Source organism: Perognathus longimembris, chromosome 6, assembly GCF_023159225.1.
Source record: "Perognathus longimembris pacificus isolate PPM17 chromosome 6, ASM2315922v1, whole genome shotgun sequence".
Lineage (NCBI taxonomy): Eukaryota > Metazoa > Chordata > Mammalia > Rodentia > Heteromyidae > Perognathus > Perognathus longimembris.
Genome location: NC_063166.1, coordinates 12254393 through 12394703, shown reverse-complemented (window position 1 = coordinate 12394703; position 140311 = coordinate 12254393). Strand labels below are relative to the sequence as shown.

The window sequence follows — 140311 nt, the reverse complement described above, 5'->3', positions numbered from 1 at the left end:
AAGACACGACTCATATCCTCTGAGTCACAGTAGGGGAAGGGGTCGGGGGTGGGTGGGTGTTGGGTGGGGGGGCAGGTGTGGCTGACCAGTCATCAGCAGCTGGCCTTGGGGTGGGCCTGCTGGGAGGGAGTCCTGGGCTGCCCTGAGCAGCGGTAGGCCGCCTGTCCTGACTCCCTGCTCCCTTCCCTCTCTAGCAGGCCTTGGGGCGCACTGCCCAGCAATTTTTACTTAGGGCATGTTTGTTTGCTTTCTGACCTAGAAAACCACCACAGCTCCAGGGAGGAAACCAAGGGGCAGACCCAAAAAACTGGTATGTGTTCTTTGCCTTGGGGTCGTCCTTGGGGGAAAGGGGAGGTTGATTCTGTGCATCTACCACTGAAAAAACGCTCCCTGCCACCTTGCGGGCCAGAAAGCATCCCAGGACAGGCAGTGCTGCTGGCCCAGAGTGGCCTTGTTTTTCTAGGACTTTCTGTATGCGTGTGGCCCACACTGCTCTCGCACTCTCCTCCTGCCGCTACTTCCCTACTACTGGAAGTGCAGGTGTGCTTACAGCTTGGCTTGCCTGTGCCCTTCAGAAGTGAGGGTTCTCAGGTGGAGCTATCCCTGCCCTGGGGGCGGAAACAGGGTGTCCCTGCTTCATGTCCTCCCCAGTTAGGATGAATGAATCTGCGGAATCTGTCTTGGGTTCCGCTGGAATGGGGAGTTATAAAGTGGCAATTCTACCTCTGCTTGTGGTGGAGAGATAGATACCATCCCGTTCTTGGGTCTCCAGGTTGGTTGTGGGCTGTCAGGCCACTTCCAGGGGTGCTGTGTGCCAAGGGCCACCCCAACCTTCCTGCACCTGGCCCTTTCTTTACTACCCATATAACCTGTTTCTCAACTCCCTAAGACATTGACTCCTCCAGCTGAGCCACCACTGGGGCTGGGGGCGGGAGGGGCTAGGGGGCACTTCTGGCCTGGGCCCAGCAGTGAGTAACAGGAAACAAGTTGTTTTGGAGTTTGTGCCTGGCACGGGGCTGTGGGGCCCTGTGGTGTCCTGACATTCCCGCCCAGTGAGTGAGCCCTGCTGCAGCGCCCACTTCCCTTCCTCCCCACCCTGGGCTGGGGTCAGCCTGGGCCACCCAAGGACAAGCCAGAATCGCACCCCCCAGTGCCCACCCAGGGCCTGGCATCTCCTGGACTTCTCCCCGTTTCCTCCCCTGGAGAGCCAGGTCCTGTCCTCCCTTGCCTTGGGGCTCTGTCGTGCCTGAGCCGCCTGGGGGCCAGGGGCCTGGCTCTGCTGCTGGGCCATAGCAGAGCGTGCGTGTGGTTTTTTTCCTCCTTTTAAATCCTTCATTTTTATGAATGAAGGCTGCGTGGAGGTTGCTGAGTCACCCACACACTCAGGCCTGACTCATCCCCCTGCTGGAGGGGGGTGGCCTTGGGCGGAGAGAGGTCAGGACCAGAGCTGCTCTGCCTTCCCCACAGGAGAAGGAGGAAGAAGAGGGCATCTCGCAGGAGTCCTCGGAGGAGGAGCAGTGACCGCGCAGTGCCGACTGCTCCCTGGCCGGGAGCAGCTTCCCTCTGGGACTGGACAGCTTCGTTCAGCTTCCACAGCCCCTCCCCCGGCCCCCCTCAACTGCCTCCTGTCCCTCTGCGCCCTTCCCACCGCACACTACAGCACCCCAGTGCTGCAGGGCTCCCACGGGAGTGGGGAGCGCTCCCCGCCTCCCCCCAGCGCCCCTCCCACCTCCACACCTGCCTCCCAGACAAGGCTAACTTCCCACTTAGCCGCAGCCTGCACCTGCTGCGCCCCAGCTCCCTTGTGGAGAAATTGGTCTCTGAGCTTTTGGTTTGGGGACTTCCTCTGCTCCTCCACTGTTGCCTCTGGCTTCCCTTAAAGGGGCCTGAGAGGGCTCCCCTGGCCTTAAGGGAACCCTTGCCCCATCCATTCTGACATGCCCACTCTGACTGTACTGGCATCCACAGGGGGTCCCCAACCCCCAGCCACTCACTCCCCTCCCTCACCTGTTCCCCGGCACTGGGTTGGGCAGCCCCCTGTGGGGAGCAGGTGAGAGGGCAGGAGGTGGGGCCCGCCCCTGTGGGCCCCCCATGGGATGGAGCATCCCCACTTGTGCTCTAGGCTGTTCCCCTGTCTGTGGGGCCCTGCCTACCCTCTCCCTTGCCGGCCCAACCCCCAAGGTTCTGGTTCCATCTTTTCCTCTGTTCACAAACTACCTCTGGACAGTTGTGTTGATTTTTTTTTTTTTTGTTCAATGTTTCATTCTTAGACATCAGTCATTGCTGCTGCTACCAGCGCCAAACATTCATCATAGCCTCCCATTCAGCCCACATTCCCCTCCCCCAAGACGCTTCATGGGGAAGGGGGTCTGGGGCACAGTGGGCTGGGTTGCAGACCACCCCAGTCCCAGGGAAGGTGGGCCTCTGCCCCTAGGATGCTGCAGCTGAGTTGGGGGGGGGTCCGTGTTGATTGTGTGAAGGGTGTAGGGGGCCACTGTCTCCCCTTGTCCTGTTGGGGAGGGGTGGCCATTATTTGTCCCAGCCTGGGGCTCCCCCTTTGGTTTCCTATTTGCAGTTACTTGAATAAAAATATCCTTTTCTGGAATAGAGTTTGTGGTTTGTCTTCCAGATGAGGAATGTGGCGTGCAAAGGAGAGAGCAAGGCCAGGGCGGGAGACCGGTGCAGGTGGCATGGGGAGCTCCTTCAAGCCCTCGAAGAAATCGCCCACACTCCTCGCCACAAAACATTTTATTTACAATATATATGTGTGTTTGTACTGAGTGCTATATATCTGAGCTGGTCACCATGGAAACAGTTCCAAAACCCTTTGGGGATTGATGCCAAAGCCAAGTCCAGGCAGGCTGGAGGAAGCAAAGCTATCTCCCGGTAGCTTCCCCTAGAAGGGGAAAGTGCCTGGGGATTGGGTGTAGGCCTAGTTCACAAGGTTGGCGGCTAAGTGGGGGAAGGAGAATTGAAGGCCCAGTGCTTGAGGCAGCCGCAAGACCCACCCTAAGGGTTCTGTAGGTCAGTGCAAAGGGGTCAGGTCTTGACATCCAGCAAGGGCATCCGCTTGTGCTGGTAGCCACTCTGCCAGCCGTGTACCACCTGTGGGGGAGAGCCATGCTATTATAGGGCTGGGAATCTGCCAGGAGCCCCACTGGTCACGTGAGGAGGGCAAAGGCTCTGGGGAAATAGAGGCAAGAACAAGTGCTCCCTTCACTGTCCCCTTGCTCACCTTGGGGTCTCCCACATCAGAGAGAAGTTCCTGCTCTGCCTCGTGCAGCTCCTCCGCAGGGTCGTAGCTATACATGGGGAGGAGGTGATGGCGAAGGCGGTCCACCCTGGGGGAATAGGAGGAGCTTAGCCCAGGCTCTGCTGGGCACCAGACTACTTCATGTCCACTTCCTGATACTAGGGCTATGAAAGGGGTCTTCCCATTGAGGAAGCCAAGAGCAGCAGGACCAAGGACAAAGTTTCCAGGCGTGGATCAGGGAGAGTTGGTGCAGGGAAGAAATCTGGAAGTGGGTGTGGTACAGGGGCAGGGACACTCACCGCTTTTTCTTCTGGATATACATTACCTGTAACAGAGACAGCACTGTGGAGGCTAAGGCACCCAAGCTGGCCCACTGTTAGGGAGTGCCAACCTCCACCCCCTTCTCTCCAGTACGGATCAGCTGAGATGCTATGTGCACTAGACCAGGCCCACCCAGCCCATGCCTTGGCAAACGTGTGGATGTCTATGTGTGTATGTTGGAGGCTCCTTACCACAGCCACCACCACTCCGACCAAGGTGATGAGGAAGAAGGGCCCCAACACATAACCCACCATGGAGTCACTGTTGGCCTGGGGGGCATTGGGCACTGTCGTGTTACTCATGACATCGGCAGGCAGGTGGTCCACATGGGCGGCGGTGCCTCAGGAGGGCGCCTCCGCTGGGCCCCTGGGAGAGGAAGGGAGGTTGATCAATTGTTCCTACAGAGATAGCAGATTCTGGTCCCTCCCCTGGCGCTGGAGATCTGTGGATACTCAGGTCAGCCAATAGATCCAAGGTAGGTGTCACTGCTGAGTGATTCCTCCCCCTGCTGCTCTTAGCTGTTGGGAAAGGAACCAGGGAAGGCCCAGCTCCAGAGCTTGCTTCCTGCCCAGCTCCTATGCCTACATCTGGGTGGGGCCCAGCTTAGATACTGGTTCAACATTTGCAAGTCTCCACTGCTGGGGAAAGGTTAGGTGCAGGTTCTCGGCTCCTGCCTTGGACCTCCAGACCACCGGGGGTGTCAGCACCTATCCAGAGAAGCAACCAGAAAGATTAAATAAACAGGAGGGTCGTACACCGACGCCTTGGGGGTAAACTGGGATTAAAGGCTAAGAGCCCCAGCCAGGCCTAGACTCGCATGCCCTTCTTGTCATCCTAGACACGGCTACCCCTGCCACCGGTCTCGTGCCAATGTGGACACTGAGTAGGGCTGGACTCTACAAGATGATGTCACCTCCCTCTGCTCCCCGGCCGGGGCTCCGCCCAGGTCCCTCCCTCCTGTCCTGGGCCGACCACAGAGGTGGAGGATCAGCCCTGTCAAAAGAGAGATCGACCGGGGGCTGTGCACGGGGACGGCCCAAGTTCGTACCCCGGGTCCTCTCGGGTCTCTATCCGGAGGACAAGATAACAAGCACCCAGCCTCAAGTCTGCGGGACACTGGGCTTGCGTGGACTTAATCGCAAGCTCCCCGTCCCGGGCTGAGGGGTCAGCCCGGATCGGGCGGGCACCGGGCCGCGGCTGGGCGGGGAGAGGTAGCTCCCACGAAGGTGGGAGGCTCCAGGGGTGAGGGGAGAGAGCCGGGTGGCCGTCCCTCACTGGGCACCCCGAGGCGTGGACCCAGCCGGGCGCTCCGCTGCCAGTCCTCCCCGACCGTGCCTTACCTCCCGCTGCGGCAGCCCCCGCCGGAACGCCCCGCGTTGGCTCCCTGGCCCCGGAAGAACAGGCGTGCGCGTGATCAAAGGACCTGGCAGATGGGCGGGGCCACGGCCAGGCAGCAACCAATCCCGTGGCGAGAGGAGGCTTCTGCGCCTCCAATCCGGAGGCGGGCAGGCGGTGCGGGGGCGGGGACGGCCGGCGTGCAGGGCTCACCCTCCGCCTTCAGGGGGCAGTCGAGGGCCGCGCGGACGGCGGGGGTGGCACGCGGGCCGCTGGAAGTCAGGTCCTGCTGCTGGCTCCACCGTTCTGGTTGAAGCCCGAGTGTAGGGTCACTCTGTGACCTAACACAGTTGGGTTTTTTGTTTGTTTGTTTTTGTTACTTGTTCTTTAATTATCCTTAGCTGTACAAAGAGGTCTCAACTCAACATGTGCGTAAGATGCATCTTGATCAATTCAATGTCATGTCTTTCATCAGTCTCCCTCATCTCTCCTGCTCCATCCACCCCCTCAACTTCAGCCCTGGGCCTGCAGGACCCTAGCTGTATCCCCGTAGGCCTTGAGGGTTACTGCTGCCCAGCTGTGGGACCATCAGAGGAGCGGCTGTCGAGAGGATTAAGTGAAGACATGGAGAAGGAGCCCAATATGGACAGTTCCAAATGGTGAGCCTCTTTGAGGTTTGGGGGAACAGCAGCAGAAAGAACAAAGGGGTCAGCTCCTTCCCCCAAATCCCAGCATCTTTGGCAATCTTGGGTCAAGGATTTCATGGTCTGATCATCAACATGGTCCACACTCACTCAGAAATCTGACTGAGTAGACTTTACTGCTTTCATTATCCTGTTTGTGATTATTGTGTTGCCAAATACTCCTTTGGGAGAAACTCAGCCAAGGGTACAAGAGATCTCTTTTCTTATTATTGAATGTAGATCCATACATAGCTTAAATGAGTGTCCCTATACATATAACTTACAGAGATATATGCTTATAGTTTTATACCAGATCCCATTCTCTTCAAAATCACAAATGATTTGAAAAAAACCCCAAGAGGATAGAAACCAATAACAACAATCAAGAGAACTACTCTCAGCAGATCACAGTGGCTCACTCCTCTAACCCCAACTACTCAGGAGACTGCAATCTAAGGACCATGGTTCAAAGCCAGCCTGTGGAGGAAAGTTCATGAGACTTTTATCTTCAATAAACTACCAAAAAGCCAGAGTGGAGGTGTGGCTCAAGTAGTATAGCACTAGCCTTGAGTGCAAAAAAAAAAAGAAGAAGAAGAAGAAGAAGAACCTCAGAAATAGTGCCCAAGCACTGAGTTCAAACCCCGGGACTAGCATAAAAGAAACAAACCAGGGCTGGGAATATGGCCTAGTGGCAAGAGTGCCATTTGTATACATGAAGCCCTGGGTTCGATTCCTCAGCACCCCCATATATGGAAAATGGCAAGAAGTGGTGCTGTGGCTCAGGGGATAGAGTGCTAGTCTTGAGCAAACAGAAGACAGGGACAGTGCTCAGGCTGAGTGCAAGCCCCAGGACTGGCAAAAAACAAAACAAAACAAAACAAAACAGAAATTTTTTAAAAAAAATCAGAATCTGGCCTGGTGCTGGTGGCTCATGCCTATAATTCTAGCTACTCAGGAGGCTGAGATCTGAGGATTGCAGGTTGAAGCCATCCCCAGCAGAAAAGCTCGAGACTCTTATCTCCAATAAACTACTCAAAATCCAGAAGTAGTGCTGTGACTCGAATGGTAGAGCACTAGCCTTGAGCACAAAGAGGCTCAGGGACAGTGCCTAGGTCCTGAGTTAAAGCCCCACAACCAACAACAAAAATCAGAATCTGTAGGAGGCCTATAAAATGAATGTCTCTATTTAGAACCCCGAAGAAAAGAAACAATTATTACACTTGAAAATAGAAATGGGAAAAATCATGAAACTAAACCTGCTTTTTGAGATGATCAACAAAATGGATCTAGAAAAAACAAAAAGACAAAAAAAAAAAAAAACCCCACAACCCACCAATAGCAGGAATGACAAAGGTGACATCATTACAGGTTCTATAGACAAGAAATGTAAAAGAGGGGGCTGGGGATATGGCCTAGTGGCAAGAGTGCTTGCCTCATATACTTGAAGCCCTGGGTTCGATTCCCCAGCACCACGTATACAGAAAATGGCCAGAAGTGGCGCTGTGACTCAAGTGGCAGAGTGCTAGCCTTGAGCAAAAAGAAGCCAGGGACAGTGCTCAGGCCCTGAGTCCAAGGCCCAGGACTGGCAAAAAAAAAAAAAAAAAAAAGAAAGAGGGAGAGAGAGAGAGAGAGAGAGAGAGAACAAATTACTGAACTGCACTAAAGATGACACAAATTTATAGCAATTACATTGAAATGGCACTATCTTAGCTTTAATAGCATACAGCAATTAACTGCTCCTATTCAGTTCTAACCCCTCTTTTTGGGCTGCTATTTTATATATTTTATATATTTCATGTATTTATACATTGCATACACAACATACATTTATAATCAGGTTGCTATTTTATGAATTCATACATTTATATATTGTATGCATAACATACATTTGTTATTGCTTCATGCATTTGATTTTTAAATCATATAAAGACAAAAAAGAGTTATACTGTAAACCAAAAATGCAATAAGCTTTATATTACTCATATACCCTTGCCAATAATCTATATTGTGTGTCGGCAGATACTGGGGCTTGAACCCAGGGTCAGGGTGCTCCCCCTTAGCTTTTCACTCAAGGATGCTGCTCTGCCACTTAAGCCACTGCTCCACTCTGACTTCTTGCATATGTACATATATATATACATATATATGTCTATGTCTGTCTGTCTGTCTATCTATCTCTTTATCTAGATGTGGTGAAACTAGAACCCTCTGCATTACTGGTGAGAATGTAAAATGGTACATTCACTCCGGAAAACAGTATAGATACTCCTCAAAACAAAAATAAAAGCAAGAGCTGTGTGTGCACAGTGGCTTGCACCAGCCATCCCAGCCACAGTGGAAAGTGTAAACAGAAGGATGGGGGTCCAACTGTCCCAGGCAAAAGCAAGATCCCGTCTCAAAAACAGCTAGAGCAACCAAGGCTGGAGCATGGCTCAAGTGGTACAGCACCAGCCTAGGAAATACTAAGTTCTGGATTCAAACCCCAATAAGATCAGAAAAGAAAGGTCATACGAGACAAAGGAGAACACTTTATATTGATTAAAAGGCTGATTCATCAAGAATACCCAATAATTTTTTTTTTTTTTTTTGTCAGTCCTGGGGCTTGGACTCAGGGCCTGAGCTCTGTCCCTGGCTTCTTTTTGCTCAAGGCTAGCACTCTGCCACTTGAGCCACAGCGCCACTTCTGGCCATTTTCTGTATATGTGGTGCTGGGGAATCGAACCCAGGGCCTCATGTATATGAAGCAGGCACTCTTGCTACTAGGCCATATCCCCAGCCCAATATCCAATAATTATAAACAAAACCTAATAACAAGGAAATTGTGACTGAAATTAAGTGAGAAATACACTTTTTTTCCCTTCTTTTTCTTTATCTGAGAAGTTGATGGGAATTTTCTTACACATTTAAACATGTTCCTATCTAATAAATGTATCAAGAAACAAAAATGCCCAAAAAAAACAAAAACAAAGAAACAAAAATGAATATTATATATACCTTATAAGCATATGCATACAGTAGCATGATTTTGTTTTTCATTTGTATTTAATTTGTTTTGTTTCGCTTTGCTGTTGGGGTGGAACTCAGGGCCTTGAGCACACTAAGCAGGCACTCTACCACCGGGCTATACCCCAGCCCCTATCGAACTTTTTTTTGATGACTTCTAATCCTGTATAATTATGGGGTAAAAAGTGGCAGATAACGTATATAATATGGAATTACTGAGTCAATGTAATCACATGTCATGTTAACTACTTATCATATATTCTTTTTTTTTTTTGCCAGTCCTGGGCCTTGGACTCAGGGCCTGAGCACTGTCCCTGGCTTCCTTTTGCTCAAGGCTAGCACTCTGCCACTTGAGCCACAGCGCCACTTCTGGCTTTTTCTGTATATGTCATGCTGGGGAATCGAACCCAGGGCTTCATGTACATAAGGCAAACACTTTTGCCACTAGGCCCCTACTTATCATATATTCTTCCTAACACAACTTTGTATCCTTGTCAGGTCTCCTCAACCCCCCCCCCCCACCCCACACCATGACTGGTACCAGCATTCTGCCTGCTCCTTCAATGAGTTTGATTATTTTGCATTCCACACATAAAAGCATGCAACATCTGTCTAGGAATACACAGTTATGTGATAATAGTTAAGATTTAGGTACCCCGCTTTTAATACTGAACAGAGTATCCCAGAGAAATCAGTAAGGTAATAAAGGACTTATAAAACATTGAAAACTGGGGCTGGAGATATGGCCTTGTGGCAAAGAATGCCTACCTCAAATACATGAAGCCCTGGGTTCAATTCCCCAGCCACCACATATACAGAAAACAGCCAGAAGTGGCGCTGTGGCTCAAAAAGCCAGGGACATTGCTCAGGCCCTAAGTCCCAAAAAACAGTGAAAACCAAGCAGACATATCCAGACATATCCAGACCACTCCAACAGCAAAATACATCTTTATTCTCAAGTGCACATGGAACATACTCCAGGATAAAGCATGTTAACACACACAAACATAGGCACATCTTAAATATAAATATAATATATATATATATATATATACACACATACATATATACACATATATGTTCCAACAAAGGAAAGCTCAGGACTAGATGGCTTTGGTGGTGAATTCTACCAGACATCTAAACATTGAGCACTGAGTTATCAGCACATCAGCACATTTCCTCATTCTCAGCATGGTCCTGACTTCAAAGCCCCTCTTCCCCAGGGCCGGAGGGTGTCTTCCATTTGCTCCGAGGCTTTGTGGAAAGGGAGATGGACAGTTACCAAATCAACAACGGAGCCCACTTCGACGCCTCCCTCCGCCTCGCTCCGCCTCGCTCCGCCTCGCTCCGCCTCGCTCCGCCTCCCTCCGCCTCCCTCCGCCTTCCCGCAGCTCACCATGTCCTGGCTTATCCCACAGTCTAAGTGACCGAGGGAGGGTATTTGGTGGGGAAGATGTCGAACCCTCTGACTTCTTTTATCTCTGTATTTTTCTAAGATTTATTTTTTTATTTTTTATTTTTTGCCCGTCCTGGGGCTTGAACTCAGGGCCTGGGCGCTGTCCTTGAGCTTCTCTGTGCTCAAGGCTAGCACTCTACCATGTGAGCCATAGCACCACTTCTGGCCTTTTCTGTTTATGTGGTACTGAGGAATTGAACCCAGGGCTTCATGCATGCTAGGCAAGCATTACTCAACTGTAAGCACTGTTTACTGTGGAGCACATCCTATCTCACTTAGAAGCATGCTTCCTCTTGCTCTGACCACATTCCCACAGCCACCAGGGGTCTGGTTCTTGGTCCCATGCTCCATTCTATGTCCTCTTATTTCTACCTAGTTATTTCCATTTCCTTTCATCACATTGTTACTATTTTTTTTTCAGCGTTGAGGATGAAACTCAGGCCTTCACACATGCTAGGCAAGAACTCTATTACTGAGTTCTTTTTTTTTTTTTTTTTTGGCCAGTCCTGCGCCTTGGACTCAGGGACTGAGCACTGTCCCTGGCTTCTTCCCGCTCAAGCTAGCACTCTGCCACCTGAGCCACAGCGCCCCTTCTGGCCGTTTTCTGTATACGTGGTGCTGGGGAATTGAACCTAGGGCTTCATGTATGGGAGGCAAGCTCTCTTGCCACTAGGCCATATCCCCAGCCCCTCTATTACTGAGTTCTAACACTAGTTGTGTGTGTATGTGTGCATGCACACACCAGTATTAGCTAGGGCTTGTACTTATGGCCTGGGTACTGTCACTTGGCTTTTCATTCAAGGGTGCTACTTTACTACTTGAGCCACAGCTCCACTTCTGGCTTTTTGCTGGTTCATTGGAGATAAATCTCATAGACTTTCCAGCCCAGGCTAGCTTTGAACCTCTATCCCCAGATTTCAGCCTCTTGAGTAGCTGGGATTACAGGTGTGAGCCACCAGCACCTAGCTTCTATTAAGTCTGATGCTGATGGGGCATAGGACTTTCATAGTTCAGTGTTTTTCCTACTAGCATTTCCCAGTTATCTTGGGCCTCCTCAGTGCTTTCTCCTATGAGTAGAGTTAAATCTGTCAGGCTGTATGTAGCAGAGTGGCAAAATCACTTGCCTAGCAAGTGCAACATCCTGAATTCGATCCTTAACAAAAATAAAATAAAATTGTCAGGCTGGGCACCAGTGGCTCACGCCTATAATCCTAGTTAACTCAGGAGGCTGAGATCTGGGGATAGAGATTCAAAGCCAGACTGGGCAAGAAAATCTGTGAGTTGTTTTTGTTTTTGTTTTTTTGCCAGTCCTGGGGCTTAAACTCAGGGCCTGACACTATCCCTGGCTTCTGTTTGCTCAAGGCTAGCACTCTGCCACTTCTGTGTATGTGGTGCTGAGGAATCGAACCCAGGGCTTCATGCATGCTAGGCAAGCACTCTACCACTAAGCCACATTCCCAGCCCCTCTGTGAGACTCTTATCTCCAATAAACTACTCAGAAAAAGCCAGAAGTGGTGCTGTGACTCAAGTGCTCAGGGACAGTGCCCAGGCTCACAGTTCAAACCCCAAGCCCGGCAAGAAAAAAAACAATTAATGAGTTTCACTGAAGCAGTTGGCTTTGCTAAGTGTCCACTTCCTTGCTCATGAGCTGGGCTTTAAGGTCACAGGGCCGTACAGACTCCGTGGAAGGCAGCCGACGGCAGGTGGTTTTTCCTGTGTGAGGCCTAATGCAGTCACTGCTGTTTTAAAGCCTTGGCTGGCTTCTGAGTGATGAGGAAGAAAGTGACCCTGGCTCACCTTTCCCTGGCTCACTGTTGCCATCGTGTTCCAGATTGGGCCCCTCTTTATTATCACCAAGCCCAGTGCTCTGCTATCCCACAAGTGTACCTCCAGCTGAGTGCCCCCGCATCCCTCCTGAGCCATTTGGAGGTGACTTCTCCTTTGAGGCAGCTACTCCACCATTAGTCTTTTTTTTTTGGGGGGGGGGCCAGTCCTGGGGCTTGGACTCAGGGCCTGAGCACTGTCCCTGGCTTCTTCTTGCTCAAGGCTAGCACTCTGCCACTTGAGCCACAGCGCCCCTTCTGGCCATTTTCCGTATATGTGGTGCTGGGGAATCGAACCCAGGGCCTCATGTATATGAGGCAAGCACTCTTGCCACTAGGCCATATCCCCAGCCCCCTCCACCATTAGTCTTTTCCCATCACATTTACCACTTGTATTGTTACTGCCTTTGTCTGTTGTAACTTTGTTCATGTTACTATTGTTGTTGTTGTTGTTATCCATTGTGGGTCTTGAACTCTGGGCCTGGGCGCTGTTCCTGAGCTCTTCAGCTCAAAGCTAGGGCTCTACCACTTGAGCCTTAGTGCCACTTCCAGTTTCCTGTGGGTTAATTGGAGATAAGAGTCTCCTAGGGGGCTGGGAGTATGGCCTAGTGGCAAGAGTGCTTGCTTCCTACACATGAAGCTCGTCTCCTGGGGCTGGGAATATGGCCTAATGGTAGAGTGTTTGCCTCGTATACATGAAACCCTGGGTTCAATTCCTCAGCACCACATATATAGAAAAAGCCAGACGTGGCGCTGTGGCTCAAGTGGTATAGTGCTAGCCTTGAGCAAAAAAGAAGCCAGGGACAGTGCTCAGGCCCTGAGTCCAAGCCCCAGGACTGGCAAAAAAAAAAAAAAAAAAAAAAAGAAAGAAAAAGAAAAGAAAAAGAGTCTCCTAGACCTTTCCTCTTTGGGGCTGGCTTTGAACTGCGGTCCTCAGATCTCAGCTTCCTGAGTAGCTAGTTTACAGGCATGAGCCACTGGCACACAGCTCATATTATTTAGTGTGTGTGTTTTGCTGGTCCTGGGCCTTGAACTCAAGGCCTAGGCTCTGTCTCTGAGCCTCTCTGTGCTTAAGGCTCGCACTCTACCACTTGAGCCACAGAGCCACTTCCAGTTTTTTTCTGTTTATGTGGTGCTGAGGAATCAAACGACCTTCACAGTAACTGAGGACAGTCACCTAAGACCACAGAGCCTGTCAGCAGCTGGGCACCCCCTTCATGCCACCGACTTTGTGTCACACCATGGGGCCTTTCAATGAATGACAGTCCACTCTCCCTTCCTCTTCTAGCTGGTTTACCCATTGCATGCCACCTGCTACCTAAGCCAGTGCCTCTGTGAGAATCATGTGTCCTGAGCTCAGCACACTGCTGGTATTCAGGATACAGAGCATACAGCCCAAAGACTGCACCCTCAGATTCTGAAATGCTAGCTGGGTGTCACAGACTAGGAGGAAACAAGCCTTTCACATTCCAGGTCTGAAAGTAGGCAGCCAACAAGCATGCCAACAGGCTTTTGGGTCCAGTGATCAGGTCTCTAGGGATAGGAGGCAGCCTGACAGGATGAGGGGGGACTGCCATGTGTACTGGCCAGGACAGTCAGGGTCACAGCCCCCACCAGACATCAGGGCAGCCTCTCCACACTGGCCAAGAGCTGTCCTGGTCTTTTCAGTTGATTTCCACTCATCACCTATGACCAAGTTTGGGGGATTCTTCTTTGGATTTCTTGTTTAGCCACAAGTTCTGAAGGCTATTGGAAGACTAGCCTAGAGAGGATCCCACACTTGGCATTTACTCTGAAAACAAAACAGAGAACCAAGAAAGTAGTAAACATGATGCTGGTAAGCCACCATTACACTACTGGTCCACAGATCTTACACGTGAAGTGGAGGTGTCAGACTGGATCCCAGTGTACCAGGCTCAGCAGGGGTTTCCTGACTGTGCCGACTGCATCAGCATTGATGAGCTCAGTCTCATTGTGCACATGACTCCGGCAAAACAAAGAGCCCTTTGACAGGGGCAGGGAGCTGAATGTGATGGTACAGCCGGAAATTTTAGCACACGGAGGCTGAGGCAAAGGGGATCGAGAGCAAGAGGCCAATAATACATAGAGTGGAGGGTGAGGAGGATGGAAGGGGTGACATTGATGAAGATGCATTTTATTCATAAACTGACATGTTGAATGGAAACCTCTTTGTGCAACTACTTACGTAATTAAAGACAGAATTGCAGGGCAACCTGAGTTATATAGCAATCTCCTGTTTTTTGTTTTTTAAAAAGAGCAAGAGCCCCCAGAAGACAGACAAGGCAAGGGTTTGCAGAATCTGAGTCTTATTGCAAAGGGTGCCCTGGTCAGTGGCTACGCATTTATTCTGTGGAAATAAAGTTAACAGGCTATCTTTGGCTTCTTTAATACCATGTCATGTGTCTTGACCTTAGTGCTACCTTCTCTCTGGGCACATACATGAGTCTGCGTGAGATCCCTGTGACTTGTTTCCTGGAAAGAGCTCTTTCACTGACCACATTGGGTTTCCTGACACCTGGCCAGGGTGGTACCAGCCGGGTCTGCTGTGGGGCCCCTGCTTGTGACGGTATATGGATATACTGATCTATGATAGGCTGTTCTTCTTGCTTTTCTACCCTCCTTCTTTTCCCTCATGTGTGGTAGGCAAGGCACAGCTTCTACATGGCTCCTCTCCAAGCTCTCCTCTGCTGGTTCTCTTTTCCACACTTTGCCCTCAGCACACTGTTGGTCATCTCAACTAAAAATAAAAATGCTCCTCTTATTGCTGGGTGCTAGTGGCTAACATCTACAATCCTAGCTACTCAGGACGCTGAGATCTGAGGATCATCATAGTACAAAGCCAGCCTGGGCAGGAAAGTCTATGAGACTCTTCGTTACTTACCCGCCAAAAGCCACCAGAAGTGGGGCTGCGGTTCAAGTGGCAGAGCACTAGTCTTGAGCAAAAAAACTTAGGCATAGCACCCAGGTCCTGAGTTCAAGCCCCAGGGCTGGTACAATAAACGTTCTTCCTGTTTGGGCCCAAGAGGTATGCTGCTCACTTTCTGTGTGCCACCTGTCTGTTGTCCTCTGCCCCCAAGTCCTCCCTATACACACCTTCAAAAACCGGCTCACTGGGGCTGGGAATGGGCCTTAGCAGTAGAGTGCTCACCTAACATGCATGAAGCCCTGGGTTCAATTCCTCAGCATCACATAAACAGAAAAGGCTAGAAGTGGCGCTGTGGCTCAAGTGGTAAAGTGCTAGCCTTGAGCAAAAAGCAGGGACAGTGCCCAGGCCCCAGAACTGGCAAAAACAAAACAAAAATCTGGCTCACTGTCAGGTATCAGTGGCTCACGCCTGGTATCCCAGCTACTCAGGAGGCTGAGATCTGAGGATTGTGGTTCGAAGTCAGCCCAGACAGGAAAGTCTGTGAGGCTTTTGTGCTGGTCATAGGGCTTGAACTCAGCACATGGGTGCTGTCCCGAGCCTCTTTTGCTCAAGTCTAGCCCTCTACCACATGAGCCACAGCTCTACTTCCCGCAAGACTCTTACCTCCAAGAAACCATAAAGCCAGAAATGGAGCTGTGGGCTCAGGTGCTATTGAACAGGCCTTCCTTGAACAAAAAAGTTCAGGGACAGTGCAGGGTCCTGAGTTCAAGCCCTAAAGTCAACACAAACATGAAAGGACTTATGCACTCTGAACTCTACCCCCATCAGGCTCCCAGTGTGCCCTGGTGCAGGAAGGACGTGCAAAGGCCCTCTCCAGTGTAGGGCACTGGCCGTGTGCCCCCGGCACCTTGCAGCACAGAAGACAGGAGCAAACATGGGAGGTTCTAACTGCCACTGGCATCTCCACCTGACTGCTCCTCAGTTCCCTCCGGGGCACATCTCCATGGGGCCACCTCTGACCCCTAGAGCCATTCCCAAGAACTTCCTGCGGAAGCTAGACCTGAAATACACGTGCACCAGATAAATTATACAGGTCTCTTAAGTATTCACACACAGCGAGCCCAACGGAGGATACTCTTAGGGAAAGAACACAAAGGCACAATACCTATGTGCCACTGACCCATACAAAATATTTATTGAAAAAATTCCAGAAAGTGGAAATGACTTTTGTGTGTGTGTGTGTGTGTGTGTGTGTGTGTGTGTGTGTGTGTGCTGGGGCTTGAATTCTGGGCCTGGGTACTGTCCCCAAGCTCTTCAGCTCAAAGCTAGCACTCTACCACTTTGAGCCACAGTGCCACTTCTCTCTCACTCTCTCTCTCTCTCTCTCTCTCTCTCTATATATATATATATATTTTTTTTTTTTGCCAGTTCTGGGGCTTGGACTCAGGGCCAGAGCACTGTCCCTGGCTTCTTTTTTTTTGCTCAAGGCTAGCACTCTGCCACTTAAGCCACAGCGCCACTTCTGGCCATTTTCTGTATATGTGGTGCTGAGGAATTGAACCCAGGGCCTCATGTATACGACGCGAGCACTCTTGCCACTAGGCCATATCCCCAGCCCCACAGTGCCACTTCTGATTTTCTGGTGGTTAACTGGAGATGAGTCTCACGGACTTTCCTGCCGTGAGTTGGCTTTGAACCTCAATCCTCAGATCTCAGCCTCCTGAGTAGCTAGGATTACATGTGTGAGCACTTAGCAGAAACACGTTGTTTTCCTTTTTGCCTTATTTGTTCCTTTGGCTGTCTTTGGGGAGGGTAAAGGGGGGGGGCACAGAAAAGGCAGGACAAAGGGTGAACATATGCAGCAGTGGTACTCATTAGACACTATGTTGAAAATGAACTATATAACTTCTGGGTAGGGACTGGAGGGGAAAACCTGGAGAAACAAAGGGGCGATATCATCCAAGAAGAACTGTACTCTACCTGACTTACATAACTATAACCCCTCTGTACCTCACTTTTATAATAACAACAAAAACTTTTCCAAAGGAAAGAAAAGAACTCACCAAGGAGAATGAAACAAAAAGGACTAAAGATCTTAGGGAAAGCTCTGGAAAGAAGAGACCAGACACTACTGGCGATGTGTGTGAAATACTGTTTTTTATTGGTTGGCACAAGATTACAACCTATTCCAGTGCCCTTCCCTCCCGCACAGCTCAGATTCAAGGAAACAGATTGAACACACAGAAAGGAACAGCGCGCACACAGGTTTAAGCATTTGTTTTTACAAAAGGAGTTGGCTATGGGAGTGGTGAATTCTAGTGTAGTGCTACGGTAGTAGTATAGACTACAGGGAAAGATGTCTGTCCCCCTCTGCTTGTGTCTGAGACCTAGGGAAAGGATATATAGGGCTGGCCTGCTGATAAGGGGGGGTGGGGGTGGGGGTGGCTGGCATCTGCTGTGTACCTGTCTCTGGTCAAACCCGAGGTTGAGGCTACCCCAGTCCCTCTCAGCCCTCCTCCTCAACGCTCCTGTACCTCTGGCTGCATCCATGGGAAAAGGAGTGAAGGAAGCCCGAGAATCCCACCCACACTCCAAAGTTTCCTTCTACCTTTTCCACTCAAGGCAGTGCACTCTACGCGCACTCTAAGGCCCTGGGCAAGAGGCCAGGCCTGGGCAGGTGGCCCTGCGCAAGACATGCTTGACTTTTCACACAGTGCCAAGGGGTTCTGGGAAAACAGGACCATGCACCCACAGGCAAAGCATGTAGACTGAAGGCCAGGCCACTGTCAAACCAACCCTCTATTTCAGGGCCCTGCACCAAGTACCAAGGACTACATCAACCCCACTCCCTTCTCCACAAGTGACCTTCCTTGGATCCCCAGCTCTCCCACGCTCATTCAGGGTTATTCTTGCTGCACTCTCCAAAGATAACTCAGTCTGTTTGTTGTTAAACTCCCTGGGCCCTGGGTTTCTGCCTCAGTTCTGGACACATTGATGAACCTGAGTACAAGGGGAAAGGACAAGACAGACTTTGACTTTGCAGTTAAAACACACTTCTATGTAAGTTGGCCATAGGGTACACCTGCATGTCTAGCTCATCTTTTAAGCTGGAATGGTCCCAGAGCCCATCCTCTGACGCTGACCATCCTCTGGTCCCTTTCTGAGGCTAAAGGGCTGAGTGGAGTGGAGGTGATCACGGTGGGACAAACCCCTTCTAAAGCCTTCCGCTCCTGGCAGGTTACACTCCACAGCTACGGAGACGGGGCCTTTCTATCCCTCACAGTCCATCTTCTGCCAAAGTCCTGGATAGGGCGCAAAGCTGGGTCCTTGAAATAAAGGTCAGGCTGGCAAAAGCAAGTTTTCACATGCTCCCACCAGGCTTCTATTCCTCTCTCTGATGCACCTGAGAAAGTGAGACATTTTGCTTACTTTCATTTTACAATGGTTCCCAACAACTTCAAATGCTCCTGACTTCCTTAATTAAGTCCTTGGCCAGCTGGTAGCCATCTTTCTTAAGACAGATACACTAAAATCCTGCTCGTTCTACCCATCATCCTTTGATTAGAAGCCAGTTTGAAAGTGTTCAGACCATAAAAGAACCCAGCATACTTTTTCTTTTACAAGCATGTGGACCAACTGCCTTTCTAACTACTAATACTACAGTACACTATGCTCCTGGGTCCTAAGCTAAAAATAGGCATGTCTATGCACGGACAAAATGGAAAGGCCAAGACTCTCAGAGGGTAAACTAAGTGCTGGTAGCAAGGGTTTTGGTGGTTATTGGTTTGATATGGGATTTTGTAATGCAGCCCAGGCTGGACAGGAACTTGAGACTTCCCTGCCTTGAGTACTGGAATTACAGGCGAAAAAAAAAAAAGGGTGGTGGTGGTGGTGGTGCCAGTCCTGGGGCTTGAACTTGGTACTTGGGTGCTGTCCGTACACTTTTTTGCTCAAGACTACTGCTCTACCTCTTGGGCCATATCTCAATTTCCCACTTTGTTTTGGTGGTAACTGAAGGTAAGAATCTCACAGACTTTCTTCCCCAGGCTGGCTTCAAACAGTGATGCTCAGATCTCAGCCTCCCGAGTAGCTAGGACTACAGAAGTGAACCACCAGCAGCTGACATGGCTGGAAGAGCTATTGTACTGGATTGTGGAGTTGTTCTATAAATGGAATGACTACAGAAGAATAAGCATGTAGTATATAATTCTTCTAGACCCGAATATATGTTTTGACTGAATTCTAGATTGGCCTACATTGTGCTTGGGGGAGAGCAAGATAAAAGGATGGAGTACATAAGTGGTAATAAACCTGGCAGAATGATAATGCTATTTTCATAGCTTTTTAGGCCAATATCCAGGATTTTAAGTGTCTTTTCTGGTGCTGCCTCATAAAAAATAAAGTAACTCTTAGTGTTCAAAACAGAATGTCAACCAAAGAAAACCTGGAATGGCTAAACAACTGCCTGCTAGTGAGAGAAATGACTTCACCTTCGAGAGATGCTGATTTTATGGCAAAGGCGGCATTTGTCTCTTCAGCAGAGCCTCTCTGCTCCCTCTCAGTAATGCTTTTCCTTCCGCTTCCCCTCCCCAGGGATCAGTCCCATTTTCTAAGACAAGCTCAAGCTCACCAAGTCATCACTATAATCAAAGCCTGAGGGGAGAGGCAGCCAAGACCATGTGACTGCTGGCCCCAGCAAGTGTGCCCAAACAGCCCAAAGTGAGCTCTTTCTATGTACGCATTTTTTTTTTTTTTTTTTTTTTTGGCCAGTCCTGGGCCTTGGACTCAGGGCCCGAGCACTGTCCCTGGCTTCTTCCCGCTCAAGGCTAGCACTCTGCCACTTGAGCCACAGCGCCGCTTCTGGCCGTTTTCTGTATATGTGGTGCTGGGGAATCGAACCTAGGGCCTCGTGTATCTGAGGCAGGCACTCTTGCCACTAGGCTATATCCCCAGCCCTATGTACGCATTTTTAAGATGACTGGAAGACAAGCTTTGTGATTACTCAGGGAGTGAGAGCTGTCACTTCTTTTTCCCTTTGAACTCAGGACCTGGACACTCTCCCTGAGCTTTTTTGCTCAAGGCTAGTGCTCTATCACTTGAGTCACAGCCCCATTTCTGTGTTGTTGGTGTTTTTGTTTCTTTGTTTTTTTGGTCGGTGACTATTTGGAGATCAGAGTTTTACAGACTGTCCTGCCTGGGCTGGTTTTGAACCATGGTCCTCAGGTCTCAGCCTCTGGAGTAGCTAGGATTACAGGCACGAGACACCAAAGCCAGGCAAAAGCTTTTTATTTTCTTGGATGTTTTGATCAGCATCTCTCATCCTTGCAGGATTATCAGCTAAGGCCTGCAAAGCAGTCTCCCTGACACCCAGGAGCCCAGGACCTGCAGCGACTCAAAGCAGTTAAACACATGGGCAACAGTAATTTTCATGGACTACAGCCAGGGCTCTGCAACACTTTTTCCCCCTAAAATCTCAAATGTCTCACTGGCTAAGGTGACACGTAATGTGACATGGGAAACAGCCATTCGTGGTAGTAAGGTCTCTTATCACAGAGCTTACCAGAGAGCTCACAAACTGAGTCTGGCATGCTTTTGGGCCCATTTCAAATGTGGAAGCCCAATAGAGGCAAAGCTTAACCACCCAACATCACAGCTCCACAGGCCCAAGGGAAAGGACTGACAGGTTGTCAGACACCACACCCAGCCAGTGGACAGGTAGCACCTGCACCTCCTTCAGAGTCCTTAGGAAACCTCTAAGGAGGAGCCATTTGCACTCCCCTAGTGCTGCAGGGTCTAACTATCAGCTCCTGCTTCTACAGAGCCTGGGATTACTTTCTGAAGCAGATAGACCATGGTGGAGCTGTATGATGAATTACAGACAATTCCCATTTCCCTATTGTTTCTCCAGGAATTGTCCCTATTCTAAATGGATTTAGAATATATTTCAGATATATTAAAAGCATTTTGTTGTGGCAAAAATCACATTGTAGTTACTCAATGATTTCAGTGAACTGAAAGAGTTGAGTGTGGCTCAGACTAAGCTGTTTTTTGTTTTTTTTTCCTTCAAAGAAGACAAGGACTCAGCAACTGGAGAGAACTGAGAAAACACATACCCAGGTCTAACGAAAGCCCTCAGTGCACAATGTATGTGAGGAAGAGAAAAGGAAAAAGAACAGAGGAACAATTCCACACAGAACTATTTTTCTCTTCTTTCAAAACAACAGAGGCTGGGGATGGGGCTTAGTGATAGGGTGCTTGCCTAGCATGCATGAAGCCCTGGGTTCAATCCCTCAGAACCATATACACAGAAAGGACCTGAGCAAAAGAAGCTCAGGGACAGTGCCCAGGCTGAGTTCAAGCCCCAGGACTGGCAAAACAAAACAAAACAAAAACAAAAATCACCAGCTGCCTTTTTCTTCTAAGTAAAGCCTAGGGGTGACTCCTAACATCAAGAGAGAAAATACTTGTCACCAAGGAACGTGACTACATGGCAATCCTGTATAAAACTACTGCAAACACTCCCAGAGCCTGGAACCCAGTCCAATACCTTCCTATTTCATGGAACTGCAGTGCCAGGCAGAGGGCAGAAATCCTGCCTGGCCACCAGCCTTGGGGCTTTCCACAGCCTCAGAGGGGCGACGACTCCTATGCGATCCAGCCAGTGGGTTCGCCAGGCACAGGGTATGACTCCTGCCCTACTCATGGCATATGGGCAGTGTATGTTTTCAGAAATAAACCAGTCAATTGCTACAAAAAGCAAGACTCCTGTTTCATGGCTGCACTGATTCTAGAAGACTACAGAAAATCTAATGTAGTTGAGTTCATAGTCCTTTTTCCCTTATACCACACAGACATCCTGGTCCCAAAAGATGTGATCTCGTGGATATTTTCCCAAGAACTGCAATTTATAAACAAAACAATAACATTTTTTGGAGACAGGGTCACACTATTATATAGTCCAGGCTGGCCTCAAACTCAAACTCTTCTCACTTTAGCCTCTCAAGGGCTAAGATAACAGGATAACAGGCATTACAGTGCAAAAAACAAAACTAAAAGAATTCATTATTGTTTGTTTTCTGTCCTGAGCATGGTAGACTAATGGATATTTCACTAACGAACAGAATCCAGGACATGCAAACTTTACTGTGAGCCTCAGTCCAGTATGGACTCTTCAGTAAGTGTCAATGGCACATTCCATATACAAGGTAGTTGTACGTTTTTGTTTCTCTCTCCTTTTTTTTTCCAGGCAGAAAAGAGTTTATTGGGGGGTGGTGGGAGAGCAAACTGTTGGCCCACATGACATGGAGGCCTGCAGAGACAGAGGGGAAGGATAAAGAGAAAAAGAGCCTTCCTTTGTTTCTTTTTATTTTCTTTGAGGAGTTAAAGGTTGTTGCAATGGTGGGTCTAACTAACCAACCACAAAACGATTCCAACCACACATCACTCACAATAGCCATCATGTTTACAGTGCCAGGATGGAAAAATACCAGTCCGGCTCATCAGCATCCTGGAGCTGCAGAGAACAGCACCAGACCCAGCAATGGCAGTGTTAGACAAAGCTTCCTTTTGTGGGTTCCGAAAGCATCAGCAGTCTCTCTAGGACGCATTCATCTCACTGAAAAGGATTATTTGGCACAGCTCACTTTCTTGACTCAAGATTCCAACAATCAGAACTGCACTTTTAAGGAGTGGCAAATTGTAACACCAGCTCAGTCAAAGCATCATCAGATCACTGAAGAACTGCCTAGTTACTCAACTATCAGTTGCTTTATCAGAAAAACTCAGTTTTCTTGCAAAGTACATTCTACCCCTAACACAAAGGTAGAATTGATCTGGAAGAATGTAGGGCTTTTTGGGTTCCACTCGGTGTTTACATGTATTTTATGTTCCGCTATTTATATGGGCAGGCCTTTACAATGCTCTAAGTGAGGCAATGAGAAGCAGTGTGTTTATTTTAAACAGGATGCATGAACAGCAAGCTGGCATTTTGGTCTGAAATCCCATGGTGCTGTTTCTATCTACTGAACCCTGCTCTGGACAGACTTCCCTTCCCAGAGATAAGGTGGCATCCTAGGAAAACTGCCATACCACTTTTTTTGGCTGTGGGTTTTAATAATGGGAGGGAGGATGCAAACTGAACACAGGCAGCAAAATTTAAAGTTCACTAACATATGTATCCTGAAACGCGGAACACTAAATGACGCAGTCTACCAGATATGTACATTTTTTCCCCAGTGGGAGGGAAGAGCAAAAGCTTTTCAAAGTTTGTGCATTTATTAAAATTCTTAAAGAGAACTACGATTTTAACTTCACATCTTGGCTGCGTTTCAACAAAGGAGATGCTATTGAGACTGACAATCTCCTATGCTAAGCCAGGGTTCCATCAGGGTCCACCTCCCTTCTTAGCCTCCCTCCCCAATCAAGACCATTTACTTCCCAACCAAGCAAACAGGGCTAGCACAAAACCAGCATCACTGCAGCAAGTGAAAGCATTATGTAGCCACTGTAGGAAACAACTGCACAGCCTCCAAAAAGTTGCCTTTCACATCCCAGCAGAGATCAGGTGGACATTTCTGCACACACTCCACAGTGGAACCACAGCGCTGCAACACTATGGAGACAAGCATTTTCCACATGGCCCCCAGCATGGGGATGGATGGGACAGGGGTGCTTCAAAGCACAGGGCGGTCGATATCCGGGTCAGCATGGTGTAAGGCATACATGGATACAAGAGGCTGTTGTCACCAAGAAGTAGCGTTATGGGTAAGATTTCTAACAGGCAGGACAGGAACGTGCTTGATGCTCCAGTTTTTGAGACAGTAATCACAAGAATCCAGTTCAATCCCTATTGTGAACACATAGGGCAGAATTCAGTTTCTATCACTGCTTCTCTGGATCTGGGCTGAGGCCATTTGCTCCTGGCTTGGTAATGGGAAAGAAAATAGGTTTCTTCCTGCTCCTTTCTTAGCATGAAAACATAGCTTAGAAAACAGAAGGCCTTGAGTTCTGGGAGCATTCCGAGGGTAGCCAAACGATTCTTGTATTCTATGGAACTATAGTCCATGACAAGGGAATAGGGAACAAACGAGGGAACTTGCTTAAGTGCTACATCAAAAACAAGCATGTAAATTAACTGGAAAGATCTCCATGACAGAAATGTTCTTAGTTATAAACAAAACAAAAAAAAACTTGAAAAATTAAACGCTAAATTCCTCTAAGTCATTTATTTACATATTATATGTCCAGAATATAATGTGTAGATAAATGTATCCTGTCAAGTAAGTGACCAATCTACTGAACTGAATAGCACACTGTAGAACAAATCCTTGAAAAATTTCATCTTACATTGGTATCTTTTAATAAAAAAAAAATTAAAAATCAGAGAAAATGTCTGGTTAGGGCTGGGATGAGACCAACAGGAATACTTCAGAACCCAGGGTAGGGAAAACCATCTGCCTCTCTTCAGAGGGGAGGAGGGGTGAGAAAAGGGAGGGGCAGTTCATGCACTAAAGTACTTACATATTACATCCCCAGCCCCCACCCTCAAGAGAAAGAAGAAAAGCCCATCACGTAACACCAAACAGCAACATTATCAATATGCCCCTCTCTGCGGCCCATCATGCCTTTTTGAAAGAGGAGGTCTGTGAAGAGAGGCGAGGAGAGCCAGGGTGAAAGGGAAGATCTGCACTTCAGTCTAGTTTCCAATTTCCATCTCTGACAGGAAGTCTTCAGTCATCTGATGCCTGGCATCGAGCTCTGAGTGGAAACTGAGTATGTGGGGGCCACCACTGGGGTGCCATTGTTGGCGGAGTAGCCTTGCCTCAACGTCTCAAAGTACGATGCCTGCACAGGTTTGTGATACTGCAGCACTTTTACGGCATCTTCTATTTTAAACCATTCCCGCTTCCTTCCTGTGGAGGCAGAGAGAAAGAAACTAGTACAAGAAATGAGGACAATATTAACACAATGATTCTCAATACTTTAAAAATACTTATTTTAGGGGCTGGGGATATGGCCTAGTGGCAAGAGTGCCTGCCTCATATACATGAGGCCCTGGGTTCGATTCCCCAGCACCACATATACAGAAAATGGCCAGAAAGGGCGCTGTGGCTCAAGTGGCAGAGTGCTAGCCTTGAGCAAGAAGAAGCCAGGGACAGTGCTCAGGCCCTGAGTCCAGTCCCCAGGACTGGCCAAAAAAAAAAAAAAAAAAAAAAAAATACTTATTTTACAGAACTTTCCCCTTACTTTCTTCTCTTATAAAAGCAGTGTGCTCTAAAAGTGGAAATCTTCTGTAGAGAGCCCTGAGACGAAGTGTGGTGCAGCTACCCCAAAGGGAACTGCGGCCAGTGCTTTGCTCTTCTCGCTCTGTGTGCCCTCTGCCTCCCTTGCCTTTGCCTTGCATAGGAAACCCAGCTTCCCATTCCCTGTGAAAATTTACAAGTATCAGCCACCAGTGAATTACTAGGATGGTTGGTTTTTAATACTCATTCTTTTTTTTTTTTTTTTCCTCAGGGCCTGAGCACTGTCCATGGCTTCTTTTTGCTCAAGGCTAGCACTTGGCCACTTGAGCCACAGTGCCACTTCTGGCCTTTACTATATATGTGGTGCTGAGGAATCGAACCCACGGCTTCACGTATATGAGGCAAGCACTCTTGCCACTAGGCCATATTCCCAGCCCTTAATACTCATTCTTGTACTTAGAAAGTTGTGTTTTTTTTAAAAGCTGGACACTGGTGGCTCATGCCTGTAATCCTAATTACTCAGGAGGCTACGATCTGAGGATCCTGGTTCAAAGCCAGCCCAGGCAGAAAAGACCCCATGAGACTCTTATCTCCAATTAACCACTCAAAAACCAGAATTGGCACTGTGGCTCAAGTGGAAGAGCACTAGTCTTGAGCATAAAAAGGTTCAGAAATAGCACTTGGGCCCTGAGTTCAAGTCCCGCAATCGACAAAACAAAACAAAACACACTTTAAACTGGAAGCTAGTGGATCAATGTCTATAATTCTGGGATATCTCAGGACTCATGTCCAAAGCCAGCTTGGAAAGAAAAGTTCTCCAAATAATCATCAAAAATGCCAGACTACAGGTATGGCTCAAGTACAGTGTTGACTGTGGATAAAAAAAATCCAAGTGAGGGCTGGGAAGGTGGCTTAGTGGTAGAGTGCTTGCCTAGCATGCATGAAGCCCTGGGTTTGATCTCTCAGTACCACAAAAACATAAAAAGCCCAAAGTGGTGCTATAGCTCAAGTGTAGAGTGCTAGCCCTTAAGTACAGAGAGGCTCAGAGACAGAGTCCAGGCCCTGAGTTCAGGCCCCAGGATTGGCAAAAAAAAAAAAAAAAAAAAAACCCAATGAGAACACTAAGTCCCTAAATTCAAGACCTAATACTGGTATGCACACATACACCTCCCCGCCGCCCCCGCCCCCCGCTTGATAGATAAACATAAAAAAGAAAAATATCTCAACACAATCATTCATTTTCTTTTTTTGTGCCAATTCTGGGGCTTGGTCTGGGTAGTACTGCTTTGCTGTTTTATTCAGCCACACCTCCACTTATGGCTTTTCAGTGGCTAAATGGAGTTAAGAGTCTCACAGACTTTCTTGCTTGGGCTGGCTTCAAACCTTGCCTCTCAGATCTGTTTCCTGAGTAGCTAGCTAGGATCACAGGCATGAGCCACTGGCTTCCCTTTTTTTTCCTTTCCCCCTTTTTTTTTTGGAGACAGTCTACTTAGTTGCCCTGGCTGGCCTTGAACTTGGATCCTTCTATATCAACCCCCCAAGCAGCTAGGATTATAGGATCACACACTCATCTTCTACTTCCTATTTTATGTAGCCCTAATTAGCACATATAGACCTTAATTCTATCCTCTGCTTCCCCCGCCCCCCCCCCCCCCCGGCAGTTGTGGGGCTTGAACTCATGGTCTGGGCGCTGTCTCTGAGCTTTTACTTAAGTCCAGCACTCTACCATTTTGAGCAACAGCTCCACTTTCGGTTTTCGGGTGGCTATAATTGGAGATATGAGTCTCATGGACTTTCCTGCCCAGGATAGCTTTGAACCACAATCCTCAGCTCTCAGCCTCCTGAATAGATAGGATTGTAGGCATAAATAAGGCTTTCATCAATATTATTTAAGTACTTTCCCAGGGTGTGTCACTATAACTTTGGTGTTTAACACTTCTCTAACATTCCTTAACATTCTACCAATGGCAGAGTGCTTGCCTAGGCCCCAAGTTCAAACCCCAAGACCAGCATAAAAAACAAAAACAAAGAAGATATGGGGACTTACGCATGTAATCGGACCCAATTTCAACTTCCTTTTAGACATTTCAAAATATTTCAAGTTCCAAATGTATGTCATTGTTTTATCACACATGACCATCTATTACTTCTCTTCTCAGGCCCTTATTTTTGGTTCTGGCAATGCCCTCTGGTGAGGCAATGGCTGGTTATAAGAGCTACTCAGACTTACCAATGTTAACTGAGTCTTCCCAGTCTTCAAGCACCTCGGTAACAATGAGCACGTACACATATGTCCTGTGCTTCCTCTCCTGGTTCTGAAACGCAAAGAGAATGACAGAGGGAGAGCTTTTCCGTGGACAGCCTTGATTACTTTAGGAGACACATGGTACCTACATGTCCAGAGATGTGAAGCATAAAGACTCTACTTTTTTATTGGCTTATCTTAGCTACCTATTGGCCGGGGGCGGGGGGGGGGGGCTCACTTTACATTTCCACACTTACCTGCATTCCAATCAATTTCAACTCTCATCATACTCCTTTGTCCCTCCTGCTAAATCTTTTTACTTTACTACAACCATGGCCCTTAAAAAAGTCTACATTGAATGTAAAGCATACTCTTTGGCTAGATCTTGAAAGCAAGGCTTTACACTCACCTTGCCTACTCCTTCCCCTAACTGCACCTTCACAGAAGTGCCATTACTTTTTTTTGGCCTTCTGGGGGCTTGAGCCTTTAACGCCTGAGCACTGTCCCTGGCTTCTTTTTTGCTCAAGGCTAGGCTAGCACTCTATCTCTCTTTTTTGTTTTTGTTTTTGTTTTTTTGGCCAGTCCTGGGGCTTGGACTCAGGGCCTGAGCACTGTCCCTGGCTTCTTTTTGCTCAAGGCTAGCACTCTGCCACTTGAGCCACAGCACCACTTCTGGCCGTTTTCTGTATATGTGGTACTGGGGAATTGAACCCAGGGCCTCATGTATACGAGGCAGGCACTCTTGCCACTAGGCCATATTCCCAGCCCTAGCACTCTATCTCTTGAACCACAGTACCACTTCTGGCCTTTTCTGTTTATGTGGTGATGAGGAACTGGACCCAGGGCTTCATGCACTCTAAGTAAGCACTCTACCAATAAGCCACATTCCCAGCCGAGTGCTGTTTTAAGGAAAATTCACTGTATGAATTTAACTAGATATGACGCTAGGCAGAGAGGACAGGAGGGGATGCTATGGAGGCTTCAGCTTTAGTGGTCCCATGATACACACAGGTGAGTACTACACATCTCCCTTCTACTTACCCTGCCCCATTTGTACCCAAATGTCTCACTTCTTCTCACCTTCTTTCAAACCTCTGCCATGCCTACTCAGCTTTCCTTCCTCACTAGTAACTACTTAGTAACCTTCTATTTTTCTTCTTTTATCTATACCTTTCCTTCCACTATGACAGGAGGAAAATGGTAGGAATAGGTTTTGTGTTATTTTTAAAGCCAAAAACTTGGGCTGGCAATGTGGCTTAGCAGTCCAGTGCTTGCCTAGCAAGCACAAAGTCCTGAAAAAGCCAGAAGTGGTGCTGTGGCTCAAGAGGTAGAGTGCTAGCATTGAGCAAAAAGAAGCCAGGGACAGTGCTCAGGCCCCAAGTCCAAGCCCCAGGACTGATAAAACAAGACAAAAACTTTTAAAAATTCCTATTTGGGACAAAAATATGATTTCCTTCCTAGATTAGGACTAGGTAGCCATTTCTCCAAATATATTAACAGACTTACCTCAAAAACTCCAACTAATCTTCCCAATGTCCCTTTTACTCCAGCCTGAAAGAGGAAAAAGAAAAATTAACATACTGACATTGTTAAGGTGCTGGTTTCATTCTGAGTCATCTTGAGCAGCCTTATAAAACAAGAGATAAAAAAAACAAAAGTTAGGGCTGGGAATATGGCCTAGTGGCAAGAGTGCTTGACTCGTATACATGAAGCCCTGGGTTCGATTCCCCAGCACCACATATATAGAAAACGGCCAGAAGTGGCGCTGTGGCTCAAGTGGCAGAATGCTAGCCTTGAGCAAAGAGAAGCCAGGGGTAGTGCTCAGGTCCTGAGTCCAAGGCCCAGGACTGGCCCCCCAAAAAAAGTTAGAAGGATATAATGATATACACATAATCTCAGCTACTCAGGAGGTAGAAAGAGCTGGAGGATTATAGTTCTAGACCAACCTGGCAAGAAGTTAGTAGAACCCCATATCAATCATCTCAAGTATGGTGGCGTACATCTATCATCCTAACTATGTGGGAGACATAAGTAGGTGAATGGCAGTCCAGGTAGGCCTAAGGGCAAACAGTATGATATCCTATCAACAGCTGGTGGCATGGCTCAAGGGGCAGAGCACCTGCCTAGAGTTCAAAACCAAGTACTGCCCCAAACCATCAACCAACCAACAAGAGGACACACACAGTTTGGCAGACCCAGGACTATGGTCATACAAAGATTTCCTGCAAGTCACATCCAGACTGGTGATGGCAGTGCGCACACTGGGGAGGAGTCTCTCTCCCAGCAGTCCTAGTCTCTCTTCCCACAAAAAGATGGCCAAACAGATCAAGGTGACCAATCAAGGCCAATGAAGGCGTGCCTAAGATATTTTGAAATATTCATTGTTCCATGAATTCATTCATACAACAAATCTACATTGAAGGTCTAACTTGAGACAGAAAACAGTGCTGGGGCCAGAGGTACAGAAGTATACGTGTGAGATGCAAGGCCCATAGAATGAGATCCTTGGCTAACTTGTTTGGCTCTAAGAGGTCAGGGGTCAGCAGCCTGTAGGACCTTAGCAAAGCCTAAGTCAACAAAACACCCTACTGTGACATGTCATAACAGAGTAAAATGATGGATAGTGCAGAGGGCAAGGCAACTTCAGTGGCTACTTAGAACTTCTTAATACCAACCTTTGTCTTCCACTGCCCTTCCTTAATTTTTAGATCTGTGCCTTCCTGATGCACAGATTAACCTATTCTAATACACAAGTTTTCAAGTATAGCCAGGATATGTTTCTTTCCTCCCTCCCTCCCTTTTTTCATTAATAGTAGGGCTTGAACTTGGGGCCTAGGTGCTATCCCTGAGTTCTTTTGCTCAAGGCTAGCACTTTCCCACTTTGAGCTACAGTACCACTTTAAGTTTTCTGGTAGTTAATTGAAGAAGAGTCTCATGGGCTTTCCTGCCTGGGCTGACTTTAAACTGTGATCCTCATCTCTCAGCCCTGAGTAGCTAGGATTACAGGTGTGAGCCACTAATGCCTGGTGAGGTTATCTCTCATTTCTACAAGCCCTTTCCACATACTCCTATGTCTACTATATGTGCTTCTGTTTTCATGATCTTTCCCCGCTCAGTACTCAGGCCTTGAGCTCTTGCTCAAGACTGATGCCCTAGCTACCAGACCGTATCTCCAGTCCCACTTTTTACTGGTTATTGTGAAGATGGACTCTCAGACTTCTGTCTATGCTGGCTTTGAGTAGAAATCCTCCAAGTCCTAGCATCCATTAGCATGCATGAAGCCCTGGGTTCCACTCCTCAGTACCACATAAACAGAAAAAGCTGGGAATGGCATTGTGGCTCAAGTGGTAGCTTTAAGCAAAAAGAAGCCAGGGACGGTGTGCAGGCCTTGAGTTAAATCCCAGAACTTGCAAAAAAACTATAAAAAGGAAAAACCTTCTAAATACAGTAGGTAATCAGTAAGTATAGAATGAACAGCATTTTAAATAAGTATTCTGAAATATTTAAGAGATAGTTAATAATAGAAACAATAGAAGCTGATAATAATGACTTAGGTTCTTAGATGACTTTATTTTATTTTATTTATTTATTTTTGCAAGTATTGGGACTGATTAAAGTCATAAGGACTTTTCTGCCCAGGTTGGCTCAGAGCTGCAATCCTCAGATCTGTCTCCTGAGTAGCTAGGATTATTGGTGTGAGCTACTGGCACCTGGCTTGAATTCTTACTAATTATCTGTCAAGGAATTTTATTCCTCATTCTTGCCAAGGTACCTGCTTTCTTTACTATTTTGTAGCCATCTACCATCTTGCCCCTTCAACACAGGAGTCTGATTCCATGTAGCCCAGCATGTTTTGCACCATCACCTCTTAACATGGGTCATTCATGCACCTGCCACTGCCTCCCCTGGCCAGGCCTGGAATGAGAGCTATCTGAGTAGGTGAGCCTGACAAAAGCATGAGACATCTGAAAAATAAACTACAAAAGACAAAATGAACAGGAGCATGGCTCAAGTGCTAGACTCAAACTTATCTACCAAGCCTGGAGACTGACAGTTCAATTCCTAGTAACTACACTCTTCCTCAAAAAAGCAGATAAACATTTCTAGCAGCTGTATTTATTTATTTTTGGCTTTACTAAGGTTTGAAATCAGGACCTGTGCTTCTTACACAGATCCTCTACTACGTGAGCCACACTCCCAGCTCTCAATTGCTTTAGTTATTTTTCAGATAACCGGTAGTTTTGTTTTGTTTTTGCCTTAGGGCTGGTCTTGGCCCTTCTATCTTTGTCTCCCTTGCAGCTTCAATTAAACTTAGTTGAGTTAATTAAGATTGTTTATTAATTAATTAAGATTTGTCTTGCCAATGAACTTTTTAGCTAGGATGACCTTGAACCTCGATCTTTTCCATCTCTGCCTCCTGAGAGGCATGTACAACAACTAGTTTTAAAATTTTGGGTTTTAGCTTCAGTGAGAAAGTTTGGCCCTTTCTGCCTATCTCTCATTCACACAGCACAAGGCACCACCCTGGAAGCAGAGCTAAGCCCCATCCCAGACAGCAAACCTTCTGATGATTTTCGGTTTCTCAGTTTCTAGAACTGAGAGAAACACATTTCTGCAGTACATAGTTTGTTTTATTTTTTAAATTGGGGTTTCGTTTTTGTCTTAGGAAGAAATACTCTTAAAGAGGATTTTAGAGTTGAGGGGAAGCTCAGTGCTTGCCTTGCATGAATTAGGGTCTGGGTTTAATTCCCGGCTTCTACAAAACAAGTAATTCAGGTTACTCTTTTCTGATAAAAAAGAAGATTCCTAATAAGGCAAGTACTCCTTTAAACTGTCTTGTTTTTTTTTGTTTTTTGTTTTTTGTTTTTTTTTACAATTCTCCTGGACCCAGAGTCCAGCTTTCATCTCCTCACTCTGTCACCAGCAACCTGAGAGGAAGTTATTTTTATCTCTCATATGATTCGTGCATGCAGCTCAGGATCCCATCTGACAGATGGCTCAGACACTTGCTGATAAAGATTTAGTTCACAGTACATTAAGTTTAGTACAGTCAGGGTGCTGGCATAAACCTGTTTTTCTCAAATCATAGGGAAACACCTATAAGTTCAACCAAATGGATGGAATGCTTTCCTGAACATCAAAGGATACAGTATCTGCCAGAAATTGTGGTACATGCCTGTAATCCCAGCACTCAGGAAGCTGAGGATCTCAGGTTTCAGCTCAACCTAGGTTGTAACACAGTAAGAGACTGCCTCAAAACAAACAGAAAAACTACCCAAACAACAAAATATGCAATCTTAATTCTAATACTTTAACCTAGTTAACAAAAATAAGCAACTGTCTGTTTTATTTTGGTTTTGGTAGTACTGGGGTTTGAACTCAGGGTTCTGAGCTTGCTAGGTGGGTACTCTATCACTTAAGCCAAAATCCAAGCCCATTTTTTAAATAATAATTTTATTGTTATTGTTAAGGTGTACGGAAGGGGTACCATTTCATACTCTTACTTTCTTTTTTTCTTTTTAATTTGCCAGTCCTGAGTCTTGAACTCAAGGTCTGGGCCTGTCCTTGAGCTTCTTTTGCTCAAGGCTAGCACTCTATAACTTGAACCACAGCGCCACTTCCAGCCCTTTCTGTTTATGTGGTACTGAGGAATAGAACCCAGGGCTTCATGCATGCTAGGCAAGCATATGACTACTAAGCCATATTCTTAGCCTCTGACTACTTTTCAAGTGAAAAAAGCATGAACATCTGTGTCCTCAGAGGAGGGGGTTATTACTAAGGCCAAAACACTTGTCTAAAAGGGCTGGACTGATGATGGGGGTGACCTCAGTGATGTTATCTTTTCCTGGGCAGGAGTCCTTAAGGAGCTCAGGAGAGGCACTAAAGGGAGTGGGCCTAAAGCAATTTAACACAAAAAACCCTGGCTTTGATGTTCAATTCAGATATTCAGTTTGGACCAGTGAATCGTCACTTTCCTTTTTTCTTCTGGTAGTACTAAGGTTTTTCAACTCAGTGCCTCAAACTTGGTAGGCAAATGATCTACCACTTAAGTCATGCTTCTAGCTTTTTCTTGCTTTGGTTATTTTTAGAGAAAGTCTTAGACTTTTTGTATGAAGCTAGGCTCAGATTACAATCCTCCTACCTATGCGTCTCACACAGTTGGGATTACAGCCATATGGCTTAGTTTATTTGTTCAGATGGGGTCTCATTTAACTTTTTGCCCAGGTTGGTCTTGAAGCCCAGTTCTTGTAATCCATCTCAGCCTCCCAAGTAGCTGAGGTTACAGTCAGCTTTAGTAAGCCACTGTATCCCTCCTCCCCGCCCCCTTTTTTTTAAAATATGAGTTTCTTTCCATGTAGCCCAGACTGTCCTTGAACTCAAGATCCTCAAGTGATCACAGGTATGTCCCACACTTGGCACTGGACCATCACCTTCTGAAAGGGTTTTGTTCCATCTATGGTAGGCATTTTGATCGACACAGATAGTTTTATATGCAGGCATTTTCTGCCTTCTTGCTATCAGGAGTATCCAGATTCTGTTCAGGTGCAAGCTTGACACACATTGAGAAGGCATGCCTAAGCAAGCATGGGGAGTCCAACTGCCCTCAGCACCGATGGGCTCAGAGTGACCAGCTCTGCTAGTGGCTCCTGGGAGAATGTCTCGTGGATGGTAAGAAAGATTTCCCACCATGATAAAGGAAGCCCTCACTTGCTGGTCAGGTGGGGCACGCACTGATCAGTCCTTCTGTGATTGTAAGGGGAAGTTGTAAAAAGACAAAGCGAGGGCTGGGAATGTGGATTAGTGGTAGAGTGCTTGGGTAGCATGCATGAAGCCCTGGATTCAACTCAGTACCACATACACAGAAAAAGCTGGAAGTGGCATTGTGGCTCAAGTGATAGAGCACTAGCCTTGAGCACAAAGAGGCCTGGAGTTCAAGCCCTTGGACGGGGGAGTAGGGGGAGGGAGAAGGAGAGAAAAAAGACAAAGGGTGAACAACTGCAATAGTGGAACTCACTAGACAGTATGTTAAAATGAACTATACAACTTTTAGGTAGGGATGGGAGGGAAAAACTGTGAGTGAGGGAAGGGGTAACATTGTCCAAAAAGAATTGTATTCACAAGCTGGGTGGGCACTGGGAGCTGACACCTATAATCCTTGCTACTCAGGAGGCTGAGACCTGAGGATCACAGTTCAAGGCCAGCAGAGGAAAGAAAGTCTATCAGACTCTTAGCTCCAATTAACTACCAGAAAAATGAAAGTGGAGCTGTGGCTCAAAGTGGCAGAGTGCTAGCCTTGAGCAAAAAGAAACCAGGGACAGTGCTCAGGCCCTGAGTTCAAGACCCAGGACTGGCAAAAAAAAAAAAAGCCAGAAATGGAGCTGTGGGGGCGGAGGGGGGCAAGAGCCAGGCCCCAAGTTTAGGACTTGTGTTTGAAAACAACTTATGAAGTTTTATTATTCTAAATCGATGTCTATTAAATTAGTTAAGCTTAAGTGTAAACAAGTTATACTTACTGTAGCAACAGAATTTTAGTGAGCCATGTGGAGTCTCTTCAAGAGGAGATAGAATCAGAGTCCATAAATTTACTTCCTGTGTAGCATGCTTGGCAAGGCACCTCCCACATGTAAACTCACTGAATTTCCCTCAGCCAGTCACTGAGGTGGCAGCTAAGGTGGACTTGTCTGAATCAAGTGGCTTCCAGTAGCTTAAGGACTATGGAATTTCCAGAGGCAAGGGTAAGTATTTGTAGAAGCCACTGTGAATTGTGCAAAGCAAGCTGTGAATATACTTCCTAATGACTAAAAATCCTTTCCTGGAATGTGGGGTTGGCTGGGAAAGCAAACACAACTGTTTTGGAAGACTCTTCTGGACTCAATTCATTTAGCAGAGGTGATTGGCTCCTATCCCAGTAACTCAACCTTTATTCAATAAGGTTCCAACAAAAACTAGCTCAAATACAGTTAAGTACTACAGGGTAGATTCTAATCTCTACACTTAGCCACTGAATTAACTATTCATCAATGGGTAGCATTCATTATAACAGATACATCAAGTAAAACGATATATTATCTTTTATTCTAACTGAAAAAATATCTGAAAGGTAATTCAGTGGTAGTTTACACTGTAACTGTGCTAACAAGCACCGTACCTTTTTTTTTTTGGCCAGTCCTGCGCCTTGGACTCAGGGCCTGAGCACTGTCCCTGGCATCCTTTTGCTCAAGGCTAGCACTCTGCCACTTGAGCCACAGCACCACTTCTGGCCGTTTTCTGTATATGTGGTGCTGGGGAATCGAACCCAGGGCCTCATGTATACGAGGCAAGCTCTCTTGCCACTAGGCCATATCCCCAGCCCCACGGTACCTTTAAGTTAGACTGTCTTAGTAAGTTTAAAAGCCCAATTCTTTGGGGGTAAAGAGTGATTTAAAAAAAATTACTAGCATCTAAGTTAATCAACATAGAGCTGACTGAATTTATAAAAACCTGACCTACTTGTAACTGGGAAATCAGGGTATATTTATTGAAAGCAAGGTGACTCCTGCTTAATATCTCAGGTAATTATGTTGGAGGAGCAATAGGTCATTACTTTAAAAAGTTAAAAGAAGCAGAAGACAAAAAATGTTGACTATACATATTATTTCTTCCTTTTCTTTTCCCTAGGACTCTCTAAAATCAAGTAGAAGAAAAAAAAGAAAGAAAGATAAAATGGTGTCTTATAAAATGCTCAACAACTGCCAAGCACAGGTGGTTCACACCTGTAATCCTAGTTGCTCAGGGGGCTGAGATCTGAGAATCATGGTTCAAAGCCAGCCTGGGCAGGGAAGTCCATGAGACTCTTATCTTCAATAAACTGCCTTTGAAAAAAAAGCTGCAAATGGAGCTGTGGCTCAAATGATAGAGTGCTAACCTTGAGCAAAAGGAAGCCAGGGATAGTGCTCAGGCCCTGAGTTCAAGCCTCTGGACTGGCAAAAAATTAAAATTAAACACACACACACACACACACACACACACACACACACACACACACACACAATGAAACGAATGCCAGAGATATGGAAACAAAAGACTTTCTAAATTTGTTTTTTCTTTTTCTGATTCTGTATTTTTTACCTTATATACAATGTATTCACGTGCATATCTATGGGATGGCAGGGAGAAGGCATAGAATCTGAGGAAAAAGGGTGAAAAAGTTCAGCAGTAGAGCACATTGGCTGCACTGGACACTGATAAAAGTGAACTATACAACTTGTGGGTGGAGATTAGAGGGAGGGAGGGAGGGAATGGGAGAGAATGAGGAAACAGATGACACTGTATGAAAGGAAGTGTACTTATTATTTTACATATATAAATGTAACTCCTCTGTATATCACCTCTATAATAACAATAAGGTAAATTAAAAAAATAAACCATATTCACAATTTTAAAATGCAGTTAGTTAGGCGGGTAGGTATGAAAATAGAACAATGAAACCTCTTGAAATCGTATTGGGAAGAGGGAGTTGGGATAAGGGAGGACTGATGAAGGGACTGATAGAAACACACTGTACACATGCATGAAGATAGATATCATGATGAAATTTCCCTATGTATAGCCAGTGTATGCTAATAAAATATATGTAACTGGGAAATAACCCCCCCCCCTTTTTTTTCCCAAGTCCTGGGGCTTGAATTCTGGGACTGAGCACTCTCCCTGAGCTCCTTTTTAAGGTTCAAGGCTAGTGCTCTACCACTTGAGCCACAGCACCACTTCTGGCTTTTTCTGAGCATTTTATTGGGGATGAAGAGTCTCATTAACTTTCCCGTCTGGGCTGGCTTCGAACTGCAATCTTTTTTTTTTTTTTTTGGCCAGTCCTGGGCCTTGGACTCAGGGCCTGAGCATTGTCCCTGGCTTCTTCCCGCTCAAGGCTAGCACTCTGCCACTTGAGCCACAGCGCCGCTTCTGGCCGTTTTCTGTATATGTGGTGCTGGGGAATCGAACCTAGGGACTCGTGTATCCGAGTCAGGCACTCTTGCCACTAGGCTATATCCCCAGCCCTCGAACTGCAATCTTTATATCTCAGCCTCCTGAGTAGTTAGGATTACAGATGTGATCTGTGGCATTACAGGGAAGGCTGCTACCACCACCGTGCAGTTCTCTGCAGCTACTTTGTGAAGTCTCAGACCTCCTTCAGTGTGCTGCTGTACTCATGACCTGTGCTTTCCCTTCATTCCAGCTAACTGAGCCCACAGCAGGAGCCTCACACAAATAGTTACTAATGAAGCCTGGTAGCCAAGCAACTAGGATCTGGCAGACAAAAGGACTCCCAGACCTCCAAAACAGCACTTTTCTACAAGTGTGCCTTGCCCCCAGGAATACTGTAGAAATGTGTGCAGGTGTTTTTGATATTCATGATGACGGTAGAAGGAGCAGGGCTGGCACACAAGAGGAAGGAACCAAGACCACTACAAGTCCTATACGAGAAAGGGTGCTTGGCTAAGAATGGTTCTGTAGGACTTTTTAAAGTCCTACCACACATTTATGTGTGGAAACCTGGTTATAATTCCTAAGCCTAGAACACAAGTATTTTTACTTTATGACACATTTACTAAAAAATGAGGTTTAGGATCTGATAAGGTAGAGAGCTTCTCAGATTTATCACCAAATACAGAAAGAGAAGCAGGGAATGTATGTGAATCCATCACATACCAAAATCCTTTTTTTTGCTTTGCCAGTCCTGGGGCTTGAACTCAGGGCCTGAGCACTGCCCTGGCTTCTTTTTGCTCAAGGCTAGCACTTTACCACTTGAGCCACAGTGCCACTTCTGGCTTTTTCTATATATGTGGTGCTGAGGAATCGAACCCAGGGCTTCATGTATACAAGGCAAGCACTCTACACTAGGCCATATTCCCAGTCCCCATAATCCTTGCTTATAGACAGAAGCCATACAATTATACTCCCCACCTAATTTTTAAGTTGTGTTTTCCAATTTATTACTTCTGTCTGAGAGTAATCCCAAACAGGCTAAAGAAGGAACCACTGTACCTAAGGTATGCCAAACTACAATCCGGGTTTACAAAGAAATGCTAAGTGATACCTCCTGATGGTAAAATTATTTCCCTTACTGTCATCTGTCTTTAACTTGAACCCAGATCTAACCCTTAATCCAATTCCATTATATTTATACCAGTAGAAAATATTGCACAGAAACCAAGGAATGCAACTGATCCCAGTACCTTTCAGTAAAGCAAAATTATGATTTCATAGTTAATATTTTCATTTCTTTCTTTCGTGGAGCTAGGGATCAAACCTAAGACCTTGTACATACTGGGCAAGCACTTTACACTGAGCAGCACCCCAACCCCATGTTACTTTTTGTTTGTTTTTGCCAGTCCTCAAACTTGAACTCTGGGCATAGGCCCTGAACTCCTTTTGCTCAAGGCTGGTACCTACTCTACCACTTTAGCTACAGTGCCATTTCTAGATTTTTCTGTGTTCCAATTGGAGATAGTCTTTCAGAGTTTCCTGCCCAGCTGGTTCGAACTACAATCCTCAGATCTCAGCCTCCAGAGTAGGTAGGATTACAGGTGTGAGTCACAGGCTCTGGCTCTACTTTTGTTTTTAAGGTTAAAATCTTATATTCAGGTGCCCGTGGTTCACGTCCACAATCCTAGCTACTCAGGAAACTGAGATCTGAGGATTGTGGTTCAAAGCCAGCCTGGGCAGGAAAGTCCATGAGACTCATCTCCAATTAACCACCAGAAAACTGGAAGTGGTGCTGTGGCTCAAGTGATAGAGCACTAGCCTTGAGCTGAAGAGCTTAGGGACAGCGCCCAGGCCCAGAGTTCAAGCTCCACGACTGACAAAACAAACAAACAAAAAAAGTTTTTGAAAGCCATTCTAACAGATATTCCTAGTCTAAGGTACCTATTTACTTAAACCAAAATGGTCACTAAACTCAAATTATGTAAGAATATGTGTCCTAAAGATGTATATGTTTTTTCATAAATGCAGCATCTACTAAAGTTTTCCAAAGTCAAATTGACCGAATCATTTAATCTCAATTCTCCTCAGGTAACTCTAGAAGCAATCATGGAAGTAACCACAGAACAGCCAGTTGCCATTTCCTGACAGTGTGGAGCAGAGAGGTGCTCCTCTGAGAAGAAAGAGGTGTCCCAGTGCTGGGGCCAGAGCTGAACTGCACTTGGCCAGGTGAGCAAGAGCAAAAGCTGAGCACAGGGAACACGCCAAGTCCTGCACTAGAGATTAGTGTCTATGCCAAGGTTTCCTTTCACCCCTCAACTGTAACTGAGAAGGCAGGCTCTTTCTCAGTCCTCAGCTGCCAGAAACAGGAGGTTCAATACTGATTTACTTGCAGGCCTGAAAGGTAACACCAGAGATTTGTGGGATTCATTCTGTCATCTAATGTAAAATTATCTCACACTAGCTTCCATTTTAAGTCATGTTATACTTTCTCTGCTCAAGAGAAATAAGAAAACTTTTAATTTCTTTTGCTGTATTTTTGTGCAGATGTTCTTTGTGTTCTTTCTTTCTTTTCTTTTTCTTTTTCCAGTCCTGGGGCTCGAACTCAGGGTCTGAGCACTGTCCCAGGCTTCTTTTTTGCTCAAGGCTAGCACTCTACCACTTGAGTCACAGTGCCACTTTGGGCTTTTTCTATATACGTGGTACTGAGGAGTCAAACCCAGGGCTTCATGTATACGAGGCAAGCACTCTACCACTAGGCCATATTCCCAGTCCCTGTGCTTTTTCTTAGAAGAGTACAATAAAGACATTACCTCAAACAAAAGCATTCATGTTAGGTGAACAATTTTTGTGTGTGATTTTTATAACCTAGTACTAAGTCCTTTTAAAAAAAGAAACTATCAACATAAGATGTCCTTTATCAAGAAGACTAACAATAACAAATGTTGGAGGGGATGTAGCCAAAAGGGAACCCTACTTCATTGTTGGTGGGAATGTAAACTGGTTCAGCCACTCTGTAAAGCGGTATGGAGATTCCTCAGAAGGCTAAACACAGAGCTTCCTTATGACCCAGCAGCCCCACTTTTGGGCATCTACCCAAAAAACTACAAATAAGAACACACTAAAGCCACCACCACAACAATGTTCATCGCAGCACAATTTGTCATAGCTAGAATTTGGAACCAACCCAGATGTCCCTCAGTAGACGAACGGATCAGGAAAATATGGTACATATACACAATGGAATTTTATGCCTCTATCAGAAAGAATGACATTGCCCCATTTGTAAGGAAATGGAAGGACTTGGAAAAAATTATACTAAGTGAAGTGAGCCAGACCCAAAGAAACATGGACTCTATGGTCTCCCTCATAGGGAATAATTAGCACAGGTTTAGGCTAGTCACAGCAGAGGATCACTACAGCCCAATAGCCCTTATGAACACATAAGTGAAATGAACTCCACGTTATGGAAACAACTGTTATATCACTGTTGTAATTACTTTCAACATGCAATGTGAAACCATAGCTTCTATTATTGATGATCCTCTTGTATCCCCTTCCTGTGGTTGTACCTGCACTATCTCTGTATCTTATCTGAGTACACTGGAAACCGTGTATACTGGTATTAGAACTAGGAAATAGAAAGGGAATACCAAAATCGAGAGACACAGGGTAAAAAAGACAAATGACTACAAAAGCAATATTTGCAAAACTGTTTGGTGTAAATGAACTAAACAACTCATGGGGGGAAAGGGAAAGGGGGAGGGGGGAATGAGGGAGGAGGTAACAAACAGTACAAGAAATGTATCCAATGCCTAACGTATGAAACTGTAACCTCTCTGTACCTGTTTGACAATAAAAATTTAATTAAAAAAAGAAACTATCAACATAAGATGATTATATGTAGTTTATAAGAGACATGATGATGGGCTGGGAATGTGGTCTAGTGGTAGAGTACTTGTCTAGCATGCATGAAGCTCTGGGTTCGATTCCTCAGCACCACATATACAGAAAAAGCCAGAAGTGGCACTGTGACTCAAGTGGTAGAATGCTAACCTTGAGCAAAAAGAAGTCAGGGACAATGTTCAGAGGCCCTGAGTTCAAGTCCCAGGACTGGCCAAAAGAAAAAAAAGACATGATGATTCAAACATCTATAATGCTGTGACCAAAGAAGCTAAAAACATGACCTGTTCTCAAGTAAAAATAAAGACATGGTGATCCTGGAGGCAGGCACCAGTGGATCAACATCTGTAACTCTAGCTACTAAGTAGGAGGCTGAGACCTAGGGGATGGTTGTTTGAAGACAGCCCAGGCAGCAAAGTCCACCTCCAATTAACCAGCAAAAAGCCAGGCAGGAGGTGTGGCTCAAATGGTAGAATATCAGCTGAGTAAGCAAGTATAAAGAATCCGAGGCTCTGAGTTCAAACTCCAGTACCGGGGGGGGGGGGGTTTAAAAAAAAAAAAAGACAAGGCAATCCTGACAAACTCAAATCTGTCTGGTACCCATTTTATCATTGTGTTTCATATTTTCTAGCTCAGGATTCTGCATATGGCATATAAGTACTTATGTCTATATTCTACAAAAGCCAAATGGATTTAACTCAAAATTATCTGGCTTAGGTATGGTGACCGGTCCTGTCACACTTATCTGAAGTAACCATACAAAGGCTGTGATGTATCAGGTCTAGGAAGGCAAAGTACAGAAACAAACCTGTCCGTCAGACCCTGACTATACCTTGTACATTCCCCATTACCCCAAATCCTTTCAAAAAGTGGAACTCCCCATTCTGCTCCAGAGTAAAATACTTATCATGAGCTGGCACTGGTGGCTCATGCCTAGTTATAATCCTAGCTACTCAGGAAGCTGAGATCTAAAGATTGTGGTTTGAAGCCAACCCAAGGAAGGAAAGTCAGTGAGACTCTTATCTCCACTAAACTACCAAAAAAGCTGGAAATGGATTTGTGACTCAAGTGGTAGAGAGCTAGCCTTGAGTAAAAAGCAGCTCAGGGACAGGGCTCATGTCCTGGTTCAAGCCCCAGAATTGACACAAAACAGAAAAACCCCAAAATACCTCACCTTATACTTCATTCCTACCTGTCATCTCCCTTATGGAAGAAACTGCGCCACCACCACTCTACCATCCTCAAACCATGTCCCACCAATATACATATATATGTATACGTACATACATACACGCACATATCACATATATATGTATGTGCATATATGTAAATAAGCAGGTCTAAAATGCCTTCTGAGAGGTCAAGAAGCTCTTAGGATACAACATGTGACTTTAATCTTTAAAAATAATTTTTAATATCTGGCCATGTGTAATGGCAAGCCTATGATCCTAGGTACTTGAGGCAGAGATTAGGGGATGGCAGTTCCAGGGCAGCCCAGGCAAAAAGAAGTTCTCAAGACTCCATTTCAACCAATGGGTGAGTGTGGTGGTATGCACCCAGCTACAAAGGTAGCACAAGTATGAATGAGGATTGCAACACAGGCTAGTGGGGGCATAAATCAAGATGCCACCTCAATAATATTCAATGCAAAAGGGAGGCATGGCTCAAGTGGTAGAGCGTCTGCCTAGAGTGCTCAAGTATAGAGCACTCAGCCCTGGGTCCAATTCCCAGCACTGGCAAAAAGTTATAATTTCCTTTGTGTTTATATTATCTGTGAGATGTTTAACTCACTGAGGGAAAAACCAAGTGTGTCTCATATTTCCATATCCCCAGAATGCACACTGAATATTTGTTGAATACCTACAATACAACATACAACCATCAGTAAATAGCTATGAAGGTACAGGTTCTAAAGTGGGGTGTGTCATAGTTTGTCTCTCCAGATTCAGGTCTATATGATAAAACCTGACACACTGTAACTCAGAAAGTTCTGAGGGGCCACTGAATGTCCTTTCCTAGAGGGTGATTCTCTGCAAATGTATAGTACTTGGTAGGTTAGTACAGAAAAGCAAGGGAGGATGGTGGACATGACTAAAGCAGTTACTACTCACAGGGAAACTGGACTGGTCAGGATTCTTATCTGAATCAAGACAATCCAATTAGATTTGTTAAGAGAAGGATTTATTAAGGGATATGAACAGCTTACAGAATCATTGGGGGAGCTGAAGAAACAGATTGCAGGCCAAGAACAAGTCCCCAAAATTCACTGAAGAACTGGGTTGCCCAGGGAGTTGTTGCTGCTTTGGGATGGGTCAGGAACCTGCCAAATAAGAACCACCAGCCAAATGAGGAAGTTGACATTACAGCTGCCAATTCCAGACTGTACTCCTCTGTCAAAATGTGTGTCACCCAAATGGATGGCTTGCTCTCTTCAGAACCTCCCGTTTCTCTCCTTATTGCTATAACTAAAGCAGTTTGTGTAGGCTGCGGGCATGACTCAAGTGGCAGAGAACCTACTTAGCAAAGCAAGCTCCTCAGTCTGAACCCCAGTAGCAGTATTAGCAAAAGGAAAAAGAAAAAAAAAGCAGTCTGTGTAGTGTTTGGGGGTGGGGGGGGGAGGTGTTTTGAGACAGTCAGACTAAAGGTTCTGATGCCTTCATGTCTAAGGCAAAGAACATAATCTTACCTGCCCAAGCTGGTGTAAAACTCAAGATCCTCCTATCTTTCAAATACTGGGATTACAGATGCTCACCATTATAACCAGCTCTGTGCAGTACTTTCTGTTGGGGCAAGTCTCAGATTCATGAGGTAGCTTTTATTGCATCTATTCTAAGAGTCTGGGAAAAGCTTTTTCTGGCCTTCTGGTCTCATGTTCAAAATGGATATGGAAACAGTCAATCCAGAGTTTAGTCCTCAAAGAGCACTTCTCTCCATAGCTCCATAAGGAGGAATTCTCAGAACTGTATTTTGTAATACTCTATAAACATAGCTAGATTCTCAAAATCTTCTAAAGATCCAGTTAAAATGAGATTCTAATAGGTATGGTGATGCAAGGACTGTATAACAAGACTATGTTACAAAATACAAAGGAAAACAGCCAGGTACCAGTGCCTCATTGCCTATAATCCTTGCTACTGTGGAGGCTGAGATCTGAGGATCAAGGTTCAAAGCTACTGCAGGCAGAGAAGTCTACAAGACTCCATCTCCAAAACACCTACCAAAAAGCCAGGCTAATGGGTGAAAAAGTACAGTAATGGAGCTTACTGGACATGATGAAAGTGAACTATACAACTCATCGGTGGAGGGGCTAGGAATATGGCCTACTGGCAAGAGTGCTTGCCTCGTATACATGAAGCCCTGGGTTCGATTCCCCAGCACCACATATATAAAAAAATGGCCAGAAGTGGTGCTGTGGCTCAAATGGCAGAGTGCTATCCTTGAGCAAAAAGAAGCCAGGGACAGTGCTCAGGCCCAGAGTCCAAGGCCCGGGACTGGCAAAAAAAGAAACAAAAACAAAACAAAACAAAAAACAACTCATTGGTGGAAACAGGAGAGCGGGACTAAGAGAGAGGGACAGAAAAGACTGTATGAAAGGAAGTGTACTATTTTCCTGACTCATATAATTATAATCCCTCTGTACATCACCTTTATAATAATAAAGTAAAATTTAAAAGTCAGGCTTACAGATGTGGTTCAAGTGGTAGAATGCAGCTGGGTAAGTAGGCTGAGCGAATGCAAGGCCCTGAGTTCAAACCCATACTGGCAAAACAAAATAAAACAGAAAAAGAAAACAAAATAAACACCAGATTTTCATAGGTATGAATTAGGGCCTGCAATTTTCTTTTTCTATCAATTTCCAGGCCAATATTGATGGTATAGGTCCACCAATTACATGGAGTATTAAAGGCTCATATCAATGATTATGATTTACTCCTTTTCACTCCTGTTTTTTGTTGTTGTTGGGGGTGGTGTTGTTCATTTTTTTATCCATGGTGGGGCTTGAACTCAGGGTCTGGTTGCTATCTCTAAGCATCTCTAATCTTTTTTGATAAAGGTTAGTGTGTTCTACCACTTAAAGCCACAGATGAGAGTTTCATAGACTTTCCTACCTGGGCTGGCTTTGAACTGCAATCCTCAGATCTCAGCCTCTTGAGTAGCCAGGATTAAAGGCAAGAGTCACCAGCACCAGACTCACTCCTGTTTTTGGTACATAAAGCTTTACTAAATAGTCAGGCCCATTTATTTATGCACTGTGTTGTCTGGGGCTACTTTTGCCTACAATAGCAGAGTTAAGCAGTTATGATAGAAGCTTTATAGTGATTCTTTTCCAGTCTAAAAATACAAATTATCTGTTTATTCTTTTAAAGAATAAGCATATGTCACATTCCAATATAAGCAAATTCCTAACCAAAGATTTTATTTTCTATTGGTCATGCTTTTAAATTGCCTTAAGGCTTTTGAAAGTCATAGCTTGTGAAGGTTTTATAAGTTTGAACATGGAGCTGTCATTTCACTTGCCAGCACTAGTCTTGGCATGAATATGTGAAGAAACTGGAACACCAGTCACAAGGTGTGTGCTGGGGTGTTGCCTGGAAAGGTGCTTTTTTTCTCAAATCAAAAGAGACCCACTAGGGCTGGGAATATGTCCAAGTGGCAAGAGTACTTGCCTTGTATACTTGAAGCCCTGGGTTCATTTCCTCAGCACCACATATATAGAAAAAGCCAGAAGTGGCGCTGTGGCTCCAGTGGCAGAGTGCTAGCCTTAAGCAAAAAGAAGCCAAGGACAGTGCTCAGGCCCTGAGTTCAAGCCCCAGGACTGGCAAAAAATAAAATAAAAAAGAGACACCCACTAGGCAAAACTGCTATTTCTTGCATTTGAAGAGCGAGTGAAGGTAGAGCAGTGGGGGCCATGGGAGCCATGTTGCAACAAGGAAAACAGCCCAAAAACAAAAGCCAATGTGCTAAGAATGGGGAAACAAAAGGGAGGATTTCAAATGGGATACATGATCACCACAGAGATCCCTATCTATTTGCAAAAGAGAGGCATAGGCCAGCGTAATCCTGCAGGAACTCACAGTGCGAAAATAATTCCTTGAGTGTACTAAGGGCAATTAGTCTATTGGGGCTTCAGCAGGTGGGAGACCAACATATCTCCTTAAATTAATCTTAAAATCCCTTGCAGACTAGAACAGGAAAACAAGAATTTAAAAATACTACCTATATGTGTGCTAGGCAAATACACAAGGATAATAAAACTTACACCATCCAGTTTTTAAGTCCTAAAGTAATATAAACAGAATAGAACATAGTGCTGCCACAAGAGGCTATGGAGAGAAACATTTCCTCCTTCCTCGTTTTTTTGTATTTATTTTTTGCCAGTCCTGGGCCTTGAACTCAGGGCCTGAGCACTGTCCCTGGCTTCTTTTTGCTCAAGGCTAGCACTCTGCCACTTGAGCCACAGCACCACTTTTGGCTGTTTTCTATATATGTGGTGCTAAGTAATGGAACCCAGGGCTTCATGTATATGAGGCAAGCACTCTTGCCACTAGGCCATAGTCCCAGCCTCTCCTCTTGGTTTTGAATTGCAATCTGTTTCTCAGTTTCCCCTTGACTGTAAGCTTTTGATTTCGGTTTATTCTGGAGTGTCTAGTAAGATATATCAAACCCGATCCATGTAGCTGGGCGCAGATGGTTCATGTCTGTAATCCTAGCAAGTCAGGAGGACGAGAACTGAGGATCACAGTTGGAAGCCAGTCCAAGTAGAAAAGTGCATGAGTCTCTCATCTTCAGTTAACCAGAAAAGCAGAACTGGTTCTGTTGCCCAAACTGGTAGAGCACTAGCCTAGAGGGCAAAAGCTCAGGGACAGTGACCAGGCCATGAGTTCAAGCCCTAGGACCAGCCAACAACAACAAAAAATGTGACTTAGTGGTAGAGTGCTTGCCTAGCACGCATGAAGCCCTGGGTTTGATTCCTCAGTACCACATGATTAAAAAAAAAAAACCCACAAAAAAACAGGAGTGGCACTGTTGCTCAAGTGGTAGAGTGCTAGCCTAGAGCAAAAGAAGCTCAGGCCCTGAGTTCACGCCCCACGACCGGCAAACAAAACAAAACAAACAAAAGGATCTGATGTGTAAATGGCACATAATGTGACCAAATAAAACTGAAGATATTATCACCTCTCAATGAACATGGAGAGCTCTGCACAGACAGTTCTGTCTAACAGAATAGCCACTATTCCACAATTCCACAGCTAAGATCTAGGAAGCACAGGTGAGTAAGTGGGTCTTCCTCATCTCCTTTCCTTTTATTCCTCCAGAGGCTAAGAAGGCACTAGTACAAATCCAGCTTACACCTCTTATTCTTAGAGCTGATACTGATCTTTTACTACAGGCAACAAAGGTATGTTGGAAGAGATCCTTGGGAAGTTACAAAGGACTGTCAGGCAGCATTAGATATACTCACTAGTAAGATCCCTCTTCCTGCACTTCAGGATGCCTGATAAACAACCAAGTCACAAACCATCTGTTAGAATATATTAGACATTGCCAGAAACCACACAGACATCCAGGTACAAAATAACAAATGAAAAGTTTATTGCCAGCAAAGGGACTGGCAAGACCCCTTCTCACTGGGAGAAGTGAGAAGTGTGGTCTATTGTTGTTTAGGAAGAGAGCATGATAAGCTATGGGAAAGGAAGCTATCAGGCTTACACCAACAAAGACCCAAGGAAGACTTGACTCATACCTGGAATCCTAGCAACTCAAGACCCTGAGATATGAAGATAGAGATTCAAAGCCAGCCCAGGCAGGAAAGACCCTGACACTCTTTTTTTTTTTTGGCCAGTCCTGGGCCTTGGACTCAGGGCCTGAGCACTGTCCCTGGCTTCTTCCCGCTCAAGGCTAGCACTCTGCCACGTGAGCCACAGCGCTGCTTCTGGCCGTTTTTTCTGTATATGTGGTGCTGGGGAATCGAACCTAGGGCCTCGTGTATCCGAGGCAGGCACTCTTGCCACTAGGCTATATCCCCAGCCCAACCCTGACACTCTTATCTCTAATTAACCACCAGAAAACCAGAAGTAGAGCTGTGCTTAAAGTGGTAGAGCGCTAGCTTTAGCAGAAAAGTCCAGGGATAGCACCCAGGCCCAGGGTTCAAGACCCATGACTGACAAAAAAAAAATGGCATGTCTAACCACTAACTGCTATTGCTCTGTGATGATGTTTATGTAGTGAGTGGTGACACACAGACAAGACAGACTCACGGTTACAAGATACAGTTGTGGCCTTTGTTTCTCCTTGCATACCTCCTCACAGACTTCCCGAACTGCTGCCACACCTGGCTCCTCCTCAGGCTCCATGCCTCCTCCAGGGACAATCCATCGGTCTGGATGGCGACTACTGCTCACAAGCAACACCTGAAGTCACAGAGGTTAACACTGGAGGTTAAAAATACAAAATAACATATTCATATAAATTCAGAGTTTAAACAGCTGAAATGTCAAAGTAACGAACTCTTTAACCCTTCTCCAAATCACTTTTTTTTTTCCTTTTTGTTAGTTGTGGGGCTTGAACTCCGGGCCTGGGCATTGTCCCTGAGCTCTTCAGCTCAAGGCTAGTGCTCTACCACTTGAGCCACCTTGCCACTTCCAGTTTTCCAGTGGTTAATTGGAAATAAGAGTCTCACGGACTTTCCTTCCTGGGCTGGCTTTAAACTTCGATCCTCAGATCTCAGCCTCCACTTGGTGTGGGCTTCCAAATCACTTTTTGTATGTAAAAGCAGACATTTACCTAGTAAATACCCTCTCCTCCTACAGTCCTTTGTTCTATTATTCCCTGTTCCTTTTCTAAAAGCCCTTAGAACACCCACCAGACAAGGTGACAAAAAGACTAAAACCACAACTGTTCTAGATGAGTCCGTAAGTGCAGAAAGAGATGGCCAGAAAGAAACTACTTGGCAGTGGTTGTGCCACAGTCCAACACTTTCCCACCAATGATCTCATTCCTGTGGGTTCCATTTCCTGCTTCATTAGATGGCCACAGGCAACTACACCCTAAGCTCTCTTGTACACTGGGAACCTAGTGTTCTCATCCACAAAAGAAGTTCAAAAATGCCCTTTATCTCCTTCAACTACAACACTTAGAAGAAATGGGGGGGGGGGGGGGGACAGACCCAATCTACATCAACTTATAGTTTTACTAATAAAGGTTTAAAAAAAAAGTAGGCAAACTAAAACTACAGCCCAAGCTCAGCTGCCTCAGATTAATGCCTGTAGTCAGAGCTACTCAGGAATCTGAAATCTAAGGATCATGGGCTAGAAACCAGCCCAGGCAGCGAAATCCAAGAGACTCTTTATTTTCTTATCTCTAACTAATTAATCACCACCACTCCACAAAAACAAAACAAAACAAAAAAAAGGGGGGGGGAGCCTGAGGCAAAAAGTGATAGAGCACTAGGCTTTGAGGAAAAAAAGCTCAGGACAGTGTCCAAGCCCCAAGTTAAAGCCCCAGGATCCTCCCACACCCCAAAAAGGGCTAAAAATATAGGCTTATTAATTGAAACTTGACCAGTATTCTGGTGTTGGTTGAAATAAAAGTTTATAATTTCTCTAGTTTTAATTTCCTTTCCTTACTCCTCTCTCTGGCAAGACACTACACCCACTTTGAGGGAAATGTGTTCCAGATACTCTGAAAGCTCTGGAAATGTAATCTACATCACTGAAAATGTGATTTACAAGTGACACAGCATAGTCATATTATTAATTTGTAGAGAATGGTATGCAGTAATATACCTAATGTGATCCTGTTTCCAATAGTGCAATGCCCTGGCACTCAACGGCCCTTCAGCACTGTCATTACTGCCAAAGAGCTCTGAAGTACCTAGTGGCACAAGGGTTGCCTACCCTTGGAACGAACCAGAATGTTCATCAGACCTTTCATGTACTTCCAAACTCTATGCTCTCTGCAAATGGCCTCTTTAGAGGAGTCCGTTCTCATCATCTGTATATCTTCTTTAAAAAAGTAAGACCAGGTAGGGCACTGGTGGCTCATGCCTGTAATCCTAGCTACTCAAGAGGATGAGATCTGAGGATTGCAGTTCCAAGCCAGCTGGGGAAGGAAAGTCCATGAGACACTCATCTCCAATTAACCATCAAAAAAATTGCTGGAAGTAGAGCTGTGACTCAAGTGTCATAGTGCTAACACTGAGCACAAAAAAGCTCAGGGAGCCAGGTACCAGATGCTCATACCTGTAACCCTAGCTACTCAGGAGGCTGAGATCTGAGGATCGTGATTCAAAGCCAGCCCAGGCAGGAAGGTCTGTAAGACTCTGAACTCCAACTGGCCCCAAAAAGCCAGAGTGGAGCTGTGGCTCAAGTGGTACTGTGCTAACATGGAGCATAGGCTCAGGGATAGCATGCAGGACCCAAGTTTAACCCCAGGGACTGAAAACACACCCATACCCACACCCACACAAAAGTGCCACCTCTGGTGGGTGATTCTAATAGAGGATGAAGTGTCTCATAGGGATAGGGGCTCATGAGTCTGTAAGTCTGAATTCAATTTTGTTGTGAAACTAAAATACTTTAAAAAAAATAAAGTCTAATACAGATGCTGGTGGTTCATGCCCATATCGACCTGGGAGGCTGACATTGGAAACATCATGATTTGAGTCCAGCCTGGACAGAAAAATTCATGAGACTCCATTTCAATGGAAGAAGCTGGGCACAGGGGAATACTACTGACATCCCAAACTGATAGGAAGCCTAAAATAAGTTGTCTAGGCACATGCCCGGCCTGAGTAGGAAGTGAGATGATATCTTAAAAATACCAGTACAAAAAAAAGTGGCATGGCTCAGTGGTAGAGCGCTTGCTTTAGCAAGTCCAAGTAGGAATTTAGACACTAATACCACCCCCCCAAAAGCCTATTTTAATTGTACTAAAAATAAAACATTTTTGAATACTGGATATATATTTAAATTATGCTGTTGAATGTACTTTAATGCATCAATAAAAGCACAAAATTATTAATAACAGCCATAACTAATTTCTTCAACAGTTTAGAATGTTTCCAGCTCAATTCATGTTAAATATAATCTAATTAAATTCTCATAATAACCCTAGGAAGTAAACATTGTTAGTGAAGAACATACTTCAATTTCACACTTGAAGAAATTGTAGTTTAAAGTGAACAACTCAGTCAGACACTGGTGGTTCATGCCAGCAATCCTAGGTACTCAGGAAGCTGAGATCTGAGGATGCTGGTTCAAAGCCAGCCCAGGCAGGAAAGTCCAAGAGACTCTTATCTCCAATTAGTCACCAGAAAACCAGAAGTGGCACTGTATATCAAAATGGCAGAGTATTAGCCTTGAGCTGGAGAGCTCAGGGCCAGTGCTCTGGCCCCTGATTTCAAGCCCCACGACCAACCAAAACAAACAAACACAAAGTGTACAACTCAGCTGGGTGTCAGTGGCTCATTCCTATAATCCTAGCTACTCAAGAGACAGATCCAGAGGATCACTGTTCCATGTCAGGCCCAGCAGAAAAGTCCATAAATTTCAGCTCCAAAATAACCAGCAAAAAGCTGGACTGAAGGCATGACTCACAGTAGAATGCCATCCAAACAAGCAAGCTGAATGGGTATGAGGCCCTGAGTTCCAACCCCAGTAAAGGAAAAATCAGACTTGAACTTTAATCTGAATGGAAAGATTATGCTTGTAGCTTCTGTTCTAAAGCACAGGAGTTCTAACAGGTTAAATTAACAAAACATGCTTAGTGCATATGATTAAGTACAATACCCAAATCAGCAAGGACCTAGTTTTCCCTCTACTTTTCTGGGTGACCAAGAGCTGAATGACATTCATAGTTAGTTCATATACTGAGAGGCTGCTAACATGCTAGCAGTCATACCTAGGTTCACTGGATGTACTCTAGGCTCCCAAATTTACAGCTGTTCCAGGAAGATATTGAGTTCCACGTATTCCTTTGCAAGTTAATTTTGATCCTGATTATTTCAAATCTATTGGAACTTAGTAACATCTACTAAAGGAAGGTATTACACAAAGAAGATTCCTCAAAATGGCAAATAACCAAAAGGAAAGAAAGATATAAAGGGCAAACTCAACTCTTCTACCCAAAGCACTAAAAAAACTGATCTTGCACCCCAGTCTATGAAGAACAGTAAGTAAAGGGTAGTAGGCTTGTATTTTAAGGGTAAGAAGTAAGCTCAGCAGTTGTGGGAGATTAGGGAGTCTTGGCAGTGTTGGGAAAGTAGGCCAAAAATAGATGCATCAAACGCAGTTCTGATCCACATACATTTTTAGTAATTGTACTTTTATAACTTCCACATGTCCAACTCAAAATTAATCCAGCTATCAGTTTTGTCTTTGGAAATGAGAGGTTCCTCCTATCCTCATAATCACCATCAGACCACAGCACCAATTATGACACTGCCCTACAACCTAACAGATTTTGCTCCCATCACTCATCTTCTCTACCTCTGCATTCCTACCTCCAACCAAAAGGGACTCATTCTATATTCCACATTTTGTTTGTGGATGGGTGTGACGGTGGCACAGCTTAAGAAGAGCAGGAGGGAAAAGAATGAAAAGATATTTAGTTGTCTCCTATGATCTGTTCCCCTTTAATCCATAAAAAGCTGTTAAAGCTTTTTGTTAAATCAAGCTCAATAAAATAAAACTGAGGGCTGGGATGTAGCTCAGTGGCAAAGCGCTTGCCTAGCAAGTGCAACGTCCTGGGTTTGATCCCCAGTACCAAAAAAAGAAAAGATGAGGCTGGGAATATAGCCTAGTGGCAAGAGTGCTTGCCTCATATACATGAAGCCCTGGGTTTGATTCCCCAGCACCACGTATATAGAAAATGGCCAGAAGTGGCACTGTGGTTCAAATGGCAGAGTACTAGCCTTGAACAAAAAGAAGCCAGGGGACAATGCTCAGGCCCTGAGTTCAAGGCCCAGGACTGTCCCCCCCCCCAAAAAAAAAAAAAAAAAACAACCCACAAAAGATGATCTTTGACCAAAAAAGAAAAGACAAAAAAAATTTAAAAAATTAAAAAAAAGCAAAACAAAAAAACTGACCACACCTGTTTTGTGTGTGTTGGTCCTGGGTCTTGAACTCAGGGTGTTGTCTCTGACCTTCTTTTGATCAAGGCACAGCTCCACTTCCAACTTTTTTTCGGGGGAGGGGGTAGTTTATTGGAGATAAGAGTCTCCCAGGGGCTGGGAATATGGCCTAGTGGCAAGAGAGCTTGCCTCATATACATGAAGCCCTGGGTTCGATTCCTCAGCACCACATATACAGAAAACGACCAGAAGTGGCACTGTGGCTCAAGTGGCAGAGTGCTAGCCTTGAGCAAAAAGAAGCCAGGGACAGTGCTCAGGTCCTGAGTCCAAGGCCCAGGACTGGCAAAAAAAAAAGAAAGAGTTTCCCCCAGACTTTCCTGCCTCGGCTTGCTTTGAACTGTGATTCTCTGATCTCTGCCTCCTGAGAAGTTAGTATTACAGGAAGTGAGCCACTGTTGCCCAGCTTGACCACACTGGCTGTTTTTTTGTTTTTGTCTTTTTCTGGTCAGTCATGGGGCTTGAACTCTGGGCCTGGGCACTGTCCCTGAGCTCTTCGGCTTAAGGCTAAGTGCTCTACCACTTGAGCCACAGCACCATTTTCTGTTTTCTGGTAGCTAATTGGAGATAAGAGTCTCAGAGATTTTACTGCCTGGGCTGGCTTTGAACAGTGATCCTCAGATCTCAGCCTCCCAATAAGTAGCTAGAATTACAGGCATGAGCCAAAGGTGCCTGGCTCTGAAAAACATTACAGCGGAAGGCATTGCGGCTTGATGAGCTGAGAAAGAAAGTGGTTAATTACTTCAAAAAATCCCAGTTGTAGAGAATAGGTGTTTTTTCTTCTATCCTTCTTAATTCCTCATAGTTTTAGGAGGGGGAATTCAGGAAACAGACCTAATTAGGGACTACAGTTTCATGTCTGCAGACCCCCAGTAACTGAGCAAGTCTTCCTTGGTCAGTTGTCAGAGTGCCCAATCACTGTGTAGCTCAGGGTATTAAGATGCCCTAGACACAAAGCCACCTGGATTGAGAGAAGATGCATGCACAGCGCAGCAGAGATCTAGACCAAAGTACTTCTCTGAATAAAGTTCTTCCCACTCATGGTTTTTTGTACGGGACATTTGTCATATTACTACTGATAAGGACCCTAGATGGCTAGCCAGTGTTGGCAGTGGAGCAGTAGGCATTATCTGCTACTAAGTTACATTAGTGGCTACGCTGGCTGCAGGGCCAGAAAAGCTGTAACAGGAACAGGCTCTGCTTAGCCTTGAGCAACACAAGAAAATACAGCATCATTAAGCCAATTTTACCATTTGATAACTACAAAACTAACAATAGAGAATAGGCCTTTTGAAAACCTGATGATTCTCTGCCTTCAGTAAAGGCTGTTTTTCAACTTCAGGAACTAATCTTTAGGAAAAGACTCAAAGCCTACATACAGAGTATCAAGTTGATGATTGTTACTGGTGTTAGCTGTTTGCCCTTGTGTCCAATTCCTCTGGTCCTATCTTGTTTATATTGAAGGCCCAGAAGATAATTACATACATCAGAAAACTTAAAAGTAAACTTTATTTTTCAAAAGTGTGGGTTTTTTCCCAGTAATTACTAAACTTTTGTTGGTAACCTAGATTCCCAATTAGTGTTGTGTATGGCTCCTGGGAGTCACAGACCATCTATGCCAGTCCTGACTATCTGGACTCTTGAGAAGATGGTTCATTTCTATTATCCACAAAACTAACTTTCCTTTTGTCTAGAACTCAATTCATTCTACCGTTTGCTTGCCAATCTCTTAATACTACTATCGGTAGAATCAGGTGACAGTTTTCTTGTTCTTCTGTACTTGTACCATTTATTTGTCTGTACAAATAATTTTCGTTATAAATCTGAGCTATAACTCTAGCTATCTTCAGTATTACTGTCAGTCCACAATACAGCACTAATTCTACAGAATGGACTGTGCTCTTCTTTCTTACCAAGCATCAATATCAAAAAGCTTTTCAGACAGGCACAGTGGTACACACCTGTAATCTCAGCTCTTTGGGAAGCTCAGGTGAAAGAATCACTTAGGATCACTTGAGTTCAGGATCACAAGTTTAAAGCCTAGCCTGGACAACATAGTAAAATCCTATCTAAAAAACAACAACAACAAACTGGTAGATCATCATTCCAGGATACAGAAGAACATGCAAAAGAAACATCAAAGGCTGAATGATCTATTTATCCTTACAAACAACTGTAGGTGGGCCTTTTTGTGGGTTTTTGTTTTGTTTTTTTGGCCAGTCCAGGGTCTTGAATTCAGGGCCTGAGCACTAGCCCTGGTTTCTTTTTGCTCAAGGTTAGCACTCTATCACTTGAGCCACAGCATCACTTTCGGCCTTTTCCATTTATGTGGTGCTGAGGAATCAAACCCAGGGCTTCATGTAGGCTAGGCAAGCACTTTACCTCTAACCCACATTCCCAGCCCCAACTGTGGGCCTATTATGCACAGAGTGCTATACAATACTGCAGAGAACAAACCATCAGCAGGAGACATTTGAAAACTCTTAATTTACAACCTAGTGGCCTTATGAGAGTATGCATGCCAAACTTGTGTAGAGGTGTGGAAATTTTTATAATGGGAGGATGAACACTAAATGGCCTTCAAAAGTAGGCTTTGTTGGGGAGGGGGATGTAATTCAAAATCTGTCAAAAGGGGCTGGGAATATGGCTTAGTGGTAAAGTGCTTGCCTAGCATGCATGAAGCCCTGTGTTCAATTCCTCAGCACCACATAAATGGAAAAAGCCAGTGGTGATGCTGTGGCTCAAGAGGCAGAGTGCTAGCCTTGAGCAAAAGGAAGCCAGGGACAATACTCAGGCCAAGAGTTCAAGCACCAGGACTGGCAAAAAAAAAGAAATAATAAAAAATAGCCATGTTTCTGACAAATTAGGCTTCTTCCCACAAAGCACATGTACTGGTGCCAGGATTCGTGATCTGTCACAGCTAGTGGTAACAAGAGAACAAGAAATACTGCTAGCTGGTAGAGATCACAGCTCTATAATTGTAGTACAGCCTCTTCTACCAGTTTGGTTTTTTAAAATGCTGGTGTTTTCAGCACAGCAACAGACAAAGGCCTGATATCTGTCAACTACAGAGAACTCAAAAAACTAAGCCCCTCCAAGCCCAATAAACCTATTAGGAAATGGGCAAAAGAGCTAAAGAGAGACTTCACAAGAGAAGATATAAAAATGGCAAAGAAACACATGAGGAAATGCTCAACATCCCTCCTAGTAAAGGAAATGCAAATAAAAACAACCCTGAGATACCACCTCACCCCAGTTAGAATGGCCTATACTCTGAACTCAGGAAACAGGAACCCTTCTCCATTGTTGGTGGGAGTGCAAATTAGTACAACCACTTTGGAGAACAGTATGGAGGTTTCTCAAAAAGCTCAATATAGACCTACCCTATGACCCAGCCATACCACTCCTAGGCATCTATCCTAAACAGCAAAACCTAAGGTATCAAAAAGACATTTGTACTTCCATGTTTATCGCAGCACAATTCACAATAGCCATAATATGGAAACAACCCAGATGCCCCTCCACAGACGAATGGATCCAAAAAATATGGTACTTATACACAATGGAATACTACATAGCGATTAGGAATGGTGAAATATTGTTATTTGCAGGGAAATGGTCAGAACTCGAACAAATAATGTTGAGCGAGACAAGCCTAGAACACAGAAAACAAAAGGGCATGATCTCCCTGATGACTGTTAACAAAGGGAGACGGAGAGACAGTAGAGACCAAGTCTGTGAATACTATATATGTTCTTGATACATTGTATATTGTATATATGTCTACCTGACCTAGAGAAGGGATAGAAAAACAGGACGTAAGATATCACAAGAAATGTACACACTGCCCTACTATGTAACTGTACCCTTTTTGCACAACACCTTGTAAAAAAATTTGTGTTCAATTAATAAACAAAAAATAAATAAATAAATAAAATGCTGGTGTTTTGAGCCACTTTTTTTTTTTTTTTGTCAGTCATGTGCCTTGAACCCTGGGCCTGGGCACTGTCCCTAAGCTCTTCAGCTCCTAGCAATCTACCACTTTGGGCAACACCACTTTTGGTTTTCTGGTGGTTAAATGGAGATAATCTCATGGATTTTCCTGTGCGGGCTGGTTTTGAACCGCAATCCTTGTATCTCAGCCTCCTGAGTAGCTAGGATTACAGGTGTGAGCCACCAGCATCCAGCTTTTGAACCACTTTTAGAAATACATTTTTGTTTAAAATTTTTCCATTCTTTCAAGTCCTTTTTGTAGATTTGTCAGAAGGAATGCAAGGATTCAAAGTAATCATATCAAAATGTTCAAGACAGATTAAAAGTTCATTGAGAGCTATACATGGCTTATGCCTGTAATCCCTAGTTACTCAGGAATAGTCCTGAGAACAGGAAGATCAAGGTTCAAAGCCAGTTCACAGGCATTAAAGTGCTCAAGACTCTTTTTCAATTAGTCATAAAAATGCTAAACTTAGAGGTATGTCTCAATTGGTAAAGGGACAACCATGAGGAAAAAAGCTGAGCAAGGAGGAAAGTGGGAGGGAGGTAAAGTGGGAGAAAAATGAGGGAGGGGTAACAAGTTTGACAAGAAATGTTCTCACTGCCTTCCCGTACGTAACTGTAACCCCTCTGTACATCACCTCGACAATAAAGTTAACTGTAATAATTTTTTAAAGCAAGCATGTAAGGCCCAGATAAGAAATGGTATGGTATCTCACACCTGTAATCTTAGCTACTCGGGATGTTGAGGTTTGAGGATTAAGGTTTTTAAAGTCAGCCTAGGCAGAAAAATCAGTGAGACTCATATCTCTTATCTCCAACTACCAAAAAGCTGGGAGAAGAGCTGTGACTTAAGTAGTGAAATTGTGGCTTAAGTGGCAGACCACCGAGCAAAACTGAAGGATACTTGAGTTCAAGATCAGGACTGGCATATTCACACACACACAAAAAAACAGTGGTGCCCTAAGTTAAAGCCTTGATAGGGGGGTGGGTGAGTAAGTTAAGGATAAAGATTTACAGAGCAAGAGCTGTGTCATAGAATAAGAAAGTACAGTTCATATAAGACTATTGTTGACATACTGTCTACTGTCGACATTACATTTAAAGCCCTAGGTGAATTTTCTTTGGCGTAGGCCACGTGGCTACTGAATATGTTCTTGGTACACTGTGTATTGTATATATGTCTACCCGACCTAGGGAAGGGAAAGAAAAACAGGGTGTAAGATAGCACAAGAAATGTACACACTGCCCTACTATGTAAATGCACCCCTTGGGCACAACACCTTGACAAAAATTTTTATTTAATTAATAAATAAGTTTAAAAAAAAAAGAAAGTACAGCTTACAAAAGTGCTTGTCCTCCACTGTTGACTACCACTCCAACAGCAACACAATCTATTTCACTGGTACATTTTACTCACTTCCATACTGGCTTCATTTTGGGGGCAACATATTCCTCAAAACCTTTGTCTGGAATGGATCCAAAAAATATGGTACTTATACACAATGGAATACTACATAGCGATTAGGAATTGTGAAATATTGTTATTTGCAGGGAAATGGTCGGAACTCGAACAAATAATGTTGAGTGAGACAAGCCTAGAACACAGAAAACAAAGGGGCATGATCTCCCTGATATATGACTGTTAACAAAGGGAGACGGAGAGACAGTAGAGACCAAGTCTGTGAATACTGTATATGTTCTTGATACATTGTATATTGCATATATGTCAACCTGACCTAGACAAGGGATAGAAAAACAGGTTGTAAGATATCATAAGAAATGTACACACTGCCCTACTATGTAACTGCACCCTCTTTGCACAACACCTTGTAAAAAAATTTATGTCCAATTAATAAAAATAAATAAATTAAAAAAAAAAAAACCTTTGTCTGACACATTGGCTGAAGTTGTAGTTCAAAACTAGGATGGGGAAAAAAAAAAAACTAGGATGGAAGAACTCTACTCCTATCTACTGCCTGTGGATTTTTTTTCAGTTGGTAAGGCTTCATCTAATCTACGAAGCACAATGGCAAGGACAGGAGTAGTTTCCTATAGACAAGAGACCAAATTTGTGCATGAAAGACTGTCAAATTCTGAGATCCTCCTTTCTTTTTGAAGACTCTCTATATAGAGAGGTGAATGTATACTGATTAAATTTAGAAAAACAGAAAAAAAAACCTTTGAAAAAAAGCAAAACCCTTCCTCTAAATTTCCATTTTTCCTGTCTCCCAAGAATATCTTTAACACACCACAGTGACACCCATCTGCCCACTCCTTTGCCCACAACATCACTTAATTCACTCCTTCACCCTATCCCACTGCTACCACAGCTCTCCCTTCCAAAATAGCATTCTCCAAACCACTCCCCCTGGAAAGAAGCCCAGAGTTCATTCTGCATGGCACCCTCACACGGGCCTTTCCTGTGAAGAACAATTATGGCTTCCCAACATGAGATCAACCCCAATTCCCCATCTTTTAAATCAAGGCTCTATGCCCTCAACTTCCTCCCTGCTAGCATTCCCCATTCTTCTTATTGACCCATCATGCCAGTAGCCCCAAGCCACACTCAAATGTTCTGGGTGTTATGTAAAACTCATTCTTACTCAATCATGCTGGGTCCTCTTCTCATAACGCATATTGATCTCTCTTTTCTACCTTACCCATTTCTTAAAACCTAAGACTGTCTATTTGAGTACTGTGACTCTAAAATGAAGTATCTCTAAAGCACAACTTCTTTTACATTTTCTCTAATTGTCCATATAATTTAAGTTCTGACTCTTTAATTTCTTTATCTAGCTCCACACAAGACACTTGTCCAACTGAACTGAAATGGCTAAAGGTAATTTAGTCAGTTCATCAATTTAGAAAAGCATTCTTCCTGGAAAGTAGGGAAGTTGTCCAATTTGAAACCGTCATTGTACTTAGAATAGTGCCTTACATAAAGGACTCAATCTGTTCTTGTCAACTAAGATAGAACTTGTAGACTACAAAATGTAGTCTATAAAAAAATATCCTACAGTTTTCTTAAAACTTGGATTTTTAAAATTCATTTTTAAAATCTGGTCTTTCTTTGATACCCATAAAGTTTAAAAAATTAAAAATCAAAAGTTGGGTGCTGATTGTTCACACTACTCCTAGCTACTCAGGAGGCTGAGATCTGAGTATGGGGGTTCACTGTCAGCCCAGGCAGGAAAGTCTATAAGACTCTTATCTTCAATTAACCACCAGAAAAGAAGTGGCACTGTGGCTCAAAGTGGTAGAGAAGTAGCCTTGAGCAAAAAGATCTCAGAGAGAGTGCCCAGGCCCTGAGTTCAAGCCTCAAACAAACCAAACAAACAAATAAATCCACATATTCCTCTAGGATATGACTATGCTGGTAAGCATTTCATGAAAATATCAGTCTTAAGATGGGAGATATAAACCTTTTGTTCTAGGAATGATAAAGGTGACAGTGCAGGAGAGATGGGGGCATTGTAGGAATGCACTCAATGGGTAGACTTTGGGATGGACATGGGTGAAGGGGTTAGTTTTATGAGTGACTACAGAAACTAGTCCATAGTAGTGCTCTCAAAAAACCTATGCTGGGGCTGGGAATATAGCTTAGTGGTAGACTACCTGCCTAGCATGCATGAATCCCTGGGTTGGATTCCTCAGTGTCACATAAACAGAAAAGGCCAGAAGTGGTGCTGTGGCTCAAGTGGGACAGCCTTGAGCAAAAGAGTTCACAGATAGTGCTCAGGCCCCAAGTTCAAGGCTCATGGGTGACCAGAAGAAAAAAAAAAAGAAATATTTTAAGAAAAGAACAGTAGAAATGCCCTGTCACTACATCAAGCTGATCTAAAGCATCCATTGTGCTCTTAAAGAGAAATGTAATATTGGACAACGAACAAGATGTGCACCAAGAACTCCAACCAGCTGGGGCCTACTTGCAACCATTTGTCATGGTTAGTGCCACTGGGACTGCCACCTGAGCCTTACTCTCTTCTCTAGAGCCTGCTGGAAGGTGCAGTCTACAGTGACGTACTTCTAGCTACTCCACTGGGGCATTTTAGAGACAAACACTCAGGCCACCAGAGTCTGTGCCCACTGAGGATCTCTGGTGTCACTCCTCTCTCCATCAAACCTGGTGAACTCAAGGATCTGAATAAATGAGAAACAGTTCCTCTTTGTTTAAGAGATACAAGGCTTCTAGTGGAAAATTCAATAAACAAAACAAACACAGGGTGCTAAGTTTAAATTTTTTATCCTATCTTTTCTTAGAAACAGGTTTTGTTTTGTTTGTTTTTTGCCAGTCCTGGGCCTTGAACTCAGGGCTGTCCCTGGCTTGTTTTTGCTCAAGGCTAGCACTCTACCACTTGAGCCACAGCGCCACTGGCTTTTTCTATATATGTGGTGCTGAGAAATCAAACCCAGGGCTTCATGTATGGGAAGCAAGTACTTTACCAGTAGGCCATATTCCCAGCCCCTAGAAACAGTTTTAATGTACAAGGCAACTTAACTAAAACAAACTTAGTATTCATTTTCCACCTTCATTTAAATTAAGACTCTTTAGGAACAGTTTTGACTTACCTAGGCACTGTGATGTCATTTGGTACTTACTCTGCATCACTAAGCTTTCTAGAAGTATTTCACATTCCCAGATATTTTAACTGTCTAAATTGCCAATATTATACCCTTCGCTCCTCCAACAGGGAGGGTACAAAACACAAAGAACCCTAGTCCTATGTCCCTCACTTCAACACAGAGGTTCCTAGAAACAACAAGAATAGGGAGAAAGGAACAATCCCACTGGAATTGCTTGAAGAAGCTCCAAGTTGAATAACATGACAAAGATGAATGTCATATTACCAATATAGAATAAAATCCTACTCAATAAACAAGTTTCATTATTCTGTTTATGACAAAAGTATCAACTGGAAGACTATATATTATATATACCACTAGTCCGTGTGTGTGTGTACACACACACACATATATATGTATGTATGTATCTATGTATATGTATATTTGGTATAGGGCTGGTCCTAGGGCTTGAACTCAGGGCCTGGGCACTTTCCCTGAGGATCTCTTGTTTAAGGCTAGTGCTCTATCACTTGCACAGCTCCACTTGTGGCTTTTTTAGTGATTATCTAGAGATGATAATCTTGTGGAGCCAGGTATTATGGCTCACATCTGTAATCCTAGCTATACAGGAGGATGAGATCTAAGGATGGCACTTTGAAGCCAGCCTGGGTAGAAAAGTTCCCAAGAGACTCTTATCTCCAAAACTACTAAAAAAAAAAAAAAAAAAGCCAGGGACGGTGCTCAGGCCCTGAGTTCAAGCCCCAGGACTGGCAAAAAAAAAAAAAAAGTCAGAAGTGGCTCTGTGGCTCATGTGGTAGAACGTTAGCCTTGAGCACAAAGAGGCCCAGGGACAGTGCCCAGGCCCTGAGTGAAAGCTCCAGGACCACACCCCGCTCCCCCCAAAAAAAGAATCTCTGGATATTCCTGCCAAGGCTGGCTTTGAACTATGATCCTCAGACTGCAGCCTTTGCAGGAGTTAGAATTACAGACATGAGCCACAAGTGCCAGGCTATTTATTTACTTTTTGAGCCAAAACCAGGGCTTGAAGGCCCCAATCTCTCACTTGGCTTTTTCACTCAAGGCTGGTACTCTACCCCTTGAGCCACAGCTTCACTTTTAGCTTTATTGGAGATAAAGAACCTCAGCAGCCGGGCGCCAGTGGCTAACTTCTTTAATCCTTGCTACTCAGGAGACTGAGATCTGAGGATAGCCATTCAAAACCAGCTCTAGCAAGAAAGTCTATGAGACTCTTATATCTAATTAACTACCAGAAAACGCAAAGTGGTAACTATGGCTCAAGTGGTAGAGCGCTAGCCTTGAGCTGAAGAGCGCATGGACAATGCCCAGGCCCAGAGTTCAAGACCCATGACAAGAAAGTCTCAGAAGCCAAGCACCAGTTCATACCTGTAATCCTAACTAGTTAGGTGGCTGAGATCTGAGGATCACAGTTCAAAGCCAGCCCGAGCAGGAAAGTATATGAGAATCTTACTTCAAATAAACTATTCAAAAAAAGCCAGAAGTGGTGCTGTGGCTCAAGTAGTAGAGCACTAGCTTTGAGCACAAAGAGGCTCAGGGACAGTGCCCAGGCCCTGAGTTCAAGCTCCAGGACTGTCCAAAAAAAAAAAAAGGGGGGGGGGGAATGGGGAGAGAGGAAGGCAGGGGAAAAGTGAGGGAGGAGGTAACAAGTTGGATAAGAAAAGTCCTCACTGCCTTACGTATAAAACTGTAACCCCTCTCTCTGTACAGCACTTTGACAATAAAGAAAAAAAACCAACCTCAAGAGACTTTTCTAGGGCTGGGGATATGGCCTAGTGGCAAGAGTGCTTGTCTTGTATACATGAGGCCCTGGGTTCGATTCCCCAGCACCACATATACAGAAAATGGCCAGAAGTGGCACTGTGGCTCAAGTGGCAGAGTGCTAGCCTTAAGCAAAAAGAAGCCAGGGACAGTGCTCAGGCCCTGAGTTCAAGGCCCAGGACTGGCCAAAAAAAAAAAAAAGAGACTTTTCTGCCCAGGCTGGCTTCAAACCTCAATACTCAGATCTCAGCCCTTTTCTTTTCTTTTTTTTTTTTTGGGGGGGGGGTGGGTATCCTGGGGACCTTGGACTTAGGGCCTGGCTTCTTTTTTTTTTTTTTTGCTCAAGGCTAGCACTCTACCACTTGAGCCACAGTGCCACTTCTGGCTTTTTCTGTTTATGTGGTGCTGGGGAATCGAACCCAGGGCTTTGTGTATGCAAGGCAAACACTTCACTACTAAGCCATATTCCCAGCCCCTCCTTCTGCATTCTTAACATTACCTTCCCAATCTTTTCCAGTTTGTTAGTCCATATAATTAAGCAATAATTTCTTTTAGTGACTTGCATTTGTAGTCTTTCTAAAGCATTTTAAATGCTACTTTTTTTTTTTTTTTTTGCCAGTCCTGGGGCTTGAACTCAGGGCCTGGGCACTGTCCCTGGCTTCTTTCTGCTCAAGGCTAGCACTCTGCCACTTGAGCCACAGCACTACATATGTCTTTTTCTGTATATGTGGTGCTAAGGAATTGAACACAGGGCTTCATGTATGCAAGGCAAGCACTCTTGCCACTAGGCCATATTCCCAGCCCCATAAATATTACTTAGTAAACTATCCTTTTGAACTCAAGTATAGAATTAGGTTGCAGAATTGCAACAAGCACAATGAGCATGAACAGATACAGGAATAAATATAAATGACTCTTTGTAATCACGAATTCAGCTTTTGGAAGGCCACTGTTGGTTTATAGCAGACCAGCAGCCTGCAGAATAACAGCAGACATTCACTGCGCCAAGATGGCTTAAGTGGATATTAGCTAAGCTGCCCATTCTGTATAGGAAGTTCAAAGTACCATGACAAATACATTATTCAAATACCTGTAATTTAAAAGATTTTAATTTATAAGAACATGAATAATAAGCCAGGTGCCAGTGGCTTACGTCTAGTAAGTCTATCTACTCAGGAGCCTCAGACCTGGGTGAAGCCACCCTAGGCAGAAAAGTCTGTGAGACTACCATCTCCAATTAACCAGCAAACTGTCAGACGTGAGATGTGGCACAAGTGGTGAAGCAACAGCCATAAGCAAGAAAGTAAAACAAGAGCTTGAAGCCCTAAACTTAAGAGGCTCCAGCCTGTAGTCCTTGCTATTCAGGAGGTAGAGATTAGAAGACTGCAATTTCAGGTCAGCCAGCACAAAAAAAGCTAGACCCTATCAAAAAAAAAAAAAAATCAGAGCAAAGGCTGAAGTGTGGCTCAAATTTCAGAGCACTTAGCCAGTAAGTACAAAACCCTGAGTTCAAATCCCCAGGATGGGGGAAAGGGGGAGCTAATAACAGCAGAACTTGCATGTTGGGGTCTTGTTAACTTTCATTTTATGAACGTGAAAAGCAGCCAGAAATTTGAAAGAAAGAGAACTCATTTCCACCATGTTGTTGGATCTCCACTGAACTCTAGGCTCCCTCCATGGCTATTTCCTTCATACTCGTAGCAGAGAACCTAGTTCTCAATGAGGCTAGGTTCTAAAATTCTGGCTCTTCTTATTGCTGGACAATAAAGTTTCCCAGACCGAAAAAGAAGAATGATAGAAAACTTGATTCACAGTTAATTAACATCTCAATGATTTCACCTCTTTCTTCACATTGTTTCTTGGTAGTAGTTAAGTTTAAAAATCAGACTGGGAATGTGGCTTAGAGATAGAGTGCTTGCCTAGTTCGATTCCTCAGCACCACATAAACAGAAAAAGCCAGAAGTGGCGCTGTGGTTCAAGAGGTAGCATGCTAGCCTTGAGCAAAAAGAAGCTAGGGACAGTGCTCAGACCCTGAGTTCAAGCCCCAGGACTGGCAATAAATAAACAAATATCAGAAATCAAGGTCCTGTTTATATTTATATTACTACTTTATTACACCAATATTCTCTAAAAGAGTCTATTTTTATTAAAGCCATAGTACCTATTAAAAAATAAAACTGGCCAGGCACTGGTGGCTCACGCATAATCCTAGGTACTCATGGGCTGAGATCTGAGCATTTGGGTTCAAAGCCAGCCTGGGCAGGAAAAAGTCCTTGAGACTCTTATCTCCAATTAACCACCAGAAAATGGGAAGTGGTACTTTGGCTCAAAGTGGTAGAGCACTAGCCATGAGCTGAGCGCCCAGGCCCAGCGTTCAAGCCCCAGGACGGAAGGACGGAAGGAAGGAAGGAAGGAAGGAAAGAAGGAAGGAAGGAAGGAAGGAAGGAAGGAAGGAAGGGAGGGAGGGAGGGAGGGAGGGAGGGAGGGAGGGAGGGAGGGAGGGAAGGGAAGGGTAAAGTCCTAGGAAGTTTGAATTTCATTTTCCCCACAGCATATGGCAGCTAGTACTTCCAGTCTCTGTCAGGTCTATTGAGAACATAAGTTCTCCTGGAACTAACAAATTACTTCCCTTTCAATACAATTATATAGTCTGAGAGTTGAACAGCACCCTAGAAATTATTTTGTAATACAAAAATCATTTCCAATAAGGGAACCTCAACTAAAACTACTCTAGATAAAGAAATGCTATCATTAAAATCCCACACAGAGTGCCACACCCACAGTAGGCTTGTGTAATTGAACTGAAAAGTCTAAAATCAGCCCACTTCATTAATTTTCTTGTTCTTCCCTGATCCCACAGAATCTATAATTAAAGATTTACATGATTCTTCTGCTCATTAACCAATGTTCAAGAAGATAGTCACTAAAGGAAACTCCATCATCAAGCAAGTGGCTTAATCCACTGAAGAAACCTCTTTTAACAGTTTAAAATTTTAAGCTTCTAAAATGCAAATCCTTTGGCTGGTTCGACTTGCACAAGGCAGTTGGGCAGCTAAAACTGGAAAATAATTATACAATCTCAGCACTATTAATTTCAGTACACTATAAAACAAAAGAAGGGGGAATCAAGTCTTCATTAGTTTGCTTATCTTGATGGGGTTTCCAATTTATCCCAAATACATGTTTTCAAATTCTAGTGTGTGTTTTTTTAAAGTCTTGCATCACTCATACAAGTAAATTATACATCATCCTACTTATAATTGGGGTGCTCACCGATTTAACCATAGTACTGTATAGTAAGACATGTTATTATGCTAATTAGTTTTTCCTCTAGTTAACAGCCTGTGATCCCATCTGATTTACCGTAATATGACAGGATAAGAAAGAGAACAAAGCCTCCAGAATAGTCACCACTACCAATAATTGTATTTTACCCAAGTATGCTTTCCAAACAGCTCATAATTTACAGCAGGTCCCTGCTCAAAAGCACTATGGCCTGGCAACTTCTTTGGGGACTTTCATAATAAATGGACACAAAGTATGCATTTCCAAATCTCTCCTGCTTTGCTGAAGGACACACATGACATCTTTCCAAATGCACAATTAATGCTCCACTAATTTTCTCCAGGCAATCATTTAAATTCCCACTTCCTTTCAAATACCTCTGGACAGCAGCTCCTGGCAGCCCATCTGTCCCTTTCATCACAGCTTCTTTTCATAACTAACGGGTCAAGTTCCTTTCCCCCATTTCAACACCATGCACTGTACTTGCAGGCCCTGCCACCAGAGCCCACTGCTAAATGCCATAATATAACGGATTGAATTTCACTGTCCTTCATTGTTTCCAGGCTAACTGCCATTTTACCACCATACACACGAGAGAAATGTGTTCCCACAAGCATCTTATGAATTTCCAAAGCAGCTATTCTTTGTGGATTTGCAAAGCATGTGCCTTCTCTAAAAAAAATCCCTTCATCACCACAGAAACAGCTTTGGGAAGCTGAGATTCCGCCCCCCCCCAACCCCCTTAAAGGGGGAGGGAGGGAGGAGCAGGAAAGGAAGGAAAGAGGAGGAGGAGGAGGAGGAGGAAGAAATGGATCCTAAAATATTTCTATTTTCTTAGCAAATTTAACCCTATGAGTCTTCCTTCCTACAGGGCAGAAGTCCATCAGAGCAGCAAAGACCTTTAGTCTCGCTTTAGGTTCTTTCCAATTACAATGAAAGAGGAAATTTCAGTCCACAATGATCGTTTTATCCAGCGTCCTTTCTTCGTGGGCCACACCGTCGGACATAACCGGCGCACTTGCGTCAAGACCTTGTGGCTCCAGCGGGTGCCCGACGCCCTCCGGCTCGCCGAGACCTCCCCCGTCCCCACCCCCAACCTCCGGGCTCACAGACCCGTGATGCGGCCGCGTCCCGAGTGCGCCCGGGAACCCGACCATCCTCCGGCCACCAAGGCCGGCCGGCGCCTCGTGCACCGCGGCCTCCGCACACACGTGCGGCGCTGACAGGCGCGGAGCGGACGGGCTCGGAGCAGAGTCGGGGAGTCCGGTCCGCCGCTTCCCCCACACACACCCTCGTCCCGCGGCCACGCTCCGGGGTGACAGGCGGCCGGCCTCGAGGGCCCCGGCGAGGCGAGCTCCCCCCGCCCCCGCTCCGGCCGCGCTCCCGCCGCTTCCCCTCGGCCTCAGCGTCCGTTCTCCTTCCTCCCGGCTTCCTCGCCTCAGGAAACCCCGCCGGAACTTGTCGGGGGCCGAGCGGGGCGACACCCACCCCACGCCGCGGCCCCGGCCGGCGCCCCCAGCCCGCCGCGCCCGCCGCCTCACCTCCTCCTCACTCTCGCTGCGGAAACACAGGCACGCGGCCCGCTTCTTGTAGCCGTCGCCGTCATAGGTGCGGGTCTGGTTCGACTTGAGCTTCATCATCCTCCGGGCCCGGGTGGGGGAGCGATGCGGGTCGCGGAGTCGAGGGGTGGGGAGCCTGCTCGGGACGGCCGCGCACGCGCGCACACGCGGGCCGGCCGAGGGAAGCCAGGAGACGGGAGGGAACCGCTTCTCCGCTACACGGCTCCGCCGCTCGCCGGCCGCGGCCGCCTCATTCCCGCCGACCCAAGCCTCGCGCCTCCGCCACCGCCGCCACGGATGCCGTCGCCGCGGCTGCCACGGCCGCCGCCCCCTCTGCCGCCGCCACCCCCGACGACGACCGCGCCGCCATCTTGGGCGCGCTGCGTCAGCGGCGTAAGGCCGCGGCGGCGGCGGACGGGCGGCGCCGCGCGCTCCCGGCGTAGGCGCCGTTCGGGAATCCCGCCCTCCCAGCGCGCGAGGCGTAAACGAACGTCTGGAGGGAAGAGGCCGCGCGGGTGCGGGCGGCGGCTACGCGGGCGGCGTGGGGGTGCGGGCCTGGCGACGCGCGCGGCGGGACACCGGGCACGCGGCGGGGCCCAGGGAGGGCACGCGTGCCCCGCCGGCCCGCAGCACCGGCCCGTGGAAAGCAAGGCCTTTGCCCAAGGTCAAGGCTCGAGTCCGCGGCTCCGGCTGGCCCCAAGGTCACGGCCCCGGGGCTCAGGTCCTGCCGGGCCGTCGGGGAGGCGCGGCCGAGCCGGTGGAAGGTCGGGGGAGAGGCGAGGTGGGTTGAAGCTCGTGGAGGAGGTGCACCCCGGCTGCCTGGGATGGGGACCCGCACCGGAGGGAGGGGGCCTGGCCTTGGGAGCCTGGCGGGATGGAGCTTGTCGGTTAGGAAAAAACAGCTCCTTATTCTGCAGCTATTTACTCATTGGCGCAGAGAGAGCTCTCGTCTTGTAGTGCAAGGCCCTGGGTAGAAAGCAGACGTAAACCGTCACCCATGTCTACACCGATTCCTAAACCAGAAATTTGATGCGTCTCTGACCTTCCGTCCAAGTGATGGTGAACTTCGTTGTCATCGTCTTGTAATTCACTGTGTATTTCGGTGTTTTTGAAGACAGGATCTGCGTCTCAATTATCCCTGCTTATTTCACTCAGCAGTTATCACAAAACCAGGTATAAAAGAGAGCCGCGTGTGTGTGCCACACACAGAGCTAAGCAAAAGATAACCTACTGGGCTGGGAATGTGGCCTAGTGGCAAGAGTGCTTGCCTCGCATACATGAAGCTCTGGGTTCGATTCCCCAGCACCACATATATAGAAAACGGCCAGAGGTGGCGCTGTGGCTCAAGTGGTAGAGTGCTAGCCTTGAGCAGAAAGAAGCCAGGGACAGTGCTCAGGCCCTGAGTTCAAGGCCCAGGACTGGCAGGCAAAAAAAAAAAAAGATAACCTACTGTCCATTAGAACCATATTATATTTGTAGAGCCATCAGTTGTCCAGCATGGAAAGACCTAATGTATCTGTGGGAGCATTACATCCAACATACCTGAAAGCCTTCTGAATGAAGATCACACAGCATTCTCTTGGTCCCACATCAGGGGCCATCTGCAGTAACTTCCAAGGTGAGTTAAATACAAAAGACTGATTTTTCACAGGTTCCTTACTCCACCTTGGACCAGGGAGTGGGCATTAGTAGGACAAAAATGTAAGAACAATAAAGCCAGGTAGGCACCAGTGGCTCATACCTGTAATCCTAGCCTCACAGGAGGCTGATATCCGAGGATCGCAGTTCAAGGCAAGCCTGGGCAGGAAGGTCTTCAGACACTTATCTCCAATTAACCACCAGAAAACCAGAAGTGGCACTGTAGCTCAAAGTAGTAGAGCTTGCCTTGAGCAGAAGAGCTCAGGGGACAGCACCCAGGCCCTTCATTAAAAAAAAAAAAAGGAAGTAGAGGGCTGGGACTATGGCCTAGTGGCAAGAGTGCTTGCCTTGTATGAGACCCTGGGTTCAGTTCCTCAGCACCACATATATAGAAAATGGCCAGAAGTGGCAGAGTGCCAGCCTTGAGCAAAAATGAAGCCAGGGACAGTGCTCAGGCCCTGAGTCCAAGGCCCAGGACTGGCAAAAAAAAAAAAAAGGCAGAATGTTGATGACTACTGAGGTGTATTGTGGTTTATTTATAATAATGGTTATTTTGTGTTTGAAGATTGCCATACTAAAATGGGCTAGGGGTGTACCCCCATGGTAGAGCAGTTGCTTTATATATACAAGACCCTGGGTTTGATCCCCAGCATCTAAATAAAATTTTAATTTCAGTGGAAGGTGAAATCTTCAAAGATGTCAAAATATTAGCTGACCATCCCCCAGTCAACTGCTTCCATATTAAGAAACTTATCAAACTTAAAAAATTTTATTATAAAGGTGATGTAGCTGGGCACTGGTGGCTCCCACCTGTAACTCTAACCATGCAAGAGACAGGAAAATCCATGAGACTTTTATCTCCTATAAACTATCCCCCAAAAAAAGGGGCTGGGGATATGGCCTAGTGGCAAGAGTGCTTGCCTCTTATACCTGAAGCCCTGGGTTCGATTCCCCAGCACCACATATATAGAAAATGGCCAGAAGTGGCGCTGTGGCTCAAGTGGCAGAGTGCTAGCCTTGAGCAAGAAGAAGCCAGGGACAGTGCTCAGGCCCTGAGTACAAGCCCAGGACTGGCCCCCCCAAAAAACAAACAAAAACAAAACTACCCAGAGAAAGCCGGAAGTGGCACTGTGGCTCAAATGGTAGAGTGCTATTCTTGAGCACAAAGAGGCTCAGGGGCAGAGCCCTGGCCCCAGGTTCAACCACAGGACCAGCAGATAAATAAATGTGATGTACAGAGGGGTTACAATTTTATTAACCAGATAAAGAATACATTTTCTTTTTCTGCCAGTGCAGGGGCTTGAACTGAGGGCCTGAGCACTGTCCCTGAGCTTCTTTTGCTCAAGGCTAGCAGCACTCTACCACTTGAGCCACAGTTACTTCCAGCCTTTTCTATTTGGTAGAGTAATCAAACCTAGGGCTTCATGCATGTTAGGCAAGCACTCTACCACTAAGCCACATTCCCATTCCCAAGAATATATTTCTTTTTGAACAATGTCACCCTTCCTACTTCCAACTTTTTGTGTACTTTGATAAACTAGAACTATTTACTTGGGGGGGGGAATGGGGACAGTTACTCTTCAGGATTTAAAACTCTCATTTGATTCATAGGATTCTTAAGTTTTGACCCATTTGGAGGCCTGCTTAGTCCCTCAGCTTGGGCATCCTCTCCCATTTTATTTTTAAAGATGCCCTTTCCCTCACAATAGCCTCTTTGATATGTCAGTAAACCATGCAGCGCTGATTTTTCCAGAGGCCGTTTTTTTGGACCTATGCCATGCATTTATCACAGGCTTCCAGTAAAGTACTTCTAAGTAGAAATAGGCTCCAGGCCTTCTATGGGCTGTAACTTTTAAACAGTCCCTTTCATCCCCCTCCCTGCCAATGCCCTCATTCTGTCCTAATTTCCCTTTCTAAAACTGAGCAATCAAATGATGGATTTCCCTGTCCTCCCCACTAGCAGGCCCCAGTTTATGGCAGCATTGACTAAGCCAGGACCACACTGTGCCCCACTGTGTCACTGTGCAGACCAACCTCAGTCCACTCTTCTGCAGTGAGGACAGAACTTAATGCTATTTGTACCTTCTATGGGTGTTGCCCCTTTCTCCACCACCTGCTGCTTTCACATTTTGGAGTGACTAAGTATCATTTTCAAAATAAAATCTGGGTTCTTACTTATGTGTGTGCACCACTATTGGGGCTTGAACTCAGGGCCTTGTGCTTGTTTAACCTTTTCACCCAAAGATGATGCACTACCACTTGAGCCACATCTTCACCTCCAGCCTTTTGCCGGTTAGTTGGAGGTGGGAGTCTCAAATTTTTCTGAGGCTGGCTTTGAACCTGGATTGCCAGAACTCTTGACTGCTGAGTAACTAAGATTGCAGGAATGAGCCAGCACCACCAGCAAATCCACATTCTGCACCTGTGGGTGTACAGTGGGCTTAAAAAATTAGCCAGACTAAGAGTTGATGAAAATGAGCAATTTAATTTACCTTTTTTTTTTTTTGCCAGTCCTGGGGCTTGAATTCTCAGCCTGAGCCATCCTTGAGCTTTCTTGCTCACGGCTAGCACTCGGCCATTTAAGCTTCAGCTCCACTTATTTTTGGTTAATTGCAGATAAATCTCATGGAATTTCTTGCCTGGGCTGGCTTCAAACCATGATGCTCAGATCTCAGCTTCCTGTGTAGTTAGGATTACAGGCATAACCTGATGCCTTGCCTTTGATTTACCCTTTATGTGGCATTTGGTGGTGTTTTTCTAGTTAAGACTGAGGGGCTTGTCAGAGCTCTCATTCCTGAGCAGCTGTGGAATGACCACCAGGCTATTACAACCTACCAGAGGGACTCAGGCTTGCCTTCATCCACATGCTCTGGATTCCTTAGTGTTTCTTGAGTCTAAGGATGATTTCCCCCCCCCACCCCCCTTCTTAGTATTGGGGCTTGAACTCAAGGCTTCAATGCTTATTAGACATGTTCTACCACTTGACCCATATACCTAGACCCCATAGGTGACCTTGAAGAATATATGTACTCTGAGCTAGGGCTGAGAGTGCAGGCCTGGAATTCTAGAACTTAGGAAGCAGAAACAAAGGGATGTTAAGTTCAAGGCCAGCCTATACTACAAATTGAGGCTCTTAGCTGAAAAACAAAACCCAAAAAAACAAAACTCAAACTAAGTCATGAGGGAAAGTTGGCAAAGATCTCTCCTTGAAAAAGTGACACTTTAAGGCCAGGAAATTACCAAGGCTGGCCTTGGTGGAAAGCAAAGTGCTGGAACTAACATTTCAGTGTGGAATCCAGGTTAAACAATCACAAGGCATGTGGACATGGAGTAAACCACTTGTTATCATTCAAGCCATCTGAAAAATTCAATTTAAAAAAAGTCTTTGGCAGGGCAGCCAAGGCTGTGCTGAAACAAGCGTCCCCAAACACTGCTTCTTTCTGACAAGCAAGCTTCTATTTCTTGGTAGTTCAGATTTCAGATCACCTCCCAGGACGAAGTTGATGCATACATTTGGAGTTGCCATCAGGTGCCATCTAGTGGCCTAACAGGACCTATGAGTGGCTCAAGCATTACCACCTCTAGTTTGGGGCATGTTTTCTTTTGGCAGTACTGGAGTTAACTCAGGTCCTACACTTGCCAGGCTAGCACTTAAACCATGCCACCTTTTTGCCTTGCTTACGAACCAGGCCAGTCTGCACCTTGATCCTAGGCCTCACCACAGTTGGAATCACAGGGCTACCAGGTGACCCATCAGTAGAGGGTCTGAGACCACAACTCACCTGACCTCATCCCATTTAGCTACTGTGCCTGGCTTTACACTTTCACTGACCCATACATAATAAACAAATTCTTCCCAAGCTTCCAGAATTCCCCCAAACACACTTGTCTGCTGTGTAGGATTAAAGCCCATACCTTAGTGGGTCAGTCTCGACAAGTGCCCAAGAGCACCTATTTACAACCACATTGCTTAAGGCAAGGCAAAGTTGTTGTCTTAAGCTCTCAGCAGCTATACTAGGACTCCCTTCTGGCACTGACTGCACTATGCTATGCTCTTCCACACCTCATTTCCCACCAAACCTCTATGGCACTCACTCTAAGTCAGCCCTGGAAAGCTGGCCTCACTTTTTAAAAAATTCATGTTGTAGGTTCAACAAGACCTTGAGAAAACCCCCTTTGCCCTTTTGAGGGATCCCTGGGTTACTGAAAGCCATTGCCCCAAGTGCTGGAAAGTGAAAACTCCTTGTCATTCCAGATGTTTGGGCAACCACTTTCATATTTTTTATGCCTTTCAGTGCTAGGGCTTGAACTCAGGGTCCCATGCACTTCAGGCAAACACGCTTAATATCAAGACTACAATGCCGGCATTGGACATTGCTCAGGCTCTGAGTCAAAGCCCCAGGACTGGCAAAAGGATAAAAAAAAGTAGTAAATTTGGCCTATATTCCTTCTAGTACTTCCCCTCAGTGATGGCAGGCTTCTCAGCCTGTCTTTCATTCTGGGACTTTCCAGACAGTAGGGCACAAACTTTCATTCCAGGTCACGGAAACAATCTCCTCCCACCATGTGACCGGTCTAGGAAGAGCCTCCCCTCCATCCCCCCCATCCCAGCTGCTTCACCCACAACACCACTGGACCCAACTGCAGGACGCTGCAGACCGCCACGAGGGCACATGACTAAGTACAACAGCTCTAATGTCACGGAAGTCACTGATCAAGGACAATGCTCCAAACCAATCCAATCTTACCTTATTTATATTCACACCTTCAAACCTTTCTTGTTCAGACTACATAATACAAACAAAAGGAACACATTTTTTCTGGCTACATGTTTATTCAACACAAAATGATCCTCTCCATCTTCACTGGGGTGGCTGACCACGTCCACGACCAAATCCACCTCTCTGCAAGAGAAAGCACATCGGGTTAGGACACTCCATGTTTTCCTTCCTCAGGGCCTTGCCAAGTTTCTGGTCTCACAATCCCCAGACAACTAAAAGCAAGCAGCCAGAGTGCCATTTTGACACATGACACCCAGGCCAGTTCCCTCATTGGTTAAAACCAGTATATGGCCACCCACCCAGTGTCCACAAATACATATGGAATGACTCAGAACTAGACCTGTTTTTCAAACTTCACTTTATAAATCTGGGAGTTACGATAACCACCAGTAGTAATGAAACAAAATATAAACTTGCCATATGAAGTGATTTATTCATAAATGATCCACTTCAGGAATGTATAAATTTATCAAAGTTTGCCTACTGCATCTCATATACTGTATGACCTTTTGAGATTTGGGGAAGATGGGGGAACAATTAATGCCCCACACCACAGGGTGAGGACAATACTAGCAACAGCTTAGGGAAAGCAAGCAGGGGGATACTCACAAACTGGAATTCAGTTGCTGACCCAGCCCCAGCCTCGGCTTTCTTGTCGGCACCAGCTAGAAAGAAAAGAGAAACACCAATTTAGAGCCATTTTTCTATAGAGCAAAGGGAGACCAGTCACACAATGCATTCTTGATAAGCTATCCCAAATGTACAAGATCACCCCCCCCAGGGCTGGGAAACACCTTCTGAGGCACCTGCTTCCCCCACCCCATGTCATCCTCCACACTCACATCCCAACTGTCCACTGCTCCAAGAAGCACATCCTAACTACATCGTACCCTCGTTTTCCATCACGGAGGCACTTGCTACTCACCTCAAACCAGCACCTAACTTGCAGAGGGAGCTCAGTAAGGGAAGAACCAAGAGGCAAAGGCAGTAAGGGCTCACAGAAGCAAAATGAAAACTGAAATCTCAGCACTTGAACAACTGAGGAGGATCTTAAACAAGTTCAAGGCCCGACTGGGCTCAATAGCAAGACTGGCTCAACAAACACCCTGTCCTATTAGCAGACCTAGTTCAAGTGGAAATGTGCACAAAATGACTTCAAAGATGAAACAATACATTCAGATATACTGGGTTATAAATATCTTAGTGTTACAATAACCAATTAAGTGTGGCTACTAGATTGTGCATTTATTTGTACTTTGTACCTAACATGGGAAATGGAGTAGGTGTGTCAGGCCAATAATAAAACATGGTTTCAATAAAGACCATTAAAATTGGAGTTTCTTTTCACACAACATGCACGTAAGTTTGACCACACAGCTGTAGTGTACCCCTCCCTCACATATTTGAGCATTTCAGTTTACAGAGTCAGAAAAGATGACCAAGAGGGAAGGAGAGAAGTCAGTACTGTACTTCTCTTTTGCAACTTGCTTGTACATCACAACTGACTGCTTTTGCAACAAAGTCAGACTGCCAACTCAGTTGAATCCTGTTCCTCTGTTCCCCATCTTCCCCAGAATCAATCCCCAAATCCTTACTGTGGCCCATACCTTTTATCTCCCGTGACAGGAGACAAGCCAGGCCTCCTCTCCAAGGACCTTTGCCCAGATTGTACCTCCCCTAGGAGCCGCTGGCTGACTTCCTTGCCCTCCTTTTTCAGGTGTTTGTGTAATATAATTTCCACAGGATTTCTCTTAAAAACTCAACTGAAAATTTCAACATACAACACTCGAACCACCTGACTCCATTTCCTGTCACTAAATGCTAGCTCAATGAAAAGGTCTTGGTCAGCAATGCAGACTTGTTTCTCCGTTTTAACTACAGCCTTTACCTACCCTCACTTCTGTTCCAGCACTCTCAGCCAAGGCAAGCACATCTACTCAAAACAAGATTGTCCACTCTTTTGGCAGTAACAGCTGAGCAAGCCCTATCCTCAAGCTCCCCACCAGAAGCAAAGGAGGGTACAGATTCACTGAGTTCTCAGTTTTGTTCTAGTTGCAGGTCTGTGGGGCTCAGAGAATTTCTTCATAATCCCCACATAGAAAAACAAGGAGGGGCTGGGGATATGGCCTAGTGGCAAGAGAGCTTGCCTCGTATACATGAGGCCCTGGGTTCGATTCCCCAGCACCACATATACAGAAAACGACCAGAAGTGGCGCTGTGGCTCAAGTGGCAGAGTGCTAGCCTTGAGCAAAAAGGAAGCCAGGGACAGTGCTCAGGCCCTGAGTCCAAGGCCCAGGACTGGCAAAAAAAAAAAAAAAAAGAAAAGAAAAGAAAAACAAGGAATGCGGGCTGTTCTGATGATCTGGAGACTGAAACCTAAGACTCTTTCTGGCCACTTTGGCATCTCCAAGGCCTGAGAATCCAGAGTTCCTACCCCAAACCCACCCCCAGACACAGAAGACTCATTACTCACGGGGCACGGCGCTCCGTCTGTAGGTGTCCCTGTCAGCTTCTCCTCTTGTGAGTCTTGCAGGCCGCTCGCCCTCCAAACCTACATAAATTAAGCCACATTGTTAACACACGGCAATATGGAAACTTTTCTTTGTTGTGGATCATGGGTCTTGCTCTCAGGACCTAGGCACTATCCCTGAGCTCTTCTCTTGAGCCACAGCACTACTTCTGGCTTTTTCTAAGCAGTTTATTAGAATCTCATTGACTTTCTTGCCCGGGTTGGCTTTGAAGCAGGATCCTTAGATCTCAGCCTCCTGAGTAGCTAGGATTACAGCTTTGAGTCACCAGTGTATAGCTCACATGGAAACTCTTAAGAAAATTGGCATGCTCTCCTGTTTTCACGGGCAACCATTTACATGTGATGGGCTAATGGGGATAGCAACTACAGAAGTGTTAAACAGGGCTGGGGATATAGCCTAGTGGCAAGAGTGCCTGCCTCGGATACACGAGGCCCTAGGTTCGATTCCTCAGCACCACATATACAGAAAACGGCCAGAAGCGGCGCTGTGGCTCAAGTGGCAGAGTGCTAGCCTTGAGCGGGAAGAAGCCAGGGACAGTGCTCAGGCCCTGAGTCCAAGGCCCAGGACTGGCCAAAAAAAAAAAAAAAAAAAGAAGTGTTAAACAGAAATTCCCATTTTCCTACAGAAACTTGTCATCAATAATTTGGGCTAGTGAACTCAATTAAAATGCCACATAACTGCAAGACTATGTTAACCATAAACATAAGCATTATAAGTATTAATTTAATCTGGTAAATTGCCCTGAAACTTACTTGCCATCGAAGTACAAGCAATCTCAAAGTAGATAAAATACAATTGGTCCTGTAGTACCAAAAATAAATTCCAAGCCCACGTAAGCCAAGAAGTGTGGGGTACAGATGGCTTTATTTGCCAATCATGTTTAGGATTCTGCATCTGGTCACCTCAGCCCACAACTTTGCAGTGCCAACAAAGTTCATGTGACAAAAATGCAACAAGCCAGTAATGACCTCAGCAGCCAGAAGACAATTCCTGTACACCACACACCCTCAGTGATTACATACACATCTGCTCTCTCCTGTGTACTTGTTTGTAATTCCTGCTTCCCTGGCCATGAAACTACAGAACTCTTCACTTCTTTCACGTGTTATAAAGTTTTGCTATGGCCTTCCTGGGGACAAGCACTGAGTCAGAGTCATTCTGCTGGTAAATACTCAAGTGTTCTGCCCTGGGTGTAGATATCTGCATGAATATTGGGTAAGATAGGTACAGACTAAAAATATATTCATACCTAATTAGTGCTTCCTTATGGACAGCCTAAAGATTTGGATCCAGTTCAGACTCCAAGACTTGACCAAAGGTCCTATAAGCCAGAATCCTTCTAAATAAAGGTAAGAACAGTGTCTCACCTCCTACAAAAATTATCTTGCTGGGCACTGGGGGCTCACACCTGAGATCCTAGCTACTCAGGAGGCTGAGATCTGAGGATCTTGGTTTAAAGCCAGCTCAGGCAGGAAAGACTGTGAGACTCTTAACCACTCAGGAAAGCGTAAGTGGTGATGTGGCTCAAGTGGTAGAGTACTAGCTTTGAGCTGAAGAGCTTAGGGACAGGGCCCAAGCCCAGAGTTCAAGCCCCACAACCAAGCAAAAAAAAACAAACCATTATCTTCTCAGGTATTAACTCCTCTAGTAGTGGTTTTAGAGCAGACCTTTCAGAGGTATCACCATACCTTTTGGCCGAGGCCTGCCAGTCTCAGGTCGGCTCCGGCGCAAGGTTGCAGGCACAATCTCAGGAGGCAGATGGAGGTAATCACGGAGATACTGGATACCCTCGTTGGTTAGGTACCAATAAAAATGCCTCCAGGCAAACTGTTCCTTCACATAGCCCCGAGACTTGAGAGACTGTTGGGCAAAAAAGTTATTGTTAAAACATAACTAAAGCTGGGCAGGGCTCACATCTGTAATCCTATCAGGAGGCTGAGGCAGGAGCATGAGTTTGAAGCAGGTTGGACTAAGTACTACCACCCGTCGTAAAACTATTAACAGTTCTAGAGATTGGGAAGACCAGTTCCAGGCCAGTTGGAGGAGAAAACCGCATATGACTTCAGAGGGAAGCTGGGAGCAGTGACATAAGCCTGTGATCCCAAGAGGAAGCCCAAAGTAGATGGATCTTACTTAATCCAGGCCCAGACATGAAACCTATGCTTAAAAAATAACCAAGATGCTGGGCGCTGATGGTACACACCTGTAATCCTAGCTGCTCAGAAGGTTGAGATCTGAGGATCACGGTTCAAAACTAGCCTGGGCAGAAGTCCCTGTGAGACTCATCTCCAATTAACCACTCAAAAACCAGAAGTGGTGCTGTGGCTCAACAGCCTTGAGCATAAAGTGGCTCAGGGAAAGAGCCCAGAGCCCATTTCAAGCCCCACAACCAACAAAACAAAGAACCACCAGGCTGAGTGCCTCATGCTTGTAATCCTGGCTACCATGGAGGCCAAGATCTGAGGATCTCAGCTCAAAGCAAAGGAACACGGAAGTCCAAGAGTCTCTCCAATTAAAAAAAAAAAAAGCCAGAAGTGGACCTGTGGCTGAATTGGTAGAGCCCAAGCTAGCCTTGAGCAACAAAGCTAGAGACAGTGCCAGGCTCTGAGTTAAAGCCACAGCATTAGCACTGTGTGCCCCCCCCCCAAACCAACAAACACAAAACAGCCGGAGGCATGTCTCAGCAGAATTCCAGCTTATTAAGTGCCACCCCCCAAGTTCAAACCCCAGTACTGCCCAAAACAGCACTACAAGGTTAAAGCTCTACACTTACAGAGAACAGCAAGCAAGTTTAGCTTGTCCTGACTTCTCACTGGCCTTCCACGCTGGTGGGAAATCCCTCCATCTCTATCTCATACCTGCATGGCCTTCATGACGTGAAGGTTGGGCACATTCTTGTCTGCCAGCTCTGGGTGCTTGGGCATGTGGACATCCTTCTTGGCCACCATAACCCCCTCCTTAAAAAGGAGTTCATAAATGGCAATCCGGTTCTTCTTGGGCATCAACATCTACAAATAAAAAAAAAACACCTCTAGGGCTGGGAATGTGGCTTATTTACTGGTACAGTGCTTGTCTAGCATGCATGAAACCTTGAGTTCAATTCCTCAGTACCACATAAACAGAAAAAGCCAAAAGTGGCACTGTGGCTCAAGTGGTAGAATGCTAGCCTTGAGCAAAAGAAGCTCAAGGACAGTGCCTGGGACCCGAGTTCAAGTGTCCAATAACCAAAGTCCACCACCCTCAGGTGAAAGCAACTGTAGATGCCAAACTGCTTTGTAGGAAGTCGCTGTCAGTTACACTCCTGTCAGCAACTACTAAGGCTCAGTGGGTAAGAACTTAAGACATACTGTAGCAGTCACAGAGAAGGCCGCCCCCTCACAGTCCAGCTCGAAAAATGCCGCCAGAATGTTAAGACAAAACGGGGATGGGAGTGCACATCCGCTTTACCTACAACGCTCTCGCAACCGCAGACCCTGCAGTCTCTCAGTATTGGAGTACCACCAGAGACTTGTACCTTGTGAGCAATCTCAACGCTGTTCTTGTATGGGAGGAGAGCCTTCACTTTCAGACATGCTCCGTAACCCAAGCCTCCTACAACTACCCCCCAAAACTAGAGCCATGGGAGGGGGTAATCTGGTGATCCCCTCACCTCGCCTGGCCGGTCCCTAACACACCAGGGGGCTTCAATCCCCCGTGCTGCCCTCCGCCAATCGGAAAGCCAGTCGTCGATTACGAACACCCCATTCCCTTGAACCGCGTCTCCAGACACGCTCGCTGCTTAAAAATGGGTGAGCGGAAAGGGAGTGGGAGGACCCCCGACCCGATCCCAGGGAAGCGCGGCCCCTAAGGCGGCAGGACGGCCCGGATGGGGGACGATGGAACCCGAACTTCAGAGGAACTCACCACGGCGGCTTCAGGGTCCGAGGCCGAGGCTGGAAAGGAAGGGGCATGCGCAACGCGGCGTCTCTTCCGGGCTACGTGGCCCCGCCTCCAGCGAGGACCCGCGCGCTGTCTGTGGTGGCCTTGGCGGTGCCTGAGGAACGGGTTACAAATCTTTACCTCCTTTGGGCGCACGCGCGAGGAAACGCCACCGGGAGCTGCTGCGCCTGCGCGCTTGGCACCGGTCGCGACGTTTAGTTGGTGCCTGGAGAATCACGTCCCTTTTGTTTTTTTCCTCCGCCGATAGTTTAACTTAGGCAAATGGTAACAAGCCCTTTGAGTAAGTAAAGAAAAACTACACGGATAAAAATGGGCCGGTCGCTGGTGGCTCACGCCCGTCATCCTAGCTGCTCAGGAGGCTGAGATCTAAGGTTCGAAGTTCGAAGCCAGCCTGGGCAGAAAAAGTCCCTGCGAGACCAGTTAGGAACCGGAAGTGGACCTGTGGCTCAAAGTGGAAGATCACTGGCCGTAAGCACACAAGGCCCTGAGTTCAAGCCCCACAACCACAAAAAAAGACTAGCAATAATACAGAAATACAAGCCCAAAGGTAATCACTTGCTGACGTTTTGGTGTTTATTCTAAATTTGTATGCACCGACACAAATGTGTTTTTAACAAAAATAGGATGTATTTTATATATGCTAGATATGTTTTTTTGTAATTTATTAAACACAAATTTTTTGACAAGGTGTTGTGCAAAAAGGGTACAGTTACATAGTAGGGCAGTGTGTACATTTCTTGTGATAGCTAGATATGTTTTAGAGCTTTTTTTTTCTTAGTATATTATGAATTTTCATCTTAATACCTACAGTTTAAATAACTATGGACTAGTCCACTAATGAATAAATGCCTTATTTTGTTTTGTTATTTTGTGTGTTATTTTTGGGTTTGAACTCCGGGCCTTTCACAAAATCTTGGCTCTCCCACTTGAGCCACAGCTCACTTCTGGTGTTTTGCTAGTTAATAGGAGATGACAGTCTCACAGACTTTCCTATCGGTGCTGGCTTCGAACCATGATCCTTAGATCTCGACCTCATGAGTAGCTAGGATTAAAGGCATGAGTCAGGCTGGGAATATGGCCTAATGGCAGAGTGCTCACCTTGCATCCATGAAGCCCTGGGTTCGATTCCTCAGCACCACATATGTAGAAAAAGCTGGAAGTGGCGCTGTGGCTCAAGTGGCAGAGTGCTAGCCTTAAGCAAAAAGAAGCCAGGGTGGGCTGGGGATATGGCCTAGTGGCAAGAGTGCCTGCCTCGCATACACGAGGCCCTAGGTTCGATTCCCCAGCACCACATATACAGAAAACCGCCAGAAGCGGTGCTGTGGCTCAAGCGGCAGAGTGCTAGCCTTGAGCGGGAAGAAGCCAGGGACAGTGCTCAGGCCCTGAGTCCAAGGCCCAGGACTGGCAAAAAAAAAAAAAGAAGCCAGGGAAAGTGCTCAGGCCCTGAGTCCAAGCCCCAGGACTGGTAAAAAATAAATAAATAAATAAATAAATAAATAGATAAATAAAGGCTTGAGTCATAGTGGGAGGCTCTTCAAGTGTTCCCGTGGTTTCCGTGGTTTCATTGCTTAAAAATGAATATTCTAGCCAAGCCTCACACCTTCCTGAGGCACACCAGCCTCAGACTTTATTCCAAGTACAATGGAAGCTTATGCTTTTAGTCCCAGCTACTTGAGAGGCAGAGATGGGGGAAATAAACGTTGAGACTACTCTAAGCTTAAAGAGTTGGCAAGACTCCATCTCAATCAATGTCTGGTGCATGCCTGTTTTCCTAGTTGTAGGCAAAACACCATGCATGGCTCGGTACAATGACATGCACCTGTCACCCCCACTAGCATGAGGAAGCCCAAGAGGGGGATCTCAGCCCTGGTTGTCCTTGGGCTTTCATAAAGACCCTACCTTAAAAACTACCAAGGCAGGGATGGGAATATGGCCTAGTGATAGAGTGCTTGCCTCGTATACATCAAGCCCTGGGTTCGATGCCTCAGCACCACATATATAGAAAAAGCCGGAAGTGATGCTGTGGCCCAAATGGTAGAGTGCTAGCCTTGAGCAAAAAGAAGCCAGGGACAGTGCTCAGGCCTTGAGTTCAAGCCCCAGCACTGGCAAAAAACAAAACAAAACAAAACAAAAAAACTACCAGGGCATAAAGGGACTAGAGGAGTGGCTCAAGTGCAAGGCCCTGATTTCACTCCAGAGTACTGCCAAAAAACAAAAGGCAATGAAAAGCCACCTAACAGTTTCCAACACTAGTACAGTATTAAATCCACTTAGACATTACCATTACTGTTATGTAAGGAGCAGCCTTATGCTATATGTAGGATACATCCTGTGACATACAGGTAAGATCACATACCACAACGTAAGTTAAAAGCAACCCTACCCCACGAAGTTCAGAGAAAGAGATGCCCCTTGTGCTGGGTGCTGGGACTGGGCTGTAGCCTATGACTGCCCTTCCTTGTGAACCCCACAAAGGCTGGGAAGGAGGGCCTCATCACCTCTGCAGCCTACCAGAATCTCCAGGAAGGCTTTTAGGAGTCCTTTGACTCAGTCCACATTACAAAACAGATTCAGACACCTTGCAGACTTTTTGGGTTTTCTTGATATGTAATATGCACACATGTATTCAGGGGGACAGTACTGAAGTTAGAACTCACTCTGAATCCCGTGCTTGCCTGGTGGGCATTCTACTACTTAAGCCAACCCTCCAGCCCCTTTTCCTTTCCATATTGTTCGCATACATGTTGGCCCTGCCCTACCCTCTCCCCCAAGGCTGTGTTTCAATCCTGTCTACACATCCCATGGAGCTATGAGGACAGACAATGCCACCACACACAGCTTGTTAGTAAGGATGGGGTCTCAAGAACTTTTTGCTAGGCTAGCCTTCACCCCAAATCCTCCCAATCTGTGTTTCCTACGTAGTTGGGATTACAGGTGTGAGCCACCACACCCAGCTGACACACAAGTCTTTAGGTGACAATTCAGGACATATATACACATATGTATCCATGTGTGTGTAGATATATACATGTCTATGTGTGTGTATGTATGTATCTGTATATAAATTCATGTGACCTGCCATCCAGGGCCAAGACGTAGAATATCTCCTTTTCTACTCAACCCCTGGTCCTATTCCAGATATATTGTCTTGTGACCACTGTCATCATGGTAGGCACTAGTGTACAGTAGGCACTTCTGCCTGCTGAGCCATGTTCCCTTGAGAAGATATACCATCATTATTTTGTTGTTGTTTTACCAGTCTTGAGCCTTGGACGCTGGGTCTGAGCACTATCCCTAAACTCCTTTTGGTCCAGCCTAGCACTCTACCACTTGAGTTACAGCACCACGTCCAGCTTTTTCTGTGATTAATTGAAGTTGACTGGCTTCAAACAGTGATCCTCAGATCTCAGCCTCCTGCATAGCTAGGATTATAGGCATGAGCCACTGGTGCCCGGCCATAGTTTTTCTATAAACCAGTTGACTAGTGCTATGTGGTTTGGTTGCCAGTGTTTGGTTCTTGTAAATAAAGCTGTTAAGAATGTTCTCACACAGGTACCAGGCTTTGTACAAAAGTTTCTAGACTAGCCAAGGAGCCAGGAACTGTAAGGAAATGCCTGTGGGCTTCTACTGAGGTAGAAACCGTGGTCTATGTCCTTGGCTCCCTGCAAAGGGAGAGGAGGGCTTCTCCCCAAGTTGAAAATGAGTAGCCATGATTGGTTAAGGTTTCCAGATCTCTTTGCTTTTGAAATGTCTTTTTAAATAAAATTTGCCGGCCAGGTGCTGGTGGTTTACACCGTAATCCTCGCTACTCAGGAGGTTGAGATCTGAGGATAAGGTTCAAAGCCAGCCTGGGAAGGAAAGTCCAGGAGGCTCTTAGGTTCAATTAACCATCAGAAAGCTGTAAGTGAAGCTGTAGCTCAAGTGATAGACTGTTAACCTTAAGCAAAAAAAGCTCAGGGATAGTGCCCAGGCCCTGAGTTCAAGGCACAGGATGGGCACACATACACACAAATTGTCACAACCAGAATGAAGGAAGGCCTAGGGAGGTCACTGGCCCCCACAGTTGACCCCATGAGTGTGGCTTCTCTCTGGGGCCCTGGGGACTCTGGGAACAGTGATGCGCTAACAGTGATAAACCAGACCTTTGTTCCTCAATGACACCCCCGGGCCTCACCTCTCCCCACACCTCCCTTCACACACCTAGAATAGCCCAGCGCTTCTTCCCACTCACTCTGAGCCTCTACAGAGGAGCCATCTGTGCTGCGAGGCCCACATGGCTCGTGGTACTTGAGCAATAGCTGCTGATGTGTTCCCAACATGTGTGCGCATGAGCAAGAACACAGGGACCTGCGTGGCTGCCTTCAGGGCAGCATCTTTGACTTCATTTTTGTGGCTGTCTTTTTTTGCCAGTCCTGGGGCTTGGACTCAGGGCCTGAGCACTGTCCCTGGCTTCTTTTTGCTCAAGGCTAGCACTCTGCCACTTGCCACAGCGCCACTTCTTGCCATTTTCTCTATATGTGGTGCTGGGGAATCGAACCCAGGGCCTCATGTATATGAGGCAGGCACTCTTGCCACTAGGCCATATCCCCAGCCCCACTTTTTCTTTTTTTTAACTCAGGGCCTTGTAATCTCTCTTAGGTTTTTCACTCAAGGATAGTGTTCTACCACTTGAGTCACAGCTTAACCTCCAGCTTTTTACTGGCTAACTGAAGATAAAAGTCTCACAGACTTTTTCTGCCCAGGCCTCAAACCACAATCCTCAGATCCCAGCCTCTTGAGCAGCTAGGATTACAGTCGTGAGCTGCCAGCACCCGGTACCTATTACCTTTTTTGGGGTGGGGGGGGGAATCATGGGGCTTGAACTCGGGGCCTGGGCATTGTTCCTGAGCTTTTTTATTTTACCACTTTGAGCCACAGGGCCACTTCCAGTTTTCTGGTGGTTAATAAAAGATGAGTTTCATGGACTTTGCTGCCCAGGCTGGCTTTGAACTATGATCCGATCCTCAGATTTCAGCCTCCTGAGTAGCTAGGATTACAGACATGATCCACCACCTCCTAGATACCTATTATTTTATTTTATTTTTTTGCCAGTCCTGGGGCCTGAACACTGTTCCAGGTTTCTTTTTGCTCAAGGCTAGCACTCTACCACTTGAGTCACGGCACCACATCTGGCTTTTTCTATATATGTGGTGCTAAGGGATTGACCATCCATCGCAGTTCTTAGCCCTCTGAGGCTCCCCAGCTTGGTGGGCACCTGTTGCCCCTGGCTCCTGATGTGATCCTCTTACTCTTCAGAGCTTCCTGGCTAGCTGGGCATCACACGATCAAGACCATCTAGCACTTCAAAGGCTTTTCTGTTCCTTCTCCAGAAGCCTGCTTTCTTTTCATGGGAAATATTGGTTCAAGGTAAAAATCCAGGGTGCAGAGGCGTCCATTGTTACTGGTCTTGTTGGGTCCAGTAATGTGTGGTAAGCCCATCTGATAGAAGGAAGAAAGGGAAGGTTGGAGCTGAGACAATCAGTTAGAAACCAGCACAGCCATTTCTCTCTGGCCCATGTCTGACCTTCATTTCGGTTGCTCTTAATTCTGCTTCCTCCTCTCCCTACCAGGCACTAAGGAGCGAACTCAGGGACCCATGCTTGCTAGGCAGGTAGAGCCACACACTTCTTGTTCTTTTGCTTTCCATTTTATTTTTCAGAGAGGGACTCATGCTTTTGCCACGGATGGCCTGAAACGTTGATCCTCCTATCTCCACTTCCTGAGCAGCTAGAATTACAGGCCTGCGCTACCACATCTGCTCTGCCACTGCTTTTCTCCTGTGCTCAGCAGTCTCCTCAATACAGATGCGGATCCCATAGAGCTGGGAGCCTTGCAGAGTTGGCTAAGAGCACAGCAGCACATAGCTTCACAGTTTGTCCTGGCCCTCCAGCCTCCTCCTCCTCCTCCTCCTCCTCCTCCTCCTCCTCCTCCTCCTCCTCCTCCTCCTCCTCCTCCTCCTCCTCCTTCTCCTTCCTCTCAGTTGTAATGGGGCTTCAACTCAGGGTCTGGGCACTGTCCCTGAGCCTCTTTGTGCTTGAGGCTAGTGTTCTACCACTCAAGCCACGGCTCTACTTCTGGTTTTTGGGTAGTTAATTGGAGATAAGACTCTCAGAGGGACTTTTCTGCCCAGGCTGGCTTCAAACCATGATCCTCAGATCTCAGCCTCCTGAGTAGCTAGGATTATAGTTGTGAGCCAAGGGTGCCCAGCCACACACTTGCTGTTCTTAAACTTGCTGTTTTCCTGAGAATATCTGCTACCTGTCACTGCGTTCTCTCTTCCTGCCCACTTTGGAGTTTCCCCTCAAGGTTTCTGTTTTCCAACACAGGAACAGATCATTCAGTACTTTGTGCATCCCCAGAGCCAGGCTTTCTCAGACAACACCTGGCGGGTAGCAGCTGTAAAATCTCCAAAGCTCTCCTTGTCACCTAAGTGAGACTAGGAGGTGAGCGTCACTCTGCTTTCTGCTGGTCAAAGCAGGTCACAACCCTGGCCCAGATTCCAGGGTACGAGATGGGCTCCACCCCAAGGGGAAGAGCCCCAAATGACACGGAATGAGGATGGATGATGCTATCTTCAGAGATTTCAGCCTGCCCAAACCCCAAACAGGCCACTCCAGAAACTGGTTCAGGAGTGACTGACGCCTATATCACGTCTCCCCTTCACCCAGGCATACGTTTGCCACCTCGGGCTCAGCTTGTAGAAAGGAATCAGCTGTCGCCTTCCCTCCCACCCCATCACTCACTGGGCTCTCCCAGGGCTGGCAGGACATATGGCCCTGCCAGTGGTAAGTCAAGCTAGGAGCCCTGCCAGGGAGGGAGGCAGATGGAGCCGAAGGAAAGCACAAATCAACCCTGTGGCCAGCACCGTAAATAATGCTTCTAGGTGTGCGGGCCCCACCGCTCCTGTCTCTAGCCTAAAATCTCCCACCCCAGCCCATCCGGCTGACATAACCACTCCTGCGGCATGCAGGGTGAGGACAGTTGAAGGGGAAGGTAATTTGGCATGGCAGGGCCATTCCGAAAGCCATTCTTTACTCCCACCTTGCTGCTCCTCCCTGCATGGGCCTGACAGCCTCCTGGCTGCGGCCGAGCATGTGGGGACAGGAGAGGAGCCCCCCCCCCGCCCCTGCCTGCAGCCCTGCCGTTCCGATGGGGCAAAGGGCAGGGCATGCTCCTCTCTGAGGCCTCAGCTTTTTTTCTGGATTTCTGAGAATGGTGGCTGGGGGGGGAGGGGGTGCCAGAGTTGCCATATGGTGGTGGTTCTGCTCCCCAGCCAGAGAATTGGCCGTGGTTTGTTGTTGGTTTTTGCCCATCGGTGAGCAAGCCTTGGGCCTGTGTCAGTGGTGTTCTGCACCTTGCTTTCTCCTTTCAAGGTGAAGATTCACCTTGATGCCTCCGGTCAAATCCCACACGGGTCCGTTTTATCGATAAGAAGCAGACCAGCGTTCACCCTGCCAACGCACTCCCTGTCTGTGCTGTCAGGCTCCCAGCGTGCCCCAGGGGATCATCGGAGGCTGGGGAAGAAGCAGAATGAGTCAGGAAGCCCTCAGAGACACGAGATGACACGTGTCATTGTCGCCTCCAGGTGCTCACTTCTCTCCTGACTTGATAGCGTGTTGAATTTCAACTAAGATCCCAGAGCTCTGAGTCTCAAAGGGCATTCAGAGTTGATCAGGTGACACATACCTATAATCCCAGCTCTCAGGCAGATCACTGTCTAAAAAAAACCTAATGTGGCCAGGTCCCACGGGAGGGGGTGGCTTCCTTTTCATCAAGTCAGGTGCCAGTGGCTCACCTGTAATCCTAACTACTCAGAAGGCTGAGACCTGGAGGCTTGAGGTTTGAGGCTATCTAGGTAAAAACATTCTCTAGACTCCATTTCCAAAATAATTAGCTAAAAGAAGGCTGGAGGTATGGCTCAAGTGGTAGAATGCCGATTTAACAAGAGTAAGTCCAAACCCCAGTACTGCCAAAACAGAGAGAGAGAGAAAGAGAAAAGAGAGAGAGAGAGAGAGAGAGAGAGAGAGAGAGAGAGAGAGAGAGAGAGAGAGAGAGAGAGAGAGAGAGAGAGAAAAGTAAAGTAAAGGGGCTGGGAATGTGGCTTAGTGGTAGAGTGCTTGCCTAGCATGCGTGAAACCCTGGGTTCAATTCTTCCATATATCACATAAAAAGAGAAAGTTGGAAGTGCTTCTGTGGCTCAAGTGGTAGAGTGATAGTCTTGAGCATAGAGAGGCTTAGGCACTGAGCCTAGGCCCTGAGTCAAGCCCCAGGACTGGCAAATTAAAATAAGTAAATACAAAGAAAGGAAGGAAACAAAGTTAGCCCTGCTGTCTTATAACCCCTAGAGAGGAGGTTGAAACAAAGTTTCCAAATCTCTTTGCTTTTGAAATTGCTTTTACTAAAATTTGTTGGCTAGGTGCTGATGGCTCACACTTGTAATCTAGCAACTCAAGAGGCTGAGATCTGAGGATTCAAGGATCATGGTTTGAATCCAGCCCAGGCAGAGAAGTCCTCGAGACTCATCTCCAATAAACTGCCAAAAAGCCAGAAGTAGCACTGTGGCTCAAGTGATAGAGTGCTAATCTTAAGCAAAAAAGCACAGGGGCCGCACCTAGGCACTGGGTTCAAGCTCCAGAACAGGTACAAATAGTAATAATAATAAGAGTAATAATGATGATGATGATGATGATGATGACGTTGGGAATGTAGAATAATCTAACCTGACTGGATTGAGAAGTATCTAGGGAATTAGTAACACACACTTCTGGATGTGTCCCTGAGGGCTTTTCCAGAGATGATTGGCATGTGGAAGGACCACTAAGGAGGAAAGTATCCTTGAATGTGGGTGGTACCATTGTAGGCTGGGGGCTGGGATGCAACAACAGGAAAGGAAGAAGCTGCTAGTACACTCTCTCTTTCTCCTCCTCCCTCTCCCTCTCTTTGCTGCCCAGCCACCACAGGGCACACCAAATACACAGCCTCATCTTAGACCCAAGCAAAACAAAGGATGCAGCCCACATTGGACTGAAAACTCTGAAACGGAGCCAAAATGAGTCTCCTTTAAAATTGTTTTTCCCAGGGGCTGGGAATGTGTCTTGGTGGTAGAGTGCTTGCCTAGCATGCATGAAGCCCTGTGTCTGATTCCTCAGCACCACATAAACAGAAAAAGCCAGAAGTGGCGCTGTGGCTCAAGTGATAGAGTGCTAGCCTTGAGCAAAAGAAGCTCAGGGACAGTGCTCAGGTCCTGAGTTCAAGCCCCAGGACTGGCAAAAATTAATTTATTAATTGAAAAAAGGCAAACCACACAGGGTCTAGGAAAGCACTTGCAATGCTAAAGATATTCATACACTGCACAGATTCTCTTCCTTCAAGTATTAATTTTGTTTTTCTTTATTTTTGGAGATAGGATTTCACTAAGTAATGGTTCAGGCTCACATTGAACTTACCATCCTCCTGCTTTGGTGTTGGAATTACAGGCATGTTACCACCATGCTCAGCCCTAAGCATGCATCTTGGGAATGATATTACAAATGAGTTCTGCCACAACCACCTCCTCAATATAGAAGATGGATCTTAGTGAATATGATACTAGTTGATGATTGATATGTGAATTAGCCCTATGGATACTACATTAATGAGATGTTCTGGGTGTAGTTAAGGTATACTACCACTAGGTGGCGATGGCGTTCAGGTCATGGAGACCAGTGGCGGCATGGGATGCCCTAGCTGAAAAGTCCTACCCACGGTGAAAAGGGTCTCCCCAAGGGCTCAGTGAGCCTCGGTTTCATCATCTGTAAAGTGAGGGTGATTACCTAAATAGGATCAGGTACGTAAACCCCTCCTGTGCATAGTAAGCACTCAAGTCAATATTTGCACCTTTGCTAGCGTTAGAGCATGCCAACTCAACCAAACTGCCTGGATCTAAACCCAGACACTTGCCAAGGTGCAGGGTTCCTTCTAGGTAGTATCATCAGGGTGTTTTAAAATAAATCAGACATGAGTCAGAGGCAGAGAAAAGCCACAATCCCCAGGCTCCTGACAACCTGGTCTCAGGATGGAGGGCACAGCCAACCATGGCTTCTGTCCATCAGGTAGGAACCTAATTTGCAAGTGTGAAGCCAGCTAGTGGGAAGATTTTTAAAAAAGGCAGAGGAGCCATGAGGCTCTATTGAAAGTATTTTTGTCCTCTGGCACGTCCTGCACCCCCCTCTGTGCCTGCTCTTGAAAGGAAGCTCAGAAAATAAAGCACTGTATGGGTGTAGCAGGGCCAACGGCTTTCTCTGCTCTTCTCAGCCAGGACAAGCCCGCATGCAGCTTTGCAGGGGAAGTCAGGAATCGGGTGACTGGCAACAGCACCTGACCAGAAGTCAGAAGATCTGTTTTTAGCCCCAGCTTTGTCACTGAGGTGCTGTGTGACCTTGAACAAGTCCGTTTCCCTCTCTGGGCCCCAGTCTTTTACTGTTAACATTGGAAACATCATCTCTACCCAACGTTTCCAATCAGTGATGTGCTCCAAGCAGAAGAACATCTCAAAAGCCTCACCGGTTCCCCAAAGCCAGCTTGTTGAATGGAACAGAAAGTTTCCCACCACCTGTCTCTCTCAGGCCAAGCATGCAGTATTAATCACCAATCCATTATTCATTCACGGACTTATTTATTTATTTCACATGCTTGTTTGGGGCCTGTTTGTTCTTCTGTTTACAAGGCTTCATCTCTCTCCATTATCTGCAAACCCCTCCGGGAGGGCTGCGTCCGTCTGCCTCCTTGCTCTGGGTGGGGCAGTCGGAGGCAGGCAGTCTCCAACAGAGGATGACCCCAAGCGCTCCATAGAGACCCAGATCCACCAGAACTTTATGGAACTGAGAAAAGTGAGGTGTTCTGGGGTGGGGTGGGGAATAAGATATATGGAGATTGCTAAGGAAAGCAAAAAGCAGCGTCAAAATGGAAGTCCTCATCTCCATGGCTCATGCCTGAAATCCTAACTGCTCAGGAGGCTAAGATCTTTTTTTTTTTTTTTTTTTTTTTTTGGCCAGTCCTAGGCCGTGAACTCAGGGCCTGAGCACTGTCCCTGGCTTCTTTTTTGCTCAAGGCTAGCACTCTGCCACTTGAGCCACAGTGCCACTTCTGGCCATTTTCTGTATATGTGGTGCTGAGGAATCGAACCCAGGGCCTCATGTATACGAGGCAAGCACTCTTGCCACTAGGCCATATTCCCAGCCCCAGGAGGCTAAGATCTAAAGATCCTAGTTCAAAGCCAGCCTGGCAGAGAAGTTCATGAGACTCTTATCTGCCATTAACCACCAAAAACACCCCCAAGCCCCTAGAAGTGAAGCTGTTGTCTGTGATAGGGCACCAGCCTTGAGCAAAAAAGCTAGTAGACAGAGTCCAGGGTCTGAATTCAAGCCCCTTGGACCACCCTCCTCCAAATGTCTATTCTCTGAGCAGGGGCACAAAACAGTAAGATAAAGAGGAACATGAGAGAAAGACAGAGAGAGACAGAGACAGAGGAAAGAGAGAGAGACAGAGAAAGAGAAGAAGAGAGAGAGAGAGGATGGACGTTTATCTTGGATGAACATAGCATTACAAACAGAAAGTAGTCTAGAAAAAAAACTAGTTTAATTTTAGGAAGCGAGGAAGTTCTGTGTCAGTTCCTAAAATAATGTGTTATTTTGGATTGTGCGGGGCAGGTGTGTGTGTGGGTGTTCCTCTCCCCTCCCCCTCCCCCATGATGTGACCACTGAGGTCTGAATTCAGTCCCAGCCTGATGGAACACACCCACCTCCCTCCTGCGTTCTGATCTGGTTCACGGCTCCCCAGAAGGTGGAGATCACTTCCCTGCCTCCAAGTTCTCCTTTCCTTTGCCTTTTTGCCCCCTTTCCAATGTGTGAGTGTCTTTTGTTCTTGCCACCCCCTCCCCCCCATCAAATGCCTGGTTGCCAAGGGATGCTGGATGCAAGGGATGCATGTCCTCCCTCAGTGAGGGCCCAGGTTGGACTTGTTGCCTTTTCAAACCTCACCAGCAAAACACTGGAGCAAGCTGGGTGCCAGTGGCTCACGCCTGTCATCCTAGCTGCTAGGAGGCTGAGATCTGAGGATCACAATTTGAAGCCAGCCCTGGCAGGTAAGTCCAGGAGGCTCTTATCTCCTTGAGATTCCTAACTACCAAAAAGCCAGAAATGGAGCTGTGGCTCAAGTGGTAGAGTGCCAGCCTTGAACAAAAAAGCCTCAGGGACAGTGACCAGGCCGAGTTTAAGCCCCAGGATAAGCATGCACATGCATGCACACACACACACACACACACACACACACACACACACACACACACACACACACACCTCTGGATGATGTACTAAGCCCAGGCTAATGCCTGAGAAAGGAAGGGGTAGATGTCCTGTTCTCTCCCTTCTTGAGAACCTTGTGGGGGGTGTAATCGGCTTCTTCTCATTAAGACAGTTCTAAGGATCTAAGGGAAGGATCTAAGGGAAGGGAGAGATTTGGGTGGTGCGTATAGTTAGTGTTTATTAAAAAAACAACAAGTACCGGGGCTAGGAATATGGCCTAGTGGCAAGAGTGCTTGCCTTGCATACATGGGTTCGATTCCCCAGCACCACATATATAGAAGATAGCCAGAAGTGGCGCTGTGGCTCAAATGGCAGAGTGCTAGCCTTGAGCAAAAAGAAGCCAGGAAGCCAGGGACAGTGCTCAGGCCCTGAGTCCAAGCCCCAGGACTGGCCAAAAAAAAAAAAAAAAAAAAAAAGTACCACCAAATGCTGATGCTCACACTTATAATCCCCACTACTTGAGAGTCTGAGCCCCAAGGATCTGGATTCCAGGCCAGCCAAGGCAGGAATTAACCATCTCCAATGAACCACCAAAAAGCTGGAAGTGCAGAGATGGCTCAAGGGGTAGAGCACCAGCCGTGAGCAAAAGAGCTAAGCAAGAGCGTGAGGCCCCGAGTTCAAGCCTCAGTACCAGTACAAGAGAAAATGAAAATAAGATGCTGGATTTTGCATACCGGGTAGGTTCCAGGCACCTGGGTGCCTTACATTCATTGTCTTGTTGCAGAAACTTCCTGGGTACAGTGCTATGGTCATCTCAGGGGCCCTGGGCAACTGGGCTTGGGAACTGCTGAAGCGGGAGTGGGGAGTGGGCAGTGTTCAGAATTTGGCAGACACCTGCCAAGTGTCCCCTTGGCTTTGCTGTTCTTCCAGGTTAATTCTTTCCCGCCTCTGGCTTCATCTAGTAAATCAGCATCCCAGGTATCATCCAGCCCCTTAGTGACATGCTTGCCAACTCCAGGAAGCCCTCCTGCCTGGTCCTCCCGAGCCCCCTGACCTTCTCCACAACATGGTCCCACTCACTTGGCAATGCTGTGCAGTCCTAGGGTGGCTACTGCCACCTGCTTTCCCCAAGTGGGGTGCTGTGGCCCTCGAGATGCCCATACTTAGAGCCTACAACCAGAGCTCAGCGAATACCTGCTGCCGATGGGCGTGCCTCTGGGGCGCTGGGGGCCATGAAGGCCTGTGTGGAGAGGAGGTCAAACGAGGGAAACCAACACAGATCACCCCAGATGCAGGTCTGGGACCCCTCCCTCTCTCACCACCCTCCTGTTCTTTTCTGCGTACTCTATTTAAGATGTTTAGTGTAGCAGCTCTTCCACTACTGACACTAAACACTGGTCTTCCGGTGGGGACGTGGAAGGGAGGCAGGCGGTTTGCTCTGTCTTGTCTCTGCTGTAGCCCAGTGGATGAGCGGTTGCTTGGCACACAGTAGGCCTCCCACAGATATATACTGAACAAATGACATGCTTGAAGCGCCAGGCCACCACGCAGGGTGTGGTTTTCTGGAAGCATTGAGGGTTCGAGGTGGGGAGAGAGAAAGCTGTTGTGGGCAGACAAATCTAAGAGATGATTTCCAGCCAGCTGTGACTGGGGTGGTGGAGCGCCAGCCTTGACCCCTCAAATCCCTAGCAGTCCCAGACCGCAGAGACGCAGGCCCTGCTGGAACTAAGACCTGAGGGCTGGTGACTGACCCGTGGGGTACGTGGGGCAGATGAGGGCAGAAGTAGGGCACAGATATGGGGGGGGGCGTCTTCCCTCCAGAGCACCCCCCAACCGTCATCATGCACGCACACATCAGAGGACACGCGGGGGACTGAGGGGGAGACCAAAACCCCACAGACAGGGGGTGGGGGCCGGGGTGCCGGGGCGGGGGTGCCGGGGTGGGGGGGACCCCATGTCCTGGGCGCGCAGAGCCCCCCCCCCCCCGCCGGCCCCCCGAGCCCCCGGCCCCCGCCCGCAGTGCGGGCTAAGCCGTCGCCGCCGCCTCCCCATCGCCGCGGCGCCCGCCACCTGCGCAGCCCACCGCGCCGCCCCGGCCGCGCTGCCATTGGCTCGCTAAAAATGCTTCTCTAATCCGCGCTCGCCTCCTCCCCGCGGCCTCCTCCCCGCCGGCCTCCGCCCGCTCCCCTCCGCGGCGCGCGCTGACCTTCCCGGCCTCAGCCCGCAGAGACGCGGCCGCCGCCGGCCAGCCCCCGCCGCCTCCCCCGGGAAGCCCGCCGGGCTCCAGGCCGCGCCCCGCGCCCCGCGTCCGGATCCGCGCCGCCGCCGATGGTGCCCCGCGCTCCGGCCCCCAGGTAGGGGGCTCTGGAACCCGCGCTCAGGCGGCCGCGGTGGTGGGGGGGGGGGCCGCGGCCGAGCGCGAGGGGGCCCGGGCCGGGCAGGGTCGGGCCGGGGTCTGGGGCTGGGTGGGCGCGCGCCTGGCGGTGCCCTGCAGGCGCCCCGACTCGCGGGCAGCATCCAGGCCGTGCCCGGACGCCGGGGGACTGGCCGCGGAGGCCTTGACCCTGGGAAAGCGCGGGGAATCGATGTTGTTGTCTTGTGTGTCTGAGGTTGGCGGGAGGGGTGGGTGGGTGGGGAGAGCAGGGGCCGGGGAGATCCAGGTTTCTGGGCGTGTGTGTTGGTGGGGAGGGGGGCTCTGGTACCAGCTGGGGCGGGTGGGCTGCTGCTATCTTAGTGCTTCGGCTATTTCTGGATCAGAGTGGGATGGGGAGAAGCACAGCAGCTGATGCGGCCTGTCTGGTTTGGATTACAGGTACTTCCCTCCGTCCTTCCGCCCCTTCCCCCAAGGCTGGGTGAGGAGGAGAGGAGCAGGAGGAGGAGGAGGTGAAGGAGGGGAGGGAGGGGGAGCCGGTGATGCTGAAAAGCCTCAAAGATGCTGCAGAGGCTCCACTTCGTGCCTGGCCTTCCCTGCTGGCTTCAGGCTGCCTGACAGATACTCTTCCCCCCACATCCCTCCCTTCCCCCTTTCAGGGAGGCCATGTCAAAGGTTAAAGGGGTCATGAAGGTGTGGGGGGACACAGTGGCAACCCCCTGAGTTTGGCCAAACCCATCTTTAAACCCCAGCTTGAAGCCCTAGCTGCCTGGTGGCCCCCCCCAAAAAAAAAAAACAGCTCAGACCCAGGGACAGTGACACATGTGGGCTACCTTTTATTTTTCTAAGCATAACCAAAAATAGCTCACATTGCCCCTTGGCACGGCTTGGGTGCCAAATGGGCTTGTCTGTCAATGGTTCTCAAAGCTCTGCTCACTGTTGCCGGCATCCTATGTCAAAATCCCCCCTCACAACCCGCTTCCCTCATAGTCCAGGTGAAATCCTCCCCTTCCTCCCCGGTGTTGGTGTTCTTGGACCCAGGCTAAATTGGTCTTGTGGTTTAGTTATTTATGCCTTGTCTGTCGCCCTCCAGATCAAAGTGGCTTCGGGCTAGGAGTCTGATTCATCTCTGTCGTCACCCCTGAACCCAACCAGGCTTTAGCACCCACCCAGCAAATGGAAGGAATGCATGTGAACACTAGGAGACAGCTGGCCACCTGAAGGAGTGGGGTGAACCCCTTCTGGGGCTGTCATTCGATACCCCAGGACCAGTGAGCTACCCACAGCAGACAGGCCCCTTCAGGCCCTCCCTCCACCCGGAGCTGATGGGCAGCTGTGGCTTTTGTGGACGTGGACAAGGGCTGAAATGCTGCTGTTCCAGATGGTTTTTGTTGAGTCCCCAGTGTGAGGGGCCGGCCCCCCGGGGGCTCCTTGTGAAGGCCTCTTTGCTCTAGGCTGACTGGGTTGGCACTTGCATCCTGGGTGTTATCCTCTAACCAGGGGTCTCTGCCTCTGTCTCAGCCGTGGAGAGGAAAATTTCTGATCAGCCTCTGAGGGTGGAGGGTGCACCAGGCCTTCCTCAGCCCCTGGGGTCCCCCAGGACGTGCTGAAGAGTCACACATGAGCTTTTCCCGTGGAACACAGGCATGCGCAGGTGTGAGAAGGAGGGGCTGCCCTCCGAAGCTCCGACAGAGCCTGGGAGGGCTCTCAACATTTTCCGTGTACTTCCGGGCCCTCCCTGCCCCTCTGAGAGCTCCCTGAAGGGGCTGTGCCACCCTCCCCAGCCCCCCTGAGTCCCCTCCCACCCTCCCCCTGCCTCCAGCTGCTCAGAGCAGCTTTCAGTTCCTCAGCCAAGGCCAGCTTTTCTCACCTGCAAGGCCTCCTCCCTCCTGAGACTTTGCTTCCTTCCGGAAGCTTCTCCCTGTAGAGCTCCAACCGTAAGCCGCACCCTGCTCCCGGAGCCCCTATTCGCATCACTGGGTCTTTCCCTGATTTTGACTATCATCTCACCCCAGTGTCCCCCTGGCGTTTCCAGTAGCCCTAGCTTGTCCTTGTGGAGTGAGTGCGTGATTCAAGTCTCTCCTCCCCAGCTTCAGGTCGTATTTAGTGACCTTAAGAGGTGAGGGCCCCAGTGGGACATTTGTATGTGGCCCAGTGAGGATGCTTTGGAGAATGGCTCCCAGGGAGATGGGGAACAGGTTGTGAGACACAAAAGACAGGGGGCTCCCTAATGTGGGGGGGGGGGGGGTTCTCCCTGGAGAAGCAGGAGCTGTACTGCAATTCCAAAGGCAACCTCAGGGGGTCCTGTGGCGCTGTGGAGCCAGCACAGCCCTTCACAGACTTGCCTGTCTGTGGACCCGGGCCCTCCATCTGGCACTGGGTGTGGCCGGCCTTTGGGTAGGCTACTAGCAGCCAGCACCCTCACCATCCGGGGCAAGAGATGGTGCTCACCGCTAGAAGGGCAGGCGGAAGCCTGGAGATGGGCTCCCGGAAGAAGCTGGCTCTGGGGAGACAGGAGCTCTAATGCCAGGGAAGTGGGTGGCGCCATCTTGGAAGCAAAGCTGGTCTGTGGAGTGGGGTGGTGCCCCTGGAGACCTCAAGCTTGGGTCTTCTGAGCCGGAAGCGGCAGAACCGTTGACTACTGTTACACATCACTCGGTATTAAAATGCGGAGGCGGTGTGTGTGGGGGGTGGGGGTGGGGCGCGAGGGTAGGCTTGCCAGGTAAGATACAGAGGCCCAATTAAATCTAACTTTTTTTTTTGTCAGTCATGGTCTGGGCCTGGGTGCCATCCCTGAACACTTTTGCTCAAGGCTAGCGCTCTACCACTTTGAGCCACAGCGCCACTTCCTGTCTTCTGGTGGTTCATTGGAGATAAGAGTCTCACGAACTTTCCTTCCTGGGCTGGCTTTGAACCCCCATCCTCAGATCTCAGCCTCCTGGGTAGCTAGGATGGCAGGCGTGACGCCGCTTCTGTGTTTGTATTTGTGTAACGGTGTGCCGCACAGCTGGCACTCACCTGTGTGGGGAGTGCCCGGGGGTTGGGAACCGCTTCCTCTCACTTCAGCCACCTTTTGCTCTTTACGTCACATACAACAAACATGATTCCTCATAGAAAACACAAATAACCAAAGCTGCACTTGACACTATAAATTGCCTTCTCTTTCACCCAGTGGTGTTTGAGTCGTGGGCTGCTGCAAGAACTTATTTCGTTTGTTTGTTTGTGCCCAGTTTCTCACTGGGCCCCTCACGGGCTATTCCCCTTCTCAGTCTTGGCGGTAACCATGCGAGGTTATCCCCGTGGTCTAGATGGGACTGAGGTGAGGTGGCTTGCCTGACATCATGCTGTGAGCTGGTGCTGAGCCGGGGAGTCCACCGGGGAGGTGGACTCTGCCCCTGCATGCCATGTCAGGGCACGGGCAGGCTTGCGCCAAAGGCTGTCGTGGTTGATCTGCAGGAGGAGGCCTGATGAAAGGGTGGCCAGCTTCCGAGGGGCAGACTGGGCATGGCAGAGACAAAGATGGCACAGAGATGGCAGGGAAAGAGGACTCGGGGTCTGGGAAGGTCTGTGCAGGACATGGTAGGAAGATATAGCCAGGAGGCCCGGTGGGTCTAGGTTGCTGATGGTGGCCATCTTAAATGGTCTGCCTCATTGGACCTTCCGGGACGGGGTGGGGGGGTGATGTTGTCCAGGGCTCTGCCACTCCCCATAGGGACTGGCAGAGACCCAGAATTCCTGGGCCTCATGCAACCACACCTGGGCCTTCCCGAGGCCACACAGCCCATCCTGGGCCCTCCTGGGTCCATCTTGATCACTTGCCTGAGGACTAGAGAGGCCACAGAGGAGGACGGGAGGTGGGGGCCAAAGGGCCAGGCTGAGGACCCCCTACAGGCTTACTCCTTAGTGTCTCTCAGCGTGCTTCTTCTTTTGCTTTTTTCCTTTTGTGTGTGTGCCAGGTATTGGGACTTGAACTCAAGGCCTAGGAGCTGTTCCTGAGCTTTTTCACTTCAGGCTAGCACTCTACCACTTCCAGCTTTTTGGAGATGACAGTCTCATGGAATTTCCTGCCCCCAGCTGGCTTCAAACTGCGATCCTCAGATCTCAGCCTCCTGGGTAGCTAGGCTTATAGGTGTGAGCCACCAGCACCAGGCTTTGCCCTTTGCAGTTTATCCACCAGAAAAGCAGGTGCTTTGTTCTATAGTTTCCCACAGTCTGGGTTTTATGGAGTACACCCCCTGGAGGAGAACTTAGCTGGTTCCTCTGTCCTCCCTGGAAATTGGTAGTTGGGATTCATTTGTCTCCTGACGCCTCCTCATCCAGTCATCAGTAAATCTTCCCAGCTCTGCCTTCAAAGCCTCTAGAACCAAGCCCTCCCCTGCTCCCTTCCCAGGCTTCCCACAGAGATCCTGGATTACTGGGGCAGCCTGTACCTGGGGTCCTTTGCCCAGCCGCTGAAGAGCTCCTCTTAATACCTCATTTACACCATCTATTGCCTCTGATCCACAGAGAAGTCCCTGTCATTCAGAACCAAACCAGAGTCCTGTTTAAAAATAACAAAGTCTTAGCTCTGTAGCAGCACACAGGTGCGTGCACAATGGCTGCCCACTGTCACTCCAGCCTCATGAGTCTCTTTGCCATTTCATTTCATTTCTAAAATGTCTTTATTGTTGTTTTATAATTTTTGTTTGTTTGTGTTCATGGCAGGGTCTTATATGTAGTCCACACTGTCCTTGGATTCCCCAACCCTCCTGTCTCCACCTCCTGAGGGCTGGGATTACAGGGATGCACCACCATACCGGGTATTCTTGGACATTGCTTGAGCATGGAACTACTCTGTCTTAGAGTCTTTGCATTGGTATTTGTCGTGCCTGGAGTTCTCTTCCCCGGAGATCTGCTCAGTATTCCTGTCAGGCCTGAGAGGTGTGTTCTCAGGCCACCAATCCACGACAGCTCTGCTGCTCTCCATCCTCTGACCCTGCTCTGTTTCCTTCCCAAGAGGCATTCCCGCTGTTAGGGTCTTCTTGGTGTCTGGTCTGTATCCCTCACCCACCCACAAGCTGTGGAAGGTAGAGGGGGACCCCGCCGATGCCCAAGGGCCGGGGTCCTTGTCCCTCACCCCACCCCTGAGCATACTCTTCTTCCTCTGATACCACTAAGCTCTTCTCCCCTTGTTCCCCTTAAGAATCCAACAACCCGGGCTGGGAATATGGCCTAGTAGCAAGAGTGCTTGCCTTGTATACATGAAGCCCTGGGTTCGATTCTCCAGCACCACCTATACAGAAAATGGCCAGAAGTGGCATTGTGGCTCAAGAGGTAGAGTGCTAGCCTTGAGCAAAAAGAAGGCAGGGACAGTGCTCAGGCCCTGAGTCCATGCCCCAGAACTGGCAACAAAAACAAACAAACAAACAAACAAACAAACAAAAAAAGAATCCAATTGTTCACCCAGTGCTTGGCAGTGTGCAGAATGCTTCCCATCCCCCACTCGGCACTGCAGAAGGGGAACTGAACCAGGGATCCTGGGCCACTGATGGACTGCAGGCCTGTGCAACTCAGGGCAGGAAAAGAGGTGCCCCCTGCTGCAGCCTGCTCCCACATCTCCTTCTAGAACAGGAACAAGCACCACAGGTCTCTCCTTCTGCAGGGCTAGGGGCCTGGCCTCAGCGTTCCCTTACCAGGGGGCTGAGGACAAGTCTCCAGCCAAGGCAGCTGTGAGCAGCAGCCACAGTGCCTGGGAAAGGGGTACCCCACCAAGAAGGCACCCACAGGCCTCCTCCGTGGCCCTCGGCATTTCCTCCTTTGAGCCTGACCGGGCTCTGGGGATGATGTTTATTGTTTTAATTATCATCATCACCCCATTTCCCAGGAAAGGAAGTTGAGGTTCTCAGAGGCGACCTGACTTGCCTGAGTCTGCACAGCCAGGAATGTGGGCAGCGTGGAGCTGGGATTGCTTCCTTTCTTTTTAAAGTGTTTGCTAGGCAGGTGCGCTACCTCTGAGCCACACCCCCAGCCGTCTTCCATTCTGTTGAATGTTGAAGGAAGAAGTACTGAGTGTGACTGCAGTCATCTGAACTGGGCTGTCCGGTGGCGGAGGACACGCGCCTGTTCCCACGCTACAGTCCAGCCCTTAGCCACCCATCATCCTGGTGCCTGGGGAGCTGCAGCAACCTCAGCGTCACAGTGATGCCCATAAACTAGGCACTGGGCACTGTGCTGGGCTCCTTCACAGACCCCCTTTCTAACTGAGGCTGCAGAGGGGCCTTAGTGTCCCAGCGCAAGTGTCTCTGAGAGAGCGGTCCCACAGCAGTCTGGACACAGCTCTCTCTTGTTTGCTCTCTGTCTCTCCCCTCCCCCCACCTCCCTTGCTGGATATCTGGTGCCCTCTCTATCAAGAGCCCATCAGACGCCAGGCCATAACTGCAGCCTGCTCCAGGTGTTGGGTGACTGGCCGCCATCACTCCTGCCCCACTTAGCCGCCGCGCCATAGGCGGGGCACCTCTCATGGGGCGCTCCTTCACCTCCAGGCCTGATCTCTGCCCCCACCCCTCCCCCAGCCCATGGTGAGCCCTCCTGCCAGCCCCCGTGGGGCCTGGGCATGGGTGGGTTCCTCTTCTCTGGGTGGCATCAGAGGATACAGTCAGCTCTCCGCTGGCAAATCACAGTGGGCTTCTATCTCCACTGGGCAGTCGCTGCATGAGGATGTAAGGTGGGCCCCAGACTTCCGGGGTGCTGGGTTTATGGGACTGTAGCGCGGGAACCCCCCCTCCCCCGGGCCTGTGTCAGCCCTCCCTAGGACCTCCCATTAATCAGTCCCCAGGCAGCTCTGCGCCAGTGCTTGAAAGGGCTGGGGCTAGGGGTGCTGCAGCCCTGCTTGGAACCAGAGATCTGGGGGAGGCCGAAGAGGAACCCTGCTCCCCACTCCAGCAGAACTGGCAGAATATTTGTGTGAGTTTTGGACATGAAATAGCACACTGAGCACATGCAAATTAGGTCCGTCTTGTGCATGGTGCCTTGCAGGGTGGCTAAAAACCTTTCCCTTTTCACCTGTGTGGAGATACGCTGCCCGCAGAGAGAGACAAAAGATCCATCCTTTCCTCTTACCTGTCTATCCCCAGACAGATGAGTTGATGCTGAAGCAACCTCCAAAGGTGACCAATGAGTATTGTTCTATTGGTGAAATGGCAAAGTGGCAAAGTTCATAAACTAGGGTATATATTTGAACAAATGAATAACTTTATATATAAAAGAAACAATAGCCAAGTCACCATCACTTTATATTAAAAAAAAAAAAAGTATACCATGTCACAAAGACTGGCGCCCTGTTTGGCGCTCTCTCACTTGAGGCCAGCCTCCAGCCCTGCTTTTTGCTGGTTATTTTGGACTTGGAGTCTCATAGACTTTCCCTCCCTGGGCTGGCTTTGAACCTTGATCCTCTGGATTTCAGCCTGCTGAGTAGCTAGGCTTACAGGTATTGTAGGCATGACCTCTTGGCTGCTGGCCATTTGGTTTTTAAATCGAATTTTCTCTTCTTCTTTCTCGCCCTCCCTTCCTCCCTCCATCCCATTCTCACTTGCTTGCTTTTGGACTGATTGTTTTGAGGTTGGGTGTCACCACCTACCTTGACCGTGACCCTCCTGTTTACACTTCCCATTATAGCTGAGATGACAGATATGCCACCCCACACCCTTGTTCTTGTTGTTTTACAGTGCCCAGCACAGAGCTCAGCGTCTCACTCTTGCTAGGCAAACACTGCGCCACTAAGCTCCCTCTCCAGCCTCTCTCAACATTCCCTCCCTGCTCCCAGCATCCAGGCTGTTATTTGTCACTGCTGGCCTCCTATTTTTCACTACATGATGTTCCACTGTGTGAACATACCACGATTTACAGATCCAGTCTGTTTATAGACATCAGGATTGTTCCTGATTTGTGGCTGTGTTGGCTCGTATCTCTGTTTCTCCTAACTATGATGAAACACCCGAGCCAGGTTGAGTTGGTAGGGAAAAGGTTTATTTACTCACAGTCTGGAGCTGCAAGGGCACGGCGCTGGCGCTGGCACTGGCTGGGCTCTAGCGAGGGCCTCCAGGCAGTCGTCCTCACAATGGTGGGACTGTGTGTGGAGAAGAGATCACAGCCTGAGACGGAGACCAGAGAGCGGGGCCAGAGCTGGACTGGAAAGGCTCCAGGACAGAGGGACAGACAGACCAACCTTTCCAGGAGCACTGCTACCAGCCAGCAGCCAAGGGCCTGGGCCTTCAATTGGGAAAATGAGAGAATGCTTCTCTCTTGGTGAAGAAGGCTCTGGCTTGAGGGAAAGCCCAAACTTGGGGACACAGGAGAAGAGTATCCGGGGCCCGGCGGGGGAGATAGTGGTGGGAGGCTGAGGATGTGGGCTGAGTGTGGGTCACCGTCTTACACAGCCCCCCTTTTCACAGAGTAAGCGGCACGGGGTCAGCTGAGAGCCTGGAAGTGGAGGTGTTGTGGAACGTGTCTCCAACACTATTCCTCAGCTGCCAGGCGAAGTGGGTGCTGCCACCCCAGCTCTGGCAGATGAGAAAACAGGGGTGTGGGGGGTGATGGGGGGTATCTTGCTGGGAAGGGCAGGGCTGGGGTTTCCAGGGCATCTGTGGGGTGCCGAGGACCCGCGATAGTGGCTGGCAGGGGGCCGCTGCACACCTGCCCTGCACTTTGACTGCCCTCTCTCCCCACAAGTGAAAGGCAGCACAGTTGCTCAGGTGTCATGGCGGAGTTGCGGAGGGGAAATTGGGTCACGAGAGCTCTGTCCCCGTGAACATGCATTGGGGTCATTCCCATAGGCCGGTGTGGTTAGTTCAGCCTTCTCCCGCCCCCCTCCCGCCCCCGCCCTTCCTCTTCTGCCTTCCACCACCGGAGGACTCAGAAGGAGGCTCTGGCTAGAGAGCTTGGCTCCTTGACCTTGGACTTCTCAGCCTCTAGAACTCTGAGAATGTGTTGGTTAGGAACTCCCCCGCCTGCGCCTAGGCCAGAGCTGGATTTATCCCTCTGGGCCCCAGGCTCCCACGCTCCCAGGGCCCGGAGGACTGGCGGGCTCCAGCATTAACATCTGCTCAGACCTGTGTGTGACCATCTGTGAACCCGCTGGACATTTCTGCAGCATGTGGCACTCAGGCCCCTCTAGGGAGGCTCGCGGGGACCTTTCTGGGGTGGTGGGTCCTGGTGTTTCTTTCCATTAGTTTTGAAGCCTTGCTCAAGTCTGAAGGCTGGATTGGAGAGACCTTTGTCATTTTCTGTCTGTTAGCAGTACTGGGAATCGAACCCAGGGCCTTGAGCTTACCAGGCAAGCATTCTACCTCTTGGGCCACGCCCCGAGTCAAACTGACTTTTTTTTTTTTTTTTTGCCAGTCTTGGGGCTTGAACTCAGGGTCTGGGCACTGTCTCTCAGTCTCTTTGTGTTCAAGGCTAGCACTCTATCCCTTGAGCCACAGTGTCACTTCTGGCATTTTCTAAGTTTGTTGGAGATAAGAGTCTCATGGACTTTTCTGTCTGGGCTAGCTTCGAACCATGTTCCTCAGATCTCAGCCTCCTGGATAGCTCGAATTACAGGCACCTGGCAAACTGTGACTTTTATTGTGCTGCTACCTTCAGCCCCAACCGTCAGGCCTTGGGTGAGGGTGCTTACACACGTGGCAGTGCCCTTGCTGGGTGCCCATCCGACCTGCCCCTGAGGCCACCCAGGGTAGTAACGATTTCCACAGCCCTGTGGCCCGCGCTGACCTGGCTGTTAGCTGTGATCATCGCCCCCACCCCGTTTCTGCCCTTCAAACAAGGCCACCTGGCTTCTCTCTGTGGGGTCCTGTTGTCTCTGCTGCTGCTAGGACGTCCCGCTCTGTACCAATCATTAGGTCTTCTGAGGATGGCACCTGGAGCCGCTCAGGGCTTCCCGTTTGACTTTGGTGACTGTCTCTCCGCCTGTCTTGCAGAAGACAGATGACATCTGGCTTTCTGGCCTCATCCCCAAGTCTCTTGCTCTCTTCTTCCCCTGTTTAACCCACAGGCCTTGCATCTCCCCTCCCACTGTGTGCCATTGCTGCTTCCAAACACAGTGCTAACGCCATCCTGCCCCAGGCATTAGGAAGGAATGCTTATTCTAGCATCATGGGATCGATTGTCCCTCATCCAGCTTGTGTCTCACCCCCAGCCTCCCGACGAAGACCCAGAGCTCCCCTGACTCCTGCCAACATGTGACATTCCCAGTGTTTTGTCCAGCTGCAACCTTTCTCTCCCCACACTCATCCAGCGGAGCAGGGGAGTCACTTAGTCCCTGCATGGCACTCAGTTCTGAAGGCCATCTTCAAGGCCATCTTTGAGCAGAGGGTTCTGAGGGGTCTCTTCTGCACCTCACTCTTTCCCAAGCAGCCCTCCCCCCCACCAGAAGACAGTCTTCTTGGTCCTGTCCGTCCTTCCAGTCTGTCTTATGTAATCTCCATGGTTTGCCCCCTGCTGCAGCTGCGAGAGAGGAGCGCTGATATTCCAGGAGGCCTCTCAGTGCTCACACTTGGCCTTTCGTTAGTGATGAGTCACTCTCAGCCCAGTCGCCTCTTTTGAGTCCCCAGAACAGCCATCTCATTCCTGGCCTTTGTGACGGATGACACTACCCCTTACCTCCTTTCCCCTCAGACTACAGTGCTCCCTGCTTTTCTTCCTCCATGTCATGCCTGCTTCCTGGTCCCGCATCTGTCCTAGCCTGGTGACAGGTGGGGGCCCCAGCTTCCAGGCCCTGCATTCAGAGGCGGCCTCCTGGAGCCTCTTCTGACACCAGCTGGGGACCCATGTGCCATGGGGGCTCTGGGAGGGCTCCCACGAGCGCCTCTTGTACAAATGAGGGTCAGGAGCAGGTAGGGGACAGCAGGTCAGGACAAGCACCGAGGCTGCTTCCTCCTCCTCTTCTTTTTCTTCTTCTTCTTCTTCTTGTTAGTTGTGGGGCTTGAACTCTGGGCCTGGGCGCTGTCCCTGAGCTCTTCAGCTCAAGGCTAGTGCTCTACCACTTGAGCCACAGCGCCACTTCCAGTTTTCTGGTGGCTAAGTGGAGCTATGAGTCCCATGGACTTTCCTGCCCAGGCTGGCTTTGAACCTCGATCCTCAGATCTCAACCTCTTGAGTAGCTAGGATTACAGATGTGAGCTACTGGTCCCTGCTCTCTTCTTTTTTCTCTTCTCTCCTCTTCTTTCAAGGACATGCCTCCTTTCTCCAGGGGCAAGCAGCGTGGCACATGCCTCCTTTCTTCCTCTCCTTCTTCCCGTTCTCTTCTTTTTCCTCTTCCATCAATACTCCTAATTCCCATCCTTCCCTCCCCACAAAATGAGCAGGATCTCAACTAGGCATTAGTCAGAAAAGCTAGATGAGTAAACTTATTATACTAATGTGTGAATGACTCACATCTTTTCCCTCAACTCTTCCAGTGACTATTTAGATGTGCAAAAGAAGGAGGTTTTTATTGTCAGAAATGCGAGAGAGGGAACTACAAATATAGGTGGTACCCCTAATATTCCCCAACCTGGAATGCCGTGGGGGGCATGTGAGTCCCTCAACACTGATTAGGAATGTGGGGTTTGCCTTCCCCGAACCGAAGCACATCCACCAGGATGGGCTCTAGGAGGAGATTTGCCTCCTATTGAGATTTATATAGGACAGAGTCTAGCTTCACACCGGTAGTGCTAGCTACTCAGGAGGCTGAGATCTGAGGAACAAGATTTGAAGCCAGCCTGGACAGGAAAGTCCACCAGACTCTTATTTTCAATTAACCACCAAAAAAGGTGGAGCTGTGGCTCAAGTCATAGAGCACCAGCCTTGAGCATAAAAGCTGAGGGACAGCACCCAGACACTGAGTTCGAGGCCCCAGGACTGGTGTGCGCGTGCGCGCGCGCACACACACACACACACACACACACACACACACACACACACTGCCACTCCATTAGGACAGCTATTATCATGAAGGCAGAAAATGACAAGTCCCGGAGGAAGTGGATGCCCTAGGCATTGCAGTGGGAATGTAAAATAGCAGCTGCTGTGGAAACACTGCCATTCACTAAAAAGTTAAACATAGAACTGTCATGTGATCTAGTCATTTGAGTCCCTCTTTTCAATTGTTTGGGGTATTGCAAGAATTCAGGTACCCAGAGTTCAAAACAGGGACTCCCACTGATATAGTCCCCCCCACTGCTCATAGCGACATCATTCACAATAGCTCAAACCCAAGTAAGTGTCCATCAACAGATGAATGGAGAAACACAATATGTGCATAAAATGGAATATTAGTCAGGCACTGGTGGCTCACGCCTGTAATCCTACCTACTTAGGAGGCTGAGATATGAGGATTGAGATTCAAAGCCAGCCTGAGCAGGAAAGGCTGTGAGACTCTTATATCCAATGAACCACGAGAAAACCAGAAGAGGCACTGTGGCTCAAGTGGTAGAGTGCTAGCCTTGAGGTGAAGAGCTCAGGGTCAGTGCCCAGGCCCTGAGTTCAAGCCCCACTACTAACCAAAAAAAAAAAAAAAAAGAGAGAGAAAGGAATATTATACAGTCTTAAAAAGGAAGGAAATTGTGATAGATGCCATGACTTTGTATGAACCTTGAAAACACTATGCTAAGTGAAAGAAGCAAAGGACAGACATTGTGTTCGTGCCACTGAATGGCCTACACTATTGTGTAGGCCAAGTCCCAGACATACAAACAAGAGCAGCTGTCAGGATCGGGGAGAGGAAGGAATAGGAAGTTGTTTAATAGTGCTGAGTTTCTCTTTAGGAGGATGAAAAAAAATCTAATTGAATGGTGGTGATAGTTGCCTGACCTTGTGAACGTAGAAATGCCACTGAACCACTTAATAGTAAGATGGCAAAATTTATATCATGTGTATTCTACCACTTTTTTTTTTTTTTTTGGCAGTTGTGGGGCTTGAATTCAGGGGCGAGGTGCTGCTCCTGAGCTTTTTGTGATCAAGGTCGGCCCTCTACCACTTTAAGCCACAGCTCTACTTCCGGATTTTAGGTGGTTAGAGATGAGAATCTCATGGATTTTTTTCCTGCTCAGGCTGGCTTGGAACTGAAATCTTCAGATCTCAGCCTTCCAAGTAGTTAAGATTACAGGTGTGAGCCACTAGCACTTGGCTATGGTGTGTCATTCTCCCATCTACATGGACCATTTCACCCAGTACCTGCTACAGCTAACTGCAATTTATTCTTCATGCTGATTTGCTTCTTCCTCTTGTATCAGCTAGAATCCTTTAAAACAAAACATTGAACTGAGTGTTGGTGACAGATGCTTGTAATCCTAGTTATTCAGGAGGCAAAGATCTGAGGATTGCAGCTTGAAGCCAGCCTGGGCAGAAAAATCCCTGAGACTCTTCTTGCCAATTAACCACCAGAAAACCCAAATTGTCAGCAGCATACACAACATCAGCAAGTATGCTGTGGTATCGCTAGGTTGAGAAAGAGTTCTGGGTCTTTCATTGTTTGTTTGCTTATTGTGGTGCTGGGGCTCGAACCTGGGGCTTTGCACATGCTAGGCAAGCACTCTATCATTTGAGCCACATCTTCCCTGCCCCCTTCCCAGCCTGTTTTGCTTTTGTTAATTTTCCAATAGGGTCTTACATTTATGCTTGGGTCATCCTGGACTTCCGATCTTACTATTTATGCCTCCCACGTAGTTAGGATGACAGGCGTTTCACAACACACCCAGCATTTTCTAGTGGGTGAGATAGGGTCTTATGAACTTTTTGCCTAGGCTGGTCTCAAACCATGATCTTTCTGGTCTCTACTTCCTGAATAGCTGGGATTATAGGTGTGTACCACCATGCCCAACCTCAGGTCTCTCTTGAAAGAATTATTGGAAATGATTAAAATCTGTGGGCTCTGTTCAGCTGAGAGAGCCCTGCAGACCATGGAGAAACCAACTCAAAATGGCTGCAGGCATTGTTCCCCATGTTGCCTGTTAAAATGTGACTCTAAGTCCGGAGGTCTTAGTATCTGGGGTGGAGCCGGAGACTCTCCCTTCCCAAGGCTGATGCTATAAATAAGAATTTCAGGAGGATTCTTAAGCTTGGCAGTCGCTGCAAATATGTGGGGACACTTTTTGCTGTGTTTTATTTTTTTATTTTTTATTTTTTTGCCAGTCCTGGGCCTTGGACTCAGGGCCTAAGCACTGTCCCTGGCTTCTTCTTGCTCAAGGCTAGCACTCTGCCACTTGAGCCACAGCGCCACTTCTGGCCATTTTCTATATATGTGGTGCTGGGGAATCAAACCCAGGGCTTCATGTATACGAGGCAAGCTCTCTTGCCACTAGGCCATATTTCCAGCCCCTTTTGCTGTGTTTTAAATGTAGGGTTTCACTTGTGTGCTACCACCTGAGCCCCACCCCTAGTCCTTTCGCTGTTTTATTTGCTTTTCAGACACAATCTTACTAACTTTGCCTGATTAGCCTCCTGAATCACAGGCACATACTAGTATGCCCAGCTTTCGGGATACTTTTTTGTGTGCCAGTTCTGGGGCTTGGACTCAGGGCCTGGGCACTGTTTCTGAGCTTCCTTTTGCTCAAGGCTAGCACTCCACCACTTGAGCCAGAGCAGAACTTACAGTTGTGTGTGTGTGTGCCTGTGCGTGCACGTGTGTGTACCTGCATTGATTCCCAGTCTTGAACTCAGGGCTTGGGCACTGTCCCTGAGCTACTTTTGCTAAAGGCTAGTGCTCTACCACTTACGCCACAGCGCCACCTAGCTTGTTGTTGGTAATTTTAGTGGAGATAAGAGTCTCATGGGGTTTTCTGTCTGGGCTGGCTTTGAACCGCAATCCTTAGATCCCAGCCTTCTGAGTAGCTAGGATTACAGGCACAAGTCACCAGTACCGAGCCCAGATTTTTTTTTGGGGGGGGGGCGTGTATTTTATTGGAGATAAAAGTCTTATGGACTTTTCTGCCTAGGCTGGCTTTGAATTGAGATCCTCAGATCTCAGCTAAGATTACAGGCTTGAGCCACTGGGATTTTTGGGGGGCACTTAGTGTCTGCAACCAACACTCATATCCACGACTAAATCAGACCCAAAATCTTTGCATACCCTCCACCACTTTTTTTTTTTTTAATGTCTGTTACTAGGACTGGAACTCAGGGCCTCCATCTCTCATGAGTCTTTCTTTTTTTGTTTGTTTGTTTTTGTCAGTTGTGGGGCTTGGACTCAGACCCTGGGCTCTGTTGTCCCTGAGCTCTTTTGCTCAAGGCTAGCACTTTACAATTTGAGCCATTCCCACCCCCCTTTTATTTTTGCCAGTCCTGGGCCTTGGACTCAGGACCTGAGCACTGTCCCTGGCTTCTCTTTGCTCAAGGCTAGCACTCTGCCACTTGAGCCACAGCGCCACTTCTGGCCATTTTCTATATATGTGGTGCTGGGGAATCAAACCCAGGGCTTCATGTATACGAGGCAAGCACTCTTGCCACTAGGCCATATCCCCAGTGCCTCCCCTTTTTTTTTTATAAGCTACCTTTATTTTATTTATTTTTATGTGACAATGGAGTTTGAACTCAGGGCGTGCACGCACTTGCTCACCTTGCTTGTTCAGCTGGTGCTCTACAACTTAATGTGTGCCTCCAGCCTCACTTTTTTTTTTCAGTCCTGGGGCTTGGACTCAGGGCCTGAGCACTGTCCCTGGCTTCTTTTTGCTCAAGGCTAGCACTCTACCACTTGAGCCACAGCGCCACTTCTGACTTTTTCTGTGTATGTGGTGCTGAGGAATGGAACCCAGGGCTTCATGCAATGCTAGGCAAGCACTCTACCACTAAGCCACATTCCCAGCCCCTCATGAGTCTTTCTTGCTCATGGCTAGTGGGCTACCACTTGAGCTACGCCTCCAGCACACCCCACTCTACCTTGCACGATGAGTTCAGGAATAGATGCAGAAGCACCAGAGTCCTAGGTGTGGGACTTTGGGGGTGGAGAGGTTTCTGTGTGCGTGGTGAGCGAATGCGTAGCCCCTCTAACCTCCTCCTCGAGGGCAGGCGGGTCCTGAGGGGTGCCGGGCCCCGGCAGGGTCACACTCGGCTTACCCCCAGTATTATTGCTAATGCTATTTCACCAAGAGCTTAATCACCACTCTAAATATAGCATGTGACTGTAAAGGTTGGCGACAGCCCTACAGGTGATTTTTGCACTCTTTTGGGCCAACTTTTTGCCAAATAAATGCAACCATATCACAGAGCATCTATGTATGTCTATTGTATCTATCAAAGCTAGATTTAGATGTGTAAGAACTACTCTGGGCCCCATCAAGCCTCTGACATTGGACTTGCTTACTTTCTTTTGTATGCTGGTACTGGGTCTCGAACTCAGGGACTGCCAGTGCCCCTTAGCTTTCTTGCTCAAGTCTAGCACTCTACCACTTGAGCCATACCTCCACTTCTGGCATTTTTGATGGTTAATTGGATAAGAGTCTCATGGTCTTTCCTGCCTGGGCTAGCTTCAAACCATAATCTTCAGATCTCAGCCACCTGAATAGCTGGGATTACGGGTGTGAGCCACCAGCGCCTGGTGTGCCTGGTGTGTATCTTAACACTGAGCTTGCTATGCTGTGGAGTTGTTCACACTGCCACTGTCCAGTTGACGACCTCTAGCTGTATGTGACTACTGAGCATGTGACCTGTGATGAAGGAAACTGAAGAACCGACGTGTGTGTGTGTGTGTGTGTGTGTGTGTGTGTGTGTGTGTGTGTGTTCTCCTAGGGCTTGAACTCAGGGCCTGGGTGCTGTCTCTAAGCTTTTGTGTTCAAGATTAGTGTTCTGCTACTTGAGCCCCAGCTCCATTTCTGGCTTTTTTGGTGGTTCATTGGAGATAAGAGTCTCATGGACTTCCTTGCCTGGGCTGGCTTTGAACTGCAATCTTCAGATCTCAGCCTCCTGAGCAGCTGGGATGACAGGCGTGAGCTACCAGGTCCGGCTAAAGAACTGATGATTTTGTTCGGAGCTGAATTTGCGATTTCATTTAATTCCGATTGATTTTGAGTTACATAGTCACACAACACCAGTGGATTTCAAACTGCACATGGCAACCTGCGGGTACACGCTGGCTCAGGTGGCGCGTGGCAGGCTTAGAGCTCGCTGGATTCTGGTTCAGGCGGCTCCAGGCCCATCAATCTCAACCCCAGGGCCCCGAACATGCCATGGAGGGGCTCTGTTGTTTGGAATATTGGGGGGGGGGGGGAAAAAAGAAAAACACTGCATCCAAATTGAATTTTTTACAAGCTCTGATAGCTAGAGCTATTGAGAACCCTAAAGTTTTTTGTGTTAATGAGAATTTTCACAATTCAGTGTAGAAATTGTAGTCATTTTAGGCTGATCAGAAATTCTACCCTGTAATTAATTAACAGATCGTTTGCTTGCCATTTTTGAAAATGCAGTGTTTGTTTGGAAGGAAATAAGGAAGGGTAGGAGAGAGGGAGGAAGGATGGGAGGGAGGAAGGGAGGAATGAAAGAAAGAAGGAAGGCTGGAAGGAAGGAGGGAAGGCAGGGAAGGAAGGAAGGAAGGAAGGCTGGAAAGAAGGAGGGAAGGAGAGGAAGGAAGGAAGGAAGGGAGGAAGGAAGGAAGGAAAAGAGGAAGGGAGGGAGGGAAGGACTGGGAGGTTTGGCCAGATGTGGTAGTATAGGCAGAGAAATGGAGAGTTCAAGGCCAGCCTAGGCAAAATTAGCAAAACGCTATCTCAAAATTAAACAAAAAAAAAGGGCCAGGGTGTAGCTCAAAGGATGGAGCCCTTGCCTACCATGCTCAAGGCCCTGGGTTCAATCCCCAGGACTGCAAAAACGGAAAAAACAAAACCCAGGGAGGGGCTGGGGATATGGCCTAGTGGCAAGAGTGCTTGCCTCATATACATGAGGCCCTGGGTTCGATTCCCCAGCACCACATATACAGAAAATGGCCAGAAGTGACGCTGTGGCTCAAGTGACAGAGTGCTAGCCTTGAGCAAAAAGAAGCCAGGGACAGTGCTCAGGCCCTGAGTCCAAGCCCCAGGATTGGCCCCAAAAAAAACAACAACCAGGGAGGTGTGGAGCGGGGCATCTCACGCACATGTGTCTGATGTTGAGGGATGTTCAGAAAAGACCCTGCCGGAAACACAAAGGATACTTCTGTGAGGACGTCTGTCCAGAAGCAATCTATCCATTCCTCTTCAAACTAGCACCATTCTTGTTATTAATCCTGTGGCCACGGATTGTTTCAAAACATCTGCTGTCATCCTCCTTATTCTGCCTTTAAAGGTTCCCCTCTCTGGTGTAACTCAGTGGCAGACACAGCTTAGCATGCACAAGGTCCTGGATTACACACATACGCTACCCTGCCCACACACTCCAGTGCACAGCTGTTCCTGAATAAGCCTAGTTCATCTTCTGAGGATCTGTTATTTGGTGTGACAGCATGCTGTCAGCCAGGCCCAGGCTGCAGGGAGCCGCGTGCAGAGCTGAGCCTGTTTGAGCCACCTGTGTTAGACCGTTCTAAGCTTCCTTGTCTAGTTTTCTTCTCTTGAGATACCATGGTGGGGAAGGGCTGGAACTTCCCTGTTTGTTGATGTGGAAGTCTGTCCATCCAACCTCAGAAAGTCCTGAGCTCCACCTTTAGAGCAAACCAGGATTACAACCTCTGTTCCTACATCATTGGAGCCTAGGCTGACTTAAGGAATACAAACTCAATCTTCCTGCCTCAACCTCTTGAGTGCTAGGATTACAGGTGTGTACCACTACACCTGGCCTCATGCAATAGTCCTTTTGTTTTGTTTGTTTATTCATTTGTGTTATCAAGGATTGAATTTAGAGCCTCATGCATGCCCAAACCACTGAGCTCGTCATTGCATTTTGAATTGAAATACAATGTATGCTTTGCAGTTGTTGTTTTGTTTTCTTGGCCTTGAGAATTTAACCCAGGGCCTTGAGCTCATTAGGCAGTAATCTATCACTTGAGCTGTACTCCCAGCTCATTTTTGTTTCATCTTTGAGATAAGGTCTTGGGATCCCTCTAAAGTGTCTGGGTTGGCCTTGATCTCTTGATCCTCCTGCTTCTACCTCCTGAGTAGCTGGGATTATAGTCAGGTACCATCATGCCTGGCTAGGTTATGAGTTTTCTGTTGTTGTTGTTTTTAAATGAAAGCATGACAAATCTCAGCTATGCGATCAGGATAGCAGGTTTTTGCTGTTTTCAGAAGCAGCTGCTGTTCCAAAATTGATTTTTCAGAAGTTGCTTTGCCCTTCTTGATTTAGCAATAGTGTTTTGAGTGTGTCTCTTTGCATAGACTTTATGTTTTTAGTTTTAGTCCATGTTCTAGGCAATACCGTGTATATCTTTTGGCTTATACCCATGCCTTACTTTCGACCCATCCGCCCCCTCCCATCTACTGGCGCCATTTTACTAGTCCAGGTGAAACAGAAAACTGGACCCCACTTTAAGACCCTTTCCTCTCCCCATTGAGACCTCATTATTTAGGCACATCAGTGTTTCCATTGTTGCTTCAGCTCTCCAACTGATGTAGAAAACTCATCAAAAGAAGAGGCTATCACATTCACTCAGTTTTTCTCTTTCTCCTCTTCTTTCCTCTTTCCTGATGGTCTAAGGTTTCTTCTTTCATCATTTCCTTTCTGTTCCTGGAATGGCGTTTAGCCCTTTTTCTAACGTAGCCATTCTCCCCTTCTTCTTCAGCGAACACCTGATCCCCTTCATTGCTGAAGGAGATTTTCTCTGGATGTGGCTTCCAGGTTTCAGTCCTTTTCTCTCACTTCCTGGCTTCTGACTTGCATACGTTTTTCCCTTTTAGATAAGGTTCCTCTCGCTCCTTCTCTCTTCCCTCTCCCTTTCTTTCCTCTTCCCTCCTCCCCTTTCCATCTTCTCTCTCCCTCCTCTCCTCTCTCTACCTCCCCGTCTCCAGATTTTGAGCTGCTCTGAGCCTTAGTTTACACACATAGGGAAGGGTTCACTGTGTGGACAAGCGTGTGAAGTAGAAGGCAGGTGCACGCTGCCTAGGCTCAGGCCATGTGATACTCGATACTCAGTAAGGATTCTTTGTACCCTTCTGGTGGCCTTCCAGAGCCCCCTCCCCCCCCCCCCCACAATTCCGCTCTTCCTCATCCCCACTCTTCCTCATCCCCAGTGTCCTCGGCGGATCTTGGCCATTTTATTCCTCCAGGGCTGTCCAGCCCAGCCGGCCATGCCTGGGTAGGTGTTGGAGAGGACTCTGGCATTTTGACATTCATGAGAGTGTTATGCAAATGCATGCAAAGTAGCAGCTAAGGAGCCCTGATTGCATTTGCCTGGTGCTGGGGAGCACATGGCTGACGGCTGAGGCGGGGGAAGGGGCACTGAACGCTGTATGGGGTGGGGTGGGGGCTGGACAGGGAAGCGAGGATGGGGGCAGCAGAAGGGCAGGACTTGCTCCTTGCCCTAGGCTGACCCTGCCTTGGGGACTGGAGTGGAGGGCGGGTGTGAGGCGCGCAGGGGTCCTTTCTGGGAGTGGACACAGACGGGACGCAGAGGGGGCCGGGTGAGGCTGCTGCTCTCTGCCGGGGAAGTGGAGGGTAGCGGGAGGGACACTTCTCCCTCGAGGCCCATCTGGACTCTGGGAGGGTGGGTGGGGCTCCTGTGGCCACACAGCAGCTGTCTTCAGGAGCCCGGATTGAAAGGCCTTAGGAGAAAGACGATCCCGGGCTGGGGGCTGGCAGGTGGGCAGGGGGCTCTGCTTACAGCACGGGAACTCAATCCCTCCCTGCTCCCCAGCTGAGGCCTCCCCCCCCCCGCTCCAGAGGACCTCTGCTCAGGGGTACTTGGCACCCCACCCTCCTGACCTGGGGCTCCCCTGGCCCTCTGCTAAGCACCATCAGGCTTGGGAACAGGCTAGAAGCCACCTCTGCGGTCATTTGGAGGACCTCATGCCCACCACTTGACTAGAACTTCAAATGCAAATGACCCTGTCCTGCCTTCCATCTAAGGATAAGAACTGGACCTGTGAAACTTCTCGAACTTGAGTGACTGCTGCCATGTTTCCCAGTTAGATCCTTTGTCCTTCCTTCCTTCCTTCCTTCCTTCCTTCCTTCCTTCCTTCCTTCCTTCCTTCCTTCCCCTCTCTCCCTCCCTCCCTTCCTCCTTCCCTCCCTTCCCCTTCCACCCTCTCTCCCTTCCTGCCCCTTCCTCTCTCCCTTCCTGCCCCTTCCTCCCTCCCTCTTTTCCTTCCCTTCCCTTCCCCTCCCTCCCTCCCTCCCAGCCTTCTCTCCCCCCATCCTTGGTACTCAGGTTTGAACTCAAGGCTTTAAGCTCGCTAGGAAGACACTTTATCATGTGAGCCTCACCCCTAGCCCTTTCACTTCAGTTATTTTTCAGGTAGACTCTCATATTTTTGTCTAGTCCAGGCCTCACACTTCAGTCCTCCTATTTATGGCCTCGCACATAGCTGGGACCATAAACTCATGCCAGCACACTTGACTTGTTGGTTGAAACTATTCACACTAACTTTCTCACTGAGTGGTCAGTCTTCCAGATCTCTTCCTCCTGAGTAGCCGTGATTAGAGGTGTGAGCCACTGTACCTGCCTAGATCGTTCTCAATGGTATCAAGAAGAGCTTAGAGAAAACTTGGTAGGTCAAGGGTTGGAATGCCAGCTCTTTACTATGCTCCTGACAGATACCCACTTTCCAAGTGGGGCTGGTGGCTTTACCAAGGCCAGCTGTGGCTACAGCCAGAGACACTGCTGCCTCTCCAAAGTGGGGGCTTCATTTTGCTATAGCTGCATGGAAGCATCTAGAACAGTCCTGGCACAAGGTGGGTGCCTAGGAAGTATCTTGTAAATGGCTGAAATGCCCTGTCTCATCTGTTTCAAGGCGGTTCTCCCCCTCGCACCTGTCATCTCCATGCCAGGATGCTTTTGGCAAGCTGTGGCTGCCTCAGCCACCATCTTATGACTGGAAAGGGGGAGGGGGGTCTCAGAGGAGGTGAGTAGAGGGGAGGCTCTGATCATTACGAAGGAGTGAATGTTTGCTGACTTTTTGGTGGGTTTCTGTCCTGTCGTATCTGACCTCTTCGGGGTAAGTAGGATCCCTGAGGGGCAAAGGCTACAGTGACCCTTGCCTGAGGCTTTGAGGTGGTATCGGTCTGGGTGCAGATGTCTCGTGGGCCATGCTGTATGCCCTGGTTTCTCCATCTCCTTTTGGTTTTCCTGCCATCCCTCCTTGTACGTTGTCCCTTTCGGGAACAGCAGTTTTCTGGTACCTGGGCCTCCCTCTGAGGAGGGAGCGGACATTTTACTCCTACCCTGTCATAACTCAGGGTGCTAGTACTGACTCTGGGCAGGATGTAGTCTGCACCTGAAGGACGATTTTCAGAATGGGGCACTGGTGGACCCCACCCTCCCTGGCTTTAGTTCCCCTCCAGAGCAGTACTGAGACACTACTGGGCAGAATAGTGCCTGACCCTCTGTGGGAAACAGCTTTATCCCCTGGTTGGGACACTTGACTCTTGTCACCCAGCAGGGGTAGAGAGTGGAGGATGGGGGAGGGTATGTGTTGTTTGTGCAGCTGTGAATCTGTGTAGGAAGAATGTGTGTGTTGTGCATGCATGCAGATACGCGTGCATGAATCTTAGATCTGTGTAACGTGCCTGTGTGTTACACATAGGTGCATAGGTAGGTAGACTTGTGGAAATACATTGTGCAAACCGGTGCCATGGGTGCTTGCATGTGTTGTGGGGTGCACATGTGCGCAGACCCACGTGGGTTCATGGATCACAGGTAAGCAGTGCGGCATTCTAGGTGGACCATGTGGGAAAAGTGGGCAGAGCTGGAATCCCAGGCTGGGGTGCCGGCAGCCATCCTAGGAGTCTTGCATGTGCAGGGAAGTTGTTTTTGGTTTTTTGGTTTGTTTTTCTTTATTCTGCTATGGGCCTCAGACCCAGTCTGTAAAATGGGTTTAACATCCATTGCACAACATTCTGAATGGCTATCTCCCAGTCAGCCGGGCCCTGGGGAGGAAAGGAAATCCTCCCGGATGGACGCGCGCAAAGGTTTGCAGAACAGCGCGCGGTGAGCTTCCAGGGGCCCGCGGGCAGGGCCGGAGGTCTGGGGCCGGAGGCGGAGGCCCGGCGCTGGGAAGGCCGCGGGGACGAGGCCGGAGTCCAGGCCCGGCCCCGGCCACCCCGCCGCCGGCCGAGGCCCCGCGCGCGCCCCCTGGCCGCCGCGGGCTGTGCGCGCAGGGAGGCGGGCGCCGCGCAGCTTTGCCCCGTTGCCATGGAAACGAGCAGAAGGAGGTGGGTGGCGGGCCGGGAGGCGGGCCGCGGGGAGGGAGCGGGCGGCGTGGGGGCGGGGAGCTGGCTCCCGCAGCTCCGGCGCCGCTGCCCGCCCGGTCCGGCGCGCTGGAGGGGGACCCCGGAGCTCCGAGCCCCCTCGCCCGGCGCCGGCCCGCTCTCCGCCCGCCACCACCACGGAGCACACGGAGGATGCTCAGCCCTTCCGGCCCCGGCCCGGCCCAGCGGAGGCAGTGAGCGCCCGCCTGCCCAGGTAGGCATTCCCGCGTCGGGATGAGGCTGCGTGGGGGTCCCCGGGCTGCCCCCACTCCCTGCCCGCCCTCCGGACGGGCGACCCACAGAGGGGCTGCGGCCGGTGACCCGCTGGGGAGCAGGTCTGGGATAGCTGGGCTCCTGATGGCCCTTCTTGTCACCCAGGTCCTCCCCATCAGGACTGCCCCCCCTCCGGGGGACCTTTCCCTTCTGAACCCCTTCCCCATCCCCCGCGCAGCCACCGGGCCCGACTCTGCAGACCTGCCCCCTCCCTGGGGCGGGGGGCCTGGGGGCTAGACCCTGCAGGAACCCAACATGCTGCCCTTTAGACAAGGCGGGAGAGGAGAGGGGAGAAGGTCTCCACCCTCACTCCATAATTTCTGGCCATTTGAACCCCCCCCCCCCACACCCATGCTAGAACCCCCCCCCCCCCCCATGGCTGGATGTCTATGGCACTGGGCTTAGAGTCAGGTCAGAGGCATCCTTCCTTCTGCCCAAAGCACAGCCCTTCTCCCCACCCTGCCCCCTCTCTGCAGACCCAGCGAACCCCCTCCTTCCTCCCAAAGGACTCCCGTATCCATCCCCAGCCAGCCCAGGCTCCAGGTGCTCGGGTTCAGGACATCAGGGGCCTGGGTGGGGTGGGGGTGCCAGGAGCCCTTCCTCCCTCCTCTGCTGCATTGCTCCCCCCCCCACACTCACTGCTGCTGAGGGAACTGGCACTGCCTGCTGCCGCGGAAGGGGGGCCCTGGGGAGGAACTGGGGTGCTCAGCCTCTTCCGGGAGGAGCAGGAGATCCCTGCCTGAGAAGGGCTGCATCATGGGTCTCTCCCACCCCCAGGGGCTTGACTGGGTCTTTGACTGGGCTTCTCCTTCCTCTGGGCACTTGGGGGTCATTCGAAGGATGGGGGATACAGGCTGAGCAGCGGAGGTGGCGCGTGGCTTGATTGGTTTCTGCAATGTCGGGTGCATGTCTGCTGAGAGTTGGCACAGGGGCTCCTCCTTTGGGATCAAGGACCCGTTTCAGGGTGGGCAGGAACGGGTAGGGGACGCAGATCTTCCCCCGATCAGAGGATCACGTTTGCCCAGCTCCCAGCCTCCGGAGTTGGCATGTTCTGCCTCATCCCCTGCAGTCTGGCCTGCTGGTCCCTGTCCACAGTGATGCATGAAGCCTGGAGGGCAGGGTCTCTTCCCCCACCCTAGCTGCTCCCACCCCCATCTTGCTTGCTTTAGGCCACCTTTCTTTCCTGTTGAGGGCTGTCTGTGCTCACCAGACTCCCCTACATCAGTTCCACCGGAGTGGAGCAGTGGGCTGGCTACAAGGGCCCCTGAGAGCTCCTGCCCAGCCTCTGTGTTGGGGTGAGGTCTCCCCTGAAGCTCCAAGGGGATGGGCCAGGACTGGGAGAGCAGTTTGGCCCCAGGCTGACTGCTCCTTACAGACCCCTTCGCATGCAGGAGCTTGGGAAAAGGGAGGCCTGTGTGTGTGTGTGTGTGTGTGTGTGTGTGTGTGTGTGTGTGTGTGTGTGTGTGTCTGTACTGGGGCTTGAACTCAGGCCTCAGCGTTGTCCCTGAGCTTTTTCGCTTACAACTTATGTTTTTCCAATTGAGCCACAGCTCCACTTCTGGCTTTTTGGTGGTTAGAGATAAGAGCCTCATGGACTTTCCTCCCTTGACATTGATGCGTGGTTTTCCTCTCAGTCTCCTGAGTAGCTAGGATTACAGGCGTGAGCCACCAGTGCCAGTGCCTGGCTTAACAAATAGCTGTGTGTGTGTGTGTGTGTGTGTGTGTGTGTGTGTGTGTGTGTGTGAATTCCAAGCCTGGAGGAGAGGAGGCTCTTGCCGGGCATCTCAGGGCTCCAGAACTGAGCTCCGGATCTCCCCAAGCTGTTCCTCCCCCATCTCAGCAAGCTGCAGCTCCACCTACCAGCCACTCAGGCCCGAACCCCAGAGCCATCTTGGACTTATGTCAGGCCCACATTCCAGCTGGAAGCAACTTCTGCACCTCAATGTTTCCAGCCCCATCCCCTCACCCCTTGAGTCACCACCTTACCAGGCCCCTCCCTCCCCCATCCTCCCCCCTCCAGAGGGTTGCAGCTACTGGCTAGCAGGTTTTCTGACCTCTTGCCCCCTGTAGGCTACTCTTTCTCAGCCAGGGACCCTTTGAAACAAGCCAGGAGGTAACACCTCTTTTCTCCAACCTTCCAGAGGCTTCCATCTCACTGAGAGGAAAAGTCCAAGCCCCACCCCCATCCGTTAGCATCAAGTCATCCTCAGCCCTCACTCCTTCACCTCCCTGAACTCTACTTCCCCCCACTCGTTCTGCTTGCAGGCATGGCAGCCAGGCTTCTGGCTCAGTGACTTTGCACAAGCGGTGCCCTCTGGCTAGATGTTTCCTGGGGCTTCCTTCCTCACCTTGCTGAGGTCTTTGCTATTATGTCACTGCAGAATGACACTCCGTAACCTTCTTGCATAAAGTAGCATCCGCCTAGCTCCCACCATCCCTCCCTGTCTCCTCTTATTGTTCTCCACAGCTGTGATCAGCTTCTAACTGCTCCACCATCTTTCTGGTTTCTTGCCTGTCCAGCCTCTTTAGAATGAGAGCTCGGGGCTGGGAATATGGCCTAGTGGTAAAGTGCTCGTCCCGTATACATGAAGCACTGGTTTCGATTCCTCAGCACCACATACATTGAAAAAGCCGGAAGTGGTGCTATGGCTCAAGTGGCAGAGTGCTAGCCTTGAGCAAAAAGAAGCCAGGGACAGTGCTCAGGCCCTGAGTTCAAGCCCCAGGACTGGCAAAAAATAAAATAAAATAGAATGAGAGCTCTACAAGGGCAGGGAATGTTCTACCTTGCCTACTCCTGTAGCCCTGGCCTGCTCACTGAGAACCAAGCTTCTAAGGAAAGCCAGGAGCCCTACCTCAGGGGCTGGCCTCTGGGTGTGTGTTGTAATCGAGGGACATGGGGTCTGGGATTCAACCCTTACAGAGGAAGGCATTTCCACACACACATTCCTGCCCCCACCATCACCACCTCGCCAGTGGTCTGTGTTCTAGGAGGCATCATGTTGAACAGGACTTCCTTTTGGCCTTGTCTTTTCCTTTTGGCCAGTCCTGGGGCTTGAACTTGGGACCTGAGCATTGTCTCTGATCTTTTGTGCTCCAGGCTAGAGTTCTACTACTTGAGCCATAGCTCCACTTCCTGCTTTGGGGTGATTAATTGGAGATAAAAGTCTCAGAGATTTTCCTGCCCAGGCTAGGTTCAAACCACGATTCCCAGATCTCCATCTTCTGAGTAGTTAGGATGCTAGGCATGAGCCACTGGTGCCGGGTTGCTTCTTGGCTTCTCTATGGCCAGAGCAATCCTGGGAGGCAAGGGAGAGAAGGTGGGCTGCTGCATAGTGCATTGCCCCCTCCTGTCCCCAACCTCCACCTAGTGCCACTGACAGAACAGTCATCCCTGGGTAGTTGGAGGTGCAGACCTCCTCTGGGAACACCGGCTGAAGAGCAGGCAAGCCAGGCTCTGCTCTTGTCTCTCCTGGTGGCCGTATGTGCTGTGGACTAGATAGACAGACTGACAGGTACCCGCAGAGGGCACACATGTGGTCACTAGTCGTGTGTGTGTGTGTGTGTGTGTGTGTGTGTGTGTGCCAGTCCTGGGGCTTGAACTCAGAGCCTGGGTGCTATCCTGAGCTTTTTTTTTTTTTTTTTTGCCAGTCCTGGGGCTTAGACTCAGGGCCTGAGCACTGTCCCTGGCTTCTTTTTGCTCAAGGCTAGCACTCTGCCACCTGAGCCACAGCACCACTTCTGGCCCTTTTCTGTATATGTGGTGCTGGGGAATCGAACCCAGGGCCTCATGTATATGAGGCAGGCACTCTTGCCACTAGGCCATATTCCCAGCCCCTATCCTGAGCTTTTTAAGCTCAAGACTGGTACTCTAACACTTGAGCCACAGCTTTACTTCTGCTTCTTGGTGATTCATTGGAAATAAGAATCTCACAGACTTTATTCCCCGGGTTGGCTTTGAACCCTGATCCTCAGATCTCAGCCTCTTGAGTAGCTAGGATTACAGGCGTGAGCCACTGAGGCCCACACCACTGGTCTTAAGAAGGGAAATACATTCATAGCAGAGAAGGCAGGGCTGTGCTACCAGCTGCCCCCACTCCTGCCCTCACCTGTGATGCTTCGCTTTATCCCTCTCCTTCCGGCTGCCCCTAAGACAGGAAGTGTTCATTGGGGATGGGGGAGTGGGATTGGCTTGGCTTGAGCACGTGGTGCCCTTGGGCCACGAGGCCCCACTGGACAGATCCCATCTCAGATGGTGACCAGCAGAGGAGAGAGGGCAGTTCCCGGCTCCTGACCTGCTCACCTCGCCCTCTGTCACCTTCTCACTTGGTGTCACCACCCAGCGGCACTTGGGGCCTTGCTGTTGCCAGTCCAGAGTGCATGCTCCACGAGGGGCAGCAAGCCACTTAGCCTCACTTAGTCTTGGCTGTCTTAGTTTGGAAGTGAGTGAAATGCTGCCTCCTTCATCTGGCCACACCTAGCAATGGGGGAAGACTGCATTTTGGTGTGGTTTTCTTGGAGAGAGATAGAGAACCTGGGGCCTCGTGGGGCCCCAGGATGGGATGATGAAGGGCAAAAGGTCAGAGCTGGGGAGGGCAGGTGCAGCCCAGGCTGCAGGAGGTTCCTAAATGTGGGTCAAACAGTAGTTTGGACACCATAGCTCATGCCTGTAATCATAGCTGCTCAGGAGGCTGAGATCTGAGGATTGTGCTTCAGAGCCAGCTCAGGCAGGAATGTCAATGAGACTCTTACCTCCAATAAACTACCAAAAGCCAGAAGTAGAGCTGTGGCTCAAGTATAGAGCCCTAAGCCTTGAGCAGAAGAAGCTCAGGGATAGTACTCAGGCTGAGTTCAAGCCCCAGGACTCACACACACACACACACACACACACACACACACACACACACACACACAGAGGTTGTAGTTGATTCTAAGATGTGTTGGCCAGTCACTGCCTTCCATACCTGCCCCTCCCCCAGGCAGGGGGAAGGAGAAGTAGGAAAACGGGGCACAGGAAATTGAAATAACTTGCCAGGTCCCACAACCAACTGGTAGGAATGTGTGTGGGACCTGGGAAAGAAAGGCTCTGGGCTCCCTCTGGCCTTTCCCAGGAATGAGCTGGAAGAAGGCCACAAGGGCTGGAGGCCACCCCAATGCTGGACTGGGTGCCTGGGAGAAGATTTTTGGGCTGGCTCCAATCACCTGTTTGTTCTCCGTGCTGTGAGACCTTGCACAAGCTCTGTCACTTGCTGTGTGGAGGACAGGAAGTCCCGCCCATATCCATGAGAGCTGATGCATATGGAAAGGCCGACACATGATAGTTGGTAAAAATGGTTGCAGTCCTGCCAGTTGCTGGGCTCTGGTGGCTCAAGCCTGTAACTGTAGCTACTCAGGAGGCTGAGATCTGAAGATCACGGTTCAAAGCCAGTCCAGGCAGGAACGTCTGTGAAACTCTTACCTCCAATGAACCACCAAAACAAACCTGAAATGGCGCTGTAGAGCAAAAGAGCTCAGGGACAGTGCCCAAGCCCTGGTGGAGAGAAGGGTCACGGTGTGTTCCTGAGCTGTTGATACTGTGCTGTAGAAGGAGGTGCTGGCTACGGATAGGATTTTGGGGAGCAAGGAGCCTTAGAGCTGGTCCTCAGGGCTGACGATGAGATGAAGCTGCTCCTTGGGTACCCAGGATGATTCTGGCTCTTGGTTGCATTAGCAACATCATCATTCATGAAGCAACTACTGTGTGCACTTCATTGTTTGGCTTTGGGAAATGGAGCCCTTCAAGCCAGGGGCAGATGGGGCCTGAGCAGGAGTCTGACCTCTGAGGTCATCCGGTGGTAGGTGTCAGGAGGCCTGGGGTTTGAGGAGGAGGGGTTTGAAGCGCTTTTCTCCAGAATGGAAAGGTCAAGGTCAAGGCCAGAGTAAAATAGCTTCCCCTAGCAATCTGCAATCTTCCAAAAAACTTCCTGTCCTTGATTGCTGGCCCTTCTAAGTGAACTCAGGAGTTGTTTATGTATTTTCCCAGCCAGGCTGGTTACCACGAGGCTTGTGCTGCTTTCGTGGCTGGATTGCCCTGTGATTTACTTCGTGCCCAGGGGACGCGTGTTTGGGCTGTGTGCAGCCTCTTGCGTCGACCAGCCTTGCACTGTAGCCGTGGGCATCCTCGGTGTGCCCCCGCTGCCTGCGTGGCACGTTGATTCATTCCTGGAAGTGGTGGTGCTGCCGGAAGGTGCGCGCCTGTGACGTGGACATAGCTGTGCTCTGTGCAGAGCCCTCCCCAGCTTCCCTTCCCCCCACCCCGTGCGTGAGTCGCGGGTGACTGGAGTTCTACCTTCTACTCCATGAGGCACAAGATAGCTGTACTGGGGTCCTCGTGGGAAAAGAGCATCAGGCCCTGAGCAAATGGGGAGACTAGGCTAGGGACCAAGGGTTCCCATGTAGTGGTGCCACCTGCCTCCAGCTTGAGGGCCAGCTGCTGGTCCAGAAACCCCCCCAAATTGGGCTAAATCCTCCCTGGGCAGCTTAGGGTTCCAAGTCCCCATGGCTGCCCTGTGGCCGTGTAGGTCAGGTGGGTGACTCCTGAGCCAGGGTCCAACCAGAGGCTGAGCTTGGACTTTAGTGTTGCTTTGAAGACCAGGCCATTGGGCCTTCTGTGTCCTGTCTTCTGACCATGGAGCCGTTTTTGCCTGAAGTGGCTGAGGGGAGGAAGGGAGAGCCCCTGGGCGCTGGGGCAGCCATGGCCTAGATTAGACGACTGTGATGATTGCTGACAGATCCAGGGCAGACATACCCCCCCCCCCCCGTGCCACGCTACACAGATCACAGTGGTTTGACCGGGGGCGGGGGGGGGGCGCACATGCTGGGGACTCACAGGAGACTTGTAGGCCGGCACCCGGGGCTGTGCAGGCTGAGTAGGAAGGCAGTCGGAGCATGGATGGCTCCGGGAATGAGGAAGCCCTATGTCTGGGCTAGAGGGGAGGGAAGAGCTGCCAGCCTTCCAGGGAGCTGGGGCTCTTGCTACAGTTGGGAAGTTGGGGGGCTGAGACCAGGGGTTCTGTGTTGGGTGAGAGTGGGGGGGGAACTTGGAGAGGGTCCTCTGGATCTCATGACCTCTGGACCTGTTGAGGGGCAAGCAGCAGGAAAGAGAGACACCCCCTAGGCCCCAGCAGCCATATTTGAAGGGGAAGACCTAGCACACCAGGGATCCAAGCCCCTGTATGGTCCCCGGTGCCGGGAGGTACCAAACGTGCTGTTTCCCTGCTGGCTCGGGAGCTGCGTGAGTCTAAGACAAACCACATGTAAAGCACATGTGCAAGTATGTGGTCCCCACTTTCAACTCTAGGGGTCCAGGGACCCATGGACGGGAGGCCCTGCGGTGATGGTATGGTGGGCTCTGCTGGTGGGCGGGCTTCTGAGAGGAGGCGCCCTAGCGGGGCTGGGACTGAGGAGCGAGGCTGAGGCTGGAGATGTGCAAGTAGGCATGAGAACGTTGTAGGTTGGATCCTCAGGTTACCATGGATTTAGGGAGCTGTCCCTGGACAGGAAGCTCCATCCCAGTGCAGGGTCAGACCCCCTGCAGCGGGTCGGGCCCTGGGCACGGACAGGGCATGGCTCCCATCCCTCATGTGCGGATCTTTCTCCTGCCTCCCGGCGCGTGAACAGCCAAGCCTGCTAACTACAGCTCCGCACCTGCGCCTCTCCCCACGGTCACACCATGTCTGGCTCCTACGACGAGGCCTCGCTGGCTCCAGAGGAGATCACTGACAGCTTCTGGGAGGTAAGCCTGGCGTGGGGGGGGGGGTGCCCAGGTCCCTGCCCACTCCCCATACGCCCCGACGCCTCAGGCCTTGCTCCCCAACACCTGTGCCTCCACCACAGCCACGAAAGCCAGCAGTGTCCAACAGGTAAGCTGCCCCCAGAGCAAGCAGGTGACATTTCGCAGCAGCAAGGGTGGGGGGGGGGGTGGCGGCAGACCTTTCCAGTCTCTCTTCTGGGGTCCCACACTCAGATTCCTGGCCCTTCACACAGGCAGGCGCAGCACCTCACGGTTTAGACAGCCTTTCCCAGCAGCTCCCCGCCCCCACCCTGAGGTGGGCGGGGGAGGGACACTGAACACAGGCGGGGTGAGCTCAGGGTCCCCACAGCTGCACATCTAGAGATGGAGGCAGCCCAAGAAGCCGGCATTTCAGAGCCTCGGGAAGTGTTTGAGATCTGAGGAGGAACCTGCTATTGGCTGTGGAACTTCCTCCACCCCACCCCAAATGAAACCTGCCAGACCTAAATTAATAAGTGTTTAATGAGATGTCTGCAAAACATAATATTGTGTCAAGAAGTTGCAGCTCAGCTCAACGCTTCTGTGACTATATAAATATAATAGATTTAGCTCACAAGCACAACATGAATAATTCATCCTACCCAAGCCTAACTTATAAAACTCCTGCATTTTGTGGTACCCAGGAGATTATTTTTGAAGTGGAGTGAGAGTACATGGAGACCGTGGTGTCCGGGGCGGGGTGGCTGGGACCCTTCAAGGCAGAGGGTGGGGAGCCGTCACCGGCCCCCTCCATCGGGTTGCTGCAGTAGCGAGCGCCCCCTTTTGGCCAGAGAGAAGCAGACAGAAAGCAAGAGAGAGAGAGAGAGAGAGAGAGAGAGAGAGAGAGAGAGAGAGAGAGAGAGAGAGAGAGAGAGGAGAGAGAGAGAATATGGAGTCATGCCTGCGGTTCTGCCACCAGGTGGGGAACTACAAGCGGACTGTGAAACGCATCGACGATGGCCACCGCTTATGCAACGACCTCATGAGCTGTGTGCAGGAGCGCGCCAAGATCGAGAAGGCATATGCACAGCAGCTCACGGACTGGGCCAAGCGCTGGCGCCAGCTCATCGAGAAAGGTGCCCCCCAGTGCCCACCCCATCCTCACCCTGGTACCCTAGGCGGGCCCCCACGACCTGGGGAGCTACTAGGTTGGGGTAAAAAGCAAAAACAATCACTTTTTTTTTTTAATTTTGAAATTTAAGCTTCTAGAAGAGTTGCACGCAGAGTACAGAGAGCTAGATTCATTTAATAGGGTCCGTGTGAACTAGAGGTGTGGCTCAAATGGCAGAGCATTTGCTGTGAGCAAGAGTGCCAGGCCATGAGTTCAAGCCCGAGTACAGGCACCAAAAAACCCATACATTAAAAATATATGGCCCAGGGCTGGGGATATAGCCTAGTGGCAAGAGTGCCTGCCTCGGATACACGAGGCCCTAGGTTCGATTCCCCAGCACCACATATACAGAAAACGGCCAGAAGTGGCGCTGTGGCTCAAGTGGCGGAGTGCTAGCCTTGAGCGGGAAGAAGCCAGGGACAGTGCTCAGGCCCTGAGTCCAAGGCCCAGGACTGGCCCAAAAAAAAAAAAATATATATATGGCCCAGGGCTGGGGATATGGCCTAGTGGCAAGAGTGCCTGCCTCATATACATGAGGCCCTGGGCTCGATTCCCCAGCACCACATATACAGAAAATGGCCAGAAGTGGCGCTGTGGCTCAAGTGGCAGAGTGCTAGCCTTGAGCAAAAAGAAGCCAGGGACAGTGCTCAGGCCCAGAGTCCAAGCCCCAAGACTGGCCAAAAAAAAAAAAAAAAAAATATATATATATATATATGGCCCGGGGCTGGGAATATGGCCTAGTGGCAAGAGAGCTTGCCTTGTATACATGAAGTCCTGGGTTCGATTCCTCAGCACCACATATATAGAAAACGGCCAGAAGTGGTGCTATGGCTCAAGTGGTAGAGTGCTAGCCTTGAGCAAAAGGAAGCCAGGGACAGTGCTCAGGCCCTGAGTCCAAGCCCCAGGACTGGCAAAAAAATAATAAATTAATTAAAAAAAAATATATATATATGGCCCAGGACTGGGAACATGGCTTAGCGGTAGAGTGCTTGCCTCGCATGCACAAAGCCCTGGGTTTGATTCCTGAGCACCACATATATAGAAGAATCCAGAAGTGGCGCTGTGACTCAAGTGGAAGAGTGCTAGCCTTGAGGAAAAGAAGCTCAGGGACAGTGCCCAGGGCCTGAGTTCAAGCCCCAGGACCGGCAACAAATAAGCAAACAAACGTGTATATATATTTACAGTCCACAAGCATATTTGACTGTAGCAGTGACTTAGGCTGGACAAGGTGCAATCCAGAATCACATATTGCACCTGATCATCATGGCTCTAGGTCCCTGCAGTCCAGCTGGTTTCAAGCAGGGGTTTCCATATATTTGCAAGATTTTTCTCTGCAAGACTGTGTAGATGCTTAGAGGGCAGGGGTGAGCCTGTACCCCCGGCACAGTACCTGACAACAAATGAATGTGAATGACAGGTCTCCGGTGATCCGCTGACACTTTTTCCAGCTGGTTCTTAACTTTACATTCAGCTAACTTTTCCAGGGCACCTCCTGTGGGCCTTGGTCTATACCGGGCTTGTAAGTGGTCATAGCTGCCCAAGTGGGGCTCACGCGACAAGAAAGACATGGAAAAGGTTCCAATCCAGATGCTGCGTGGAGAACCAGTGAGGGCTGCAGGACGGGCATGGGGGTGGGCAGCTGGAGAGGACTTCTGGGAGAGGCTAGCTGTCCTGGGCCCTGACGGGGAGAGAGGAGAATAGGAAGGATGGAAGAGGCAGTTCCTGTTGCCATGGGAAGGAAGGGAGAGCCTCAGAGAACAGAAGCAGGAGGGAGACCCCATAACTCACCGCCATTCTCCTAGGCCCACAGTATGGCAGCCTGGAGCGGGCCTGGGGTGCCATCATGACCGAGGCGGACAAGGTGAGCGAACTGCACCAGGAGGTGAAGAACAACCTGCTGAACGAGGACCTGGAGAAGGTCAAGAACTGGCAGAAGGACGCTTACCACAAGCAGATCATGGGCGGCTTCAAGGAGACCAAGGAGGCTGAAGATGGCTTCCGCAAGGCCCAGAAGCCCTGGGCCAAGAAGATGAAGGAGGTGCCACAGGAGGGTGGTTGTGGGGTAGCCCCGGGAGCAGTGCCATCTGCAGAAAGAACTGCCCTCAGACAGGCAGACAGCACCCCATGGCAGAGAGGCCCAAGGAGAATGCCTGTGACCCCATGAAAGAGAGCAGTGTAGGGGAAGGCCCCTGCACTTGCTGCTGGGCAGGAAGGTATTGGTGGGGACAGCAGCAGTGCCAGGCGGGGAAATGTCTCCAGATGAGGGCCCTGCTCCCTGACAGCCCGAGCCAAGGCTAGCAGTGCCCTGCCTCTTAGAGACTCACTCCTGGCTCCCTGGGAGATGAGCAGGCAGGCAGAGGGGATGAGTGCCTGGCTCCTCACCTGATCTGCTCCCCTGCCCACAGCTGGAGGCAGCCAAGAAGGCCTACCATATGGCCTGCAAAGAGGAGAAGCTGGCCATGACGCGGGAGATGAACAGCAAGACGGAGCAGTCTGTCACTCCCGAGCAGCAGAAGAAGCTTCAGGACAAAGTGGACAAGTGCAAGCAGGATGTGCAGAAGGTGCTGCCTGCAGAGGGGGTGGCAGCGGGGGTCCCGGGGCCCCTGGCATGGGGGGGACAGGGAGTTGCCGGCCCGGCTTGGTCTCACTAACCTCTCCCTCTGGTACCCACAGACACAGGAGAAGTATGAGAAGGTGCTAGAAGATGTGGGCAAGACCACGCCCCAGTACATGGAAGGCATGGAGCAGGTGTTTGAACAGTGCCAGCAATTTGAGGAAAAACGGCTGGTCTTCCTCAAGGAGGTGCTGCTGGACATCAAACGTCACCTCAACTTAGCAGAGAACAGCAGGTACTGGGCATGGTGGGTGTGCAGGGGCAGGCACAGCCAGCAGAGGGCACCAGTGAGCAGGCATCCCTGGCACCGTCACAGCAAGGGCAGGGCAGACCTGCAGGGCTCCAAGCACAGCTGATGCCCAGGTGCCAGCTGATAGATGCTAAGTACTCCAGAAACCTGGGTTTGGGTACTGGGAGCTACAGCAGGGTAAAGGGAGCTGACTTGGCATGCCTGGAATTGCTCCTTAATAGCCCACCTGGGAGCTGGGAATATGGCCTAGTGGTAGAGTGCTTGCCTAGCATGCATGAAGCCCTGGGTTTGATTCCTCAGCACCACATAAACAGAAAAAGCCAGAAGAGGTGCTGTGGCTCAAGTGGTAGAGTGCTAGCCTTGATCAAAAGAAGCTCAAGGACAGTGCCCAGGCCCTGAGTCCAAGCCCCATGACTGGCAACAACAACAACAAGAACAACAACAAAAAGCCCACCTAGACACGGGGCGCCGGTGGCTCGCAACTATAATCCTAGCTACTCAGGAGGCTGAGATCTGAGGATCACAGCTCAAAGTCAGCCCAGACAAGAAAGTCCCTGAGAGTCTTATCTTCAGTTAACCACCAGAAAACCTGAAGTGGCGCTGTGGCTCAAGTGGGAGAGCGCTAGCCTTGAGCTGGAGAGCTCAGGAACAGTGCCAGGCCCAGAGTTCAAGCCCCCTGACTAACAACAACAACAACAACAAAAGAAGCCTGCCTGTGGCTCAAGCCTGTAATCCTAGCTACTCAGGAGGCTGAGATATGAGGATTACAGTTCAAAGCCAGCTTTGGCAGAAAAGAAAAGTTCATGAGACTCTTTAACCAGCAAAAAGCCAGAAATGGATGCTTTGGCTCAAGTGGTAGAGCAACAGTCTTGAGTAAGATGCTTAATTGAGCCCCAGTGCCGACACAAGCCTGGAATCCTAGCTACTTGGGAGCAGAAATCAGAGATAGATGTTCAAGGCCAGCCCAGACTCCATCTCAATCAAAGGTTGACTGTGCCACGTGACGAGGTGCTTGCCTACAAGCTTCATGAGTTCAATCCCAGACTCAATCTTCCAGTAGTAATATTAATAATAATAACAACAACAACAACACACACGATTCCTGATTGAGGGCGTGTCCAGTGCCATTGTCCCCCAAAAGCAACGAGGAAGGGCTGTGGTACCTCTGTGTCCTCCACCTGCCCCTCTCCTCCTGCGCAGTTACATCCATGTGTACCGTGAGCTGGAGCAGGCCATCCGGGGGGCGGATGCTCAGGAGGACCTCCGATGGTTCCGCAGCACCAGCGGCCCCGGCATGCCCATGAACTGGCCCCAGTTTGAGGTGAGAAACTGTAGGGGTGGCGGGAGGGTCTTGGGTTGAAAAGGCCTCAGGGTGCAGCCCCCCAGCCTGTCTGCTCCCTGCCCCCCCCCCCACCAGGAGTGGAACCCAGACCTCCCCCACACCGCAGCCAAGAAGGAGAAGCAGCCCAAGAAGGCAGAGGGGGCGGCGCTGAGCAATGCCACTGGGGCCGTGGAGTCCACATCCCAGGCTGGGGACCGCGGCAGGTGAGTGCCTGCCGTCCAGCCGCTGGGCGGAGCAGAGAGGCTCACCTCCTGCCACCAAGTTTCCCTCCGGGAGAGAAGATAGGGTCAGACCATACCAACCATATGTAGGATCCAAGGGAACTGATCCTTCTAGATCCCTGCTGTATCGGGCTTCTTTATATTGACTCAAGCCTTCTGTCACACTGGAAAGCATGATTTACAGATGCACAAACAGGGACCCAGAGAGATTAGGTGAGGAGTCCACAGTCACACAGCTAGGTAGCCAGCCTCAGGAGGTCTGGCTCCAGGATCCTCACTCTTCACCATTAGATTCTTCTCCGGTGAAAAGTCTGGTCTGTTACTTTACCACTCAGGAGCTAATGGATCTGCCTCACTTCTATCTAGAGCTGACATGAGGATCGCTGGCTCCAGACCCTGTCTTAGGTGGCCAATCCCAGCCTTGGTGGGATGAAGCCCTGGTTAAGAGGGGAATCTCCAAGAGGGACAGGGCTGGGGCTATTCTTGAGGGGTCTTCCCTCTGCATTTCAGTGTCAGTAGCTATGACAGAGGCCAGCCCTATGCCGCCGAGTGGTCTGATGACGAGAGCGGCAACCCCTTTGGAGGCAACGAGGCCAATGGTGGTGCCAACCCCTTCGAGGATGACACCAAGGGAGTGCGGGTGCGGGCACTCTATGACTATGATGGCCAGGAGCAGGATGAGCTCAGCTTCAAAGCCGGTAAGGTGGGCGGGGCAGGGGCTGAGCCAGAGATCTGGGCACGGATTGGGTGTGGGAGAGTGGGTGGGGCCTGAGGAACAGACCTGAGCCCGGATTGGGTATGGGATTGAGGGCGGGGCCTGAGGAACAGACCTGAGCCCGGATTGGGTATGGGATTGAGGGCGGGCCTGAGAGCCTCTATGGATTTGCCAGGGAAGGGTGAGGGCAAAAATCTGTGTATTGAGGACAGGTCTTGGACCAGGTTAAGTGATGGCTCAGCCCCCTGTGCCAGGGGCTGCACAGAAATACTGGGTGGGACTGGAATGGGGCTTGTCCAGGACCTAAGACCAAGTCGACAATTTGGAGCAGAATGGGAGGGCCCAGTGGAGGCCTCTTCTAGCACGAAAGTGTTGAGGAGAGGCGGCTCCTTCCCAAGCTCCTGTCAACGCAGGCTACTTGCATCTCCCTTCCCAGGAGACGAGCTCACCAAGCTGGGAGAGGAGGACGAGCAGGGCTGGTGCCGCGGGCGGCTGGACAGCGGGCAGCTGGGCCTCTATCCTGCCAACTACGTGGAGGCCATCTAACTGCCCCGCCCCCTCCGCAACCCCACCTCCTCACCCACCGCCTGCCCGCCCTTCCCACCCTTGTCTCCTCCTCCTTGCCATAGAGTTCCAGACATATTTTCCGATCAAGCTTTTATTTTTTTAAAAGTCAAAACAGAACAAAAGAAAAAAAATACAAAGAGACAGAGCATTTGCAGGGTCACCTGGAGGCCAGGGTGGTGGGGCTTAGCAGGGAGGCCCCAGGGTCAGGGAGGGGCTTAGGACTTGGTCCTGCATTACAATGTCTGCTCTTCAGAGTCCACCAAAGAGTCTCCTGAGCCCTGAGGGATGTCTTCTGGACCCTTCTCTCCTGCCTCACTGCCCCTCCTCCACCCCACCCCAGGCTGCCAGTACCTGCCCCTGTTGTCTGAGCCTGGCTTCCTAACCTCTCCTCCCCTCACCCCCCCCAACCCCATTCTCAAAGGCCCCTCCTCCTGACCCCAGGAAGGGAGGCCTCCCAGCCCTAGTCTTCCACTCTGCCCTGGATGAGGAACCCTTCTTCTCCTCAGCCCCATTCTTTGGGACCTGTGGGGCTGGAACAGTCACCATCCTTCCCTGTAGGTTTGTAGCGGGTCCCTAGACTCCTCTAGACATGACGAGAGATGGGCTGGAGGAAGTAGAGGAAGGAAGGGAAGGAAGGCAGAGAGATATGGCCCTGAGTCCAGGCTGTGCCAGCCCTCCAATGCTAGCCCTGTCTGAGGGACCAAGACCTTGTATCGGCCCTTCTCTCCTGCTGCCAGCACCGTGGAGAGGGGCTCTTCACCAGAGCCACGCCCACTCCATAGCTTGCAGAGATATGTGCCCCCCTCTCAGAAGTCCTTTAGCATCGGGCAGAGCTTACCCCCAAACCCAGGGCAAAGCCAGCAACAGTAGCAGCCTCCTCCCATTTCCTGGGGAGGAGGCCTCCTGCCCACCCATCTGCCCTCTTTCCACGTCCATCAAAACCATAGACTCACCAGGCTCAGCACCTTCTCTGAAACCACGGCTTGTGCCTGCATAGCTCTTGGCCTAAATGACTCCTTCATACTCGCCAAGACTGCCTGGGAGACACCGAGGAAGTGGGAGCTTCCGGCCTGGGTCCATCGGGGGACGCCTGCAGCCGGGATTGGCAGGAAGGAGATCTGGCCCCTCAGAGGCAAGATGGCTCCCACATCTTCCTTGTCACTGCACCCACCACCAACATCCCAACACTTGCTGGCACTACCCCCATCTCCCCAAGCCTGGGTTTCAGTTCAAAGCCCTTGGGGCAGGGAGCGTCCTTTGGTTGTCAAGAGCAGTGGCCCCAGAGTACTAAGTAGCAGCTGTCCTTGGGGGAAGATTGGGATTTGGAAGCAGACTTAGGGAGGACAAGACCCCAAGGGGCAGGAGGAGCCATTTCTTGGAGACCTCTAGGGCTTGGCTTCTGGGCTGCAGCCATCCACTCCCCCGCCTTCCCCCGCCCCCTGTGGCCTCAGCCTCCAGATGAAGCTACCCCCACCCTCCTCCACCCTCAGTTAGGAAGTAGCGGACCCCAGCCTGGAGGCCCTGCTCTGCTTCCTGGGGGTTCTTAGGATCCCCAAAGCCCTGGAAGAGGGCCCAAACCACAGCGGGCCTCCATTGGAGCCTAGAGTGGAGCCACGCCGGGGACAGGCAAGCACCCCCAGCTGCCAGCACCCCCTTCTTAATCACTGTCTGATCTCTGGGCCTCTCTGCTGCAGTCTGAGATACAGGCCCACATCTTGAAGGCCACAACTAACCCTCCCACCGCCAAAGCTCCTGCTCCCCCCCACCCCGCCCCCAGGCAGAAGGCAGTGGGGGCCTGAGAGGCAAGAAGCCGCCGCACCTGCACCTTGGGGCCTGGGCTCCCCCTTTCTGTGCTACCGGCTTCCCAGTACCTGGGTAGGGGCTGTGACCCTGGCTGGACCCCAGGCCTGTCCCCCCTCAGCACCCTGGCTGCCCACTTCAGGGCAGAGACTGGAAAACCTATCCCCCCTGGAGCAGTGATCTCCACAGCCCCCTTTGGGATCTCTCTCTCTCTCTCTCTCTCTCTCTCTCTCTCTCTCTCTCTCTCTCTGGGTCCCCAAGCTCCTTAGGACCCCAGCTTGGGAGCGTCTCCTACCTGTAAGTCTCCTGGCCCCCCTGTCGGCGCCGGTGTCAGGGCACCCACAGCAAGCACAGGGCCGGGCGCCTTGCTGTGCCCGCACCGCGTCCCGTAGCCCCAGCCCGCTGCCCCCTTGATGCTGCACGGGCCGCCCTGGCGGGGCTCAGCCAGTAATGTGTTTCAGTTACCCACCATCCCGCAGCCTGGCTGTGCCAGGAGCCAGAGCTGCCCTGCCACCCGCCACCGCCGTCCGCCACCCTCGGCTTCCTGACTCCATTAGTCCTCCACTTGTGAAACTCCGAGAAGTGCTGTGCTCTCAGCAATGCACCTGTTTTGTACATGATTGTGTAATTTAAAGGTATATAAATACAAATATATATATATCTATATCAGTTGTGACTGTACGACTGTGGATAAAACCCAAAACTGTGTCAATCTGCCTGGATGTGTCAATCTTGAGTCTGTGTGTCTTCAGTCCGGGGATGAGAGGGGGGTGGGAGTTGTGGGCGCTCTGAAGACTCTCTGAGGTGGGCTGTCTGTCCGGCATGTGGACCCTGACCCCCAGGATGTTGTCCTGGCTGACATTTGTGGGGGGGGGGAGGCACTGAGGGCTGGGCTTTTCACCGCCTAGGGCTCCAGGTCCTGTCTCTTCAAGGGTGGTCTTGTTAAAGACTCCTGGGGCGGGCCTCTGCGGATAGGACTGACCTGACCCGGTAAGCCAGGTCATTCAGGTCCCAGATCCATCGGGCAAGGGCGGGAGTACACTCACTGGTAGAGCACTTGCCTCCAGCCTGAGGCTTTGGGTTTCATCCCCAGCCCTGCAAGATCAATAAACATTCCAAGCTCATGGTTCAAGGGTGAACTCAGGGCCTCCTGCTTGCTAGACAAGCACTTACCTCCATGCCACCAGCCACGTCCCTAGTCCTAGCCCCCAAGTACGTTTTTTCTTTGTTTTTGGCTTTGTGTCCAGTCCTGGGACTTGAACTTAGGGCCCGTGCTCTCACTTGGCTTTTCTGCTCAGAGCTGGTGCTTTACCTCTTCAACCATACTTCTTCTTTTGGCCTTGGTGCTGTCTACTTGGAAGTAAAAGTCTCTGGGATTTGTCTGCTTTGAATGCGTTCCTCAGATCTCAGCCTCCTAAGTTGCTAGGATTACAGGCTTGAGATACCAGTACCCAGCCCCAAGTAGTTTTGATTCTTAAAGCAGGTGGCAGCACCCAAGTGCTGGGCTCTTGACGGTTCTGCTAGGCCCAGTGCACACCCCAACACCCCCCTGCTGTACTCCAATCCCAGCTAGAGATCTTCTGGAACAAGACATGAGTCTCAGGTTCAGCCTCAATCCCATTTCTTCTGCCAGCTCTCAAGGTGGCTCTCGATAGCTGTGGCCATTGTCCTACCCAACCTCCTCAGCAGTCTTGCCTGAGTTGAGGCCCAGGCCCCACTGGGACACCCACCCAAGCAGGTGTCTCCAGGGACTTAGGGGAGGCAGAGCAGGGAGGTTGGAGACAAAACTAGTTTGGCAGCCCTGAGCTTGGTTCTGGCCAGGGTCCCAGTGTGTCCCTCCTTGTGTGGTGGGAGACAACCGGGACCCAGCAGGGTACAGGCCTGAGGCAGGGCCCTTCCTGCTCTGGGTCCTGTCCCAGCTGGCAGGTGCCAGGGTGCTGTTTGCTCAGTGCCAGGAGTAAACTTTCTCCAAAGACAATAAAATGGCTGGAGGCAGACGGCAGCAATACAGGGCAAGGATTAACCCTTGGTGGTCTGGGTGGCATGGGCTCCCTGCCCTGCCTCTGGGAAGATTGGCCTCAGAAGCTAAGAACGAGTCATGGAGAGGTGCAGGCCAGTCCTGAAGCAGGTAGGATGGACAGCAGAGAGAGCCCTGTCCTTGGGGAGAGAGGGGCACGGGTTCAGCTCCAGATTCCGCTACTCGGTTCCAGATCAGCTGTGCGGTTGAGCATCGCCTAACTATTCTGAACTGTTTGGTCACCAGCAAGATGGGGGAGAGACACCTGCTTTGTAGTTGAGGTCAGTGACAAAAAAAGCAGTGGGTGCAGCCAGCATGTAACAGTCCCTCAGGACACATGGATAAACACGGGGGAGATAGGAGGAGGCAGAAACTGCAAACAAGCCTAGCTCTCTTCCAAAGTCAGTGTTCAGAGACAAGGGCCTGTCCCCTCCCCGCCCCCCCAAATCCCAGGAACCAGGCGCTGCCCTCAAATACAGCAGACTTCCAGACTGGTGTGCCCACCCCCCCCCCTTTGCCAGCCCAAAGGGGATGAGGAATAGTCAGTGATCTTCTAGCAGCTAGTCCTTAACTTTTAGGCATAGTTCAGTGCCATATTCTCCCAGGAGGCTTCTGTTGACCCTCACAGGCCTCTGTGATAACAACCACTTTTCTTGTGTTTTTGTCCTAGTACTGGAGCCTGAACTCAGGCCCTAGGTGCTATCTCTTAACTTTTTTTTTTTTTTAGTACTGGGGATTAAACCCAGGACATTGCATTTGCTAGGCAAATGCTTAACCATTGAGTTACATCCCAGCCCTGTGCCTGTACTTTTTTGTTCAAGGCTGACACTCTACCACTTAAGCCACAGCTCTCCTTCCAGCTCTTTGCTGGTTAACTGGGGATAAGAGTCTTACAGAGTTTTTTGGGGGGGCAGGACTGGCCTCAAACCAAGATTCTCAGATCTCAGCCTCCTAAGAAGCTAGGATTATAAGCATGAGCCATGGCACCCAGCCCACAACCACTTCTGATCATCAATGGCCTCTGGGCTGTGCTATTCCGTGCCCATGTACTGGGGACTTGTCAGTTCTCTTGTATCTTTATTACTAATTTCTGGGTAACCTCTGGCTCCCCAACTCAGGGTACTGAAGATGTCTCCTAGCACCCTGCCAGACACGGTGCAGAATGGGAGGGCCAGATGATGTAGAAGAGAGAAGGTGGCACTACAAATGGCCTTGGTTGAGTCCCTGCCATTCTGCAGGCTCTGGGAATTTCAGGGAATCTAAGGCGAGGGGATGACCTTCCCCTGGGAGCAGCCTGGTAACTCTGACCTCTAGGGGACATTGTTTATGAGCGGTAAGGCCTGAGAGGAGGCATCCCCATCCTGGGGTCCCAGAGAGCTCCTTTAAACCCTGGGAGCCGCAGTTCCTCCTCAACTTTCTTCCAGAGCTCAGGGCCTGATGGGACAGAGGCAGGCAGGAAGAAGGGCTCTCACAGCCCTCAGATGGGGTGCACAAATTGGTAGACAAGGCGCTGGGAGATGTCTGGCTTGCGGATGATGCCTTTCTTGTAATACTGGCGGATGGAGCGGCTCAGCTTGTCGTAGTTCATGGCAGGCCGGTTCTTTCGGATGCCCCACAGCCGGGCCACCTGAGCAGAGTCTTCAATTTTGAAGATGCCTAAGGGAGCAAAAGGGGTCAAAGAGGGCCAGAATTCACATGGAAGGCATCAGGAAGAAGAAGGATGAGACTACCAGGTCAATCTTGTGGAAAGCCCAAGGAACCAGTGTTAGGGCCTTGTTCCGCTCAATGCAGGGGCTATGGAGACTCGGACACTGACTCCCTGGCTAGAGTAGGAGTAAAGTGTATGTATACAAACATGTACCATAGGCCCAGTAAATAGCTGAGCATACTATGGAGTCGCCAACTCCTGGTGTCTGCACACAGGCAGGCACATGCGTGTGCATGCACGCATGCACACACACACACACACACACACACAGTGTAGTAGCCACCAGCCATGTGTGGTCCTTGGGCAGTTGAGCACTGATTAGTCTCATCGGGCTATTCTCAATTGAGATGTTCTGGAAATGTGAATTTTTTTTTTTTTAATTGGTCATGGGCTGAACTCTGGGCCTAGGGGCTGTCCCTGAGCTCTTTTTTGCTCAAGGCTAGCACTCTACCACGTTGAGCCACAGCATCACTTCCAGTTTTCTGGTGGTTAGTTGGAGACAAGAATCTCATGGACTTTCCTGCCCCGGCTGGCTTTGTACCTGGATCTTCAG

The 140311-nt window shown here is 48.9% G+C and overlaps 6 protein-coding genes across 15 annotated transcripts in view; 2 read left to right on the top strand and 4 right to left on the bottom strand.

The window, feature by feature from the left end:
- The window catches only part of Hmga1 (high mobility group AT-hook 1), an 8528-nt gene extending 5923 nt beyond the window's left edge, over window positions 1–2605 (top strand). For 4 of the 5 annotated variants that reach the window (XM_048347934.1, XM_048347937.1, XM_048347936.1 and 1 more), the window contains 2 exons: window positions 260–310; window positions 1468–2605. In XM_048347934.1, coding sequence (XP_048203891.1) covers window positions 260–310; window positions 1468–1521 — 105 coding nt within the window. In that variant the 3' untranslated portion in view covers window positions 1522–2605. The remainder of the gene's footprint in view (window positions 1–259; window positions 311–1467) is intronic. The other variant, XM_048347935.1, reaches the window with a different exon arrangement.
- A 291-nt stretch (window positions 2606–2896) lies between these two features.
- On the bottom strand, window positions 2897–5014 carry Smim29 (small integral membrane protein 29). Of its 5 annotated transcripts, XM_048347940.1 has the most exons (6): window positions 4915–5013; window positions 4160–4281; window positions 3766–3940; window positions 3553–3578; window positions 3236–3341; window positions 2897–3105 (listed from the first exon to the last, which is right to left on the bottom strand). In XM_048347940.1, the coding sequence occupies exons 3-6, from the start codon at window positions 3874–3876 to the stop codon at window positions 3040–3042; spliced, it is 309 nt and encodes a 102-aa protein (XP_048203897.1). In that variant the 5' UTR covers window positions 3877–3940; window positions 4160–4281; window positions 4915–5013; the 3' UTR covers window positions 2897–3039. The 5 variants fall into 5 exon arrangements, with proteins under 5 accessions (XP_048203897.1, XP_048203899.1, XP_048203900.1 ...); XM_048347942.1 differs by lacking the exon at window positions 4160–4281 and having other exon boundaries at window positions 4915–5014; XM_048347943.1 differs by lacking the exons at window positions 4160–4281; window positions 4915–5013 and adding an exon at window positions 4623–4900.
- An 18952-nt stretch (window positions 5015–23966) lies between these two features.
- On the bottom strand, window positions 23967–68661 carry Nudt3 (nudix hydrolase 3). Its single transcript, XM_048347933.1, has 5 exons — window positions 68420–68661; window positions 48409–48519; window positions 28754–28798; window positions 27233–27317; window positions 23967–24672 (listed from the first exon to the last, which is right to left on the bottom strand). Exons 1-5 carry the CDS (start codon window positions 68516–68518, stop codon window positions 24494–24496), a joined length of 519 nt encoding a protein of 172 aa, XP_048203890.1. The 5' UTR covers window positions 68519–68661; the 3' UTR covers window positions 23967–24493.
- A 6226-nt stretch (window positions 68662–74887) lies between these two features.
- Window positions 74888–81370, bottom strand: Rps10 (ribosomal protein S10). 2 transcript variants are annotated; one of them, XM_048347931.1, is made up of 6 exons: window positions 81291–81370; window positions 80246–80395; window positions 79076–79247; window positions 77330–77407; window positions 75412–75521; window positions 74888–75379 (listed from the first exon to the last, which is right to left on the bottom strand). In XM_048347931.1, the coding sequence occupies exons 2-6, from the start codon at window positions 80393–80395 to the stop codon at window positions 75347–75349; spliced, it is 543 nt and encodes a 180-aa protein (XP_048203888.1). In that variant the 5' UTR covers window positions 81291–81370; the 3' UTR covers window positions 74888–75346. The 2 variants fall into 2 exon arrangements, with proteins under 2 accessions (XP_048203888.1, XP_048203889.1); XM_048347932.1 differs by having other exon boundaries at window positions 74888–74979; window positions 75466–75521; window positions 81291–81332.
- A 45850-nt stretch (window positions 81371–127220) lies between these two features.
- Pacsin1 (protein kinase C and casein kinase substrate in neurons 1) lies at window positions 127221–134355 on the top strand. Its single transcript, XM_048347930.1, has 9 exons — window positions 127221–127377; window positions 128333–128489; window positions 130327–130562; window positions 130930–131085; window positions 131198–131373; window positions 132589–132709; window positions 132806–132933; window positions 133462–133649; window positions 134103–134355. Exons 1-9 carry the CDS (start codon window positions 127315–127317, stop codon window positions 134210–134212), a joined length of 1335 nt encoding a protein of 444 aa, XP_048203887.1. The 5' UTR covers window positions 127221–127314; the 3' UTR covers window positions 134213–134355.
- Window positions 134356–139495: 5140 nt separating this feature from the next.
- The window catches only part of Spdef (SAM pointed domain containing ETS transcription factor), a 12908-nt gene continuing 12092 nt past the window's right edge, over window positions 139496–140311 (bottom strand). The window contains exon 6 of the mRNA XM_048347313.1: window positions 139496–139706. Within this exon, the coding sequence (XP_048203270.1) occupies window positions 139528–139706 (179 nt within the window). The 3' untranslated portion in view covers window positions 139496–139527. The remainder of the gene's footprint in view (window positions 139707–140311) is intronic.

Coding starts and splice junctions, on each gene's coding strand:
- Rps10 (XM_048347931.1), bottom strand. CDS start 80,395: ATGTTGATGCCCAAGAAGAACCGGATTGCCATTTATGAACTCCTTTTT. Junction 79,248..80,245: donor ACGTCATGAAGGCCATGCAG/GTATGAGATAGA, acceptor TTTGCCCAACAG/TCTCTCAAGTCTCGGGGCTA. Junction 75,522..77,329: donor CAGACGGAGCGCCGTGCCCC/GTGAGTAATGAG, acceptor TTTTCTTTCTAG/CTGGTGCCGACAAGAAAGCC.
- Nudt3 (XM_048347933.1), bottom strand. CDS start 68,518: ATGATGAAGCTCAAGTCGAACCAGACCCGCACCTATGACGGCGACGGC. Junction 48,520..68,419: donor GCAGCGAGAGTGAGGAGGAG/GTGAGGCGGCGG, acceptor CTGTGACTTCAG/GTGTTGCTTGTGAGCAGTAG. Junction 28,799..48,408: donor TTCGGGAAGTCTGTGAGGAG/GTATGCAAGGAG, acceptor TTCCTCTTTCAG/GCTGGAGTAAAAGGGACATT.
- Smim29 (XM_048347942.1), bottom strand. CDS start 3,876: ATGAGTAACACGACAGTGCCCAATGCCCCCCAGGCCAACAGTGACTCC. Junction 3,579..3,765: donor TCGGAGTGGTGGTGGCTGTG/GTAAGGAGCCTC, acceptor TCTCTGTTACAG/GTAATGTATATCCAGAAGAA. Junction 3,342..3,552: donor TATATCCAGAAGAAAAAGCG/GTGAGTGTCCCT, acceptor CTATTCCCCCAG/GGTGGACCGCCTTCGCCATC.
- Pacsin1 (XM_048347930.1), top strand. CDS start 127,315: ATGTCTGGCTCCTACGACGAGGCCTCGCTGGCTCCAGAGGAGATCACT. Junction 128,490..130,326: donor GCGCCAGCTCATCGAGAAAG/GTGCCCCCCAGT, acceptor CCATTCTCCTAG/GCCCACAGTATGGCAGCCTG. Junction 132,710..132,805: donor TGAACTGGCCCCAGTTTGAG/GTGAGAAACTGT, acceptor CCCCCCCACCAG/GAGTGGAACCCAGACCTCCC.